Source organism: Arvicola amphibius, chromosome X, assembly GCF_903992535.2.
Source record: "Arvicola amphibius chromosome X, mArvAmp1.2, whole genome shotgun sequence".
Classification (NCBI taxonomy): Eukaryota; Metazoa; Chordata; class Mammalia; order Rodentia; family Cricetidae; genus Arvicola; species Arvicola amphibius.
This window is the reverse complement of record NC_052065.1, coordinates 34,355,874-34,500,052: the sequence shown is the minus strand read 5'-3', so window position 1 is coordinate 34,500,052 and position 144,179 is coordinate 34,355,874. Positions and strand designations below refer to the sequence as shown.

The 144,179-nt window shown below is 41.9% G+C and overlaps 3 protein-coding genes and 1 long non-coding RNA gene across 8 annotated transcripts; 3 read left to right on the top strand and 1 right to left on the bottom strand.

Annotated features, from left to right (window-relative positions):
* Positions 1 to 28,593: 28,593 nt before the first annotated feature.
* LOC119805115 lies at positions 28,594 to 91,367 on the bottom strand. Its single transcript, XR_005283871.1, has 3 exons — positions 91,277 to 91,367; positions 35,708 to 35,827; positions 28,594 to 28,825 (listed from the first exon to the last, which is right to left on the bottom strand). It is a non-coding gene; the product is annotated as an uncharacterized LOC119805115 (long non-coding RNA).
* Uxt (ubiquitously expressed prefoldin like chaperone) lies at positions 91,303 to 102,078 on the top strand. Of its 4 annotated transcripts, none has more exons than XM_038316969.2 (7): positions 91,303 to 91,519; positions 91,687 to 91,750; positions 93,548 to 93,629; positions 93,759 to 93,826; positions 94,096 to 94,203; positions 101,735 to 101,798; positions 101,982 to 102,078. In XM_038316969.2, exons 2-7 carry the CDS (start codon positions 91,695 to 91,697, stop codon positions 102,033 to 102,035), a joined length of 432 nt encoding a protein of 143 aa, XP_038172897.1. In that variant the 5' UTR covers positions 91,303 to 91,519; positions 91,687 to 91,694; the 3' UTR covers positions 102,036 to 102,078. The 4 variants fall into 4 exon arrangements, with proteins under 4 accessions (XP_038172897.1, XP_038172895.1, XP_038172896.1 ...); XM_038316967.2 differs by having other exon boundaries at positions 91,308 to 91,519; positions 91,687 to 91,792; XM_038316968.2 differs by lacking the exon at positions 91,303 to 91,519 and having other exon boundaries at positions 91,529 to 91,750.
* Positions 102,079 to 103,374: 1,296 nt separating this feature from the next.
* Positions 103,375 to 125,046, top strand: Elk1 (ETS transcription factor ELK1). Of its 2 annotated transcripts, XM_038315926.1 has the most exons (7): positions 103,427 to 103,496; positions 107,165 to 107,235; positions 111,968 to 112,211; positions 121,259 to 121,705; positions 122,240 to 122,671; positions 123,467 to 123,568; positions 123,654 to 125,046. In XM_038315926.1, exons 2-7 carry the CDS (start codon positions 107,189 to 107,191, stop codon positions 123,750 to 123,752), a joined length of 1,371 nt encoding a protein of 456 aa, XP_038171854.1. In that variant the 5' UTR covers positions 103,427 to 103,496; positions 107,165 to 107,188; the 3' UTR covers positions 123,753 to 125,046. The 2 variants fall into 2 exon arrangements, with proteins under 2 accessions (XP_038171855.1, XP_038171854.1); XM_038315927.1 differs by lacking the exon at positions 107,165 to 107,235 and having other exon boundaries at positions 103,375 to 103,496.
* Positions 125,047 to 128,805: 3,759 nt separating this feature from the next.
* On the top strand, positions 128,806 to 139,268 carry LOC119804536 (complement factor properdin). Its single transcript, XM_038315925.2, has 9 exons — positions 128,806 to 132,191; positions 132,279 to 132,429; positions 133,777 to 133,952; positions 134,359 to 134,529; positions 134,655 to 134,846; positions 135,049 to 135,222; positions 135,438 to 135,629; positions 135,769 to 135,880; positions 139,039 to 139,268. Exons 1-9 carry the CDS (start codon positions 132,128 to 132,130, stop codon positions 139,202 to 139,204), a joined length of 1,398 nt encoding a protein of 465 aa, XP_038171853.1. The 5' UTR covers positions 128,806 to 132,127; the 3' UTR covers positions 139,205 to 139,268.
* The last annotated feature ends 4,911 nt before the right edge of the window (positions 139,269 to 144,179 follow it).

Sequence of the window (144,179 nt, the reverse complement as noted above, 5' to 3'; positions counted from 1 at the left end):
GACACTTAAGGTCATGCTCAACCTCCCTAGCTATCAGGGAAATGCAAATCAAAACAACTTTGAGATATCATCTTACACCTGTCAGATTGGCTAAAATCCAAAACACCAATAATAACCTTTGCTGGAGAGGTTGTGGGGTAAGGGGCACACTCATCCATTGCTGGTGGGAATGCAAACTTGTGCAACCACTTTGGAAAGCAGTCTGGCGGTTTCTCAGGAAATTCGGGATCAACCTACCCCAGGACCCAGCAATTCCACTATTGGGAATCTACCCAAGAGATGCCCAATCATACAACAAAAGCATATGCTCATCTATGTTCATAGCAGCATTATTTGTAATAGCCAGATCCTGGAGACAGCCTAGATGCCCTTCAGTGGAAGAATGGATGAAGAAACTGTGGAATATATACATGCTAGAATACTACTCAGCGGTAAAAAACAATGACATCTTGAATTTTGCAGGCAAATGGATGGAAATAGAAAACACTATTCTGAGTGAGGTAACCCAGACCCATAAAGATGAACATGGGATATACTCACTCATATTCGGTTTCTAGCCATAATTAAAGGACATCGAGCCTATAAATTTGGGATCCTTGAGAAGATAATAAGAAGGTGAACTCCCAAAAAAAGATATACTAATCCTCCTGGATATTGGAAGTAGACACGATCGCCAGGCAAAATTGGGAACTTGAGGGTTGGGCAAGACTGGGCCAAGGGAAGATGGGGAGAGAAAAGTGTGAAGGGGAGAGCGGGGGGAGCTCGGAGGAATGGGGTGCTTGGGATATAGGAAGGGTGGATATGAGAGCAGGGAAGCATATATCTTAATTTAAGGAGCTACCTGAGGGTTGTCAAGAGACTTGACCCTAGAGGGGTTCCCAGGTTTCCAGGGAGACGCCCCCAGTTAGTTCCTTGGGCAGCTGAGGAGAGGGAGCCTGAAAAGGCCAGTTCCTATAGCCATACTGATGGATTTCTTGCATATCACCATAGAACCTCCACCTGACGATAGACGAAGAAAATGACAGAGCCCCACCTTGGAGCACCGGACTGAGCTCCCAAGGTCCTGATGAGGAGCAGAAGGAGAGAGAACATGAGAAAGAAAGTCAGGACCGTGAGGGAACCTCCAGCTGGCGTCAGATGGGGAAGGTGACTGAGCCCCACATTGGAGCACTGGACTGAGCTCCCAAGGTCCCGATGAGGAGCAGAAGGAGCGAAAACATGAGGGAGAAAGTCAGGAACGAGAGGGGTGCGTTCACTCATGGAAACGGTGGGACAGAACTAATGGGAGATCACCAACTCCAGTTGGAATGGGACTGATGGATCATGCGACCAAACCCGGCTCTCTGACTGTGGCCAACAGCGGAGGCTGACTGAGAAGCAAAGGACAATGGCGCTGGGCTCTGATTGTTCTTCATGGACGGGCTCTGTGGGAGCCTTCTCAGCTTGGTCGATCACCTTCCTGGACCTGGGGGGAGTTGGGAGGACCTTGGTCTTAGCATAGAGTGGGGAACCCTGATGGCTCCTTGGCCTTGAGAGGGAGGGAGGGGAGGTATGGGTGGAGGGGAGGGGAGGGAAGGGGGAGAAGGAGGGGAGGGAAGGGGTAGGAGGAGGGGAGGGAGGGGGAGGAGGAGGGAAGGAGATGGAAATTTTTAAATATAAAAAAAAAATAAACCATGAGAGAAAAAAAAAAAAAAAAAAGAAAATCTATCAATGTAATAAGCAAAGGACACTGTCACTAATACACAAAGGCAGCCTACTGACTGGGAAAAGATCTTCACCAACCCTGCAACAGACAAAGGTCTGATCTCCAAAATATATAAAGAACTCAAGAGACTAGACTTTAAAATGCTAATTAACCCAATTAAAAAATGGGGCACTGAACTGAACAGGGAATTCTCAACAAAAGAAGTTTGAATGGCCAAAAGACACTTAAGGGCATGCTCAACCTCCTTAGAAATCAGGGAAATGCAAATCAAAACAACCTTGAGATACCATCTTAACACCTGTCAGAATGTCTAAAATAAAAAACACTAATGATAGCCTTTGTTGGAGAGCATATGGAGTAAAGGGTACACTCATCCATTTCTGGTGGGAATGCAAACTTGTGCAACCACTTTGGAAATCAGTGTGGCGGTTTCTCAGGAAATTCGGGATCAACCTACCCCAGGACCCAGCAATTCCACTCTTGGGAATATACCCGAGAGATGCCCTATCATATTACAAAAGCATTTGTTCAACTATGTTCATAGCAGCATTATTTGTAATAGCCAGAACCTGGAAACAACCTAGATGCCCTTCAGTGGAAGAATGGATGAAGAAAGTGTGGAATATATACATATTAGAGTACTACTCGGTGGTAAAAAACAATGACATCTTGAATTTTGCATGCAAATGGATGGAAATAGAAAACACCATCCTGAGTGAAGTAACCCAGGCCCAAAAAGATGAACATGAGATGTACTCACTCATAATTGGTTTCTAGCCATAAATAAAGGATTCGAGCCTATAATTCGTGATCCTAGAGAAGCTAAATAAGAAGGTGAATCCAAAGAAAAACAAGTAGTTATCCTCCTGGATATTGGAAGTAGACAAGATTGCTGGGCAAAAATTGGGAACTTGGGGGTGGGGTGGGATGGGGGTAATGGGGGATGGGGAGAGAAAAGTGTGAAGGGGAGGATGGGGAGAGCTTGGGGGAATGGGATGGTTGGGATATAGGAAGGGTGGATGTGGGAACAGGGAAATATATATCTTAATTAAGGGAGCCATTCTAGGGTTGGCAGAGACTTGACTCTAGAGGGGTTCCCAGGTGTCCAGGAAGATGCCCCCAGCTAGTTCCTTGGGCAATTGAGGAGAGGGAGCCTGAAAGGGCCAGATCCTATTACCATACTGATGAATATCTTGCATATCACCATAGAACCTTTATCTGGCGATGGATGGAGATGGAGACAGAGCCCCACATTCGAGCACTGGACTGAGCTCCCCAGGTCCAAATGAGGAGCAAAAGGAGGGAGATCATGAGCAAGGAAGTCAGGACCATGAGGGGTGCACCCACCCACCGAGATCATGGGTTGATCTAATCGGAGCTCACCAAGGCCAGCTGGACAGGGACTGAAAAAGCACAGGATAAAACCGGACTCCCTGAACATGGCAGACAGTGACTGCAGCTGAGAAGCCAAGGACAATAGCACTGGATTTTGATCCTACTACATATACTGGCTTTGGGGAGGCCTAGCCTGTTTGGATGCTCACCTTCGTAGACCTGGATGGAGCCAGGAGGACCTTGGACTTTTCACAGGGCAAGGAACCCTTACTGCTCTTTGGACAGGAGAGTGAGGGGGAGAATAGTTGGGGAGGGGGAGGTAAATGGGAGGCGGGTGATGGAGGATTCTCATTGGCTAACAAACAAACTGACTTGGCTTTTTATAGGGCAAAATTTAGATAGGTGGAGTAGACAGAACAGGAAAAAGGAAGTGAGGTAGATGGCTCAGACAATTGCCTCTCCTCTTCTCTGGGACAGACTGCCTTGCCTCTCCTCAGGGAGAGAGATGCCATGAAGCCAGCCGCCAGGTCAGACATGCTGAATATTTCCCGGTAAGACACCGCTCGTGGTGTTTACATAGATTATTAGATATGGCTTAGTCAAGATGTGAGTAAGAGGCTGAAACTAATGAGCCAGGCAGTGTTTAAAAGAATACAGTTCCGTGTTATTTCGGGTGTAAAGCTGGCCATGCGGGAGCCGAGCGGGATGAAAAGCAGGCCTGCCCACAGCTCACTACAGGCAGGGAGGAGGCAGAAATTTAAAAAAAAATCCTCCTAGAAATTGGAAGCAGACAGGATCACCAGGCAATAGTTGGGAGCATAGGGGTGGGGACAAGGGTATAGGGAAGGGGGGGACAGGGAGACAGAGGGGAGAAGGGGAGGGGTTGGGTAGAGTGGGATGGTTGGTAAGGGTATGGGAACAGGGAAGGAGATATCTTAATTAAGGGAGCCATTTTGGAGTTGGCAAGAGGCTTGGCTCTGGATGGGTTCTCAGGAGTCCACAGGGATGACCCCAGCTAGAACCCTGGGTAGTGGAGGAGAGGTTGCCTGAAATGGCCTTGTCCCATAGTCAGACTGATGACTATCTTGAATATTACCATAGGACCTTCATCTGGTGATTGATGGAGATAGAGACAGAGACCCACATCAGAGCACTGGACTGCGCTCCCAAGGTCCAGTTGAAGAGCGGAAGGCGGGAGAATATGAGCAAGGAAGTCAGGACCACAAGGGGTTGGTTCACCCATTGAGACAGTGTGCCTGACCTAATGGGAGCTCACCAACTCCAGCTGGACTGGAAGGAACATGGGATCAAACTGGATCCTCTGAGTTTGGTTGACAATTGGGCAGACTGAGGGTCAAAGATAATGGCACTAAGATTGTCTCTACTGCATGTACCAGATTTTGGAATCCTATTTTCTTTGGATGCATACCTTCCTAAGCCTGGATGTAGAGGGGAAGGGCCTTGAACTTTTCACAGGTCAGGGTACCTTGCTTCTCTTAGGTCTGGAGGGGATTGGGGGAGGGTGTGGGGGGGAGCAGAAGGGAAGTGGGAGGAGGGGAGGAAGTGGGAATTTTGATTGGTATTATTTATACAGTAATAAAAAAGAAATATATAAAAATATTTAAAAAATAAATCTGCCACATTAATGTAATGAAAGAACATACATGAAACCAAGTGTCCAAGAAAGCACTTGTTAAAATTTAGCATTCAACCATTATAAACCTTTTTAAAGATTTCAATAAAGATCTTACCACACCTGATAAAAGCCAGCCTCAAATAACAAAACAAAACCCTACACCTTATACAGTTTGTTTAAATGAAATGGCCTCTAAAGACTCATTTATTTGAATACTTGATTTCAAGTTGGTGGAACTGTTTTTGAAAAATTAGTAGGAGTGGGCTTGTTAAAGGAAGTCTGTCACCAGTGGTGGACTTTGAAAAGTCATACTATTACCAGTTAGCTTTTAGTCTCATGCTTGCAGATCAGATGTGAGTTCTTAGCTACTACTCTAGTGCCATGCCTGCCTGCCTGCTGCCATGTTCCCTGCTATGATGGTCATGGAACCATGAGTCCCAACTTAAATGCTTTCTTTTATTAGAAAAAATCCTCAATTATCCTGGTCATAGGTGTCCATGGCAATTGAAAGTAACAAAGACACCTCATATCACATATTTAATAGTGAATGGATATTTTTTACTCTGAATATCAAAAATAAGACAAATATGCCCATGCTTATGACAGCTATTCAACATGAAACTAAAGATTTTAGTAAACAAAGGAAAAGGAATTAAAAGCACATATTTGAAAAGGAAATATGGTAGTTTGCATGTAATTGGTCACCAAAATTTCATAGCAAGTGCCACTAAGAGGAGGTGTGGCTTTGTTGGAGTGGGTATTGCTTTGTTGGAAAAAGTATGACACTGGGAGAAGGGTTTGAGGTTTCCTATGCTCAGGATACAAACCAGTGTCTAAGTCGACTTCCAGTTGCCTGCAAGATGTAGGACTCTCAACTACTACTCCAGCACCACGTTTGCTTGCACAGTGCCATTCTCCTCGCCATGATGATAATAGACTAAAAACTATAAACAAACCACCCTAATTAATGTTTTCTTTGAAAGAGGTTGCCATGGTCATGGTGTCTCCTCACTTCAATAAAAACTCTTAACTATGCTAAAATTGTACTAATCTTATGTGAAAATATAAAAAAATATACAAGTAAATGAACAAAAATCAGTTCTTGATGGCTTATACTAGCCAAAGCAATCTGATGTTTTTAATTTGGAAACATTTGGCTGGTGATATATCTCAGTTCATGAAGTGCTTGCTGGTTCCCAACCTGCATAAACCAGTTGTGGTAATCCATGCTTTTAATCCCTGAACTCAGGAGGAGAAGGCAGAAGGATCAGGAGTTCAAGGTTAACTTCTCCTACACAGCAACTTTGAGTCAAGCCTTAGCTACAAGAAAACTGATCTCAAAAAACAAAAAAGCCCGAAACATTATTTATATTAACAGTGAACAAACAAAAAATAAAATTAAATCAATAACATTCACAACAGTATATAAAAGATTAAAAACTTACAGATAAATTTCAATAAAGGTACAAAATACTTCTACATTAAAAACTGTGAAAGTGTAGAGAAAAGTTACAGATCTAAAACAAGAAAATTATGTTGTTTGTAGAAAATTAAATATTAATGTCAAGTCTCTTACATTCTCTATAAAATGAATTCCAAAATAAAAATCCAATAGGCTTTATGTAAAAACTAAGACTGGATAAGAATCCTAACACTCAGGAGAACCTCTGAGTTCAAGGCCATCTGATCTATACAGCAAGTTCCAGGACAACCAGGCTGTCTCAAAAAATTTATGTGGAAATGCAAAATTATTTTAAAATAGCAGGCTGAAGAACTTATACAAGCTTGTTTGAAGATTTAACTATAAAACCTAAAGTAATATGAATAGTATAAATTTTCCAAAAGGACAATGTTTTAACTACATTTTCTATATTATTAATACTCTGGCAACTAAGGCTTACATGATCCTGTAGAGACTGTCTTTCCCAGGGTTAGCTAATTTCTAGAAAGAGCAAAAGACTCACTAATCAGCAGGCCTTTCATCCAAAACCAATATGATGCCCAAACTCACATCAGCCTCCTTTATTGGCCTCTCAGGGTGGTCCACTATTCTCCCAAACCTTATCTTCTCATAACCAAAGTACCAAGAAATTAGGGACACAGCTTATATCCTGGAACCTAATTAAGTTATTTATTTATTATTTATTTATTTATCAATTTATTTTTTCCATTCAAAAATTTACACTTCATCTTCTCCTCCCATTCCCCTCCCCACTCCCCCACTCACCCTCCTCCCTCACCCTCTCTCCTTAAGAGAGGGCAGGGAACCCTGCCCTGTGGGAAGTCTAAGGCCCTCCCCCCTACATCCAGGCCTAGGAAGCTTTGCATCCAAATAGATTAGGGTCTCAAAAAGCCATTACATGCAGTAGAAACAAGTTATTTCAACAAGCTGTGCTAATTAGTTTTTGTCTATTTGACACAAGCTAGTGTCATCTGGGAAGAGAGAACATCTACTGAGAAAATGCCTCCATCAGAATTGCATATCTATGGGACATTTTCTTGTTAAATGGTTGATTCTAGGATGGCTTACATCTCTGTGGGTGGTGCTACCCCTGTGCAGGGTACACTGTATGCAGGTTATCTTGGGATATTTAAAATCAGACTGAGCATGCCATGGAGCAAGTCAGTAAGTAACTTTCCTTCCTCCAGGTTCCTACTTGAATTCCTGCCCTGACTTCCAATCATGATGATGTGGTGGTTTGAAAGAAAATGGTCCCCAAAAGAGTGACACTATTAGGAATATGGCCCTGTTGGAGTAGGTGTGGTTTGTTGGAGGAAGCATGTCACTGTGAAGGAAGGCCTTGAGGTCTCATATATGCTCAAGATACCACCCAGTGTCACAGACCACTTTCTATTACTTAAAATCCAGATGTAGAACTACTCTCAACTACTTCTCCAGCACCATGTCTGCCTGCACACACCATGCTGCACTATGATGATAATGGACTAAACTTCTGAAGAATGTAAGCCACCCAATTAAATGCTTACAAGCATTGTTGTGGTTATGGTATCTCTTTCCACAACAATAGAAACTCGAAATAAGACAATGACTATAAGGTGTAAGATAAATAAATGTTTTCACCTCCAAAGTTTCTTTGGTTTGTGGTGTTTATCATAGTAACGGAAAGCAATTAAGATACCACCAACCTAGAACCTTCCAAAAAACTACTTGATTCATTCCTTCCCTCAAAAACCTACAATAAAGCATTGTATTTCCCCGTCCTTCCTCTACCTCCTGACTGTACCCTGGTACTCCATACACATGGCACTACACAGTGGAACAAACTACCTATACCTTCTCTTAGGAACTCTAAAAAATTAACTTTAAAACATCAGTGTCTCCTAACCTCTTGGCTTCATTACATTCAAAGAACAGTTTGGTTTTTTAAAATTACCTTAAAAAACAAATTAATTGAAGAGAAAAAAGCCCAGAAATAAGTTCACTTGTAGATAATTTCAAAGGACAATGGTTCACAGTGCTGGAGAGGCAGAGAAAGGTAGGTCCTTGTTTGCTAGTGAACCTGCCTAGACTACTATGTTAGTTACAGGTCAGTAAGAGAACATGCCTCAAAACACAAGTGGGTAGGACCTGTAGAACACCTGAAGGTGACCTCTATCCTCCACACACATTATGCACACATTGTTGTGCCCCAGATTGCGACCCCCAGAGAGAGACCACCAGAGAGGCTCAGACTGGTAATAAGCAAGGTTTAATCAGCATAATAACAAACATGTTTGGGAACTCATCTCCATCCCCGTTACAAACAAGGTAGAGAGGAGTTGTATCTCCTCTGTGGGGTAAGCTTTTAAAGGCATAACTACAAAGAGAATCTTTGTAGATGCTTTGGCATGGGTACAAGGACTTTTGCTCCTTCCCATTCTATTAAGTCAGCTTTTTTTTTTTGTTTTTAGAGCAAGGCCACTGTTCTTGAGTTAGGCCATCTTTATCAGCCTGGACCAGGTGGCTGGCTAGGCTGAGCTAACTGATCTTGTGCTCAGAATCTCCTGGGTGAGAGAGGGGAAGGGCCACTATCTTCCTGGGAAAAACATTCTGCTAGGAAATTTCTTCTTGTCCCTTTGAGAATAAGGGGTAAGGGTCCCACATTCCCCACTCCTCTTGGTCCCTAAGAATCAGCTCAATCATGAACTGGCTTGCTAACGTGGGCCAAATTGTCCTCTTAAAGTTACAGAATCTTTTTATGGTTTTTTTGACTTAGCATTTAACGAGGGATTACTGGATGATGTATTCTTTTAACTGCTTCCAGCTGACTTTGGGGCATCGTTGTCAAGGGTTAACAAAGGTGAAATGCTAGTCAAAAGAGAAAATTTTAGGAACATTTGGTTTGTGGACTTTGTTGAAGAGCCAGGGAGCATTCATAATTGGCTAGACTGGTCCACATCACTTTTTAGCAAGTCCACGGTCCACAGTCATGTGGAGCAGGTTGTAGTCAGCAATTAATGTTTGTTTGTGTCTGCCAACCAAGGGGAAACCTGATGAGACAAATTTTAACTAGGAACAGAAGTTAATATATTGAAAATTTTAGGCACATATTAAAATCCATATTATAGAATAGCCAATAACAGATAGTTATAAAACAGTAAAAATAGACTTATACCTTTGAGTTTTAGCAAAAACAGAAAATCCTGAACTTGTAACCAAAACAGTATATAGTCATTATTTTATTGTTTATTAATACTACCTTTAAATTATTTTTTAAACCCTTAATGTTTATGAACTTTTATACCCTTAGACCTTATATATAATGAGCTAACAAGTTAGCTATAGCTTTGTGTAAGGATTTGGATATCCTTTTGCTCTTAAATTGATATTATAGCTGCATAGCCATTAATACAATCAGAGATCTTAGAAGGATAAATAAATTATATTTAGTACAGACAAAACAGAAAAATGAAAGAGACCAGCCCATATACAGTCATACCCAGGTCTCCATAGCATTGGAGGCAGAAGTATCAGAACAGCAGGCTTTACCAGACCCATAAGGTGATTGGATTCTGTGGAAGAGGGACATGGAAAAGACTGATCTTATTTTGTCTAGGCAAAAGGGGTGCAATCAATTCTACAGGTTTCTACTGTTTGTCCACAGTCTGGCTGGGTCCTGGCAGCAGGTCGTAGCATCGGGGCATTTTTGCCCAGTGGTCCAGCATTGTCCTATCCAAGTGGAGACTTGTGGTGTCTCATAGTCTGTCTTTGGAGACTTTGGGTCCATGTTAGGATCTCAGAGTCTCTGTCTAATATAAGCTTTTTAAACATTATTTTAAATGCCATTTTCTATAAATCTCTGAAGTATTTAGGGCTGTCCAGGTATCTCTAATTAGACAGACTTTATTATAGTTGACACTTTTGGTCACTATTACCTGGCATTGGTGGGTTTTTGAAGGCGTAAGTCACAAACAATCCCACACCAGTTTGGAATTATGATTAATAGAATGGTTATGTATTTAAGAGGGAAAACTTACAGATCACCATCCCACACAAGAGCCCTCTGCACAATCAAGAAGAAAGACTAGTCACCAGAGGTGGAGCAAGAAGCCAGAGAGAGAGCGGAGGGCAGTGGCAGCTTTTTTAAAGAGAGACCACGCCCCTAATGGGCTGGTATCTCAGCAGCTATTGGCTGAAGGTGCAGAAGGAGATCCAGAAACACCTCCCCCTTTTGTTTAAGTAAGAGAGTTCTAAATCTACTACGATATTATATACAATAAGCAATGTAAACATGCATGCATACAATAGTCAATATAATTTAACTTTGTATCAAAGTAATATCCTATTCTAACTAGCTTAAGTCTTGCATAATAAATAACTTGGCCAAGTCAGGAGAGGAAAGTAACTACATTTATGTAGTCTTCAACCCCATTGAAGATCTGAGAAGGGAAATAATGTTACTTTAGTAATTAGGAAGTGCAATTAAACAACTTCCAAAACATGCCAACAAATCACAGAGACAACTAGCTAACTGGGCAATTGCCCAAGGTCACGTTTGCAGCGTTGAAGCGACCAACTTTGGCTACAGCCTAACATAACTGGCATACTATTTTCAAAGGCAAGAAACTTTTCAAAACTATCTTACCCTGTCTTGGCAGGATATGACAGTCTTGTTTTATCCATTTACGGATACTCTGTATCTCTGTCAGTAGTCGAGGTATGGGCTTTTCTTTACCCAAAGGCCAGTTCTGCCAAGAAGACAAGCTCCAAGTGGAGTGTCTTTGGTGCTCAACGTTCTTCTCGGGAAATGATCAGTGTTGCCAGGAGCAATTATGTCTCACTACCCACGAAACTGAGTTAGATTAAAGGCCATTTTCTACAGCTCTTTGAAGAGGTTGAAGATTATCTATCTATACTCTCTATGTATTCTAATATTAATCTCGATGTATCTAAAAAAACCTGATTAGTCTAATTATAAATGAAAAACATAGATGACTATTGATCTATATAATTCTCAATACCTATCTAACTTAAAGACTAAGACAAAATTAAACAACTGTGGCAATAAATTAGGACAATATGACCTCCAAATAAAAAACAATGTACAAATATACAATGCATTATGGTAAATATATATTAATACCTAAACAATATATAAGTAATCTTAATCAGAAGTAGAAATGTACACTGCAATATGGTAAATATATACAATATATATCATACAATATATATCAATACATAAAAAATGTTTTAAACAGAGATAGAAACATGCATGCATACAATAGTCAATATAATTTAACTTTGTATCAATATACAAGAATGGATATCATATATTTGTCTAAAAACAGTAACTACACAATTTACAATCTATCATCCCAATCATCCAATTATCCCTCTTTTTTTTCAAAAAGATCCCTGAGCTTATAAAATTCTCCTCCAAGGCCTCCCCACCCTCAAAAGTATCTAATGTATAATTAACCCTTAAATGATGTCCCTAAACCCAAGGACAAACTTTACTGGGGAGGGGATTTCGTCCTCTAGAATTACTTCCATGCCGTCATGGGGGCAAACGTTCTTTCTGGGGGATCCTGTTGAAAGTAAAAATGATAGTTAAATTTCAAGATCAATGTCTTTTAAATTGCAAATAGTCTCTGAGTATTTTGTTCAAGTCTGGCCAGAATGTTGTACAAGATGTGCACCATCTTCAGCTAACAAAGTTGGAACTGTCTTGTGCAGCTGGTACCCAAACCAGGTCTTGTAGTAGCGCTATCAGTATCATGACATCATATCAACCAGGTGGAGTTGTTGTTATGGGGCCCCATCCTCTTCCTGGAAACTTCAAATGTCACTGCAGGAAAAACTCATTGTTCATTGTGAAAAACTTAATCATATAGACATACATATATTCAATAAAAGGCATGATAGATATATTCAATGAAAGGTATGATAGATATGAAGAAAAGCAAAGATGTTTTCTAAACTCATATTTCTTTCTGTCCCATATCATGGCTCTTGACATGAGACAGAAACTCCAGAAACTCTAGGTTTTTCTGTTGTTAAGACAACAGGCTTGGAATTAGAGAGGGACTGAGCCAGAGTCCAACTCCAAAACCAGCTCTCTAAATTTAGAAATAGGATTTAGTATATTTTACTTATGGAATCTATTCAGTTTTCTTGATAGTCCCTATAGGGCAGTTATTTTTCCATCTGTCAAGTATTCAAACATCCAGGGTCCCTTGGATTTTTCAAAGATGAATGTTTTCCTGTGGAGATGAGAAGAGAACCCTGCCCCCATTCTATATGTTTTTCTGACCATCTGTATGGATATCATCATTGTGGATGAGTTGTCATTTCACCTTTCCAAGAAGTTTCTCCTCTTCAAATTGAACCTTTTGATGGTATCCACAATTTTTCTTCTCCTGTGGAAACAAGAGCAAAACCCCTTCCCCAATGTAGCACATCTCCTGGCTTACATTGAGAGGTCAGCACATCTTTGAAATAAACTGGTTGATTTAGTTCAGCAGACTTTTCCATTATCCAATGTCTTTCTGCCACTGTTGTTCCTTTCTCATTAGCATAAAGAAAATTCAAGGTTAATAAAGCATTATGCAATCTATTTCTGGGGGTATTTTCCATCCCTTTCTGTTTGTTCAGCATATCCTTTATAGTACGATTTGATCTTTCTATAACTGCCTGACCTGTAGGATTATTTAGTATACCTGTAATGTGTTTTATATTATAATAATCAAAAAAGCATTTCATTTTCTTAGATACATATCCTGGACCACTGTTTGTCTTTATCTGTGCAGGTATACCCATGATGGCCATAACTTCCAATAAATGTGTGATTACTGAATCAGCCTTTTCTGAGCTCAGGGCAGTAGCCTATTGAAAACTTTAATACTTGTCTATGGTGTGGTGTACATATTTTAATTTACCAAATTCCATAAAGTGGAACACATCCATCTACCAGATTTCATTCCTTTGAGTACCCTTTGGGTTACTCCCTGCAAGCAACGGTGTTTGATTATAGAAAGAACAAGTAGGACATCTCTTTATAATGTCCTTAGCTTGCAATGCAATGGAAAATTCTTTGTTTAGGCCTTTACTATTGACGTGATGCTTTTTATTAAATTCCGAGGCCTGCAACACGCTTCCAATCAATAATTGATCAATATCTTCATTACCTTGTGCTAGAGGACCAGGCACACCCGTATGGGACCGGATGTGTGTTATGTACATTGGACAAAGCCTATTCCTGATTATGGCTTGTACCTGGATAAACAATGAAGTCAACTCTGTGTCATCTGGTATAAATTCAGCAGTTTCAATATGATAAGATAATTCCTTCTGCATATTGTGAATACTGTACTATATTAAGAGGTTCTTTAAAATCCCTTAGCACCCTAAGAATTGCATATAATTCTGCCTTCTGGACAGAATTATAAGGGCTTTGTTCCACCTTACTCAATTAATCTGAATTATAACCTGCTTCCCAGATTTATTTGCATCAGTATAAAATGCACGGGCTCCAGTTATTGGAGCATCATGTACAATTCTAGGAAGAATCCAAGAAGTTCTCTTTATGAGGTTAAGTCTATCACTTTTGGGATAGTTGCTATTAATTTCTCCCAAAAAATTAACACAAGCTCTTTGGCCATGGTTCATGTCTTCCCATAGCTTTTTTATCTCATCACCAGTGAAAGGCACTATAATTTCTGCTGGGTCTAAACCTGCTAATTGACAAAGTTTCAATTTACCTTTTATAATTGTTTCAGAGACTTTTTCCACATAAGTTTTTAATTTTTTACTTGGTTTATGTGGTAAAAAGATCCATTCTAAGATAATATCATCTCTCTGCATTAGGATTCCTGTAGGAGAGATTCTGGAAGGCAATATGACAATACAACAGAGCTTTGGAGCCACTATATCTACATGTGCCTCTTGTAATTTTTCCTCAACCATTGTCAGTTCCTTTTCTGCTTCAGCTGTTAGTTTTCTGGGACTATTCAAATCTTTCTCACCATCTAAGGTTTTGTTTAAATGAACTATTAGATCAGGTGTTATCCCAACAGCTGGTCATAGACTGGAAATGTCTCCTAACAATCTTTGGAAGTCATTAAGAGTCTGTAACCAGTCTCTCCTAATTTGTGCCTTTGCATTTTAATTTTCTTTAACTCTATTCCGTAACCTAGCTAATTAACAGAATTTCCTCTTTGAATCTTTTCAGGGGCAATTTGTAATCCCCATTTAGGCAAGACTTTCTTACTTCTTCAAACATCCTTCTAAAGTATCTTTATTTGAATCAGATAACAAAATGTCATCCATGTAATGATAAATTATTGACCTGGGAAATTGCTTATGAATTATTTCCACTGGCTTACTTACAAAATATTGGCACAATGTGGGACTATTGAGCATCCCCTATGGGAGGACAGTCCATTGATATCTCCTAGTAGGCTGAAATTATTATAATAGGCACTATGGAGGCAAATTTTCTCTATCCTTTTCTTGTAAACAATCTTTCAAATAAACAACTATAAGAGGCCATTTTTTGGTAATAGAGAAGGCAAAGGAATTTCAGATTGTAGTGGGCCCATAGGTTGAATTACTTGTTGACAGCTCTTAGATCTATCACCATTCTCCATTTACCAGATTTCTTTTTTACAACAAACACAGGAAAATTCCCAAGGGCTGGTTGATTCTTCATATGGTGAGCATCTAGTTGCTCTTGTACAGCTGTTCCAATGCTGTAATTTATCTTCACTTAGAGTCCACTGTTGATCCATATTGGCTTCTCAGTTAGCCATTTAAAGTAGGGCTGCTGGTTACCTCTAAAGGTTGCTATTTGCTGTATGTTTTGTACAGCTTGAATGGCTGGTGACCTTTTTTCATAATACCTCATCAATTCCTTCCAGAATTATGAGTTCCTGGAAACTACAGGAATTTTAATCTGGTATTCCATTGCTTGTAGCAGGTCATGGCCCCCATAATTTATTGCAACATTGGCTATATATGGCCTTAGTCTTCCTAAATAGGAAGACTAAGAAATCCCTTCAGGCCCTATGCATTCAACCATCTTGTGTTTTGTTTTACATGAGATAGGGTTCCAATTCCCAGGAACTAAACATCTATCTCTCGAAGAGGCCAATTTGGATGCCAAGATTCTGGAGTAATGATACTTACATCCGCACCTGTGTCTAATAAGCCTTCAATAAAAATGCCATTTATACAGACTCTTAGCTTTGGTCTTTGATTGTTAATAGAAGTCTGCCAAAATATACGTTTATTCTATGCTACTGAATTTTTTGACTCATCCTCCACATTTAATTCATCATTTAGGCCAGTATTACTTTTTACAGCAGAAATTGGAGCTTTTAATTTTCTTGGTGAGGCACATTCTCCACTGTAGCTGGGAATGACTAGGCCACTTCTGGCTTGGGGGCCTGCAAGAGGCCCCTCAAGGGGTTTCCCAATGGTATCGGGTTGCCTTGTCTGTCTGTTGTTGACCTGCATTCATTGGACCAATGTTGGCCTTTACTGCATCTCCTACATATACCTGAAGGCCGAGGTCTCCTATTATTCTCATTCCCAGAGGAGATATTATTCCTAGAAATTCTTTGCCTGCAATCCCTTTTCAGATGTCCTAATTTACCAAAATTAAAACACCTGGCAGTTTGATGTCTCCTCATTGCTTTGGAAATTGCTTCTCCTACCCAAGATTCATCATTATAGCCAAGCGTCTCAACATTCATCGTATGCTGAATCCATTCATCCATAGGTGCTGATCTAGACTTTAAAGGCCCAATTATCTTTTTGCAATCTATATTTGCATTTTCAAAAGCTAGACATTCAAGAAGTATTCGTCTAGCTTCTGGATCTGTTACCCCTATGTCCAGAGCCTTAATTAATCTTTGGAAAAAGTCAATAAAGGGTTCTCTGTCCCTGCCTAATCCTGGTATATGATTTGACCCTTTTCCCTGGATCTTGTATTCTATTCCAAGCATTTAAGGCTGCCTTGTGACATAATGACAATACTTCTTCGTCATAAAGGTCTTGGACCCGTGGATCAGCATATGCTCCTATACCAAGAATTTGATCTTGGGAAATCTCCACACCTTTTGCTCTTCCTTGCTGATCCATATGTTTGGATTCTTCTCTGAAATAAATTCCAAACATCAAGGAAGGCCCATCATCTAAAACTGCAGACACTAACTAAGAGAAATCATGGGGGGTATCTCTGACATTAGAAACCCAAGTCCTTATCATTTCCTTAACAAATGCAGAGTGTAAGCCATAATTAATGACAGCTTGCTTAATTTCTTTTAGATCATTCATTCCTATTGGCATCCATCTAGCTTCTTTGACTCCCTTTGAGCCTTTAGAAGTTGATGCTTTGTCAGAATAAATTACAGGGTATGTCGCTAAAACCCTGGGTAAGCCAGTTCTAATAGCTGGTGGTGGCATTGTATCCTGTCCTTGTGCCTTCTTACTCTGTTCACCAGCTCCAATAATTTCTTCAATCATTTCAAATCTTTTTATCATTGTCTCTCTTAAATCCTGAATCTCCTGACCTGCATGAGTTTCTAGTAAAGATTGTATGGTTCTTAGGAGTGCCATATTCTTCCTTAATGATAGAATATTGAAAAGAAAACTGAAACCTAGTAACCAGTAAATTAAGGTATCCCCATAGTCATATAAACCTTGCATGATATAATCCGTTGTATTAGTAAACAAAGCAGTAAAATTTGCGTTGGAAACAAAAACTGCCATATTACCTATTATCCAGCAGGTGGCGCTGTTGCTGAGTCATGACTAGAACCCCTGCACAGGTGACGAAAATGGGGTCCCGTTTCAGTGTCCACCTTAGTATTTGTTAAAAACTGGGAAATATGAGTTCCTCAACCAAGTAAATGTAATTAAATCAATTCCATACACAGAGCCAGAAACCCAGAATCCAGGGGTAGAGAAGAGCAACCTGGAAGCCACGTATGCCTCCACATAACAGTCACCCGGAGGGCTTTCAGTCACCTTAGTATTTGTTAAAAGCTGGAAAATGTGAGTTCCTCAACAAAGTAAATGTAATTAAATCAATTCCATACACGGAACCAGAAGCCCAGAATCCAGGGGTAGAGAAGAGCAACCCGGAAGCCGCGTATACCTCCATGTGACAGAGTCACCCTGAGGGGTTGCAGCTCTGGTTCACGCCACTTAAGTGCTGCACTTGCAAGGGAGATTTAAAAATGACTCAGAAAAGAGCAAACCAGGCAAACAGAGACTGTGCGGGGCCTGTGGAGTTTAAATCCATGTGGGGAGGCAAACGATAGGGTGCGTGGGGACTTCAAGTCAATCTGAGGCATGTAAAGGGAAAATATAAAGAATTGCAGCAAGAAAAGCCACTGCATAATAGTTTATATTGAACTGCTGCTGACTCCACGCACAGGGCACAGGCCGCAGCTGAGGAAGGGCTCGTGCCAAACAGAGCTGGCGGCAGGCAGCCCAGCGGTGGGGGGGGGGGGGGGTGCCCTAAAACCAAACCTTGTGGCGCCAGATGAAGGCGTAAATCACAAACAATCCCACACCAGTTTGGAATTATGATTAATAGAATGGTTATTTATTTAAGGGGGGAAACTTACAGATCACCGTCCCACGCAACAGCCCTCTGCGCATCAGGAAGGGAGACTAGTAGCCGGAAGTGGAGCCAGGAGCCAAAGAGAGAGCGGAGGACAGTGGCCAGCTTTTTTAAAGAGAGAGAGAGACCATGCCCTTAGTGGCTGGTATCTCAGCAGCTATTGGCTGAAGGAGCTGAAGGAGCTCCCCGCAACAGGTTTTTTGTAGCTGTTTTTTTCCCCCTTTGGGAGTCTAATCCCAGCTATTCCCAGAGGTAACTGACTTTTCTTTCTTTTTTTTTTTTTTTGGTTTTTCGAGACTTTCTTGTATATCAGTAAAGAACAGCACAAAACAGTTTTAACATTATCTACATCAAAAGACATCCAATTTTTGAGAACCCAATTCTAATGACCAGAGCTCAGAGAAAACTTACAAGTACAAAACTTATAATTACCAAGACTAATTTTTTTAACAAAATAAACATATATAATTTTTTAAAGAAATAACCATGACCCCTTTAACAAGACAAACAAAGCTTTTTAAACCAAATTAACCACTAAACATTTAAGTACAAGAAATTATAGCAAACATCTTTTGGCCTTTTATAATTTTTAGTGTGGCTCTCTTTTTTATTTATTTTTTATTGGTTTAGTCAGACATTTTTAGACAAAACATTTTTTATTATTATTATCTAGTTCTTTGTCTTTTTTGGTTTTTTTGGACAATATAAAAACCTCTATTAAAAACCTTTTTAGACAATGTGTAAAATTTTATCAAAGCCTTTTTGGGGGATTTTATTTAGCAGAACATTGTATCAAACAAAAGCAGAAATGTGTATTTTAATTAAGGTGATAAGTATTTGTAACCCATATATTTTTTCCTGTGGAAAGCAAAAGCATTTATAAGCATAATGTATTTTTGACATTTACATTAAAATCAACATTTTTTAAAGTTACAGGTTTGGTATAATTGAAATCTTATAAACAGTATCAGGACAAGAAAGGGTTAAGATGGGAACTGCTGGCCAGTAGAAGAGACCTTGAGTGTTATCATACCAAAGAACTTGGCTCAGAAAAGAAAAGAGGGGGCAGCAGCAGTAGGCACAGAGAGTGTCCTTGGCTGTCAATCCTTTTGTAAAAAGTTTTTTGTTAACTTTATTTTTTAACCATGATCTCAGATTTTTTTTTTTTACTTTTGCAGTTTCTTAATTGCAAGCGGTCATTCCCTGCCACCTTTGTGTAGGTCCCTCTCTCCTGCCTAAGGCAAAGAGCCTCAAGCTACAGAGAGAACAAGGGAGAGGGGGCTGGCCCTGTTCTGCTACAGCTGGCCTCTCTCAGTCACTAGCTCCACCACATGCCTTTTGAAGAGACATTCCTCTGCCCTCAGCAGGGTGCATGATGATTTTGCCACCCAGCTCCATTTTAGGTGTCCTTGCTCGCTGGCCTTGGAGCTCCCCAGCCCCCACCCAGATCCTCTGCCACATTGCATTTCCCGCAGTCTCATAGGCTTAGCCTCTCAGCACCCCAGACAGTGTATTCTCTTGCCATCAGACCTGGCTCAGGGATAGGGATACAGACCTAGATGGCTGCTGTCAAGTCATCTGCATTTTACATTTAAGTTTTGTCTTATTTTTTTTTTTAGTCCTCGTCAGTCCAGTCTTAAACATAATAACAAAGAGACAACAGTTTTCTGGAACTCCAGGAGATCACCATGCACCCGATGTAGTGGCCCCAAAGACATTCCAAGTCACAGGCATGTACTCCCTACCCTCTCTGTGTCCAGTTCCTTTTGGGTGCTCTCCAAGATTTTGTCTCTCTCCTCTTTATCCGTAACGGCTGGAGGGGGGGGGGGGGTGGAGGCTGAGGCTCCACAGGAGCCTCGAGGAGAGAAAGAAATCAAAGCAATAATTACCATAACATAACATAAAAGAACTTTGACAAATTCCCAGGACAAGACATATAGTGACGTTTTCTCCCGCTGTGGGAGAAACCCAAACAGCTGTCTCTGAGGTAGCTGCAAATGACCCAGGGCCCTTAGAATGTCGGCCCCTGTCTAATGGCCCCGGAAACAAAACTCCCTGTCTGAAAATGACCCGGACCCAGCAAGGCCCCTGTCTGGAAATGACCCGGGAGTGGGAGAATTCTCATCCCTGTCTGGAAATGACCCGGGAGCAAAACTCCCTCTCTGAAAATGACCCGGAGCCAGAAAGGCCCCTGTCTAGAAATGACCGGGGAGTGGGAGAATTCCCATCCCTGTTTGAAAATGGCTCAGGAGCAAAACTCCCTGTCTGAAAATGACCCGGAGCCAGCAAGACCCCTGTCTGGAAATGACCTGGGAGTGGGAGAATTCCCATCCCTGTCTGGAAATGAACCAGAGCCAGCAAGGCCCTGTCTGGAAATGACCCGGGAGTGGGAGAATTCCCATCCCTGTCTGGAAATGGAAGATAAGGCATCCCTTGCTTCTCCAGGGTCTCTGTACAAGCACGTCCACTTCAGAGAACACCTGTCAATACCAAAATCCCAAATCGGGTCGACTGGTACAAAACCACTGTACAAAACCAAAGCGGGCCATAGTCAGACAGACAAGACAAAATGACAGAGACAAAGAGAACAAGAAACAAAAGACAAAGAGCCGCTCTCTCACCAGTAGATGCTAATAAACCTCCAGACTTCCATCATCCTGGTGGAATCTCTGGGGTTCCTGTCCAACGCACCATATGTTGTGCCCAGATTACGACCCCAGAGCGAGACCACCAGAGAGGCCCAGACTGTAATAAGCAAGGTTTAATCCATAATACAAACATTTTGGAACTCATCTCCATCCTCGTTACAACAAGGTAGAGAGGAGAGTTGTATCTCCTCTGTGGGGTAAGCTTTTAAAGGCATAACTACAAAGAGAATCTTTGAAGATGTTTTGGTACGGGTACAAGGACTTTTGCTCCCTCTCATTCTGTTAAGTCAGCTTTTTGTTTTTTTTGTTTTTAAAGCAAGGCCACTGTTCTTGAGTTAGGCCATTTTTTTTTATTAAAGAATTGCTACCGTCTTCTCCCCGCCTCCTACCACGCCTCCCATTTCCCTCCTCCCCCCCCCCACTCCTCTCCTCCTCCCTCTCCAGTCCAAAGAGCAGTAAGGGTTCCCTGCCCTGTGGGAAGTCTTCGGTCCTCCCCACTCCATCCAGGTCTAGGAAGGTGAGCATCCAAACAGGCTAGGCCCCTCCAAAGCCAGTACATGCAGTAGGATCAAAACCCAGTGCCATTGTCCTTGGCTTCTCAGAGTTAGGCCATCTTTATCAGCCTGTACCAGGTGGCTGGCTAGGCTGAGCTAAGTGACCTTGTGCTCAGAATCTCCTGGGTGGGAGAGGGGAAGGCCACTATCTTCCTGGGAAAACTTTCTGCTAGGAAATTTCTTCTTGTCCCTTTGAGAATAAGGGGTGAGGGTCACACACACATAAGTGTGCACACATGAGCACATACACATAATGAACCAAAGTCATTATATCACTTTCACCTAAAAAGAAAAAGGGATTACAGACTTAAATAAAAATATGGCTATTCTTTGTTCCCCAAGACCTAATCCCTCAATCTTGTTCCTAGCACTGCAACAGAACACCACCTGTAGTCTCCCTTTCCCCCTGCCCACAACTCCTCTGGATCCCACAGAATCCCTCCTAAATTCCTTCCCCCAACTCATCATTGTATCCAACCCCAAAACTCATGCATACCCTGCTAAACTACTACAGGTCACAACATTATACAGTAATTGCTCAGTCATCTTTCCACAAGTGACTTATCAGAGCCAAGGGATCTAGTTAAACCATAATTCAAGAAAATTTTGGCATTACTGCTTTGGTGAATAAAGTGACTGTCTTTTGCTGTAGAATTTTGCTGTACCTAAAACTACCCTTCTGCTACATATTTTGGAATTAATTCCCAAATTAATTCAGAACTGTCTCCTATGCCTTTGGGCTTACTAATTACATTCCCCTAACTACGTGTGAAAAAGAGTTTCTCTGCCAGGTCTTCGTTCCTCTCTCCTAGGTAAACATAGAGATCTGTCTCAGGCAATTACTTTATCAGCAGGCATTTGGTCAGTGTTTTAGAATTCAGAAAAGAGCATTCCATTTAAAATATTAACAGATATCCAGGACATAAAATTACTACTTGCCCAAGCTGCCTGCTCTGGATTTATCTCACTTAAAAGATCCCTAACTCCTTATGCTCACTTTCACCTCAGGTTTACTGATGATTTTAGTTCAGGAAATTTACTGCTTATATTTTACTCTTAAGGACAGAAGAAGGAGATAATTAATCAAACCCAGAGAAAAACCCTACAACATCTGTGATCAGAACAGCTGATAACAGCATCATGTGATTAAATTATCCTGGAACTGATAATTTAGAGGTCTGGTCTCCTCTTGGTTTCTACTACCGATAGCAAACTCCAGAATTAGGGTCCATAGAAACCTTCAGCGTCTGGTGAATGTGCTAATCAGATCAGGAGCCATTAGCTTCCCCATGACTATTTACAAAGGTTGCCTAGTTATTTGGTATCCTCTATGGATGCCGGGAGAAAAGAAACAGTGTGCTGATTTAAACAATCTGTGCCCTATTTATAATTTTACTGAAAATTAACCTTTTAACTCTTTTATCTACCACCTAAAATTGTGGCATAGTGCACTAACATTCCCCCCTAGAATAGTCTGATGGTTTAATTCCTTTCCTAACTAACTCTTTCTCCATTAATGAGTTCATCGGACATGCACTAGCCGCTCCCACCTTTGACTTGACAGCCACAGATCTCTCTCTCTCTCTCTCTCTCTCTCTCTCTCTCTCTCTCTCTCTCTACCTCCCATCTCCTTCTCTCTCCTATCGCCTCTTCTCTCTCCTCTCTCTCTTCCTCTCATCTCTGTGTGTGTGTGTGTGTGTGTGTGTGTGTGTATGTGTGTGTGTGTGAAAACTCTGATTTTTATGGGGCAAAAGAATTCCAGCCACTGGTGAATTGCTGGTAATAAGGGTATATATGACTGGGACAGTTTGTAATAGAGGAAAACAAGACAGAATAAGAAGGAAACGAAGAATAAAGAAGAGACATGGATAAAGAGAAACTGTTGTGAGTAGATTCCTTAACCCTCAGACTTTAGCCCCCATAGATTATTGTATTGTCTTTGATTGAACACTGAAAAGGATTTTTTAAGAGCTGGACTCTTAGGGACCCTGTAACTAAACCACTGGCCATGCCTGCCAGAAGACCAGGTTGGCTGCCTTCATTCTTCTCTTTCTAACTATTCTCCAGAAACTAATCCCTCAGACCCATCCTTAGCATTGCAATAGATAACCAGCTACAGCTTCCCTCCCATCAACCACATCTCCTGTGGGTCCCACAGATGAGACCATCCTAACCTCCCCCACCCATCTCCACCTGGCTCATTAGTGTATCCCAGCCTCCAACACCAGCAGGTATTCCTTGTGAACACACCAGCTGAGCAGGTCAGTAAAACAGGCAGCACACAGCCATCACACTCTCCAAAAATCTAGAGAGGAGACAGAAACCAAGGAATAAAACATTCACCCACAAAGAAAAATCCAGGAATCAGCCTCTAGAACTACAATCATCACAAATCCAGATGCCTAGATGCCAGCATAAGAACACAATCAATAGCAGCCAGGGCACTATGTCTCTCTCCACTAGAACTAAGCTATCCTACCACAGCAGGACCTGAATATTACAACATAGCTAAAACACACAAAAAAAACTTAAAACCAACTATATGAAGGTGATAGAAGTTTTTAAAGAATAAACTACTAAATGAAATCGAAAAAACACAACCAAATAATTGGAGGAAATGAATAAATCCTCTAAAGAAATCCAGGAAATTCATGGCTCCTGTGACCACTGAGGGCTCTGCAGATGCCCAGGGTCTGGTAAGTGACCTAAGATCATGCTGGTGCCCTAGGGTCATGCTGCTACAAAGACCATACCGATCTGGGTGGTTTGTGCTGCCACCAGGGCCATGATGACATCCAACTCCGAGCTGCTGCTAAGGGGACATGTCCTGCTACAGCTGAGGTCTGTGATGATATCAATCGTTGGTGTCAACATAAGGGTCACTAAAACCATGCTGTGCTGAGGCAGCCCTGGCCCTGGGATAGTTGTTCCTGCCTCACTGGATATTGCAGCAGGAGAGCTTGCTCACACCCCTCAGCAGAGAGCTGGCCCCTGCACTTGAGACAGATGACCCCGCCCTACACCACAGGCCTATACCCGTGCAGTACACTAGAACTGACCCTGTGGTCAAGGACACAGGTGAGCTGACCTTGAGAGGGTGAGAGCAGAAGAGATGATCCTGCCATATCTCGTCTGCCATGTGGTGGCATGGGTGACAAAAAGATGCCGTCCCCATCACCCATTGCCACCTGCAGCAGGTTGGGAGAGCTGGCCCTGGGTTTACAAGAGTGGGAGAGCTAGCTCTGACCCTCAACCTGCTGTAGCACACCAGAGCTTACCCTGTTATCACAGATGCAGGTGAGCAAGCCCTGGGGGCATAAGAGCAACAGAGTTGACCTCATATACCCCTTGTCTATCATATGCAGCATGAGTGAGAAAAGGCACCCACCCTCCCCCTCCACCCTTTGCTACCTGCGACCTGTGGCAGGTACAAGAGCAGGCACCAAGATCATGAGAGTGAGAGAACTAGACCTGCCCCTCACAAGCTGCAGCACACAGAAAAGTGGACCCCTGTACCATATCTGGGAAGCACATTAAAGCTAACCTGATGTGGACTCCCCTCTGTATGCACAATTAATAAAAACAGAGACGAGAAAACGGGGGTTCAACCTGAAGGTCAGAGAAAGTAAACCAGCCAAGCCACTGGCTATTACCTCTACCTCAGTCCAAAATGGTGATCTTGCCTCCAGAAATCTCAGAATAAAAGTGAGCCTGAGAGCTGTCTCTTCCTGTTTTATATTCCTTTCTAGTTCTGGGATTAAGGGTATGCACCACTACTGTCTGATTTCTATGGCAAGCTAGTGTGGGCACTGGGATTAAAGGTATGTGTCATTGTTGGCCAGTGTGGCTGTTTTACTTTTCTGATCCTCAGGCAAGCTTTATTTATTAAAATACAAATGAAGTGCCACCAACACTAACCTGTTGACAGGGGTGCAGATGAGCCAGGCCTAAGAGAATGATAGCAGAAAAGCTCTCTCTCTCTCTCTCTCTCTCTCTCTCTCTCTCTCTCTCTCTCTCTCTCTCTCTCTCTCTCTCTCTCTCACACACACACACACACACACACCACACACACACACACACACACCTGTACGCCTCTACAGCAATCAGGAGAAAGGGCCCTGTACCTCATGTGGGCAAAGCAGTAGAACTGGCACTGGTAGTGTGAGTGTAGATGACCTGGATCTGAGGGCCTGAGAGCAGGAGAACTAGCTACATTCCTTGCTGCAGGCTGCATAAGGTGAAGTGGCTGAGGCAGTGGTGGAGAGCTCATCTGTGGAGTGATGATGAGGGAAAGCTGGAAGGACAACAAACCCAGCTACCACTCAGGCCCAAAACTAAGGCTTTGATTTGTCCCATCCCAACTCCACCTCATTTATGAACTTTTAGGGCATGTGAAGGGGGACAAAGCAAGATCTAAAACAGCAGGATCACCCACATTTTTGTCTGCGAGGTCCTTGGAACCCCCAACACAGCCTGCTTCAGGACTGAGGGGAGCAGAGAGCCAGAGGGAATTTTCCTGCCACTGGGCCTTCTTTTTCCCATCCTACCCTGCCCCCAAGCCCACCTTTTCTTCTGCAAGGTCCTTGGAACCTTACAAGAGACCCTGCTCCCATGCTGAGGGGAATCAGAGAGGTGAGTCAGTGGCCACAATCAGGAGGAAAGAACCTTGAAAACATTAGTACAAGAGACAACTTCCTGAACAGAACACCAATAGCATAGACACTAAGATCAACAATTAATAAATGGGACCTCATGAAACTAAAAGGGTTCTGTAAGGCAAAAGACATAGGACAGTGTCAATAGAACAAAACAGCAGCCTACAGAATTAGAAAAGATCTTCACCAAGCCCATATCTGACAGAGGACTAATTCCCAAATACGTAAAGAACTCAAGAAACTAGACTCAACAAAACAAATAATTCAATAAAAAATATGTCTAGATATAAACAAAGAATTGTCAAAGGAAAAATCTCAAATGGCTGAGAAGCATTTAAAGAAATGTTCAACATCCTTAGCCATCAGGGAAATGCAAATCAAAATTGACTCTGAGATTCTATCTTATACCTATCAAAATAGCTAAAATCAAAAACACAAGTGACAGCTCATGCTGGAGAGAATGTAGAGTAAGGGAATACTCCTCCATTGCTGGAGAGTGCAAATGGAAATCAATATAGAAAAAACACTACAGAAATCAATATGGCAGTTTCTCAGAAAGTTAGGAATCCATCTACCTCAAGACCCACTCAAAATACCACTCTTGAGTATACACCCAAAGGATGCTCTTGTTTAACTATGTTCATAGCAACTTTATTCCTAATAGCCAGAAACTGGAAACAACCTAGATGTTCCTCAACCAAAGAATTGATTTTTAAAAATGTAGTGCATTTACACAATGGAGTTTTACTCAGCTGTTAAAAACAATGACATCATGAAATTTGCAGGAAAATGGATGGAGCTAGAAAAAAATCATCCTGAGTGAGGTAACCCATACACAAAAAGACAAACATTAGTTATGTACTCACTCATAAGTGGATATTAGCTATAAAGCTAAGTAACAAGGAGGGCTCAAGAGGGGACAAGAATCTCCCTGGGAAGGGGAAATAGAATAGAAATTGCAAGTGGAAAAGGGGGTGAGGTGGGAGAAGAACAGTAGGGAGGATGGATGGAGATAGTATTAGGAGAGACAAATGGAATTGGGAGGGCATCTTGGGGACGAGCTAGAAACCTAGCTAAGACTCCCAGAAATAGAAGATATGGGTAGCAATGGGGAATACAGAACCTGAAATGGTTATCTTCTGTAACTAGGCAAGACTTCTAGTAGGCAAATTAGGGCAACAAAGCAGCCATATAACCTTCAACCTGAAATTTGTTCTGCCTACAAGATATACTGGGGTATAAATGACACAAAAATTGTTGGAGTGACCAACCACTCCAGCTTGAGCTCCATTCCACAAGTGGAAGCCCACTCCTGAAACTACCTGGAGGGCCAGAACCCAGAGAGTGGATAGCCCAGAGATCTAGGATAGAACAAAACACACCTGGCAAAAAAAAATGATTCTTACTGATATTCTGCTATACTTATATATTGGTGCCTAACCCAATTGTCATCAGAGAGACTTCACACAGCAACTGATGGAAACAGATGCAGACCCACAGCCAAACATTAGGAGGAGTTAGGGGAATCCTACAGAAAAGAAAGAAAAAGATTATAGGAGCCAGAGGGATCAAGAACATAAGAAAACCCTGAAAATAAACTAACTTGGGCTCATAGAAACTCAGAGACTAAAATGGCAACCAGTGAGCCTGCATGGGAATGATCTGCATATATCTGAGAGTTATGTAGCTTGGTCTTCTTGTGGCAACTCCTAACAATGCAAGCAGGAGCTGTCTCTGACTCTTTTGCTGGCTTTTAGGACCCTTAACCTTAGACTTGAGTATCTTGTCCAGCCTTCAACTTGATATGTCATGTTTTGTTGATATCCAGGGGAAGCCTGCTCTTCTTTGAGTAGTGAGTGGGGGAAGGAGAGGCACACAGGAGAGGTGGGGGTGGAGGACAAGGAGAAAAGGAAAGAAGGGAAACAGTGATTGGGCTTGTAAAAATAGATGCAGATGGATAGGTAGATAAACAAATAAACAAATAAATAAATAAATCCCAGAGAAAACAAAGCAATTGTATACGTTAGAGAAAGCAGCACATAAAGGAAAAAGATGAATAAGAGAATTTTGACTATATAAATTTGTACTTTTCAAACTTTTCTGTCTATATTACTAAAACATACAATTTAAAATTAAACTATTAGCCAGGCAGGTAGCCTACACCATTAATCCCAGCACTCATGAGGAAGAGACAGGTAGATCTTTGTGAGTTACAGGCCAGTCTGATCTATATTGTAAGTCCCAGGGCAGCAAGTGTTACATAGTAATACCCTTTCTAAAAAAAATTAAACTATTACTAATACTCTCTACATCATAAGATACTATCACTGCCACTATAAAATAGTAATAATAGGGTATTTATGGAGATGTTCTAAAATTTTAAGTTATTTAAACAAAATAATAATAGTATTAGCAATGTACATAGAAGATTTAGAAGATAAAGTGTTTTCTAAGTAATAAGAAAGAAAATAAGAGATAGAAAGGTGCCAGACATGGTGGCAAATACCTGTAGTCTCAAAAGGCTAAAGCAGAAAGGATTCAAGGCCAAGGCCAGTTCAGGCAACTTGGTAAGACCTTTCTCAAAATAATAAAAAGTTAAAAGGTTGGGGTTAGGCCTGGAGATGTGCCTCAGTGGTTGGTTAAGAATATCTAGCTTCTCTCAAGAGGACCTGAGTTTCTTTTCCAGTATCCATATGGCAGTTAACAAGCACTAACACCAGTCCCAGGAGATCTGAAGCCCTTTTTGGTCTCTGTGGGCACTGTGTGCATGTTGTACACAGCCATACATTCAGGTAAAACATCCATACACTTAAATAATAAAGTGTTCTTTAAAAGGTTTGGTTATAGCTTCACATAGACCCAACTAGAATATAGCTTCAATTAGTTGTGAAAATTGTATCAGGGCTGGGGGACACATACATAAAATTGTTTTCTTTAAGGCTCAGAAGTTCAAGATTAAAAAAAATTCCTACCCCCTATGTACCTCTTCCTTTCCATTCAGCTCGTAGGCCTTGCATATCTCCCTGGCTGAGGGGGGGGTCTTGGGTGGCAAACATGTTAATGCTCTCCCTGGGCTCTCTTGCTGGTAACTCTGTTCTGTTCATGTTCTCCAATTCTGTTGAAATCCGTAGAATTAACAACATCTTCTAGGATCAGAAGGAAGATCCCAGTCGTTGCTATGGGGTCTCCCATTGGATCCCCATAGACACTCAAAGATACCTGAAAAGACAGGGTACAAATTATCAGAATCAGACAACATTTTGCTACTAAACATGATAGTCTTAAAGTATAGTTCATCCCACTGAATGCTGTACAGTATCTATTGGATACCCATAGTAGACAAAGTTACAGAAATATTGATTCAAAGTAGAATATGAAGAAATGTGTGATATTTGGAATAAGATTAATAAAATTCATATTTTAGATCTACCAATATTTATATATAATATAAAATATTTCTTGAGTTTTACTTTTAAATGAATAAAAACTCTCAAGTGGTTGTGAAAATTAAAATGAGATGATGTTTATAGTGCCACTTAGCATAAGACTGGCACAATGAAAATAGATCACATATGAGTGATCTTTTTTATTTATTAGATTTTGTAAAAAATACCAATCCAGGGAGGGGAATGGAAGGAGGGAGGAAGTGGAAATTTTTGAACGAAAAAAAAATCCAAGTTCCCACTCTCTCCCCTCCTCCCATTCCCTACACACACATCCTCCCACCCCACACCATCTAATCCTCAGAGAGGGTAAGGCACATTGTCTTGTGGAAGATCCAAGGCCCTCTCTACTATATCTAGGCTGAGCAAGTATAACATCCAAAGAGAATAGGATCCCAAAAAGCCAGTACATGTAGTAGAGATAAATCCTGCTGCCACTGCCAGTGGCCCATCAGTCTGCCCCAGCCATGCATCTGTCAACCACATTCAGAGGAACTAGTTTGGTCCTATGCTTGTTCCTTCCCAGTCTGGCTGGAGTTGGTGAGCTCCCATTAGCTCAGGCAAACTGTTTCAGTGGGTGAACCCATCATGGTCTTGACCTTGCTCATATTCTCATTCCTTCCACTCTTCAACTGGACTTTGGGAGTTCAGTCCAGTGATCCAGTGTGGGTCTCTGCCTCTGCCTCCATCAGTTGCTGGATGAAGGCTCTATAGTGATATTTAAGATATCACTATGTCACTACAGGGCAGGTCAAGATCGGGCCCCCTCTCCTCTTATTGTCCAGGGTCCTAGGTGGCGTCATCCTTTTGGATTCCTGGGAAATTCTCTGGAGCCAGGTTTCTGCTAACCCTATAATGGCTCCCTCAATCAAGATATCTCTCTCCTTGCTCTCATCTCTGTCTTTCCTCCATCTCGACCATCTGATTCCCTCAAGTTCTCCTCTCCCCTCCTCTTCTCCAACCCTTCCCTCTTCCCCCATCCCTATGCTCCCAACCCTGCCAGTCAATCCTGTCTGTTTCCAATTTCTAGGTGGGTCTATATATGTTTTCTTTTGGTTCACCTTATTACTTAGCTTCTCCAGGATCATGAACTATAGGCTCAATGTCATTTGTTTATAGCTAGTATTCACTTATGAATGAGTACATACCATATTCATCTTTTGGGTCTGGGTTACATAATTCAGGATAGTGTTTCTAATTCCATTCATTTGCATGCAAAATTCAAGATCTCATTGTTTTTTACCACTGAGTAGTACTCTTGTGAGACCCTCACCCCTTATTCTCAAAGGGATGAGAATTTCCTAGCAGAGTGGTTTTTTTTTTAAATTAAACACTGCTTGGTCTATTAGCTTGTGCATATTTTTAGCTACCTCTTACATCTAAATTAACCCATTTCTATTAATCTGTATATCACCATGTGGTTGTGACCTACAGGTAAGATTCCGTGCAGTGTCAGAGTGTTTTAAAATTAGGAAAACAGACTAGCGCTTTCCTTCCCCCTCCTGCCTGAGAAATTCCAAAGCACAAGGACACTTCAGCCACAGAAAATAACCTTGCTCTAAACAAAGAACTACATCCTGATATAGCAGGATGGGACAGAGCAAAAAAAAAAAAAAAACCTTGCACCTGTGCCAAAGCAGCTTCAAAAGCCTCTGTGTAGTTTCCACCTTTAAAAATTAACCCTGCAAAGGAATTTTTAACTTCTCTCTCTACCTTGCTATCTTGCAGTTTCAGGGTATAGAAGAAGTTCCTCCCTGGCTAGCCTGATTAAAAGAGTTTTAACCTTGCATTTTGCAGTCCAGTCTATTATGGTTTGGGGTGGTTCCCCTCTGGGGTTGTGATCTGGGCACAACACTCTAATGTGTAAAGGTTGCCACATTTTCTTTATCCATTCTTTGGCTGAGTGGCATCTAGGTTGTTTCCAGTTCTGGCTATTACAAATAGTGATACTATGAACATATTGAACAAATGCTTTTATAGTATGATTGGGCAATCTCTTGGGTATATTCCCAGAGAGTGGAATTGCTGGATCCTGAGGTGGGTTGACTCCCAGTTTTCCTGAGAAACCGCCACACTGATCTCCAAAGTGGTTGTACAAGTTTTGCCAGTCCCACCAACAATGGATGAGTGTTCCCCCTACTCCACAACCTCTCCAGCAATGGGCTATCATTGGTGTTTTTGATTTTAGCCATTCTGACAGGTGTAAGATGGTATCTCAGAATTGTTTTGATTTGCATTTCCCTGACATCTAAGGAAGTTGAACATGTCCTTAAGTATCTTTTGGCCATTGAGATTCTTCTGTTGAGAATTCTCTGTTTAGTTCAATACCCCAATTTTTAATTGGCTTGATGTCTAATTTCTTGAGTTGTGTAACTCCTGCATTACTCTTGGTACAATTTTCGTGCCACTGTACCATTTACAGTCAGAGAAGGGCCTGGAGATTGAAAAAAACACACAAGAGACCTGGGTCATTCAAAAGGAGATCAGCTGAATGCCATTTATTCAAGCTTAGGAAAACCTTATATACCTAGCTGCTGCACAATGAATTCTCCCCCAGGCAGGTGGAAAATTACACACCCAAGGTGGAATAAGCAATGCTGAATAAGCAATGCCCTATAGCTAATCACAAAGCAGGGCAGAGGGAGCACAGGATAGCTGGAAAATGTAACAAAATGTCTGACCAGAAACTATCCTCAAGGTGAACCACAGGAACAGGGGTAGACCTTTATATATTTAGAGATCAGTCTAAATGGTAAAAATCTTTCCCCATTCAGTAAGCCTTTTTGTCTTATTGATCAGCAGGTTGTGCATTCTGACTCTCAAATCTCAAATTCAATAAAATTCAAACTTCTGAAACACTGACATGATATGGAGATAAAGTAGTCCACATTGACTGTGAAGGAACATAGTCAAAACAAATTGCAAAAATAATGCATAAATTACACTCAAGTTAAGATGCAAGGTAGAAGTTGAAACAAATAAGAAGTTTCAACGACAGATTTGGATCTCAGTCCCATGATACCTCTCCATGTTAATTGAAAGTGGTCCAAAATCTGGAACAGAAACACAAAATACAAACTTTTCTGATCCCACATTTTCCAGCTAAAGATTAATTAGCAATAATGATGTAACACAGAAATAACAAATAGCATCTAAAAAGTCAAAAGAATAGTGGATAATATATACAAAACATGACAAATAATCAATTGGTGAGTTCTCTGAATTTACTTTTTCATTTCCAAAACATCACCTAAAGATACTAGAGAACTAACACAGAATGCAACACAAAAAGGCTTCAGAAATGCCCTTTCTAGCCGGGCGTGGTGGCGCACGCCTTTATAATCCCAGCACTCGGGAGGCAGAGGCAGGCGGATCTCTGTGAGTTTGAGGCCAGCCTGGTCTACAAGAGCTAGTTCCAGGACAGGCTCTAAAAAAGCTGCAGAGAAACCCTGTCTCGAAAAACCAAAAAAAAAAAAAAAGAAAAAAGAAATGCCCTTTCTTTCATGAAAGTCTAAGAAAGGATGACCTAATGAAACGGAAAATGTAAGTTTAAAATTGATGGAATAGTGCATGGGAGGGTAAAAGGGAGTTTTGTAAAAGTTAAAGGAAGGAGAGAAGAAAGGGGAAATTGTTGTTGGTATATTAAATAAATAAATATGTATTTAACATAGAACATTTATAAAATGTTTGCTCTGCTAACAAAAAAAATGGATTTTTTTAATGGTCAGCTATTTTTAACAAAGCACTAATGTTTGCATTTCTGAGGCAGGAAAATTTCACTAATTAACCCAAGCTTGCCTCAAATTACACTATCTGAAACTAGCCTTGAATTCATAACCCTACCTCCCTCTCCTCAGTACTAGGAGTATAGGAGTGCAGCATTGAATTCTATTCTTTTCAAGAGTCCACTTCAATTTTGCAAGACAGAAAATACCACGGATCATAACCCTTATAAAACAAGATTGTTTCATATATTTTCTCTGAATTACAAATGCCAAACTTGAAATCAATAAGAGAAAGATAAGAATCTCAAAAGTATTGGAAACTTGAAATATTGTCGTACAATTTATGGGTCATAGACATCTAAGGGAAATTTAAAGTAGAAGTAAATGAAATACAACATATAAAATCTATACAATGAAAATAGAAACTTGCTCCCTTTCAGTATGAAAGATTTCATAGAGGTAAGAGCTATATAGTGGCTTGGTTGCTTTGGCTTCTCTGATCTTCAAATTGAATCCAAATATCTGTCTCTGTGGTTTTTATTATTCGTGCTACATTTTGTAGCCAACGATTGGGGTATAAATTCAATGAAAGTCTTTGCCTGTGCTTTTTAGCCACAGCCACACATGAAGTATGTGAGGATCCAGCCCCATCTCTGAGCAAGTTTGGGATTTTCCTGTTGTAGCCTCTCTGAAACAGGCTCCAGGTGCCATTCAAATTCCAGAAGCACCTGGGCTCCAAATGCCACAGGACTCATCTGCCCTAGAATGGCCACTTCTGCAATTTCCTGTGCCTTTTCTCAAAATGTTCTCTCTCTCTCTCTCTCTCTCTCTCTCTCTCTCTCTCTCTCTCTCTCTCTCTCTCTCTCTCTCTCTCTCTCTCTCTCTCTCATGGGATCCTGCTAAATTAGGAAGCTGCCTTGAAATCCAGGCAGGCTTTTACTGTTCTATACAGATACAGCAGCAATCAGTCTCACATCCTCATCAACATCCTTGGTAGATTTACTAAGACAATTGGGAATTCTGAAAGGAAGAAATTAGTTAAGAGAGAGATTTTTTTTCCCACATTAAAAGATGAAAAAAATACAATGGAGGGATTTGGGTCTCTATATGATAATATGTGGTTAAGATCACTGCCTGCTCTTCTCAAGGTCCTGAGTTCAATTCCCAGAAACCAAGTGGTGGCTTGCAATCATCTGTAATGTGATCTGGCACCCTTTTGAGGAAGAGGCCTCGTCAGTACTCCTCATCAACTTCGACCATGAAACCCAATATGGACAAGTTCAACAGAACTGCCAAGTGAGGGCTGCACATTCATGCTTCACCACTGTCATGGCATAAATTTCATTTTCAATTTCATGATAATATGATAGACAATTTGAAAATGAGATTAAATGAAAGTATATCTAATTCAGATAGAATTTATGTAATGTCAGTCGTAAACATTATCAGTTTCATCATTTTTTTCTTATCACTAAAAAAGGTTGTTAAACTTAGTGCTCATATACAGGCCTTAGAAAATCCTAATAAAACAGATCACAGAGATATTCAAATCTAGACAGAGAAATTTAATGGGGAGCCAATTTCAGCATTGCATTAAGAATAGGGAACATCAAATAGCCTGCCTGCAGCAAGGAAGGCCTTTTGTCTGCGAGGTCCCTGGCCACCAAGGGGAACTGATCCTAAACCAGAAGATCCATAGGGGATCATTTGGAGAAAGAGATGGGCAGGCGCCAATGCAAGAATCCCTCCAACAATCTGAAAAACAACATGAAACCACTGGAACCCAGCGAACTTTCAACAGGAGGACTTGAACAGCCTAATCAAGAAGAAGTAGAAAAAACTGACTTTATGAAAGTAATAGAGTCCCTTAAACAGGAGGTGAAAAACTACCTTAAAGAAATGGATGAAAAGAGTAACAAAAAGTTTGAAGAAATGAGTAAATCTGTGCTACGCCCACGGCTGTCACGCCTGTGTAGCAGAAAAATGCCGCTAAGGTGAAACGACGCTGAAGGGTTGGGGTCCGCGCTCCCAGAAGCTGAGCCTCAGGCAGTTCCCTGGCAATCAGCCACAGTCATGATTCCGGATCAGCAAACTTGCCTTCGCTAGCCCTGGCGCTGTATTGAGCTTTCTGTTCTTTGTTTCTGTATTCTGTGTAGTTCTTTTATCTTGCCAGCAGATCGAGATGTCTTAAGACATTACCGATAATAACCAAACTACTGAGGACATATTGGACTCTGGCTCGCTCTCTGGGGGAACTTATGGATACCCTAAAACAGAAAGAGCTCATGATAGGAGAAGATGAGTAAATGATGAAAGAAAACATATGGAGTGACATGAGTTACCATCTATGGAGAGGCTAGCCAGAAGGAAAAACCCCTGGTGCATTTTAGATAGGATGCACAATTTCTTTTATAATAATAATAGTCTTTATATATACAAGACAAGGATTGTTCTCTTCAGAAACAGTTTTTAGACAGGGAAGCACAGTATGGGAATAGATGGGTTAATGGACAAAGGCTGTTATGTTTTACTTTGAACTCTATGAATAGGCTTGCTAGATTCCAACACCCATGGTGTCTCCTGCATAGGAGATACTAAAAGGTACATCTCCACAGGTGCAGAGAGATGATTAGGCATATTTGGTCACTAGATGATATGAAGAAAGGGTTAGAGAGAGAGAAGGCCATGATAGTGATAATGAGACAGAAACTCTCTGTTCATAAGATGTAACCACTTGTCTGAGGTTTAAGTTCCCAAGGACAAGATTTCCTCTTCTAAGGATGCTTTATGTCTAACACCTGTCCCTGATAATGTGACTAAGAGAAGCTTTCATACTGTGCCAACTGATGACACATGAGCTTCTGGTTTGTTCTTTGTTTGAATACTATATAATGAAAGCATGAATTTAGTAAAATTGCAGCAGCATATTCAACCTTATTGTGTCTGTCTGTCATTTCCTTGCCGATTCCTGATTTTTCCTAGCCTTCACCCCATTCTCCCGCGGTTGGTGGTCTCCAAGAGAGGCGGTCCGTGGAAAATCCATAAATGATATCCTAGGAAACCAAGAAAAAACAATCAAACAGATAATGGAAACATTTCAAGACTTGAAAACTGAAATGGAGGCAAGGAAGAAAATACAAACCGAGGGCCGACTGGATATGGAAAATCTAGGTAAACGAATAGAGACTACAGAAATAAGCGTAACCAACAGAATACAAGAGATAGAAGAAAGAATCTCAGATTCTGAAGATACCATAGAGAAAATAAATGCACTGATCAAAGAAAACAGCAAATCCAACAAATTCTCATCACAAAACATTCAGGAAATCTAGGACACAATAAAAAGACCAAACCTAAGAATAATACAGGTAGATGAAGGAGAAGAATTACACCTCAAAGGCCCAGAAAATTTATTCAATAAAATTATAGAAGAAAACTTTCCCAACCTAAAGAAAGATATTCCTATGAAGGTTCAAGAAGCATACAGAACACAGAATACACTGGATCCCCCCCCGCAAAAAAAAATCCCCTCGCCATATAATAATTAAAACACAAAACATACAGAATAAATAAAGAATATTAAGAGCTGCAAAGGAAAAAGGTCAACCTATCAGACTTACACCTGACTTCTTTATGGAAACCATGAAATCCAGAAGGTCCTGGATAGATGTACTGCAGAAACTAAGAGATCATGGATGCAGGCCCAGACTACTATACCCAGCCAAGCTTTCACTCACTATCAATGGAGAAAACAAAATATTCCAGGATAAAAAAAAATTAAACAATACGTAGCAACAAATCCAGTCATACAGAAAGTATTAGAAGGAAAATCACAAACCAAGGAGTCCAACAATGCCCACAATAACTCAGACATCTAGTGACCCTTCACCAGCAAAACTCAAAAAAGGGAAACATACAATCTCTACTACCAAAAAAAAATGATGACCAGAGTTAACAACCACTGGTCATTAATATCACTTAATATCAATGGATTCAATTCACCTATAAAAAGGCACAGGCTAAGAGATTGGATACGAAGACAGAATCCAACATTCTGCTATTTACAAAAAACACACCTCAACCACAAAGACAGACATCTACTCAGAGTAAAGGGTTGGGAAAAGGTATATCAAGCAAAGAGACCTAAGAAACAAGCGGGTGTGGCCATACTAATTTCTAACAAAGTTGACTTCAAACTAAAATCAATCAGAAGAGATGGAGAGGGACATTTTATACTCATAACAGGAACAATTCATCAGGATGAAGTCTCAATCCTGAATATCTATGCCCCTAATATAAAATCACCCACTTATATAAAAGAAACATTACTAGAACTCAAGGCAGCCATCAAACCACACACACTAATAGTAGGATACTTCAACACTCCTCTCTCACCAATGGACAGGTCAATCAGACAAAAACCTAACAGAGAAATAAGAGAATTAATGAAGGTTATGAATCAAATGGACTTAACAGATATCTATAGAACATTCCACCCAAATAGGAAAGAATATACCTTCTTCTCTGCAGTTCATGGAACCTTCTCGAAAATTGACCACATACTCGGTAACAAAGCAAACTTCCACAGATACAAAAAAAAGTATTAGTAACCATCTGTGTCTTATCAGATCACCATGGAATAAAGTTAGAATTTAACAATAATTCTACCCCCAGAAAGCCTACAAACTCTTGGAAATTGAACAGTTACTGAACCACCCCTGGGACAGGGAAGAAATAAACAAAGAAATTAAAGTCTTCCTTGAATTCAACGAAAATAAAGACACAACATACCCAAACCTATGGGACACAATGAAAGCAGTGCTAAGAGGACAGTTCATAGCACTAAGTGCCCACATTAAAAAAAAAACGGAGAAAGCTCACATTAGAGACTTAACAGCACAGCTGAAAGTTCTAGGAAAAAAAAGAAGCAGATTCACCCAGGAGGAGTAGAAGATTGGAAATAATCAAACTGAGGGCTGAAATCAACAAAATAGAAACACAGAAAACAATCCAAAGAGTCAATGAAACAAAGAGTTGATTCTTTGAGAAAGTCAACAAGATTGACAAACCTTTATCCAAATTAATCAAAAGGCAGAGAGAGAACATGCAAATTAACAAGATCAGAAATGAAAAAGGGGACATAACAACAGACACTGAGGAAATTCAGAGAATCATTAGATCTTACTACAATAGTTTATATGCCACAAAATTGGAAAATGTAAAAGAAATGGACTTGTTTCTAGATAAGTACCACTTACCAAAATTAAATCAAGACCAGGTAAACAATTTAAACAGACCTATAGGTCGTGAGGAAATAGAAGCTGTCATAAAAAAAAAAAACCTCCCAACCAAAAAAAGCCCAGGACCTGATGGTTTTAATGCAGAATTTTATCAGAACTTCCAAGAAGAGCTGATACCTATTCTCCTTAATGTGTTTCACATAATAGAAACAGAAGAGTCATTGCCAAACTCTTTTTATGAAGCTAGTAACCCTGATTCCAAAACCACACTAAGACCCAACCAAGAAAGAGAATTACAGACCAATCTCACTCATGAACATCGATGCAAAAATTCTCAATAAAATTCTGGCAAACAGAATCCAAGAATACATTTTAAAAAATTATCCATTACGATCAAGTAGGCTTCATCCCAGAGATGCAGGGCTGGCTCAACATACAAAAATCTATCAATGTAATCCATCATATAAATAAACTGAAAGAAAAAAAACCATATGATCATTTCATTAGATGCTTAAAAAGCATTTGACAAAGTTCAACACCCCTTTATGATAAAGGTTTTGGAGAGGTTAGGGATACAAGGATCATAACTAAATATAATAAAAGCAATATATAGCAAGCCAACAGCTAATATCAAATTAAATGGAGAGAAACTCAAAGCCATTCCACTAAAATCAGGAACAAGACAAGGCTGTCCACTCTCACCATATCTCTTCAACATAGTTCTTGAAGTTGTAGCAATAGTCATAAGACAACTGATGGGGGAGCTGACCAATCCCTTTTTCTGAGGGGCGTGACCCCTCCAGGGCTACAAATGTTTGTTTCCCTGCACTCCTCGCTGGAACCTTGGCTTTTGTAAGTTCCCTTTTCTTTCCTTTATTAAAGCTGAATATTATATATTAAAGCTAGTCTGGTTAATCATAATTGACAATCGACCACACCCCTTCATTTTGTTGCCCAAATGTGTGGCTTTTTAGCTACCCTGGGTCACTTTGCAGCTGCCGGGAAGGGGCAACGGGGTCTACCCCACCCCCAACCCGCGGCAGGCCCGACTGCTTGCCGGACAACAGCAGAGGGGCTAGCAGCTCACGGCTTATGGGCATAGCACTCTTTCTGCTGCACCACAGTTTTCCCGGCCCACCAGAAGGCGTGCACACCAGCTTGTGCAGCCGCAGTTGCCAAAGGAGCTTGGCCGTGCTGCCACGCTGGGCCAGCTTCCCTTGTCGCAACCCGTGACACGGGTCCTGCCAGCACCTGCAGAGCGCCCAGCACGGTCATGCGCACGCGCGTGCACACACAGTGCAATTGTTCCCAGGGCCCCCGAGCACCCACAGCAACTGCTCCCGCGCCCAGAGCGCACCAAACCGCTAAGTGTACTCCCTTAGGTGGCCGCCAGCTGCCAAGGACTCGGCTTTGCTCGGGCCCCACCCCGCTGTAGCAGTTACCCACCTGAGAAAGTTACTGCCTGTGTCCCGGCATTTGAGTTTGTGACCTCCCCCCCACACGCCCACCCGGGACCTCTAGCCTGCACTAGCCCACCTGCCTGTAGCTATAATCCATACAGTGCATGGTCTGTGAGCTCCTATTTTTTAGAATTTCCTTTCTGGGTCTGACTTTTTCAGCCACCTTCTGGTAGGCAATGGTCATTACAGGTAAAATTACTTTCGATTAAAAATAAATAAATAAACAAACAAATAAATAAACAAACAGATTTGATTGAAAATGTCTGACAATATCACCGTTGAAGGATTCTACAGATTGTTTAATTGCACCATGGCTGAGTTATTGCAGGAGGTAAATAAGGTTTCCTTTGGTTGGATATTTACAGGGCTTGGGATTTTTCTTGTTTTTATTTTTTTCGTTATAATGTAGTTGGACAATAGGAAGATGATAGAGTCCTTACAGGACGAATCCAGGATTCTTAAGGCAGAAGTTGAAAAATTAAGAAAGGGCATGACTGTTTTGAGAGACAACTTCCAAATGGTTGAGGTAATTTCAAAAACAATTCAGATTGACAATAACCACATCAAGAAACAGTTTGAAGTTCTCGAGGAAAGGAATAGATCTTTGTCTGATATGACTCTGTCAACTGAGCAAAATTTAGAAAAAGTAAAGTCTGCTATTGAGAAGAGATTCATTGCTGTGGAGGAGGGAACAGCTTATTTGGACCATAAATTTCAGTCCCTGTCTGTAGGAACTGAAACATTATCTGAGAAAATTTGAACCACTGAATGTATTAATAGGACTTAATCAAAGGGCTATGAAAGATTAATGGACAGAATTTCAATACAAGACAGAACAATTCATGCCATGAAAATTCTATCCAAGGATGAGATATTATCTGTATTGGACAAACTTCATACCTTAGAATCCTCTATGAAGGCCTTGAAACATAATTCTGGACAGGAGATTCAGGCCTTGCAGAAGGCAATGGTAAACAGATTTGAAAAGATTGAGGGAATTATACACTGTGATGAACAGGAGCAAATGATAGAAAGGAAAATTTTAACTCCATCAGTGAGTAAAACTCTCTGGGATAATTTCCATAAAGCTCTACCTGCCTTTCCAGTAATAACAACAGAGAAGGTGACTGATTCCAGAAACCCTAGGGTAATCAAGGAACATACATGGCAGCCCATCCATATGAATGATCTGAAAGAAATTAAACAAGCTGTTATGAATTTTGGGATACATAGCTCCTTTGTTAAGGAGATGCTAAAAACATGGTCTATCAGCAAGAAAGCCACTCCACACGATTGGATTCAATTAATTTCAGCAGTTCTAGAGAGCGGATCTCAATTAAATTGGAAGTGTATGTTCAGACAAGAGGCTAGATTTTTAGAACAGCAAGAAAGAGTGAAGGGAATTGAGATTACCCTAGATCAAATTCTAGGTGAAGGACTTTTTTCTGATCCTCTAGAACAAGCTAATTATGATGAACACACCTTATCCATATGTACTACAGCAGCCTTAAAGGCTTGGACAGGGTTCAATACCTAAGACAGAAAATGGAATCATATATCAGAGTTAAACAGGGTCAGAGAGAAGCCTTTAGTGACTTTTTATAAAGACTAACTAAAGCTATACAAATAGGGATATCTGACCCAGAAGCAAGGCGTACAAAAATTGAGACTTTGGCTTATGAGAATGCCAATGTGGAGTGCAAAAGGATTTTGGGGCCTTTAAAGATCAGATCAGTGCCCTTGGATAAATGGGTCTTGAATACAATGAATGTTGATATGTTTGACTATGGCACTGAAGCATGGGTAGAAGAAGCAATTTCCAGTGGTAAAAGCAGGCATCAAAATACCAAATGTTTAATTGTGGCAAAATGGGACAAATGAAAAGGAATTGTAGACAAAGGATTTCCAGAAATAATAATAATAATAATGCCTCTTCCAGGAATAACAGAAATAGGAGGCCTCAGCCTTCAGGTTTATGTAGGAGATGTGGAAAAGGCAGACATTGGACGAATGAATGTAGATCGACAAGAGATAGACAAGGCAACTCGTTGCCATCGGGAATCAGCAATGGGGGGCCTCTCGCAGGTCCCCATGGTGAATGTGGTCCAGTCATTTCCCGTTCTGCAGAGAACATGCCTTGTCAGGACAAATAGAAAGCCCCATGTCTGCTGTTAAAAGCAAAAACGGCCTGAAAGATGAGTTACGTGTATTTTGGCAGACTTCTATAAGAGATCAAAGACCAAAGCTAAGAGTGTGTGTAAATGGCGTTTTTATTACTGGCCTGCTGGACACAGGTGAGGATGTAAGTATCATTACTCCTGAATCTTGGCATCCATATTGGCCTCTACAGGATGTAAATGTTCAGTTCCTGGGAATTGGAACCCTATCTCGAGTAAGGCAGAGCATGAGATGGGTTGAATGCATAGGGACAGAAGAACAAATAGGAAAATTAAGGCCATATGCAGCCAATATTGCAGTGAATTTATGGGGCCATGACCTATTGCAGCAATGGAATACCCAAATTAACATTCCTGCTACTTCTAGAGCCTATATTTCTGAGGAAAATATTAAAAGATATTACAGACGGTGAAAACCATCCATTCGGGCTGTACAAGAACACAAAGCAACTGATGCCCCTTCAGAGATACCAACAGCCCTGCCTCTAAAATGGTTGACTGAGAAACCAATATGGACAAAGCAATGGATTTTAGCTGAGGAAAATTTGCAGGCTTTAGAACAGCTGGTACAAGAGCAATTAGATGCTCAACATATAGAAGAATCTACCAGCCCTTGGAATTCTCCTGTATTTGTGGTTAAGAAAAAATCTGGTAAATGGAGAATGGTGACATATCTCAGAGGTATCAACAAGGTTATTCAACCTATGGGCTCTCTGCAATCTGGAATTCCTCTGCCCTCTTTATTACCAAAAGGATGGCCTCTCATAGTTATTGATTAAAGGATTGTTTCTTCACTATACCTTTACAAGAAAGAGATACAGAAAAGTTTGTATTCACAGTGCCTACTTATAATAACTCTCAACCTACCAGGAGATACCAGTGGACCATCCTTCCACAGGGCATGTTGAACTCTCCCACCCTGTGCCAATACTTTGTAAATCAACCATTACAAATAATACGCAAGCTATTTCCCAAGTCTATAATTTATCTTTACATGGATGACATTCTGTTATCTGTTTCAAACATGGATACCTTAGAAAGATTGTTTGAAGAAGTAAAAATAGTTTTACCTAAATGGGGATTGCAGATTGCTCCTGAACAAATTCAGAGAGGAGATTCTGTTGATTATCTAGGTTATAAAATAGGTTTGCAAAAAATTAAGACACAAAAGGCACAAACTAGAAGAGATCGGCTACGGACTCTTAATGACTTTCAAAAATTGTTAGGAGACATTTCCAGCCTTTGACCGGCTGTTGGGATAACACCTGATATGATAATTCATTTAAATAAAACCTTGGATGGTAAAAAAAGACTTAAACAGTCCCAAAGAATTAACAGCTGAAGCAGAAAAAGAACTGACAATGGTTGAAGAAAAATTACAGGAGGCACATGTGGATAAGGTGAATCCAGAACTCAGTTGTATTCTCTTCATATTGCCTTCAAAAATTTCTCCTACAGGAATTTTAATGCAAACAGATGATATTATCTTAGAATGGATCTTTCTACCATATAAACCAAGTAAGAGAATAAAAACTTATGTGGAAAAAGTCTCTGAATTAATTATAAAAGGCAAATTGAGACTTCGTCAACTAGCAGGCATAGACCCAGCAGAAATTATAGTGCCTTGCACTGCTGATGAAATAAAAAAAAAATTATGGGAAGACAATGAACCATGGCAAAGAGCTTGTGCTAACTTTTGGGAGAAATTAACAACTATCCAAAAAGCAAGAGGCTTAACTTTATAAAGAGAACTCCTTGGATTCTTCCTCGAATCATCCGTGACACTCCAATAACTGGAGCCCATACATTTTATACTGATGCTAATAAATCAGGGAAGGCAGGTTACAAATCAGAAGACTTGAGTAAGGTGGAACAAAGTCCTTATGATTCTGTCCAGAAGACAGAATTATATGCCATTCTTATGGTGCTAAGGGATTTTAAAGAACCTCTTAATAGAGTTACTGACTCACAATATGCAGAAAGTTATCTTACATATTGAAACTACTGAACTTGATGATACAGAACTAACCTCATTGTTTATCCAGGTACAAGACATGATCAGGAACAGGCTTTGCCCTACAGGTCTGCAGGTCTTCTAGCACAAGGTAATGCAGACATTCATCAATTGTTGATTGGTAGTGTGCTGCAGGCCTCTGAATTTCATAAAAAACATCATGTCAATAGCAAAGGCTTGAAGTAAGAGTTTTCTATTACATGGGAACAAGCTGAGATTATAAAGAAATGCCCTACTTGCTCTTTCTATAACCAAACACCACTGGCTGCAGGGGTTAATCCAAAGGGCACTCAAAGGAATGAAATCTGGCAGATGGATGTGTTCCACTTTGCAGAATTTGGCAAATTAAAATATGTACACGATACCATTGACACTTATTCAGGTTTTTAATGGGCAACTGCTTTAAGCTCAGAAAAACCTAATTCAGTAATCATTCATTTATTAGAAGTTATGGCCATCATGGGTATACCTGCACAAATAAAAATGGATAATGGTCCAGCTTATGTCTCTAGGAAAATGAAACTTTTTGCTTATCACAATACTAAGCATGTTACAGGTATACCATACAATCCTATGGCTCAAGCAGTCATAGAAAGATCAAATAGAACTATAAAGGATATGTTAAACAAACAGAAAGGGGTGGAAAATACCCCCAGAAATAGATTACACAATGCTTTATTAACCTTGAATTTTCTCAACACTAATGAGAAGGGGACAACGGCTGCAGAAAGACATTGGATAATGGAAAAGTCCGCTGAATTAAATCAAACAGTTTATTTCAAGGATGTGCTGACCTTGCAATGGAAGCCAGGAGATGTGTTGCATTGCGGAAGGGGTTTTGCTCTTGTCTCCACAGGAAAGGAAAAATTGTGGATACCGTCAAAATAAAGGTTCAGTTTGAAGAGGAGAAGCCCCTTGAAAAAGAAAAATAACAATTCATACACAAGGATGATGATCATGGGGCTGGGTTCTTTTCTTATCTCCACAGGAAAACACTCATCTTCAAAGAATTTAAGGGACCCTGGATATTTAAATACTGATGGATGGAAACTAGTTACGATCCACTAAGGATCAGCAATAACACTAAATAGGTTCCATGAGTATGAAAAAAATTTTTTTCTCTAATGTGTCTCAATGTACATTTCTTTATAAATATGTAGAGCTGGTTTTGGAGTTGGACTCTGGCCCAGTCTCTCTTCAATTCCAAGCCTGTTGATAAGAGATATCTCAGAGTTTCTGTCCCAGGTCAGGAGCCATGTTATGGGACATAATAATAATAATAATAATAATAATAATAATAATAATAATAATAATAATATACTTGATAAACTTTCTTTGACTTTCCTCATATCTGTGTCTGTCTTTAATACACCTTTCATTGAATATATATACATATATATATATATATATATGTCTGTATATGTCTTTGTAGATAATGTTTACCTTTTCCATAACAAATAACAAATTTTCCTTCAGTAATCTTTAAAGTTTCCAGGTTGAAGATGGGGCCCCACAACATCAACTCCACCTGGTTACTATGACGCCATGTTTTTAATAGCGCTAAAATTAGACCTGTTTTTTGGTACCAACTGCACAGGACAGTTTTGAATGGTGCACATTTTTGACAACATTCTGACCGGACCTCCTCAAAACACTCAGAGGCTAGTTACAATTTTCTCAGACCAAATGTTAACCTGGGTATTTTACCATCATTTGCTTTCACAGGACCCCCTGAGAAGAACGTCACCACCATGTCAGCTGGAAGCAATCTTAGAGGACGACGCCCCCTCTCCCCACAGAGTTTGCCCTCAGGTTTAGGGACACCAATTGGTGGTTGGTATAGGGTTGAGGGGATGGGGAAGGTATTATATGGACTCAGGGGTGTATATTTAAAAAAGGGGGGGATTAACTGGTTTGATGGGATGATTGATATTTGTGAGTTATTGTTTTTAGAAAACTGTATTGGTGCTGATTCTTGTATATTGATATATTGAACATTGTATGTGAGTATGCTTCTACCTCTGTTTAAAACAATTGTTATATTGAGATATTTACCATAATTGCAATGCACATTTCTACCTCTGATATTATTTATGTAATGACATTGTTTACAATTGGAAATCATTGTCCTCATTTATTGCACAGTTGTTTATTCTCTTAGTCTTCAAGTTAGATAGGTATTGAGAATTATATGTTAGTCATATTTATATTTAGGATAATCAGGTTTTTAGATACATAGAGATTATATTTAATATAGATAGTATAATCTTCGACCTCTTCGAAGAGCTGTAGAAAATGGCCTTTAATCTAACCTAGAATTTTGTACTTATAAGACACAATCACTCCTGGAAACACCGCTCTATTCCCAAAAGAACGTTGAGCACCAAAGATACTCCACTGGGAGCTTGTCTTCTTCTTGGCAGAATTGGCCTTTGGGCAAAGAAAAGCCCATACCTTGACTACTGACAAAGATACAGAATATCCATAAGTGGATAAAACAGGATTGCCTTATCTTGCCAAGACAGGGTACGATAGTTCTACTAAAGGTTCCTTGCCTTTGAAAAATGGTATGTCGGTTGTGTTAGGCCTTAGCCAAAGTTGGTTGCCTCAGAATTGCAAATGAGATTTTGGGTGATTGCCCAGGTAGTCAGTTGTCTCTGTCATTTGTTGCACATTCTGGGAGTTTCTCGTTTGTACTTCCTGGTTGCTTAAGTAATATTAGTTCCCTTCTCAGATCTTTGATGGGGTTGAAGATTAGATAATTGTATCTACCCTCTACATTATTTAGACTCCTTGAAGTAGAATGCTTAGTAAAACTTTTGTTATATGTTTCTTGCTTAATATTGTTTGCTGTTTGTAATTTTATATTTATTATCTGTTCCCATTGTATATAGTTGTATTTGGTGTTGAATCTGTCTTATTTAGACAAAAGAGGGAGATGATAGGGGAGCTGACCAATCTCTTTTTCTGAGGAGTGTGACCCCTCCAGGGCTCCAAATACCTTTAAAAGATCTGTGTTTGTTTGTTTTTACCCTCTTTGTTTCCCTGTGCTCCTTGCTGGAACCTTGGCTTTTGTAAGTTCCCTTTTCTTTCCTTTATTAAAGCTGAATATTATATATTAAAGCTAGCCTGGTTAATCATAAATGCCAATCGACCAAATCCCTTCAGACAACACCAGGAGATCAAGGGGATTCGAATCGGAAAGGAAGAAGTCAAACTTTCGTTATTTGCAGATGATATGATAGTGTACATTAGTGACCCCCAAACCTCTACCAAAGAACTCCTACAGCTGATAAATAACTTCAGTGAAGTGGCAGGCTACAAGATCAACTCAAAAAAATCAGTAGCCCTCCTATACACAAATGACAGAGAAGCAGAGAAGGAATTCAGAGAAACTTCACCTTTTACGATAGCCACAAATAGCATAAAGTATCTTGGGGTTACTCTAACCAAGGAAGGGAAAGATTTATTTGATGAGAACTTTAAGTCTTTGAAGAAAGAAATTGAAGAGGACAGCAGAAAAAGGAAAGACCTCCCATGCTCTTGGATGGGTACGATCAACATAGTAAAAATGGCAATTCTACCAAAGGCAATCTATAAATTCAACACAATCCCCATTAAAATCCCAACAAAATTCTTCACAGACCTTGAGAGAACAATAATCAACTTTATTTGGAAAAACAAAAAACCCAGGATAGCCAAAACAATCGATACAATAAAGGAACTTCTGGAGGCATTACCATCCCTGACCTCAAACTTTATTACAGAGCTACAGTAATGGTACAGCTTGGTACTGGCATAAAAACAGAGAAGTCGACCAATGGAATCAAATAGAAGACCCGGATATTAAAACACAAACCTATGAATACCTGATTTTTTACAAAGGAGCTAACAATAAATATACAATGGAAAAAAAGGAAGCATCTTCAACAAATGGTGCTGGGAGAACTAGATGTCAACCTGTAGAAGAATGAAAATAGATCCATATCTATCACCATGCACAAAACTCTAGTCCAGATAGATTAAAGATCTCAATATCAATCTGAACACACTGAACCTCATAGAAGAGAAACTGGGAAAGAGTCTACAACATATAGGCACAGGAGACCATTTCCTGCATATAACCCCAGTAGCACAGACAATAAGGGCAACATTCAATAAATGGGACCTCCTAAAACTGAGAAGCTTCTGTAAAGCAAAGGACACTGTCATTAAGACAAAAAGGCAACCTACTGATTGGTAGAAGATCTTCACCAACCCCACAAGAGACAAAGGTCTGATATCCAAAATATATAAATAACTCTAGAAACTAGACTTAGAATGCTAATTAACCCATTTAAAAAAATGGGGTACTAATCTGAACAGAGAATTCTCAACTGAAGAAGTTCAAATAGCCAAAAGATACTTAAGGTAATGCTCAACCTCCTTAGCGATCAGGGAAATGCAAACCAAAACAACTTTGAGATACCATCTTACACCTGTCAGAATGGCTAAAATCAAAAACACCAATGATAGCCTTTGCTGGAGAGGTTGTGGGGCAAGGGGAACACTCATGCATTGCTGGTGGGAATGCAAACTTGTGCAACCACTTTGGAAATCAGTGTGGCGGTTTCTCAAGAAATTAGGGATTACCCTACCCCAGGATCCAGCAATACCACTCCTGGGAATATACTCAAGAGATGCCCTATCATACTACAAAAGTATTTGTTCAACTATGTTCATAGCAGCATTATTTGTAATAGCCAGAACCTGGAAACAACCTAGATGCCCCTCAATGGAAGAATGGATTAAGAAAGTGTGGATATATACACATTAGAGTACTACTCAGCGGTAAAAAACAATGACATCTTGAATTTTGCATGCAAATGGATGGAAATAGAGAACACTATCCTGAGTGAGGTAACCCAGACCCAAAAATATGAATATGGTATGTACTCACTCATTAGTGGATTCTAGCCATAAATTAAAGACATTGAGTCTATAATTCATGATCCTAGATGAGCTAAATAGGAAGGTAAACCCCTCCCCAAAAAAACATGTAGTTATCTTCCTGGATGTTGGAAATAGACAAGATTTCCAGGCAAAAATGTAGAACTTGGGGGTGGGGTGGGATGCGGGTAAGGGGAGATGAGGAGAGAGAAGTGAGAAGGGGAGGATGGGGAGAACTTCGGGAATGGGACAGTTGGGATGGAAGAGGAGTGGATATGGGAGCAGGGAAGTATATATCTTAATTAAGGGAGCCATTTGAGGGTTGGCAAGAGACCGGACTCTAGAGGGGTTCCCAGGTGTCCAAGGAGATGTCCCCAGCTTGTTCCTTGAGCAGCTAAGGAGAGGGCGCCTATACTATAGCCACTCTGATGAATATTTTGTATACCACCATAGAACCTTCATCTGGCGATGGATGGAGATAGAGACAGAGACCCACATTGGAGCAACGGACTGAGCTCCCAAGGTCCAAATGAAGAGCAGAAGGAGGGAGAACATGAGCAATGAAGTCAGATATGTGAGGGGTGCACCCACCCACTGTGATAGTGGGGCTGATCTAATGGGAACTCACCAAGGCCAGCTGGACTGGGTCTGATGGAGCATGTGATCAAACCAGACTATCTGAACATGGCTTACATGGAGGGCTGACTGAGAAGCCAGGGACAATGGCACTGGGTTTTAAGTCTATTCCATGTACTGGCTTTGTGGGATCCTAGTCTGTTTGGATACTCACCTTCCTAGACCTGGATGGAGGGGGGAGGACCTTGGGCTTCCCACAGGACAGGGAACTCTGACTGCTCTTTAGACTGGAGATTGAGGAGAAGGGGAATGGGTGGAGGGGGAGGGAAATAAGAGGAGGGGAGGATGTGAAAATTTGTAATATTAATACTAATAATAATAATAATAAAGGAAAAAAGATAGAGAACATCCTAAGGTTTTCAGACAGCCAATCTTAATATATCCAGTAGCCTTACAGGAATTGCCAAATGGCAGAGGTTCTATTACAGTCAACTGGACCACTGTGTCAGTATTAGATTTAAGGAGATTCAAGGAAGCAGCAATCTCATATGGCATGCATACACCTTTTGTGAAGCAAATGTTAAAGTTGTGATCAATTTGTAACAGAATTATCCCTAAAGGCTGGATAGAATTGGTTAAAGATATTTTAGAGCATAGTTCACAATTATAATGGAGTGTAGTAAGAAACTACTAATCTATGTAAGAAGGACCATTGATGGGCTGGAGAGATGGCTCAGCAGTTCAGAGCACTGGCTGCTCTTCCAGAGGTCCTGAGTTCAATTCCCAGCAACCACATGGTGGCTCACAACCATTTGTACTGAGATCTAGTGCCCTCCTTGGCGAGCGGGCATACATGGAGGCAGAATGTTGTATACAGCTCTTCCTGCAGGGGTTATTCTCCCCGGATACTGCCTCTCTCTCCCTGTCCCTTCCCAGCTTGCACCCAGAATCCTCCCCCCCTCCCCCTTCCTCATCCTCCCGTCTTTGGGGCCACAAAATCCCACAGCTCAGCCTGTTTGGGCTCTGGGGACCCAGAATTGAGTGCACCCAGGCCGGTGGGAGGTCCCCTCCTTCATTTGACTGCCCGGAGCAAGGTAGGCCTTTGTCTGAGAGCTGCTTGGCCTGCAAGGGGACCTCACAGTCTGCAGAAGGATCCATCATTCTTTGGGGTGAGTGAGGAGTGAGTGCCCGAACCGCGGCAGCTGCCCGGAGAGGGACCACCGACTCTCCACAACTCCCCCTGCCACCAGCACACTTCCTGCTCTTCCTGCAGGGGTTATTCTCCCCGGATACTGCCTCTCTCTTCCTGTCCCTTCCCAGCTTGCACCCAGAATCCTCCCCCCCTCCCCCTGCCTCATCCTCCCGTCTTTGGGGCCACAAAATCCCACAGCTCAGCCTGTTTGGGCTCTGGGGACCTGGAATTGAGTGCACCCAGGCCGGTGGGAGGTCCCCTCCTTCATTTGACTGCCCGGAGCAAGGTAGGCCTTTGTCTGAGAGCTGCTTGGCCTGCAAGGGGACCTCACAGTCTGCAGAAGGATCCATCATTCTTTGGGGTGAGTGAGGAGTGAGTGCCCGAACCGCGGCAGCTGCCCGGAGAGGGACCACCGACTCTCCACAACTCCCCCTGCCACCAGCACACTTCCTGCTCTTCCTGCAGGGGTTATTCTCCCCGGATACCGCCTCTCTCTCCCTGTCCCTTCCCAGCTTGCACCCAGAATCCTCCCCCCCTCCCCCTTCCTCATCCTCCCGTCTTTGGGGCCACAAAATCCCACAGCTCAGCCTGTTTGGGCTCTGGGGACCCAGAATTGAGTGCACCCAGGCCGGTGGGAGGTCCCCTCCTTCATTTGACTGCCCGGAGCAAGGTAGGCCTTTGTCTGAGAGCTGCTTGGCCTGCAAGGGGACCTCACAGTCTGCAGAAGGATCCATCATTCTTTGGGGTGAGTGAGGAGTGAGTGCCCGAACCGCGGCAGCTGCCCGGAGAGGGACCACCGACTCTCCACAACTCCCCCTGCCACCAGCACACTTCCTGCTCTTCCTGCAGGGGTTATTCTCCCCGGATACTGCCTCTCTCTTCCTGTCCCTTCCCAGCTTGCACCCAGAATCCTCCCCCCCTCCCCCTGCCTCATCCTCCCGTCTTTGGGGCCACAAAATCCCACAGCTCAGCCTGTTTGGGCTCTGGGGACCTGGAATTGAGTGCACCCAGGCCGGTGGGAGGTCCCCTCCTTCATTTGACTGCCCGGAGCAAGGTAGGCCTTTGTCTGAGAGCTGCTTGGCCTGCAAGGGGACCTCACAGTCTGCAGGAGGATCCATCATTCTTTGGGGTGAGTGAGGAGTGAGTGCCTGAACCGCGGCAGCAGCCCGGAGAGGGACCACCGACTCTCCACAACTCCCCCTGCCACCAGCACACTTCCTGCTCTTCCTGCAGGGGTTATTCTCCCCGGATACTGCCTCTCTCTCCCTGTCCCTTCCCAGCTTGCACCCAGAACCCTCCCCCCCTCCCCCTGCCTCATCCTCCCGTCTTTGGGGCCACAAAATCCCACAGCTCAGCCTGTTTGGGCTCTGGGGACCCGGAATTGAGTGCACCCAGGCCGGTGGGAGGTCCCCTCCTTCATTTGACTGCCTGGGGCAAGGTAGGCCTTTGTCTGAGAGCTGCTTGGCCTGCAAGGGGACCTCACAGTCTGCAGGAGGATCCATCATTCTTTGGGGTGAGTGAGGAGTGAGTGCCCGAACCGTGGCAGCTGCCCGGAGAGGGACCACCGACTTTCCACAACTCCCCCTGCCACCAGCACACTTCCTGCTCTTCCTGCAGGGGTTATTCTCCCCGGATACTGCCTCTCTCTTCCTGTCCCTTCCCAGCTTGCACCCAGAATCCTCCCCCCCTCCCCCTGCCTCATCCTCCCGTCTTTGGGGCCACAAAATCCCACAGCTCAGCCTGTTTGGGCTCTGGGGACCTGGAATTGAGTGCACCCAGGCCGGTGGGAGGTCCCCTCCTTCATTTGACTGCCCGGAGCAAGGTAGGCCTTTGTCTGAGAGCTGCTTGGCCTGCAAGGGGACCTCACAGTCTGCAGGAGGATCCATCATTCTTTGGGGACACCAAACACCTCCGCGCTCCTTTTGAAGGAAGAGATGGGCAGGCGCCAATGCAGGAGCTCCTCCAACAACATGAAAGGCAACATGACATCACCACAAGCCAGACATCCCGAAACAACAAGAATTGAACACCGTACCCCAGAAGATATAGAAGAAACCGACATTAAACAGTACTTTATAAAAATAATAGAGGACCTTAAACAGGAGGTAAAAAACTGCCATAAAGAAATGGAGATGACAAACAAAAAGGTAGACGAAATAAATAAATCTCTCAAAGATACCCAAGAAAAACAAGAAAAACAAGAAAAAGCAATCAAACAGGTAAGGGAAACAGTACAAGACCTGATAAATGAAATGGAGGTGTTGAAGAAAACACAATCTGAGGGACGACTGGAAATGGAAACTCTGAGTAAACGAACAGAAACTTCAGAGACAAGTATTTCCAACCGAATACAAGAGATGGAAGAAAGAATCTCGGACTCTGAAGATACTATAGAGGAAATAAACTCACAGATTAAAGAACTAAACAAATCTAACAAATTCTTAACACAAAACATTCAGGAAATCTGGGACACCATGAAAAGACCAAACCTAAGAATAATTGGGGTAGAAGAAGGAGAAGAATTACAACTCAAAGGCCCAGAAAACATATTCAACAAAATTATAGAAGAAAACTTCCCCAACCTAAAGAAGGATGTTCCTATGAAGGTACAAGAAGCCTACAGAACACCAAATAGACTGGATCAAAAGAAAGCATCCCCACGCCATATAATAATCAAAACACAAAACATACAGAATAAAGAACAGATATTAAGAGCTGCAAAGGAAAAAGGTCAAGTAACATATAAAGGGAAACCTATCAGAATTACACCTGATTTCTCAATGGAAACCATGAAAGCCAGAAGAGCTTGGATAGATGTGCTACAGACACTTAGGGAACATGGATGCAAGCCTAGACTATTATACCCAGCAAAGCTTGCATTCACCATTGATGGAGAAAACAAAATATTCCAGGACAAAAACAGATTTAAACAATACGCAGCCACAAATCCAGCCTTGCAGAAAGTAATAGAAGGAAAATCACAAACCAAGGAGTCCAACAACGCCGACAATAACTCAGGCATCTAGCGACCCTTCACCAGAACAACTAGAAGAAGGGAAACACACAAACTCTACTACTAAAAATGACTGAAGTTAACAACCACTGGTCATTAATATCACTTAATATCAATGGACTCAATTCACCTATAAAAAGGCACAGGCTAAGAGACTGGATACGAAAACAGAATCCAACATTTTGCTGTTTACAAGAAACACACCTCAACCACAAAGACAGGCACCTACTCAGAGTAAAGGGTTGGGAAAAGGTTTATCAAGCAAATGGCCCTAAGAAACAAGCAGGTGTGGCCATACTAATTTCCAACAAAGTTGACTTCAAACTAAAATCAATCAGAAGAGATGGAAAGGGACACTTTATACTCATAACAGGAAAAATCCTTCAGAATGAAGTCTCAATCCTGAATATCTATGCCCCTAATATAAAAGCTCCCACTTATGTAAAAGAAACACTTCTAGAACTCAAGGCAGCCATCAAACCACACACACTAATAGTTGGAGACTTCAACACTCCTCTCTCACCAATGGACAGGTCAATCAGACAGAAACCTAACAGAGAATTGAAAGACTTAATGGAGGTAATGAACCAAATGGACTTAACAGACATCTATAGAACATTCCACCCAAATAGGAAAGAATATACCTTCTTCTCTGCGGCTCATGGAACCTTTTCGAAAATTGACCATATACTTGGTAACAAAGCAAACTTCCACAGTTACAAAAAAATATTAGTAACCACCTGTGTCTTATCGGATCACCATGGATTAAAATTAGAATTCAACAACAATGCTACCCCCAGAAGGCCCACATACTCATGGAAACTGAACAGTCAACTACTGACCCACACCTGGGTCAAGGAAGAAATAAAGAAAGAAATTAAAGTCTTTCTTGAATTTAATGAAAACAAAGACACAACATACTCAAACCTATGGGACACAATGAAAGCAGTGCTAAGAGGAAAGTTCATAGCACTAAGTGCCCACTTAAAGAAAACGGAGAAAGCACTCATTGGTGACTTAACAGCACACCTGAAAGCTCTGGAAAAAAAAAGAAGCAGACTCACCTAGGAGAAGTAGAAGACTGGAAATAATCAAACTGAGGGCAGAAATCAACAAAATAGAAACACAGAAAACAATCCAAAGAATCAATGAAACAAGAAGCTGGTTCTTGGAGAAAATCAACAAGATTGACAAACCCTTAGCCAAACTAATCAAACGGCAGAGGGAGAACACGCAAATTAACAAGATCAGAAATGAAAAGGGGGACATAACCACAGACACAGAGGAAATTCAGAGAATCATTAGATCTTACTACAAAAGCCTGTATGCCACAAAATTGGAAAATGTAAAAGAAATGGACAGTTTTTTAGATAAATACCATATACCAAAGTTTAACCTGGACCAGGTAAATGCTCTAAATAGTCCTGTTAGTCGCGAAGAATTAGAAACTATTATCAGAAACCTCCCTACCAAAAAGAGCCCAGGACCAGATGGTTTCAATGCGGAATTCTACCAGAACTTCCAAGAAGACCTAATACCTATACTCCTTAAGGTATTTCATAATATAGAAACACAAGAGTCACTGCTAAATTCCTTCTATGAAGCTACAGTTACCCTGATACCTAAACCACACAAAGACTCAACCAAGAAAGAGAATTACAGGCCAATCTCACTCATGAACATGGACGCAAAAATTCTCAATAAAATACTGGCAAACCGAATCCAAGAACACATTAGAAAAATTATCCATTACGATCAAGTAGGCTTCATCCCAGAGATGCAGGGCTGGTTCAACATACGAAAATCTATTAATGTAATCCATCATATAAACAAACTGAAGGAAAAAAAACCATATGGTCATCTCATTAGATGCTGAAAAAGCATTTGACAAAATTCAGCACCCTTTTATGATAAAGGTCTTGGAGAGATTAGGGATACAAGGGTCATTCCTAAATATAATAAAAGCTATTTACAGCAAGCCGACAGCTAACATCAAATTAAACGGAGAGAAACTCAAGGCTATCCCACTAAATTCAGGAACACGACAAGGCTGTCCACTCTCTCCTTATCTCTTCAATATAGTGTTTGAAGTTCTAGCAATAGCAATAAGACAACATAAGGGAATCAAGGGGATTCAATTTGGAAAGGAAGAAGTTAAACTTTCATTATTTGCAGATGATATGATAGTATACATAAGCGACCCCAAAAACTCCACCAAAGAACTCCTACAGCTGATAAACTCCTTCAGTAACGTGGCAGGATACAAGATCAACTCCAAAAAATCAGTCGCCCTCCTATCCAAAGGATAAGGAAGCAGAGAGGGAAATCAGAGAAGTATCACCTTTCACAATAGCCACAAATAGCATAAGATATCTGGGAGTATCGCTAACCAAGGAAGTGAAGGATTTATTTGACAAGAACTTTAAGTCTTTGAAGAAAGAAATTGAAGAGGATACCAGAAAATGGAAGGATCTCCCCTGCTCGTGGATTGGGAGGATCAACATAGTAAAAATGGCAATTCTACCAAAAGCAATCTATAGATTCAATGCAATCCCAATCAAGGTCCCATTAAAATTCTTCACAGAGATTGAGAGGACAATAATCAACTTTATATGGAAAAACAAGAAACCCAGGATAGCCAAAAAAATCTTATACAATAAAGGTACTTCTGGAGGCATTACCATCCCTGACTTCAAACTCTATTACAGAGCTACAGTATTGAAAACGGCTTGGTATTGGCATAAGAACAGAGAAGTTGACCAATGGAATCGTATAGAAGACCCGGATCTTAAACCACAAACCTATGAACACCTGATTTTTGATAAAGGAGCCAAAAGTACACAATGGAAAAAAGAGGGCATCTTCAACAAATGGTGCTGGCATAACTGGATGTCAACCTGTAGAAGATTGAAAGTAGATCCATATCTATCACCATGCACAAAACTCAAGTCCAAATGGATTAAAGACCTCAATATTAATTTGAACACATTGAGATTGATAGAGGAGAAAGTGGGAAGTACTCTACAACAAATGGGCACAGGGAACCGTTTCCTATGCATAACCCCAGCTGCACAGACTTTAAGGGCAACATTGAATAAATGGGACCTCCTGAAGTTGAGCAGCTTCTGTAAAGCAAAGGACATTGTCACTAAGACACAAAGGCAGCCTACTGACTGGGAAAAGATCTTCACCAACCCTGCAACTGACAAAGGTCTGATCTCTAAAATATATAAGGAACTCAAGAGACTAGACGGTAAAATGCCAATTAACCCAATTAAAAAATGGGGCGATGAACTGAACAGAGAATTCTCAACAGAAGAAGTTCGAATGGCCAAAAGACACTTAAGGTCATGCTCAACCTCCCTAGCTATCAGGGAAATGCAAATCAAAACAACTTTGAGATATCATCTTACACCTGTCAGATTGGCTAAAATGCAAAACACCAATAATAACCTTTGCTGGAGAGGTTGTGGGGTAAGGGGCACACTCATCCATTGCTGGTGGGAATGCAAACTTGTGCAACCACTTTGGAAAGCAGTGTGGCGGTTTCTCAGGAAATTCGGGATCAACCTACCCCAGGACCCAGCAATTCCACTATTGGGAATCTACCCAAGAGATGCCCAATCATACAACAAAAGCATATGCTCATCTATGTTCATAGCAGCATTATTTGTAATAGCCAGATCCTGGAGACAGCCTAGATGCCCTTCAGTGGAAGAATGGATGAAGAAACTGTGGAATATATACATGCTAGAATACTACTCAGCAGTAAAAAAAAATGACATCTTGAATTTTGTAGGCAAATGGATGGAAATAGAAAACACTATTCTGAGTGAGGTAACCCAGACCCATAAAGATGAACATGGGATGCACTCACTCATATTCGGTTTCTAGCCATGATTAAAGGACATTGAGCCTATAAGTTTGGGATCCTTGAGAAGATAATAAGAAGAACCTCCACCTGACGATAGATGAAGAAAATGACAGAGCCCCACCTTGGAGCACCGGACTGAGCTCCCAAGGTCCTGATGAGGAGCAGAAGGAGAGAGAACATGAGAAAGAAAGTCAGGACCGTGAGGGAACCTCCAGCTGGCGACAGATGGGGAAGGTGACTGAGCCCCACATTGGAGCACTGGACTGAGCTCCCAAGGTCCCGATGAGGAGCAGAAGGAGCGAGAACATGAGGGAGAAAGTCAGGAACGAGAGGGGTGCGTTCACTCATGGAGACGGTGGGACAGAACTAATGGGAGATCACCAACTCCAGTTGGAATGGGACTGATGGATCATGCGACCAAACCCGTCTCTCTGAGTGTGGCCAACAGCGGGGGCTGACTGAGAAGCAAAGGACAATGGCTCTGGGCTCTGATTGTTCTTCATGGACGGGCTCTGTGGGAGCCTTCTCAGCTTGGTCGATCACCTTCCTGGACCTGGGGGGAGTTGGGAGGACCTTGGTCTTAGCATAGTGTGGGGAACCCTGATGGCTCCTTGGCCTTGAGAGGGAGGGAGGGGAGGTATGGGTGGAGGGGAGGGGAGGGAAGGGGGAGAAGGAGGGGAGAGAAAGGGGAGAAGGAGGTGAGGGAGGGGGGAGGAGGAGGGAAGGAGATGGAAATTTTTAAATATAAAAAAAAATAAACCATGAGAAAAAAAATAAAAAAAAATAAAAAAAAAAAGAATGTTGTATACATAATAAATAAATAAATCTTAAAAAAAAGGACCATTGATGACTCCTGTACTACCATTTTAAAGTCACTCAAAATAGAGTTCTCTTATTTGCTGAGTCATGTCTCTCCCAAATGTTTCCTGGTATATAATTATACTCAGATGATGTTAGGAAAATTCAGTCTATATGCTAGATCATTGTCAATAGGCAGATGAAGAGGTATTAATGGTCACCAGGAAAAAAATACAAATCAGCACAGGAGATGACATTTTGTACCCACTGCAAAGCTTTAGATGAAGATATGACCAAGAGTTAGAAAAAGTGGATATGTAGAATATTTTCATGCACTTGAGGGAAGTAAACTGAAGGGGAACATGTCAGATGGGGGGAGGGCACGAATAAAGGAATCACACACTAGCTCAGAATAGGGTGTAATAAGAGGTTCATTATTAAAGGGGAACTCACAGATCACAATAGGGAACAAAAATGGAATGTAAAATCCAGGTGTGGCAAGCAGGGAGAGAGAGCAGGTGGACTCACACACTTTTTGATACCCAAGGACATGTCCAACCTGGCCTAGCCTCTCAAAGGCCACTGGCTAAAGGAGGTTCCCCAACACCTCCCCCTTTTGTCTAAATAAGAGGGTTCCAAACCCAATACAAAACTATATACAATACAAACACATATCAAGTATAAAAATTAGAATTACAACCAGCATAAACATTATTAAACAAAATGTATATGCTAAATGTTTCAATAATTATTCTATCCTAAGGATTCTACTAAGCCTTGTATTAGAAATGGCTTGGCTAAGTCATAAGAGGAAAGTAACTACAACTATCTAGTCTTGACCCCATCAAAGGCCTGAGAAGGGAGGTAATATTACTTAAGTACGCAGGAAGTGTAAACAAGCAGCTAAAATATGCAGTAGATGACAGACACAACAAACTACCTGGGCAATCACCCAAAGTCTTATTTGCAACACTGAAGCAACCTGTGCCGGCTGCCAGCGGTCTGAGGGGTTACGAAATAACCACGATAGTCCTTTTATAATTACTCAATTTTAATACAAGGGGAGATAAGGGAACTTACAGAACCAAGGGCCAGCGGAGCAGAAGGTGAGCGCGGGGGAGACGCAAAGAACGGGGCGCCTCCCGGCGCCCCAGTCCTATTTAAGGGGGAATGCTACCCCGCTGGAGCAGCCCACGCCCCTGAACGCAGGGATGGGCCAGCTGCCCCAACATCTCCCCCTTTTGTCTAAACTAAGACAGATTCAGAAACCAAATAAAACTATATACAATGGAACAGATCATATAAATACAAAAAGTAAACAATATCAGGCGAGAAGTATATAACGAAGAATTTTCCTAATCACTCTACTTTGGGAAGTCTAAATAATCTAGAAGGTAGCTACCATTATCTAATCTTCAACCCCATCAAAGATCTGAGAAGGAGAGTAAAATTATCAAAGCAACCAGGAAGCACAAACGAGAAACTTCCAAAATGTGCAACAGAAGACAGAGACAATTGACTACCTGGGCAACCACAACGAAGTCTTGATAGCAATGTTGAGGCAACCAACTTTGGCTGAGGCCTGAAAAAACCTGACATACCATTATACAATGGCAAGGAACCTTTAGTAGAACTATCCTATCCTGTCTTGGCAAGATAAGACAATTCTGTTTTATCCACTTATGGATATTTCGTACTTTAGTCAGTAATGGAGGTATGGGCTTTTCTTTGCCCCAAGGCCAGTTCTGCCAAGTAGAAGACAAACTCCCAGTGGAGCATCTTTGGTGCTCAACGTTCTCTCGGGAGTAGAACATTGTTGCCAGGAGTGATTGTGTCTCATAAATACAAAACTGTAGGTTAGATTAAAGGCCATGTTCTACAGCTCTTCAAAGAGGTTGAAGATTATGCTATCTATACTAAATACAACCTCTATGTGTCTAAAAAACCTGATTGTCCTAAATATAAATATGACCAACATATAATTCTCAACACTTATGTAACTGTATGACTAATAGAATAGACAACTGTGCAAAAAAATGAAGACAATGATTTCCAAATGTAAACAGGGTCCTTACATAATACATATCTGAGGTAGAAATGTACAGTGCAATATGGTAAACAATGTCATTACATAAATAATATCAGAGGTAGAGATGTACATTGCAATATAGTAAACAATGTCAATATAACAATTGTTTCAAACAGAGGTAGTATCATACTCTCATACAATGTTCAATATATCAATATACAAGAATCAACACTCATATAGTTTTTTTTTTAAAAAAAAAAAGAAAAACAATAACTCACAAAAATCAATTATTCCTTCAGATCACCAGTTAATCCCTCCCTCCCCCCTTTTTTTTAATAAATACATATAGATATACACATAATTTATACCCCTGAGTCCATATAAAGCCTTCCACAACCCAACCACCCTATACCAGCCACCAATTAGTGTCCCTAAATCTGAGGGTAAACTTTGTTGGGAGGGGGGGCGTCGTCATCCAAGATTGCTTCCAGCTGACATAGGGGCGACTTTTCTTCCCAGGGGTTCCTGTGAAAGCAAATGATGGTAGAATACCCAGGGTAACATTTCATCTAGGAAAAATGTGTCCAGCCTCTGAATTTTTTTTTTTAAATTGAGGCCAGAATGTTGTCAAGAATGTGCACCAGTCAAAAGTGTTCTGTGCAATTGGTACCAAAAAAAAAAAAAAAACCAGGCCAAATATTAGCGTTACAAAAACATGACGTCATAATAACCAGTTGGAGTTGATGTTGCGGGGCCCCGTCTTCATCCTGGAAACTGCAAAGATTACTGAAGAAAAAAAATTTTGTCGTTTGTTGCGAGAGAGATAAGCATTATCTACAAGGACACATACAGACGTATACGTGCATATCTTCAATGAAAGGTGCATTAAAAACAACCATAGATATGAATGAAGGCAAAGAAGGCAAATATATTGGTACCATCATCAACATTATTGTTATTAATATTCTGTCTCATAATTTTACTCCTAACCTGAGACAGAAACTCTGAGAAATCTCTTATAAACAAGCTTGGAATTGGAGAGGGACTGGGCCAGAGTCCAACTCCAAGAAACCAGCTCTGAATATCTATGAAGAAATGCATATTGACACACATACAAAAATTGTTTTTTATACTCACCGAGCTTACCCAATGTTAATGCTGATCCTTGTTGGGTTGCAATTGGTTTCAATTAATCAATATTCAAGGTATGCAGGGTCCCTCAGGTCCTTTGAAGGTGAGCGTCTTCCTGTGGGGATAAGAAAAGAACCCTGCCCCCGAACTATAGGTTTCTTACCATCAGTATGTTCACCATCCTTGTGCATGAATTGTTATTTTTCTTTTCCAAGGGGCTTCTCCTCTTCAAACCGAACCTTTATTAACTTTGATGGTATCCACAATTTTTCTTCTCCTGTGGAGAAAAGAGCAAAACCCCTTCCCCAACGCAGCACATCCCCTGGCTTCCATTGTGAGGTTAGCACATCCTTGAAATAAACTGGTTGATTTAATTCAACAGACTTTTCCATTATCCAATGTCTCTCTGCAGCCGTTGTCCCCTTTTCATTAGCGTTGAGAAAATTTAAAGTTAGTAAAGCATTATGTAATCTATTTCTGGGGGTATTCTCCACCCCCTTTTGCTTGTTTAACATTTCCTTTATCGTCCTATTTGATCTTTCAATGACTGCTTGACCTGTAGGATTGTAGGGTATGCCTGTAACATGCTTAATATTGTAATAGGCAAAAACCCGTTTCATTTTTCTAGAGATATAAGCTGGACCATTATCCGTCTTTATTTGCGCAGGTATACCCATGATGGCCATGACTTCTAATAAGTGAGTGATTACTGAATCGGCCTTTTCTGAGCTTAAAGCAGTTGCCCATTGGAATCCTGAATAAGTGTCAATGGTATGGTGTACATATTTTAATTTTCCAAATTCTGCAAAATGGAACACATCCATCTGCCAAATTTCATTCCTTTTGGTGCCCTTTGGATTAGTCCCTGCAGGCAGTGGTGCTTGGTTATAGAAGAGCAAGTAGGGCATTTCTTTACAATCTCCTTAGCTTGTTGCCATGTAATAGAAAACTCTTTTTTCAAGCCTTTGCTATTGACATGATGCTTTTCATGAAATTCGGAAGCCTGCAGCACACTACCAATCAATAGCTGATCAATATCTGCATTGCCACGTGCTAAAGGACCTGGCAGACCCGTATGGGATCGGATGTGTGTTATATACATAGGGCAAAGTCTGTTCCTGATCATTTCTTGTACCTGGATAAACAATGAGGTTAGTTCAGTATCATCAGGTATGAATTCGGCAGTTTCAATATGTAAGATAACTCTTTCTGCATATTGTGAGTCAGTAACAATGTTAAGAGGTTCCTTAACATCCCTTAGCACCATAAGAATGGCGAATAACTCTGCCTTTTGGACAGAATCATAAGGACTTTGTTCCACCTTACTCAAGTCTTCTGATTTGTAGCCTGCCTTCCCTGATTTATTAGCATCAGTATAAAACGTGCGGGCTCCAGTTATCGGAGCATCACGGACAATTCGAGGAAGAATCCAAGAAGATCTCTTTATAAAGTTAAGCCTTTTGCTTTTTGGATAGTTGTTATTAATTTCTCCTAAAAAGTTAGCACAAGCTCTTTGCCATGGTTCATTATCTTCCCACAATTTTCGTATCTCATCAGCGGTGAAAGGCACTATGATTTCTGCTGGGTCTATGCCTGCTAGTTGGCGAAGTCTCAATTTACCTTTATGATTAGTTCAGAAAACCTTTTCCACATAGGTTTTTAATTTCTTACTTGGCTTATGAGGTAGAAAGAGCCACTCTAAAATAATATCATCTCTTTGCATTAGAATTCCTGTAGGAGAAATTTTTGAAGGCAATATAACGAGAATGCAACTGAGTTCTGGATTCACCCTATCCACATGTGCTTCTTGCAATCTTTCTTCAATCATTGTCAGTTCTTTTTCTGCTTCAGCTGTTAATTCTCTGGGACTGTTTAGGTCTCTTTCCCCATCTAAGGTTTTGTTTAAGTGAATTATCATATCAGGTGTTATCCCAACAGCCGGTCGAAGGCTGGAAATGTCTCCCAACAACCTTTGAAAGTCATTAAGAGTATGCAGCTGATCTCTCCTAATTTGTGCCTTTTGTGTCTTAATTTTTTGCAAACCTATTCTATAACCTAGATAATCAACAGAATCTCCTCTCTGAATTTTTTTCGGGAGCAATCTGTAATCCCCATTTAGGTAGAACTGTTTTTACCTCTTCAAACTGTTTTTACCTCTTCAAACTGTTTTTCTAAGGTATCCATGTTTGAATCAGACAATAAAATGTCATCCATATAATGATAAACAACGGATTTGGGAAACATCTTGTGTATTATTTGTAATGGTTGATTCACAAAGTATTGGCACAGGGTAGGAGAGTTCAACATGCCCTGTGGGAGGACAGTCCACTGGTATCTCTTGGTAGGTTGAGAGTTATTATAAGTAGGCACAGTGAAGGCAAACTTTTCTCTATCCTTTTCTTGTAAAGGTATTGTGAAGAAACAGTCCTTCAAATCAATAACTATGAGAGGCCATCCTTTTGGTAATAAAGAAGGCAAAGGAAGTCCAGATTGCAGAGAGCCCATAGGTTGAATAATCCTGTTTATAGCTCTGAGATCCGTCACCATTCTCCATTTTACCAGATTTTTTTCTTAACCACAAATACAGGAGAATTCCAAGGGCTGGTAGATTCTTCTATATGTTGAGCATCCAATTGCTCTTGTACTAGCTGTTCTAAAGCTTGCAACTTTTCCTCAGATAAAGGCCATTGTTTTGTCCATATCGGTTTCTCTGTCAACCATTTTAGAGGTAGGGCTGTTGGTGGTTCTGGAGGGGCATCCATTGGTTTGTGTTCTTGTACAGCCCGAATGGCTGGTTTTCGCCATCTGTAATACCTTTTGATGTTTTCCTCAGAAATATATGCTCTAGAGGCAGCAGGAATGTTAATTTGAGTATTCCATTGCTGCAATAGGTCACGACCCCATAAATTTACTGCAATATTAGCTACATATGGCCTTAATTTTCCTATCTGTCCCTCAGGACCGATGCATTCGACCCATCTAGTGCTTTGCCTTACTCGAGATAGGGTCCCAATTCCCAAAAGTCGAACATTTACATCCTGTAGTGGCCAATACGGATGCCAAGATTCTGGAGTATTGATACTAACATCCGCTCCTGTGTCCAGCAGGCCAGTAATGAAAATACCATTTACACACACTCTTAACTTTGGTCTTTGATCACTTATAGAAGTTTGCCAAAATACACGTAATTCATCTTTTGGGCTATTTTCGCTTCCAACAGCAGACATGGGGATTTCTAATTGTCCTGACAAGGCATGTTCTCCATTGTAACGGGAAATGACTGGACCACATTCGCCATGGGGGCCTGCGAGAGGCCCCCCATGGCGTTTCCCGCCTGCAGCGGATTTCCTTGCCTATCTCTTGATGATTTGCATTCGCTGTCCCAGTGTCTACCTTTCCCACATCTCCTACATAACCCTGAAGGCTGAGGCCTTCTATTCCTGTTATTCCTGGCAAAGGCATTATTATTATTATTATTTCTGTAAGTCCTTTGTCTGCAATTCCGTTTCATATGTCTCATTCTGCCACAATTAAAACATTTGGTATTCTGATATCATTCTTGTACCGTTGGCAATGGCGTTTTCTACCACTTATCGGCGTGATGGCGTGAAGCTCATTCGATTCAATATTCATTGTATGTAAGACCCATTCCTCCAGGGGTGCTGATCTGATCTTTAGGGGCGTCAAAACCCTTTTGCACTCTACATTGGCATTCTCATAAGCCAAGGACTCAATTATTACCTGCCTTGCTTCTGGGTCAGATATCCCTATTTGTACAGCTTTAGTTAGTCTATGTAAAAAGTCCACAAATGGTTCTCTCGGATCTTGTTTAACTCTGATATATGATTCCGTTCTCTGTCTTGGGTCTTGAACCCTGTCCCAAGCCTTCAAGGCTGCGGTAGTACATATGGATAGAGTGTGTTCATCATAATTAGCTTGTTCTAGAGGATCAGAATAAAGTCCTTCACCCATAATTTGATCTAGGGTGATGTCAACTCCCTTTGATCTTTCCTGCTGTTCTAAAAGCCTAGCCTCTTGTCTAAACATGCACTTCCAGCTCAACTGATGACCGTTCTCTAAAACAGCTGAGACTAGGTCCAACCAGTCCCTAGGGGTTGGGTTAATTGTAAGGGACCAAGACTTTAGCATCTCCTTAACAAAGGAGCTATGCATCCCAAAATTCATAACAGCTTGTTTAATTTCTTTCAGATCATTCATACGGATAGGTTCCCATGTATATTCCTTGGTGATCTTAGGGTTTTTAGAACCAGTCACCTTTTCTGTAGTTATCACTGGGAAAATAGGTAGAGTTCTATTGAAGCTATCCCGGAGAGTTCTATTCGATGGAGTTGGGACTTTCTTTTGTACTATTTGCTCCTGTTCATGAGAGTCCATAATTTCCTCGATCTTTTCAAATCTATTTACCATTGCCTTCTGCAATGCCTCAATCTCTTGTCCAGTATTATGTTCCAAGGCTTTCATAGAGGATTCAAGGGTATGAAGTTTGTCCAATACCGATAACGTCTCATCCTTGGACAGAATTTTCATGGCATGAATGGTGCCATCTTGTATTGAAATTCTGTCCAGCAATCTTTCATAGCTCTTTGATAAAGTCTTGTTAATACATTTAACGGTTCGAATCTCCTCAGATAATGTTTCAGTTCCTACCGACATTATGATTCAGATCCATTGTTCCTGACTCCATACCTTGCATTTTCCTCTCAAGTGATAAAGCCATCTCAGAGAGAGATCTGTTATTCCTTTCCTCATGAAATTCAAACTTCTCCTCGAACGTTCCAAATTTCTCAAGTAACAAAGCCATCTCAGAGGAAAGTCTATTATTCCTTTCCTCGAGAGCTGCAACCGTCTTTTCCAGTTGTTTATTAGTTGCCATCTCAGAGGAAAGTCTATTATTCCTTTCCTCGAGAGCTGCAACCGTCTTTTCAAGCTGTTTATTAGTGTTTTCCAAACCAGTTATGTCCTTGTTTAGTTTTTTAGCTCCTGCCTGTAAGGACTCTATCTCCTTTTTATTTTCCAACCACGTTGTAATGAAACAAACAAAAATAAAGAAGATACCAAGCCCTGTAAATATCCAGCCAAAGGAAACCACATCTGTATCGCTCAAAAATTCAGTCATCGTGTAATTGAACAAATTATAGAATCCGTTAATAGTGATATTGTCAGACATTGTTAATCTAAACGTTTGATTTTTAATCAAATGAAAAATTACCTGTAATTACCGTTGTCTGCCACTAGATGGCGCAGGGCCCCGAGTTTCACGTGTTTTGGGAAACCAAAGATGGAGTCCCGCGCAGAGCACAGTAGCTGGGGAAGCAGCGGCGAAGTGGTGGGCGAGGCTTCGGTTCCCTGCAAGAACTTCACAAACGATTTGGCGGGTGACTTGGCGCCCTGAGGTGGGGGGAGGGGGAGTGCGGCGGGGCGCGCGAGCTGCGCGGGGCGCGGAGCCGAGTACCTGGCTATTGGGACGCACGCGGAGCGCAGAAGCAAGCCGCGGTTTCTGGTCCCGCAGCGCGGAGCGGCCCGTGAGGCCGGGCAAACAGCTCCCGGGCAGAGCAAAGCAGCAGGCCTGGTTTCAGGTGGCTTGGCGGGCCGGAGCAAGCCGCGGTTTCGTCTGGGAGGGAGGGGGAACGCGCGCTCGCGGGACGCGGGGCCGTAGCGAGTCGCAGTTTGTCCCACGTAAGGTTTTTAAGTGGATTTAGCCACGTTGGGCACCAGATGTGCCGGCTGCCAGCGGTCTGAGGGGTTACGAAATAACCACGATAGTCCTTTTATAATTACTCAATTTTAATACAAGGGGAGATAAGGGAACTTACAGAACCAAGGGTCCAGCGGAGCAGAAGGTGAGCGCGGGGGAGGAAGGAGGACCCGGCGCCCCAGTCCTATTAAGGGGGAATGCTACCCGCTGGAGCATCCACGCCCCCTGAACGCAGGGATTGGGCCGCTGCCCCAACAGCAACCAACTTTGGTGAAGGCCTAGAGTAACTGACAGACCATTTTCAGAGACAGAAAAATTTACAAAAACTGTCTTATCCTGTCTGGGCAAGGTTTGGCAATCTTTTCTTGTATCCTGCTTGTCTAGTCTGGATGCTGTGCATTTGTCAGTGGTTGAGGCATGGGCAGTTCCTTGCCCAAAGGCCAGTTTTGCCAAGAAGACAACAAGCTCCAAGTGGAGTGTCTTCAATGCTCAACATTCTCTCAGGAATAGATCAGTGCTGCCAGGAGCAATTATATCTAACATCAACTGAACCCTAAATTATTTAAATGCCATATTCTACAGGTCTTTGAAGTGGTTGAAGATTATCTATCGATGCAGAATTCAATCTCTATATATCTAAAAAATCTGATTAGTCTAACTACATGTATGACAAACATGGATGACTATAATACTTAATACCTACATAATTTAAAGACTAAGACTTCATATCAGAATATTAAAAAAATCTTTAAACAAATGTGTAGCAAATGAGGAAAATGACCTGAAAATATAAACAATGTTTAAGTATCTTGATTAGAGGTAGAAATGTATAGTGCAATAAGATAAATACATCCTAAAATTGTAACAATATACAAAATGTCTTAAATAGAGGTAGAAACATGCATACATACAATCTGACAAAATAACTTTCCATATTTGTACAAATATTGTAAACAGAAATAGGAACATATTCAATATAACTAATATAATTTGAAATTGTATCAATATATAAGAATCTATGCCAAGGTAAATTGTCTATAAATAATAGCTCACAAGTATTCACTCTATTACTATTATTATTATTAGTGTGAGTAAGCTCACACTAATCTACCTATTTTCCCCATTTAATTTTCTTTTTTTTTAATTTATTTATTTATTTATTATGTATACATATTCTTTGTGTGTATGCCTGAAGGCCAGAAGAGGACACCAGACCTCATTACAGATGGTTGTGAGCCACCATGTGGTTGCTGGGAATTGAACTCAGGACCTTTGGAAGAGCAGGCAATGCTCTTAACCACTGAGCCATCTCTCCAGCCCTTAATTTTCTTTTTAAGTGATATCCTTAAGCCTACAAAGTTTCCACCCCAACCCCCCAACCCTATAACAGTTATAATGAACTCCTAAATGATGTCCCTAACACTGAGTACAAACTTTGTTGGGAGAAGAGCCATCATCTTCTAGAATTACTTCCAGCTGTCATGGGGGCAATGTTCTTTCTATAGGATCCTGTAAAATTAAAATGATATTTAAGTTTCAAGATTAATGTCTGGTATAATTGCAAGTAGTCTAAAGTTCTTATTGGAGTTCTGACCAGAATGTTGTAAGAAGATACACCATTTCAGCTAATCAAGTTGAAACTATCTTGAGCAGCTGGTACCCAAAACCGGTCTTATAGTAGCACAATCAGCATCATCATATCAACCAGGTGGAATTGTTGTGGGTCCACTTCTTCTTCCTGGAAACTTCAAAGATTACTGCAGGAAAATCTATTGTTCATTGTGCAAAACAAACATTATTCATATAGACATATATTCAACAAAAGATATGATATAGGACAAAATAGGTATGGAGAGAAGTAAAATTTTTCTTAAATTCTTCTTCTTTCTGTCCCATAGTAGATGGCTCCTAACATGAGACAGAAACTCTGAATTTTTCTTTTAACAACATGCTTGGATTTAGAGAAGGATAGAGCCATTGTCCAACTCCAAAGCCAGCTTTGATTTAAGTGAGGCTATAATTCTACTTGGTAGTAGATATATATGTATATACATACATATACAGAGAATGTATATATATGTGTGTGTAATATATATATATATATATATATAATATATATATACAGAGAATGAAATTATGCCCTGCAGATGACCTGTCCCTCATAATTCATATTCCTCTGTTCAGTAATCCTTTCTGTATAGTTATTTAAAATCCTCTTTAGGCATCTAAACATCCAGGGTCTTTTGACTTTTTGAAGATGAGTATTTTCCTGCAAAGACAAGAACAGAATGCTGTCCCAACCCTTATGAGGTTTCCTCACCACTGTAGGACTGTCCCCTCTGTGGATGAGCTGTCATTTCTATTTCGCTAGGGGTTTCTCCTTTTCAAATCAAATCTTTATTAATTTGAAGGTATCCATTGCTTTTCTTCTCCTGTAGAAACAAAAGTGAAACCCCGTCCCCAACATAGTACATCTCCTGGTTCCATTGTGAGGGTCAACACATCCTTGAAATACACTGGCTGATTTAATTCAGAAGTTTTTTTCTACTGTCGCAATGACTCTCTGCTGCCATTGTTCATTTCTCATTAGCATTAGAAAATTCAAGGTTAATAAAACATTATGGAATCTATTCTCTGGGGGTATTTTCTATCCCTTTATGTTTGTTTAGCATATCCTTTACAGTTTAATTTGATCTTTCTGTATCTGCCTATCCTGTAGGATTATTTAGTATACCTGTAATATCCTTATGTTATAATAAGCAAAAGACTGTTTCATGTTGCTTAGAGACATATGCTGGATCATTATTTGTCTTTATTTGTGCAGGTATACCCATGATGGACATAACTTCTAATAACTGTGCAATTACTGAATCAGCCTTTACTGAGCTCAAGGCATTTACCCATTGAAAACCTGAATAACTGACAAAGTGTAGTGTACATATTTTAAATTCTCCAATTCTGTCAAATGAAACACATCCATCTGCCAGATTTCATTTCTTTAAGAACCCTTTGGGTTACTCCCAGCAGGTAATGGTATTTCATTATAGAAAGAACAAGTAGGACAAATATTTATAATCTCCTTAGCTTGTTGCCATGTAACAGAAAACTCTTTCTTTAAACCTTTGTTAATAACATGATGGTTTTTTTTTCTAAAATTCTGAGGGCTTCAGCACACTTCCAATCAATAATCAGTCAATTTCTGCATTACCTTGTGGAAGACCCATATGGCATCTGATATGTGTTACGAATATGGGACAAAGCCTATTCCTGATTATATCTTAAACCTGAATGAATAATGAAGTCAATTCTGTATCATCTGGTATCAACTCACCAGTTTCAATACACAGAACAACTCTTTCTGCATATTGTGAATCAGGAACTATATTGAAAATTTCTTTAAAATCCCCTAGTACTGTGAGAATAGCATATAACTCTGCCTTTTGGGCAGAATTATAAGGGCTTTTTTTCTACCTTAATTAAATCTTCTGATTTGTAGCCTGCCTTTCCTGATTTATTTGCATCAGCATAAAATGTATGGCCTCTAGTTCTTGGTGCATCATGTACAATTTGGGAAAGAATCCAAGTAATTCTCTGTATAAGAATAATTCTATCACTTTTTGATTAATTGCTATTAATCTCTCCTAAAAATTTGGCATCAGATTTTGCCAGGGTTCACTGCCTTCCCATAATTTTTTTAAAAATTTCATCAGTAGTAAAAGGTACTATAATCTCTGCTGGGTCTATTTCTGCTAGTTGATGAAGTCTCAAAAAATTTTCATTTTATAATTAATTCAGAGGCCTTTTCCACATAAGTCTTTAATTTTTTACTTGGTTTATGCAGTAAAAAGATCCACTCTGTAATAATATCTTCCCTCTGCATTAAAATTCCTCTAGGGGAAATGCTGGGAGGCAATATGACTAGAATGCAATTAAGATTTGGGTTGAACCTATCCTTATGTGCCTCCTGTAACTTGTATTCAACAACAGTTAATTCTTCTCTGCTTCAGCTGTTAATTCCATGGGAACTATTGAAGTCTTTGTCACCATTTAAGGTTTTGTTTAAATGAATTATTAGATCAGGTGTTATCCCAACACCTGGTTAAAGACTAGAAATGTCTCCTAACAATTTTCAAAAGTGCACATTTGATCTATCCTAATTTGTGCCTTTTGTGCTCTAATTTTCTGTAATCCTATTTATAACCTAGGTAATTGACAGAATCTCCTCTTTGTGTTTTTTTTTCAGGAGCAATTTGTAATCCACATTTAGGCAAAACTTTCTTTACTTCTTCTAACATTCTTTCTAAAGTATATGCATTTGAATCAGATAGCAATATGTCATCCATGTAATGGTAAATTATAGACTTAGGAAATTGTTTACGTATTATTTCCAATGGCTGATTTACAAAGTATTGGTACCGGGGGGCGGTGAGATTCCCTGTGGAAGGACAGTCCACTGATACCCTCCTAGAAGGCTGAGAATTACTATAAGTAGGCACTATAAAGGCAAATTTTTCTCTGTCCTTTTCTTGTAAAGGTATGGTGAAGAAACAATCTTTTAAATCAATAACTTATAGAGGCCATCCTTTAGTTAATAGAGAAGGCAAAGAAATTCCAGATTGTAGAGGACCCATGTGTTGAATTACCTTGTTGACAGCTCTTAGATCTGTCACAATTCTCTATTTTCCAGATTTCTTTTGAACAATAAATACAGAATTCAAAGGGCTGATTCATTCTTCAATATATTTTCTTCTATTAAAGGTCACTGAGAAACCACATAAATTCACTGCAAAATTAGCTACATATGGTCTCAGCCTTCCTTTCTGTCCTTATGGCCCTATGCATTCAAACCACTTCATGCTTTCTTTCACTTGAGATAGGGTTCCAATTCATAGGAATTGAACATCTGCCTCTTGAAGATGCCAATTTGGATTCCAAGATTCTGAAGTAATGATAGTCACATCCGCATCTTTGTCCAGTAATCCCTCAATTACAATGCTATTTATATTTACTCTTAGCTTTGGTCTTTAATCATTTATAGAAGTCTGCCAAATATATGTTTACTATTTCCAACTGGAGTTTTGATTCATCCTCCATGTCAATTTCATTATCCAGAACAGTATGGGTTTTTTTTTTTTTTTTTTTACCGTAGGCAGTGGGATTTTTTGTAATTTTCCTGGTGAGACATGTTCTCCACAGTGAAAGGGAATGACTGGACCACGTTTGACATGGGGGCCTGCAAGAGGCCCCCCCAAGGAGCTTCCCAATGGTATTGGGTTGCCTTATCTGTCTTTTGTTGATCTACATTCATTGTTCCAATGTTGACCTTGCCACATCTTCTACATAGTCCAGAATAATTGAGATAGTCTATTTTTGCCATTCCCAGAGGAAACATTATTTCTAGGAATTCCTTGCCTACAGTCACTTCTCAGATGTTCTATTCTACCAAAATTAAAACATATGGCCATTTTGGTCTCTCCTTAACAATTGGAAACTGCTGCTCCTACCCAAGTCTCAGTATTACAGTCAAATGTCTCAACATTCATTGTATGCAGGATCCATTCATCCACTGGTGCTGATTTGAAACTCTAAAGGCCTAAGTATCTTTTTGCATTCTAAGTCCACCTTTGAGAACTGCTGAAACTATTGAAGTCAATCATATGAGATAGCCTTATTGCTTGAAGTCCACATTTTTGCTATTTCCCTAACAAATGATGATACAAGCCATAAGATACTATTGCCTGCTTAATTTCCTTTAGATTGCTCATATCTATAGGTTGCCATTACATTCTTTGAATACCTTAGGGTATATAGTACCGGTTGGTTTCTCAGAGGAGATTACTGGAAAAGCAACTAAAAACTCTGGTTAAGTCCTACCTGACCCTGACACATTTGGTAAGTCCTACCTGACGCTGAAACATATTGGTGAGGCTAAATCCTGTTCTTATACCTTCCATCCCTGTTCATCAGTTCCAATAATTTCCTCAATCATTTCAAATCTTTTTACCACTGCCTTTTGTAAAGTCTGAACCTCCTGTTCTATGTGCAGTTCTAGTGCCCTCATTGATTCTTTTAGTTTCTGGACCTTATTATGCATATATGATTCCAAGGTATGAAATTTGTCCAGTAAAGACAATGTCTCATCCTTGGACATTATTTGGATGGCATGCATATTGCCTTCCAGGAGAGATACACTATCTATTAACCTATCATAACTTTTCAACATATTCCAACTGTTAAATTCAACAGTATGAAGTCTTTCAGATAATTTCTCAGCACAGTTTGACATGGATTGAATATTTTCTGTCAAATTAATGTTATCCTTTTAAATGATATTAACTTTTTCAGCTAGCTTTTCATTATTATTAGTCTGTAAAGACTGTATCATTTCTAAAAGTGCCTCATTCTTGACTCTGTTATCAAACCACTTTTTAAGGACATGATATGAAAAATGGTAATCCCCAAAATCAAATAAATGGATGTATAAGGAAAATTACATAAGCCTTGCAAAATACAATCCATAGTGCAAGCAAAATGGTTATTAAATTTCTGAATTTGTAAGTCATCAAATAACTTTCAAATTAATCAATTCATTTACCTCCTTTAAAAAATTTCAGTGAATATGTGTAATAATCAATATTGGCCAGCAATTGTCACAGTTGCAGCCTCATGGTAGCAGAGAAACATACAGGAGAGATGCAAGCAGTCACAAACAATCCTGCTTTGGTTTCACACTTGCTTTATTTAACAAATTAAGAGCAGCCAACCCAGTCTTGGGACACTGGTGAACCATGATTGTGCCAGTGACCTGACCCAGAGTCAACAATCTCCAACGGAACTGGAATGGGACTGAACCAGCTACCTAGGACAGAGAGGGAACAAGCTCCACCGGGAGCAGAAGCCAAGAGCAAATCCAGTCCCAGGAGCCAACCCAGTCTGGGAGCAATGGCGGATCAGGACGGATCCAGAGAACAGATACAGAGTCAGCGATCTCCATAGGAACAGGCACAGGGAAGTAACCGCTGAGTGAGTTTGCCAGAGTCAGAGATGGCTGAGGGTCCGGACATAAATCTGGGACCTTCAAGAGAGTAGACCTAAGTCAAAACCCTGGTAGGTCTGGGCATGAGTCTAAGACCTCCCAGGAACAAGGCCTGAGCCAGGACCTCGGCCACTCTGGGCTTGAGTTAACCTGGGACCTCCTAGAGAACCAGAGATCTCAGCAGGGCCAGGCATGAGTCTGGGACCTCAGAGGGAGTAGGCCTGAGCCAGGACCTCTGTGGGTCCAGGCATTGGTCTGGGATATCAAAGGAAATAGGCAGGAATCTGGAACCTCTGCAGGTCTGAGCATGAGTCTGGAATAAGCAGATCCTCTGTGGTTCTGGGTACACCTGAGCCGAGCATGAGTCTGTAATAAGCAGGTCCTCTGTGGTTCTGGGTACACCTGAGCCTTGGACCCAGAAACCTCTCCAGGTACAACTTCAAGCCAGGGACTTCTGCAGGAAAAGATCCAGACCAGGATTTACAGAAATAGGGCAAAACCGGCAACCTAGGCCAAAGTAGGCCTGAGACAGCAAGCTCCAAGGGAGCAGAGCAAAGCACAGGAGCGCTGAGCTATGTCTAGGAACACAGAGTAAACAATGGGGTAACTAGAACTGTGTCACTGTCTGTACCATGAGGAACAACAATCTAAGCTTTGAATTCACTGTCACCTAGATTATTTAACAGAATCTCAGACAGCTCCAACCACACCTATTAGGGAAAAAAGATGAGTAGAAAGGTAAGAACACATGCAACACCACAAAGAGTAACATAACACCAGTAAAACCTAAAGACCCTACAACAGCAAGACCTGAACAACCAAATATGTATGAAGCAGAAGAAATGACCTAAAAATTAACTTCAAGAGAATGTTTGAAACTATAAAAGAGGAAATAAAAAATTCCCTTAAAGAAATGGAGGAAAAGACAAATGAAAAATTGGAAGACATCAGCAAATCACTTAAAGAAAACCAAGAAAAAGAAATCAAACATATAGAAAAAAAAACCAATCAGGACTTCAAAACTGAAATAGAGACAATAAAGAAAACAAAAGACAAGGGAATTATAGAAACAGAAATTAGGAGAAAAAAATCAGGAACCACAAACGTAAGCATGAACAGCCGAATACAAGAGATGAAAGAGAATCTCAAGCACTGAAGATAAAATAGACTCATCAGTCAAAGAAAACATTAAATCTAACAAAAGCTTAACCCAAAATATCCAGGAAATATGGGACACCATGAAAATGCCAAATCTAAGAATAATATGTATAAAAGGAGAAGATGTTCAACTCAAAAGCACAGGAAATATATTTAACAAAATCATGAAAGAAAACTTTCCCAACCTACAGAAAGATATGCCTATGAAGGTATAAGAAGCTTACAGAACACCAAATAGACTGGATTCAAATAAAAAGTCCTCCTTCCAAATAATAATCAAAACATACAGAGTACATCCCATGTTCATCTTTTTGGGCCTGGGTTACCTCACTCAGGATGGTGTTTTCTATTTGCATCCATTTGCAGGCAAAATTCAAGATGTCATTGTTTTTTTACCGCCGAGTAGTACTCTAATATGTATATATTCCACACAAGATTGCCGGACAAAAAATGGGAACATGGGGGTGAGGTGGGATGGGGGGAGGGGGGAATGGGGAGAGAAAAGTGTGAAGTGGAGGATGGGAAGAGCTTGGGGGAATAGGATGGTTGGGATATAGGAAAAGTGGATATGGGAACAAGGAATTATATATCTTAATTAAGGGAGCCATTCTAGGGTTGGCAGAGACTTGACTCTAGAGGGGTTCCCAGGTGTCCAGGAAGACGCCCCCAGCTAGGTCCTTGGGCAGCTGAAGAGAGGGTGCCAGAAATGTACAGATCCTATTGCCATACTCATGAATATCTTGCATATCACCATAGAACCTTCACCTGGCATTGGATGGAGAAAATGACAGAGCCCCACATAGGAGCACCGGACTGAGATCCCAAGGTCCCGATGAGGAGCAAAAGGAGGGAGATTATGAGCAAGGAAGTCAGGACCGTGAAGAGTGCGTTTACCCATTGAGACGGTGGGACAGATCTAACAGGAGACCACCAAGTCCAGTTGGAATGGGACTGATGGAACAGGGGACCAAACTAGACTCTCTGAATGTGGCTGATGGCGGAGGAGGACTGAGAAACCAAGGACAACGGCAATGAACATGACCTCTACAGCATGGACGGGCTCACTGTGAGCCTTGCCAGTTTGGTTGCTCACCTTCCTGGACTTAGGGGGAGCTGGGAGGACACTGGACTTAACATAGTGAAGGGAACCCTGATGGCTCTTTGTCTTGGAGAGGGGTAGAGTAGTGGGGGTATGGGTGGAAGGGAGGGGAGGGAAGGGGGAGGAGATGGAAATCTTTAATGAAAAAATAAAAGAAAAAAAATTATGCTATGGGGACTGGAGAAGTGACTCAGCCGTTAAGAGCATTACCTGCTCTTCCAGAGTTCCTGAGTTCAATTCCCAGCAGCCATATGGTGGCTCACAATTATCTGTAATGAGATATGGTGCCCTATTCTGGCCATGTGGCTAGAACACTATATATATAAATAAATCTTTTTAAAAAATTTTAAAAAAACATACAGAGTAAAGAAAGAATATTAAGAGCTGCAAAAGAAAAAGGCCAAGTAACATATAAAAGTAAACCTATCAGAATTACACCTGATTTCTCATTGGAGACAATGAAAGGAAGAAAGTCATAGTCAAGCATTATGCAGACATTAAGAGACCATGGATGCCAGCCCAGACTACTATATCCAGCAAAACTTTCAATCACCATAAAAAAACAAACCAAGATTCCATGACAAATCTAGATTTCACCAATACCTAGCCATAAACCCAGCTCTACACAAAATACTAGAAGGAAAACTCCAAACCAAGGAAGTTGGCTACACCAATAAAAACACAGACCATTGATTGTTTCATAGCAGCAAATCCCACAGAAGGGGAAAATGCACAAGTTAACCAACAATGAAAACTAAATTAAGAGGAGATAGCAATCACTGGTCGTTAGTATCCCTTAATGTAAATGGACTCAACTCACTTATAAAAAGGCACAGGCTAACAGATTGGATACAAAAATAGAATCCATCCTTCTTCTACATAGAAAAAAACACATCTCAACCTCAAAGACAGACATCATTTCAGAGTAAAGGGTTGAGGAAAAACATACCAATCAAAAGGACCTAAGAAACAAGTGTGTGTAGCTATCGTAATATCTGACAAAATAGACTTCAAGCTAAAATCATTTTTAAAAAAGAAAAAAAGGTCATTTCATATTAGTCACGGGAAAAATCCATAGAGAGGAAATTTTAGTACAGAACACTATGCCCCAAATACAAGGGCATCCTCATATATAAAAGAAAGATTTCTAAAGCTTAAATCATACATTAAACCCCACACACTAATAGTGGAACACTTCAACACACCCCCTCTCACCACTGGACAGGTCAGGCAGACAAAAAGTGAATAGAAAAATAAGGGAACTAACAGATGTTATGACTCAAATGGACTTAACAGACATCTATACAATATTCCATCCAAACTGAAAAGAATATACCTTCTTCTCAGCACCTCATGGAACCTTCTCAAAAACTGACCACATATTTGGTAACAAAACAAACCTCAACAAATACAAAAAAAATTAAATAACCCAATGTACCTTATCAGATCACCATGGTTTCAAACTAGAAGCCAACAGCAATACTAATTCCAGAAAACCTATATACACATGGAAATTAAACAGTGCTCAACTGAATCATCAATGGGTCAAGGAAAAAATAAAGGGAGAAAGTAAAGACTTCCTAAAATTCAATGAAAATGACCACACAACATACCCAAATTTATAGGACACGATGAAAGCAGTGTTAACGGGAAAGTTCATAGCACTAAATGCCTACATAAAAAAGCTGGAAAAATCCCACACTAGTGAATTAACAGAACATTTGAAAACTTTAGAACAAAAAGAAGCAAACTCACCTAAGAGAACTAGATGGCAGGAAATAATCAAATTGAGAACTGAAATCAACAAAATAGAAACAAAGAAAATAATACAAAGAATCAATGAGACAAAGAGTTGGTTCTTTGAGAAAATCAACAAAATAGACAAACCTTTATTCAAACTAACCAAAAGGCAGAAAGACAATATCCAAATTAACAAAATCAGAAATGAAAAGGGGGACATAACAACAGACAACAGAGGAAATTCAGAGAATCATCAGGTCATGTTTTGAAAACCTGTACTCCACAAAATTGGAAAACTTAAAGAAAATGGACAACTCTCTGGATAAATATCACTTACCAGAATTAAATCAAGACCAGATAAGCATATTAAACAGACATATAACTGCTGAAGAAATAGAAACAGTCATCAAAAGTCTCCCAACCAAAAAAACCCCAGAACCAGATGGTTTCAGCTCAGAATCCTACAAGACTTTCAAAGAAGAACTAATACCAGCACTCCTCAAATTATTCTACACAATAAAAACAGAAGAAAAATTGCCAAACTATTTTTATGAGAAAAATCCATAAAAAAATTAAGAGCAGTTATTAAGGAAACTTAAAGCAATTCTGTACACGGAGAGAGTTTTTTGATGGATTTCTGTCAGCTGCAAGCCACAATGTGTACAACAGGCAGATGTAATGCCACGGAGATCTCGATGTGAAAAGAAGAACTGTGGGCTACATGAGGAAAGTCAGGGTCCTAGGCAGTGGCAAGTGGGCTGCGGGTGAGAAACATGCCCTGGCTGGCAAACTGGGAGTGTGCTGGGTGGGATCCCAGTAAGCATGGACTAATTCCCACGTTGGGCAGCAGATGAAGGGAAATATGTCAGATGGGGGGCAAACACGAATAAAGGAATCCCACACTAGCTCCAAATAGGGTATAATAAGGGGTTCTTTAAACCTTTGGCCGGCGAAGGATGGAGACAGAGACAGAGACCCACATCGGAGCACTGGACTGAGCTCCCAAGGTCCAGCTGAAGAACGGAAGGAGGGAGAATATGAGCAAGGAAGTCAGGACCACTAGAGGATGGTTCACCCACTGAGACAGTGTGCCTGAGCTAATGGGAGCTCACCAACTCCAGCTGGACTGGAACGAGCATGGAATCAAACTGGACCCTCTGAATGTGGTTGACAGTTGGGGCAGACTGAGGGGCCAATGATAATGGCACTAGATCTGTCTTTACTTCACATACAGGCTTTTTGGAATCCTATTCTCTTTGGATGTATACCTTCCTAAGCCTGGATGTAGGGGGGAGGGCCTTGGACTTTCCACACGGCAGGGTGCCTTGCCCTCACTTAGGACTGGAGGGGTGTGGAGGAGGGCAGGGAAGTGGGAGGAGGGGAGGAAGTGGGAAATTTGGTTGGTATTATTTATAAAGTAATAAAAATATAAAAAGGGGTTCTTTATTAAAGGGGAACTCACAGATCACAACGAGGAACAGAAACAGAATGTAACATCCAGGTATGGTAAGCAGGGAGAGAAAGCAGGACTGATCCCTAAAATATATAAAGAACCTAAGAAATTAGACATCAATTTTAAAATGGGGTACAGAACTAAACAGAGAATTATCAACAGAAGAATTTTAAGTGGCTGAAAGACACTTAAGGAAATGTTCAGCATCCTTAGCCATCAGGGAAATGCAAATCAAAACAACTCTGAGATACCATCTTACACCTGTCAGAATGTCTAAGACCAAAACAACAATGATAGCTTAGGCTGGAGAGGATGTGGAGTAAGGGGAACACTCATCCATTGCTAGTGGGAATGCAAACTTGTACAACCACTTTGGAAATCAGTTTGGCGGTTTCTCAGAAAATTGGGAATCAACCTACCTCAGGACCCAGCAATATCACTCTTGGGCATATACCCAAGAGATGCTCAATCATACTACAAGGACACTTGTTCAACTCTATTCACAGCAGCATTATTTGTAATGGACAGAACTTGGAAACAACCTAGATGCCCCTCAACCAAAGAATGGATAAAGAAAATGTGGCACATTTATACATTAGAGTAATACTCAGCGGCAAAAAAAACAATGACATCTAGAAATTTGCATGCAAATGGACGGAACTAGAAAAATCATCCTGAGTGAGGTAACCCAGACCCAGAAAGATGAACATGGTATGTACTCACTCATAAGTGAATGCTAGTTGTAAAGCAAAGGATATTGAGCCTATAGTTCATGATACTAGAGAAGCTAACTAACAAGGTGAACCCTAAGGAAAACATATATAAATCCACCTGGAAAGGGGAAACAGACAAGATCACCTTACAAAATTGGGAGCATGGAGATAGGATAAGTAGGGAGGACAGAAGGGGAAGACGAGGGGAGAAGGAGAGTGGGGAGGAGAACAGGAGAAAATGGGAAAGTTGAGATGGAGGAAGAACAGAGATGAGAGCAAAGAAAGAAATATTTTGATTTAGGGAACCATTATGGGGCTAGCAAGAAACCTGGCACTTGAGAAACTTCCAGGAATTCAAAAGGATGATCCCAGATAAGACCCTAAGCAATAGAGGAGAGGGTGACCAAATTGGCCTTGCCCTGTAGTCAGACTGATGAATATCTTAAATAGCACCATAAAACCTTCATCCCGCAACTGATGGAAACAGAGAGCCACATCAAAGCACTGAACTGAGCTCCCAAAGTCCAGTTGAAGAGTGAGAAGAATGAGATTATGAGCAAAGAGGTCAAGGCCATGATGGGAAACAGTTTACCTGAGCTAATGGGAGCTCTTCAACACCAGTTGGACTGGGAAGGAACAAGCATAGGATCAAACTAGACCCTCTGAATGTGGTTGACAGTTGTATGGCTGGGGCAGACTACATGGTCACTGGAAGTGGCACCAGGATTTATCCCTACTGCTTGTACTGGCTTTTGGGAACCTACTCTTTTTGGATGGATACCTTGCTCAGCCTAGATATAGTAGGGAGGGCCTTGAACCCTCCCCAAAGCAATGTGCCTTAACCTCTCTGAGAAGTAGATGAGAGGTTGGGGGGTAAGTAGATGGAATGGGAAGAGGGGAGGGAGGGAGAACTTGGGTTGGTATGTATTATGAAAAATGTTTTCTTTTTTTAAAAAAAGAAAACAGCCTGGTATTAGCATAAAGATGGGAGGACCAATGGAATCAAATCCACACACCTACAAACACCTGATTTTTTACAAAGAAGCTAAAAAATATAAAATAGAAGAAAGAAAGCACATTCAACAAATGGTGCTGGCATAACTGGATCTCAACATGTAGAAGAATGCAAATAGATTCATATCTATCCCCATGTAAAAACCCAAGTCCAAATGGATCAAAGACCTCAACATAAAACGAACCACAAAAAACCTCACAGAAGAGACATTGGGAAGTACACCTGAATGCATTGGCACAGGAAACCACTTCCTAGATATAACTCCAGTAGCACAGATACTGAGAGAAATAATTAATACATGGGACCTCCTGAAACTGAGAAGCTTCTGTAAAGCAAAGGGCGTGATCAACAAGACAAAACAGCAACCTACAGAATGGGAAAAGATCTTCACCAACCCCACATCAGACAGAGGACTGATCTCCAAAATATACAAAGAACTCAAAACTTGACATCAAAAGAACAAAAAAGTCCAATAAAAAATGGGATACAGACCTAAACAGAGAACACTCAATAGATGAATCTCAAATGACTGAAAGACACTTAAGGAAATGCTCAACATCCTTACCCATCAGAGAATTGCAAGTCAAAACAACTCTGAGATTCCATCTTACACCTGTCAGAATGGCCAAGATCAAAAACACTGATGACAGCTTATGCTGGAAAGGATGTGAGGAAGGCGAACACTCCTCCATTGCTGGTGGGAGTACAAACTTGTACATCTGCTTTGGAAATCAGTATAGTGATTTCTCAGAAAATTAAGAAACAATCTACCTCAATACCCAGCAATACCACTTTTGGGTATATACACAAAGGATGCTCAGTCATACCCAAATTAAGCATTATTCATAATAGCCAGAACCTGAAAACAACCTACATGCCCATCAACTCAAGAATGGACAAAGAAAATGTGGTACATTTACACAATGGAGTACTATTCAGTGGCAAAAAGTGACAACTTGAAATTTGCAGGCAATTGGATGGATTTAGGGGGAAAAAACTACATTGAATGAGGTAACCCAGACCCAGAAAGAGAAATATAATATATACTCACTTATAAGTGGCTTTTAGACATAAAGCAAAGAAAAAACAGCCTACAATTCACAATCCCAGAGAACCTAGATAAAGAAGACCCTAAAAGGGACATACATAGATCTACACAGAAAGGAGAAAAGACAAGATCTCCTGAGTAAATTGGGAGTATCTGGGTCACAGGAGATGATAGAAGCAGAGAGGGGAGAAAGGGAGGGGAGAGGACCAAAATGTATAGCTCAACAAAAACAATTTTAAAAAAAGAAAGAAAAATCTCATTCTAGATGTAAGACATTTGCAAGCAAAACTGCCCTTTTGTCATTTCTAATATATAAATAATGATGAAAATTTTTATAAACATCTTTTCTTTTTCTAAAAAAGATAAGGGTCTAAGGAAAATGACTGAGGTAAGCATATTGCATGTGGTAGTCAGAACTGGCCTGGCCCTAAGATAACACAGAAGTTCCTTAGGCTGTTGGGAAGCACAGGTGACATCTCTCAAAAGGATGGGTTTTAAGAACTGAGGAGCAATACTCAAAATTTGGGGGGGGGGGGGAATCTGGGATAAACAAACAAAATAGTCTTAGAGATTTGGGTGAAGCCTGGATCTACAAATAGCAAAAGATCACCAGGTCATAAACTACATCATTTCCCAGCATTCCAGGTGGAAGACAGGTAAACATCTCCTTCCTTTGACGAGGCATGACTAGGTGTTTAACTTTTCCTGGTTTCCCTAGTGGTTATCTGTTTGTACAAGGACCTCCTACCCGCTACAAAACCTCTGTCTACATTCTCTGGGAGGTGACCTGCTTCTTTCCATAAGTTATCAAACTTAAAAGAAACTGTTTCTTGAATCTAAAACTCTACTATCACCTGAATCACTGAGCTCTGTAATTAAGACCTGGTCAGGCTTAAAAATGGCTCCACAAGTACAAGCACTGGCTGCTTTGACAGAAGATCTATGTTTAATTTCTAGCACCCTACACAGCTGCTCACAACCATCTGTAACTACAGATCCAGGGGATCCTGTGAGTACTTCTGGCCTCCACAGGCATCGTACACACGGTGTACAAACATAAAAATGGGCAAAACATCCATAGGTATAAAATTTTAAAATAAAAAAAATGTTTTGAAAGACCTGATCTTTATATATGTGCTGGTTAGGTTTTGTTCGTCAACTTGACACAAGCTACAGTCATCTGGAGAGAGAAACCTCAATTGACAACATGTTCCCATCAGATTGGCCTATGGGTGTTCTCTTAGTGATTGATATGGGAAGTCACAGCACATGGTATTCAGTGCCACCTCTGGGCACATGGTCCTGGACTGTATAAGAAAACAGACTGAGCAAGTCAGGGAGAGCAAGTAAGTAAGCAGCAGTCCTTCATGGTCTCTGCATCAGTGCTTACTGATGAGAGTTTCTACCCTGATTTCCCTCAATAAGACTATGATATAGAAGTATGAGCTGAAACAAACCCTTTCCTCCCCAAGTTGCTTTTGATCATAGTATTTATCACAACAGTAGAAAGCAAACTAAAGCAGCATATAAATAATTTTTACCGTTATTAAAGATGAAAATATATATATTAATAAAATGTATATGCTTGTTTATTTATACAAGAAGAATTAAATCTTGGCTGGATATCTGATACTATGGGACAGAGCAACTTTAATTTTAATTTTTTAGATTTGATCAATATTTTGATTTTATAATCATCAATTCTAAGAACAGAGCAAGAGATGTAAAGAAATGTCTTTCACTCCAAATGAGAGTGTACTAGCAAGCCAACAGGATCCTGTCCAAGTCAAGTTTGGTGAATAAAAATTGGGATGACTGGACTGAGCCAGCGACCTGGGCCGGAGCAGGCCAGGGATGGCGAACTCCATAGGACCAGGCCGGAGCAGGCCTGAGACAGCAAACTCTACAGGAGCAGGTACAGGGGAGCAACTGCTGAGGAAGTAGGCTGAAGCCAAAGACCTCTGCAGGTCCAGCCATGAGTCTGTGACCTACGAGAGTGCAAGCAGGAACCAGAGACCTCTGCAGGTCCGGGTGTGAGTATAGGACCTTCGAGGAAATAGACCTGAGCCAGGACCCCTGCAGGTCCAGGCATGAGTCTGGGACCTCCAAGGAACTAGGCCTGAGCCAGGACCTCTGTAGGTCTAAGAATGAGTCTGGGCCCTCCAAGGGAGTAGGCAGGAACCAGAGACCTCTGCAGGTCCAGGCATGAATCTGGGACCTCTGAGGGAGAAGGTCTGAGCCAGGATCTCTGCGAGTCCAGACACACCTGAGTCTGGGACCTCCAAAGGAGATCCGAGCCAGAGACCTTTGCAACCCCAAACCAGGGAGCTCCATAGGAGTGGATCCAGACCAGGGACATTTACAGAAACAGGTATGAATGGGCAACCTATGCCAGAGCAGGCCTGAGACAGCAAATTCCATGGGAGCAGAGCATACCCTAGGAGTGCTGAGAAACCTCCATGAAAAAATGGAGTGAAATGGGATGACGGGAACCGTGGCACTAACTGCACCACGAGGAGCAACCATATGAGCCTTGGATCCACTGGCACCTGGAAGATTGATCACCAGAGTCACAGACATCCCCAACTACACCAATTAGAGGAAAAGATAGGTAGACAAGGTGAGAACACATGTAACAACACAAAAAGCAACACCACACCAATAAAATCTAGTGACCCTACAACAGCAAGACTTGAAAAACCAAATATAGATGAAGCAAAAGAAAATGACCTAAAAATAATTTTATGACAATGTTTGAGGCTCTTAAAGAGGAAATGAGAAATTCTCTCAAAGAAATGGAGGAAAAGAGAAACAAATCCCTTAAAGAAAACCAAGAAGCATCGGGGTGGGGTGGGGTGGGGGAGAGAGAAGAGAGAAGAGGAGGATGGGGAGAACTTGGGGGAATGTGATGGTTGGGATGGAGGAGGGGTGGATGTGGGAGCAGGGAAGTAGATATCTTAATTAAGAGAGCCATTTTAGGGTTGGCAAGAGACTTGACTCTGGAGGCATTCCCAGGTGTCCAAGGAGATGTCCCCAGCTTGCTCCTTGTTCAGCTGAGGAGAGGGTGCCTGAACTGGCCTTATCCTATAGCCACACTGATGAATTTCTTGCATATCACCATAGAATCTTCATTTGGCGATGGATGGGGAGAGACAGAGACTCACACTGGAGCACTGGACTGAGCTCCCAAGGTCCAAATGAGGAGCAGAAGGAGGGAGAACATAAGCAAGGAAGTCAGGACCACAAGGGGTACGTCCACCCACTGAGACGGTGGGACTGATCTAATGGGAGCTCACCGAGGCCAGCTGGACTGGGACTGATGGAGCATGTGATCAAACCGGACTCTCTGAATGTGGCTGATGGTGGAGGCTGACTGAGAAGCCAAGGACAATGGCACTGGGTTTTAATTCTACTGCATGGACGGGCTTTGTGGGAGCCTAGTCTGTTTGGATGCTCACCTTCCTGAACGGGGGGAGGGGGGAGGAGGAGGACCTTGGACTTCCCATAGGGTAGGGAAACCTGACTGCTCTTTGGACTGGAGAGGGAGGGGGACGGGAGTGGGGGAAGGGGAGGGAAGTGGGAGGAGGGGAGGAGGGGAGGAGGTGGAAATTTTTAATAAAAAAATAAAAAAATAAAACCAAGAAAAAGAAATCAAACATATGAGAGAAACTATTCAAGACTTGAAAATTGAAATAGAGACAATAAAGAAAACACAAGCCGAGGGAATTATAGAAACAGAAATCATGAGAAAATGATCAGGAACCACAAATGCAAGCATAAACAGCAGATTACAAAAAAAAGGGAAGAGAGACTCTCAAGCACTGAAGATAGAATAGAGGAAATAGATTCATCAGTCAAAGAAAACATTAAATCTAACAAAAGCTTAACACAAAATATCCAGGAAATATGGGACACCATGAAAAGACCAAACCTAAGAATAATAGGTATAAAAGAAGGAGAAGTTGTTCAACTCAAAAGCACAGAAAATATATTTAACAAAACCATAGAAGAAAACTTTCCCAACCTAAAGAAAGGTATGCCCATGAAGATACAAGAAGCTTACAAAACATCAAATAGATTGGATCCAAAAAAAAGTCCCCTTGCCACATAATAATCAAAACATTAGACATGTGGAATAAAGAAAAATTATTAAAAGCTGCAAAGGAAAAAGGCCAAGTAACATATAAAGGCAGACCTATCAGAATTACACCTGACTTCTTAATGGAGACAATGAAGGCAAGAATATCCTGGCCAAGTGTTATACGGACATTAAGAGACCATGGATGCCATCCCAGACTACTATATCCAGCAAAACTTTCAATCACTATAGACAAACAAAACAAAATATTCCATGACAAAACAAGATTTAACCAATACCTAGCCACAAACCCAGCACTACACAAAGTATAAGAAGGGAAACTCCAACCCAAGTTGCTACATCAACAAAAACACATACAATTAATGATCTCACAGCATCAAATTCCAAAGAAGGGGAAAACATACAAATTAACATCACCAACAATAAAAACTAAATTAACAGGAGATAGCAATCACTGGTCATTAATATCCCTTAATATAAATGGACTCAACTTACCTATAAAAAGACAAAGGCTAACAGGTTGGATACAAAAACAGAATCTATCCTTCTGCTGGTTACAAGAAACACACCTCAACCTCAAAGACAGACATTGCCTCAGAATAAAGGGTTGGGAAAAACGGACCTAAGAAACAAGCTGGTGTAGCTATCCTAATATCTAACAAAATAGACGTCAAAGTAAAAATCAATCAAAAGAGACAAAGAAGGACATTTCCTATTAGTTTCCACATGAACCCCAGTAGATTCTGTGTGACAAGTTCCATAGACTGAGGCATTAGACTCCAAAGGGAGGAGATCTCCTGGAACTGGTTGTGGGACTCTCTAGCCAGAGAGAAATTATTGAGCCATAGTTCTCATGGCAGTCTGTCTGTTTCTATTTCCTTTTAATATTTATGAGATGTTCCTGGTAGCCTGGGTCGAGAAGAAGTCAACCCTTGAATTGAGGTTAGTGGCCATGACCTCTTTTCTAAGAGATTCAACGCTTTGCTTCAAAATCATTTACATAATTACAAAATAATACTTTGATAAAATATCCTCCCAACAATATATGAATTTGTATGGCTGTGCATGTGTAGATGAGGTTGGCTTTGACATTGTGATATAGAAAGCATTCCTTAAGTATAGTTTTAAATTGACCTTTGAGGATTTTTAATAAGACAAAAGCTAGATGTTAGATAAGGATCACACATGAAAATTTATTAACTTACTCTGGACCTAGGAGTCATCCACTAACTATAAGTGATATTTTTGTATTTTGTTCTGTTTAGTCACTAAGATGTTATCTGTTCCATTTGTAATTGATTCTTTGAACCCACTGTCTAGGAAATGTAATACCTGATTGATTTTGTGCCTTCTTATGCCAGGTGATTTTGATAATTGTTCTTTGTAACTGATTCACTGAACATATCTTTTAAGAATTGTAATACCTATTCTTCTTGTATAAAAACCCTTGTTTGAGAGCTGCAAAATACACCGAGGTTCAAACTGCCTCTGTGTTTGTTTCTGTTTTTCACCGCCGAATCCTTACCCACCTAGTCTTAGAGAAACCACGTCCCAAAAAAACCCACCCCGGCTGGGGTGGTCAGTGGCAATTAGTCACAGGAAAAATCCATCAAGAGGAAATCTCAATACTGAACATCTATGCACCCTCATATGTAAAAGAAACACTTCTAAAGCTTAAATCATACATTAAACCCCACACACCAGTAGTGGGAGACTTCAGCACTCCTCTCTCACCACTGGACAGGTCAGGCAGACAAAAAATTAACAGAGAAATAAGGGAGCTAACAGATGTTATGACTCAAATGGACTTAACAGACATCTATACAATAGTTTATCCAAACTGAAAAAAATATACCTTCTTCTCAGCACTTCATGGAACCTTCTCAAAAAAATGACCACATACTCGGTAACAAAACAAACCTCAACAGATACAAAAAAAAAAATGGAATAACCCCATGTATCTTATCAGATCACCATGGCTTACAATTAGAATTCAACAGCAACACTAATTCCAGAAAGCCCACAAACACATGGAAATTAAACTACACTCACCTGAATCATCAATGGTTCAAGGAAATAATAAAGGGAGAAATTAAAGACTTCCTAAAATTCAATGAAAATGACCACACAACATACCCAAATTTATAGGACACGATGAAAGCAGTGTTAAGAGGAAAGTTCATAGCACTAAATGCCTACATAAAGAAGCTGGAAAAAATCCCACACTAGTGAATTAACAGAACATTTGAAAACTTTAGAACAAAAAGAAGCAAACTCACCTAAGAGAACTAGATGGCAGGAAATAATCAAATTGAGAACTGAAATCAACAAAATAGAAACAAAGAAAATAATACAAAGAATCAATGAGACAAAGAGTTGGTTCTTCGAGAAAATCAACAAAATAGACAAACCTTTATCCAAACTAATCAAAAGGCAGAAAGACAATATCCAAATTAACAAAATCAGAAATGAAAAGGGGGACATAACAACAGACAATGGAGGAAATTCAGAGAATCATCAGATCATATTTTGAAAACCTGTACTCCACAAAATTGGAAAACTTAAAGGAAATGGACAACTTTCTGAATAAATATCACTTACCAGAATTAAATCAAAACCAGATAAACAAATTAAATAGACATATATCTGCTAAAGAAATAGAAACAGTCGTCAAGTCTCCCAACCAAAAAAAAAGAAGCAGCTCAGAATTCTACAAGACTTTCAAAGATGAATTAATACCAATATTCCTGAAATTGTTCCACACAATAGAAACAGAAGGAACATTGCCAAACTATTTTTATGAGGCTACAATTACCCTGATAACCAAACCACAGAAAGACATAACTAAGAAAGAGAATTACAGACCAATCTCACACATGAACATTGATACAAAAATACTAAATAAAATACTGGCAAATCGAATCCAAGAACACTTCAGAAAATCATCTACCATGATCAAGTCAGCTTCATTCCAGAGATGCAGGGAGGGTTCAACATACAAAAATCTGTCAACGTAATCCACCATATAAACAATCTGAAAAATAAAAATCACAGGATCATCTCATTAGATGCCGAAAAAGCTTCTGACAAAATACAACCGCTTCATGATAAAGGTCTTGGAGAGACCAGGGATACAAGGAACATACCTAAATATAATAAAGGCAATATACAGCAATCCAACAACCAATATCAAACTAAATAGAGAGAAGCTCACAGTGATCCCACTGAAATCAGGAACAAGACAAGGTTGCCCACTCTCTCCATATCTATTCAATATAGTTCTTGAGGTCCTAGCAAGAGTAATAAGACAACAAAGGGAGATCAAGGGAATACAAATTGGAAAAGAAGAAGTCAAACTCTTACTGTTTGCTGATGATGATAGTTTACATAAGCAACCCCAAAAATTCTACCAAGGAACTTCTACAACTCATAAACACTTTCAGTATTGTATCAGGATAGATGATTAACTCAAATAAAAAATCAGTAGCCCTCCTGTCCACAGATGATAAAAGGGCTGGGGAAGAAATCAGAGAAACAACACCCTTCACAATAGCCACAAACTGCATAAAATATCTCGGTGTAACTCTAACCAAACAAGTGGAAGACATGTATGACAAGAACTTTAAATCTTTGAAGAAAGAGTTGAAGAAGACACCAGAAAGTGGAAATATCTCCCATGTTCTTAGGTAGGCAGAATTAACATAGTAAAAATGGCAACCTTACCATTTAAAGAAAAATAGGAGGAACTATTTTTTTCTTAACTGCAAGTTAGCCTATCTTCAATAGAGGACTCCAGTGATGGACCATGTAACTATGAAGTGGGGCGATTAAGCACAGCATTTTGCCAGTCTCTGCCTGAGTCTAGGTCATGGAATGCAAGCCACCAAGCAGGAGTTATTCAAGATGAATTTCTTAAAACTTTGTCTCTGTTTAAACATTTTTATGTGCTCTTGCTCATTCCTTTTACAGAAGGTGAACCCCAAACCATGTGTGATATATATAATCAGTATTCAAACTGACATTCATACTGCCCTTTTTATAAATTAGCACCATAATTGTTTCTGGTTTATAGGCACTCTGGTGCTTTTTAACTTTTTTTTTTTTTTTTTCGTTTTTCGAGACAGGGTTTCTCTGTGTAACAGCCCTGACTGTCTGGAACTAGCTCTTGTAGTTGGCAGCCCTCGAACTCAGAAAGATCTGTCTTTCTCTGACTCCTGAGTGCTAGGATTAAAGACATGTGCCACCTAAAAGCTTAAGTGAACTCTGAGGTTTGTTGTTGTTGTTTCGGGTTTTATTTTGTTAGAGAGGACATGCCCATGACGGTGGGAGGAGAAGGTGATAGGGTCTGGGAGGAAGTAGGGAGAGGATATAATGATTAATACATAGATATAGATATATAGATGTATTTATAATATAATACATTGCATACATGTATTAAATTCTCAAAGAATAGAAATGATTTTTTAAAAAAAAAAGAATGGGCTATATAGATGGATCAGTGGTTAAGAGCTATTAATCACTATTCTTGTAGAGGCCCAGTGATCACAAATGGTCAGTAGCTTCAGCTCCAGGGGATCCAACGCCCTGTTTTAGCCTCCGCGAGAACTGAATGCGCGTAGTATACAAACTTGCACACAAAACTGATAAAGTAAGAAAATTTCTTAAGAGTTGGGAGGGGGTACAGAAATGGCTCCGCAATTAAGAGCACAAAGGGATCTTGTATAGGACCTGAACTCCGTTACTAGCACCAAAATCATGGTAGTTCACAACTGCGTGTAACTCCAGTACCGCTGGTACTCGCGCACGCGAGCATGCGAGCGGGCGTGCACAAACACACACTTCAACTGAATAAATTGTAAAAGATTAACTCCCTTTCCCTACCTTCCTGTGAGTCCACCCTCCCTCAGAACCAGCCAAATCACATTAAACTTCACCTGATCCAAAACAACACAGAGAAACCCTGTCTCGGGGGGAAAAAAAATCAAACTTCACCTGAACCAGCCAGCCTCAGGCTCGCGACCTTTGTCCGCTAGCAGACAGCTACCTGGCTCTCAGGCTCGGCAGGATTCATTAACGGGGCGCCCCGCCTACAACGCGTCCCTTTAAGTGGGTCTTTTCTCATTCTGGACCGCCCCACCCACCAATTTGGTTGGCACCCATGCTGGAAGCACGTCATCCAACTGCGCCATCCGGAAGCCGTGGTTCATATTAACAGTTATTTCAGGTGGCCCTAAGGTAAGCACCGCGCACTGTGAGTGGATGAGTCTTAGAGTCGGGTCGGGCAAAAGGAGGAGCCCCGTAGCATGAGCCGACAGAAGTCATTCCCAACGTTGAGAGGTTGAAGAGAACTTTTTGAAGTTGAACAAGAGCGCTCATTGTGGTTTTTCCCCCTCCTCACTCAGGCGACATCATGGCGACACCCCCCAAACGGCGGGCCTTGGATACTGTAGGAGAGAAAGTGTTGCGGTACGAGGCCTTTATCAGTGACGTACTGCAGCGAGATTTGCAGTGAGTGACAACGCAGATTCTAGGCGTGACGTTTGAGAAATTCCACGTAGTGGGTGGGACGGAATCCCTGCCAAACTTTTGGATTGGCCGGGAAGAGGGGTTAACGTTCGGGCTATGATTTGGTTAAACATGGCCCATGTAGGAGAGCCTTTGATGTTGTTTGTCGTATTAAAATAGTCATTACGAACCCACAGTATTTCAGACTGGGCTATTTAACCATTATTTATAAACAAGTTGTACCTCACCTCTCCTCCCTATGCTTTATGAACTTTTCCTGATCTGTGAGATGGGAAAGTTTATGGGGCCTTCTTAATGTGGTCTTTTTGAGTTTTACATGTATCAGCCCGGGTAAAGAATGTAACCCAAAGCCGAGCGTGATAACACAGGACTGTAATTCCAGCACGAGGGAGGCAGAAGCAGGCGGAGCTTCAAAAGTTGGAGACCAGCCTGGGCTATAGACTGTCTCAAAAAGAAAAAAATTTAGACTAAAGCCAGGCTCAGGCTCTGTGGTGTCCTATCTAGTGGTGAGGTGGGAAAATTTATTTCTTTAGCCAGAATGTTCAAGCCAGCCTTGACAATAGAACATGATTCTATTAAAAACTAAGAATTTTTTTAAAAGCTCACTGTGAGGACGCAGGCCTGTAGTCCCTGTACTTGCAATGGGTAAAGCAGGAGGATCCAGAGCTCAAAATTATCCTACATTTCAAAGTTGAGTACAGCATAGACTATGAGACTATGTCTCAAAAAAGAAGAAAAAAAAAGAGCTAGCAGGATGGCTTGCTTTGCCCCCAATACCCATGCCCTGAGCTAGATCTCTGGGAACTAGTAAAAGAAAAAAAAAACTCCCAAAAGCTGTCCCCTGCTGACTTACATGTGTGTACCATGTCACCAATACATGTATACAAAATAAATACATTAAGTAAGAATACTTTTTTAAAAATGCACATAAACCCAACTGCTATTATATTAAAACTGAGAGAAATATCAGCCTGGGAAACTCAGCTCTAGTCTCAGAAAATAAAACAAATAACCTGGATAGTTGTTTTGAAAAAGGAATTTTGCTACAGTGCCTGAAACACAATAAAGACTCAATAACTAGATGATTGCCATTGCTGTCATTATTAATCTGAACAGAAAGTTAGGTGTTCAGAACTAGAGCTGTATGATCATCCTAAACAAGATGGCGGAGAGGGGAGGTATATTTAGGGTGAAGATGGGACATTTTAATTAGCATAAGGCACTGAGTAAAATGCAATATTTGTAATAGTATTAAAGTAATTTGTGCTTACCCATTTGGGTGACATTTAAAACACCTTAAAATCAAGTCATAGTAAACACTTGATTCTAATGATTCCTATGAGGGGAAACCAAATCCCAAACAGATTTCCTACTTGCCAAAGACACATTGCTAGTAAGAGGTAGAGCTCAGGATGAAATACAGTCTGACTTATATTTATTAAAATAACTTGGTGTGTCTTTCTCTGTCTATACCCCGCCGTGTTTGTTTGTGTGTGTGTGTGTGTGTGTGTGTGTGTGTGTGTGTGTGTGTGCGCGCCCGCGCGCGTTTTAACGCAGGGTCTCGCTATGTAGCCCAGGCTGGTCTTGAGCTCAATTCTCCTGCCTCAGTCTTTCAACTACTGGGATTACTTTCATGAACCACCACACCTGGCTTAAAATGGCTATTGGGCCATGATGTGATATATCTCAAGAGGAATGGGACTGCCTAATGTTCACTGTTGTATTTCTACATATCAGAAAGGTGCTGGATCATCGAGACAAGGTATATGAGCAACTGTCTGTATACCTTCAACTGAGAAATGTCATTGAGCGACTCCAGGTAAAGGCCTTTAAATTGGGTATCAGTTTGTGTGTGTGTGCAAAGAAGGAAAGAAACCCCAGAACAAAACCTTTTACCTGCCTTAAAAATTGGCCACTGACACCTACTTCTTTTCTCCTGGCCCTACAGGAAACTAATCATTCGGAGTTATATATGCAGGTGGATTTGGGCTGTAACTTCTTCGTTGACACAGTGGTGTGAGTGTATTCCCTCCCCTCTGAGTTTCTCCCTTCTTTCATGCAACAAGTATTTCTTAATATTTTCTATATATTAGATTCTGATGGTTTTTCTATTGCATTAAGATATAAGCTACATGCTGTGGGTCTGACAGTGAATGAACAGAAAATACCTTCTCTTACAGAGCATTCACTTTGGGGAATTGAAGGGAATAGGAAACATTTTAAACTGTCCAATATGCTAAATGATAATAAAGACTTCCTCCACTTCCTCTTATTTCTTTCCTCAGCCCAGATACTTCACGCATCTATGTGGCCCTGGGATATGGTTTTTTCCTGGAGTTGACACTGGCTGAAGCTCTCAAGTTCATTGACCGAAAGAGTTCTCTCCTCACAGAGTGAGTTCATTCCATGAGGATAGTATGTAAAACCATCTACATTGGCTCAGGGTGCAGGGCAGTGGTATAGCATTTGCCTAGCATGCGTAAAGCCCTGGGTTCTATCCCTAGCACACACCACACAGAAAGACATGGACAAAATACATAAAAGTCAGATATGGTGATACGCACCTGTAACCCCGGGACTCTGGAGGATGAAACAGGAGGATCTTGAGTTTGAGGCCAGTCTGGGTGATAAAACAAGGCCCTATCTATAAAAAAAAAATAAAAATAAAAAATAAAAAGAACAAATAAACATCACAAAATGTAACACTCTACCCTTTTTCCCCCATGACTACAGGGAATGGAACTTAGAGAACCATACTACCTTCCTCTTTAGGGCTAGGGCTCTAAAGAAAAGTTAGGATGCAAAGTTCAACCTTTGCATAATAAACAATAAATGTTTTTTGTATCAGTTCCTTCACACATTTATTTGAGCACCTTGTGTATACCAGGTTGTGTGATTAGTGTTGAGAAAAAAAGAGTCTTATATTCTAGGACTATGCTGTTGTACGTACATATATCTATGGATAGCATGGATGAGGTTTCAACCCATGAGTCAGTAACAGTCAATGAAGCTACTTGTCACTTAACTATCTGCAAATATTTCTGCTTATTCACATTTTATTCGCAGAAGTTTCTGTTTTCTCACCACTTTAAACCTCATATGCCTATACCCACACGTGCAGAGATAACGTCCTCTTCTGTTGCTCTCTGCCTTATTCTCTTAGGACAGGATCTTCACCAAACCTTAGAGTTTGCCATTTGGGGGCTTCAGCAAGCTCCTGTCCTATGGTTAGAGGTGTTTTTACATTGTTACTGGGGATCCAAGCTCAGGTCCTTATGCTTGTACAGCAAATGTTCTTGTCCACTGAGCCACCTCCCTAGCCTTAACACATGCTTTAAGCATTTCCCACCTTTGGGAAATAGCTGCTGTTTTTTTTGTCTGCAACTGCTCCCCCATGTAGTTTCTTTTTTCCTCACTCAGTTGTCTTGTACAAATAATACTCTCTCAACAAGTTCTTCTGTGACCTAACTTCAAAATTGCAACCCCTGGCCCTCTTTACTTGCCCCTCCATTTAAAAAAATTAATATTACTGTGTGCGTGTGTGCATGCAGGTGTGTGTTCATATGCACTTGTCTGTAGGTATATGTGCTATATATAGCATGCATGTGGAGATCAGAAAATAGTTTTATAGAGTTGGTGCTCTGATTCCAGGGATTCTATGAATAGAACTCAGATTTCCAGGCTTGTGTGGCAAGTACCTTTATCTGCTGAGCCATCTCACTAGCCATCTTCTAGTTTTTCTGTTTTTCCAGCATCTTATTAACTCTTAATATTTATTGTGAGTTTCTTCCTTTCTCATGTTCATTGTCTTTTATAAATAATTAATAAGCATTATTTACATTTTTACAGGGCTAATACTTTAAGCCAAGGTCTCTTGTATACTAAGCAAGAGCTCTGTTGCTGAACTATGTCCCCAGCCCAGGTTTATAACCTGGCATTGTAAAAGGGAAAGTTTATACTGTAGATGCCTAAAATAGTGTAAAGCACAAAATTTCTGTTGAAAAGTATATTGTTTCAATATGCCAGAAGCATATTGAAGGGTTTATCAAAGGTTACCTATGTGAGTAGTGGTGGGCAGAGAAAGTGTGGGTTCCAGATGAGTTATGGTTTTGTGTAGGGAAAAACTAGTTTAGGTGAGTAGTTTGAAATATTATAGGTAGTGTTGTAGCTGGAAAGATGGTTCAGCAGTGAAAAGCACTTGCTACTCTTGCACAGGACCCAGGTAATGAGTCCAGAGCTCACACAATGGTTCACAACTTTCTATAACTCTAGTGCCAGTGGATCTGATGCCCTCTTCTAGCCTCTGAGCACCAAACACACAAGTGGTGTACAGACATGCATGCAGGCAAAACATCCATATACATAAAATAAGGCAGGTAGTGAAGGCCTTCTAGAAGGCCTACCCTCAATTCCCACTCCCAGAGGAGTGACATTTGAATAATATTGGGTGAACAAGCCATGGGCTATCTGGGGAAATGGCAAAGGTGACAGAGTGACTGGCATGCTAGAGAAATTGTCACATGTAGAATAGCTTAGAATAAGTATGAAGGGGCAGTGAGCAGTCCATTTAGATAAATATGCACTCACAAACATGAACACCTCCAATGTAAATTTCCCCTTGGTCATATTTATTCCTGCATTCATTTTGCCTAGAGTTTCCTCCTTTAAGGTTTCAGTACTTACTCTATTAAGCTTTCCAGAGTTTCTAGTTTTAGTAGACCTGAAGCCTGCTGAGATTTCTAAATTTTGGTGATCAAACAAATTGGCAAATAGTTTGATCAAGGGCAGTATAATTCCAAACTAGTGGCCATTTAGAACAAGTTCAGTTTTTATAGCAAGTTTTCCTCCTATGACACAGGGTTTCAGGGTCTTTAAATTTTTTTCTTTTTGAGAATTGATGATTTTTCTCAAAATGAGGTATTTGAAGTTATCAGTGCCTATCAGAAAAACTCCTTGCCTGGTTTTTCTAATCTGTTGACATGCTTTCTACTGGTGTGATGAAATATGTGCTTGACCTCATATTGCTCTGTTATAACTAATAGAGCTGTCTCAAACTTTCATCATTCTAGATTAGGATTTGCGTCTACATAGTTGAACTTTCTTTTTAAAACTTGATTACTTGGGATACACTTCATACTAACATATTTTCTGGTTGCTTTTTGTATCCAAAACTATCTGTCAGTACTTAATTGTTTCTAATGTATTCTTTGGTTATTATTATTGCTCTGTGTGTGTGTGTGTGTGTGTGTGTGTGTGTGTGTATCACACATGTATATATAATCTACTGAGTCCATTTAGCTTTGTTTGTATGTACACGTGTCCAGGGTTGACTACTTGAGATTGAGCAACCTATGTGGGAGTTTGGCTCTAAAGGAGATTGATTCTGCCTTTTTCAGCAGGCTTTGATCACTTATAGTTCTTCATCTCGAGGCAGGCCATTATGTAATTTCCCCTTTCCACTTTGACATGCCAACTGGTGTTGTCATTATGCTGACTTTATTCATATTCTTGGAAATTCACGGGTACAGCTTTCCTAGCTTGTCTAGGGAATATCTAACAGCAGACATTCTGAGCCTCTGACTCTTATAATCTGTTCACCCTATCTCTATGATTTTCCATGAGCCTTAGGTATAGGGGTTACATTACAGATGTATCAGTTGGGATTGGGCACCGCACAGACTCTTATTCTCTGCATTTTGGCCAATTGTGGATCTCTGTGATAGTCTCCATCTGCTGCAAAAAGAAACTTTTTTTTGGTTTTTCAAGACAGGGTTTCTCTGTGTATCTTTGGCTTCCCTGGATCTCATGCTATAGACCAGGCTGGCCTCAAACTCACAGAGATCCACCTGCCTCTGCCTCCCGAGTACTGGGATTAAAGGTGTGCACCACCACTGCCCAGCACAAAAAGAAACTTTTTTAATGAGGAGTGACAGCTACACTTATCTGTGGGTAAAAGGATTTTTTTAGAAAACAGAAATTATATTAATTTAGGCTCTTAGGTTTATGGCCATTCCAGTGATGGGTAGTTAGCTAGGTTTACAGTACCAGGACTAAATTCCTTCCTGTTGTGCATGGCTTAACTCCAGTAAAACAGCTGATGATCAACTTCAAGATAAAAGGTGCTTCTGTTGCCCCATTGGAAATATCTTGCCAGTCAAATCATTGTTCTGATTCATAGATTTTTATAGCTGGGTAGAACTAGTATTGATCCTCTCCCTTGGCAGCTTACATAGCACCTATGAGAGCCAGTCCTCATGGAAGAGGCTTCCAGGTTACTACCAGCTTGATTCCTCTTAATTCCTATGTCTGAAGTACCATATGTATTTTCAGGAGTGGAGTCTTAACATTTAAGTTCTGGGAGGCAACCAAGAGTAACAGCAATTGCCTATATATCTTTGGTAGTCTCTTTAATTCCCCTGACCAACAACTCTACAGCAGTCCAGGCAAGTAGATCTCAAATTGGAGGCCAGCTGGGCTATGCCTTGTCACTGGAGTTTTTGCTAGATAGTTTATACATAATACATACATACATACACACATACACACACATGCATACATATAATGTATGTGTATATGCATATATACTTTAAAGTACATACATCTGTTATAAACATAAAATAGTGTTTCCCTATGGCCATTTCAATCATCCTTATGTTTTTTAGCCCTCCTCTGTCCCTCTTCCTCAGTGCTTCTCTCCCTCTCCCCTCCCCAGATAAAGCCTCCCCAACTTTTCCCAATTCCCCATCATAGCACCTGTAACATACTACCCCATTCTCTACAGTTTCTACTCCTCCCTATCCCCTGGTCCCTTTTTACTTTCCTGGTTTCTGTGGTTTCTCCAGCTTATATACTCACATCTAAAGATTCAGAGTTAGCATCCACAAATAAGAGAAAACTTGCAATGTTTATCTTTCTGGGTCTGAGTTGCCTCACTCAGTATAATATGCTGTAGTTCTATCTATTTACCTGCAAATTTCTTCATTTCACTTTTCTGTGTAGCTGGACAGAATTCTGTTGTGTATATGCACCATATCTTTATTATCCATTCATTTAGTGGATGACATTTATATTGTTTCCATTTCATAGCTATTGAGAGTAAATAGAGCAGTTATGAACATGGCTGAGAAAAGGTATTCTTGTTCTCCAGCAATAATGCTATGCTTCATACTCTGTCCTAATCATAGACTTAAGTATTATTTAAGGATAAGGATGTTGAGTTCCTTTGAATGCAGCAATCTTCATTCATTCAACATCCATTGGGTCCCCACTCTGTGCCATATACTTCTTCTGGTCCTCATTATACAACAAGAAGCAAAACAGACCACAGTCTGCCCTCGCAGCTGTCATTCTGATAAAAGGAAACAATAAGTAAATAAGGCCATGATGTAGTAGAATAGATGTTGACAGTGGTACAGACAGTACATAATGGAGATGGGAAGTTTTGCTTAAGATGCAGTTGTGGTGTTGAATGGCTGACTGGATATGAAAAACAAAGAGGATCCTTGAAGCTGCGGTACATGTCAGTCAGTAGTAGAGTACATAACTGGGCTGTGTGAGGCCCTGACTTCAAAGCTTATTCTGCAAAAAGAAGAGAATCTGGGTTTTTGGTAAGCAACCAGAAAGATGTCATTACTTCTATCTGAGATGGAAAAGCAGACCAGTTGGAAGAACTGGGACTCAGTGTAGGACTTAGACACCAAAGTGAGGTTTTTGAAGATAGTTGGCAATATAAATTTGGGAGGATAGTAGTATATAAATAGTTGATACTAGTTTTTTTCCAACTTAACTTTCTATCCCATTGCCTTGTTTCTTTGTGAAGTCTTTAGTTTCATTTACCCACATCAGCACAATTAAATTGGATTTCCTATTATGCTATCAAGATCCTGCACTATCTAGCCCCTTCTGCTCCTTCCACATTCTCTAATACCATCTCCCTTAACTATACACTTAATTCATAATACCACTTTTCACAAAGATTTTTTTGTGCTCCATGGTCCTTTCTCTTACACCTGACTGCAACCCTTTGGCCCTGCCTTCAAAATACATACCAAACTGAGTTCTTTCTGTTACTTCAACTCTACTGCTCCCTGTGGTCTGAGCCTCCATTCTTCACCTGGACTATTGCATTAACCTCCTCACTGCACTTACTGACTTCACATTTGGGTTTCTTGTCCTGTCAGTGCTCTGCCTTATAACCAGGTGTATTCTTTAAACCATAATGAGTTTATTTATCCAATCAATTTGCATCTATCCTCCGCTCTCAACCGTCCTCTTTTTCCCACCTTATTTAATATAAAAGCTAAGGTCTTTACCACAATCCTGTAGCGTTTATACCCTCTGCCTCCTCCCTTACCTCTGTGCTTCACATCTTAGGATCCTCCTTCACATATTCTCTAGCTACAGTGGCTAGTACCTGAACCATACCAAGCACACTGCTATCACCTTTGTATTGGCTGCTCTTTTGGTTGGAACACTTATCTTCCGTATCACCCACACTATATGAACTTCTTCATTTTAGGTAAGTGGTAGAGTGATAGTACACATCTGTAATCTCGGGAAATCAGCAGGAGGATCTTGAATTTGGAAGTGAGGCTGGGCACATATAGTCTTAAAAGAAAACCTCTCAGTATAGCCAAACCTGAGCAGTCTTTAAAATTGAAGCCTCCACTTGCTACCTCTTCCCCTTTCATTATTAATTTCCTTATACTTAGATCTAACACATGGTTGCTTGTGTTTATTTTGTCTCTTAATATTTTAAGAGCTAGAGAGATGGCTTGGTGGTTAAGAGCACATACCACTCTCCAGAGGAACTGAGTTTGGTTCTAAAACCCATATCAGGCAGCTCACAACCAGCTATAACTACAGCTCCAGGGGATCTCATGTCTTCTTCTGACCTCTGTGGGCACTTACACTCAAGGGTACATTTTCCCTACACACAACAGACAGATAATTAAAAACTAATTTTTTTAAACAAAGAGAACTCTTAATTTTTTTTAAGATTCTATTTAAAATGTATACAACATTCTGCCTCCATGTATGCCTGCAGGCCAGAAGAGGGCACCAGATCTCATTACAGATGGTTGTGAGCCACCATGTGGTTACTGGGAATTAAACTCAGGTCCTCTGGAAGAATAGTCAATGCTCTTAACCACTGAGTCATCTCTCCATAACTTTGTATAAATAAAAACTAAATTTTTTTTTCCACAAGACGCGGCGTGGAGATACACGCGCGCGCCAGGTCGGCACAAGCAGCACAACACACACACACACACACACACACACACACACACACACACGGGATTCGAACTCGCAGACACACACTCGCACACGCCCTACACACTGAGCCACCGCGCGGCTCGCTAAAAACTAAATTTTTAAAGGAGCTCCAGGAGCCCAAGAATTTTGTTTCATTTACTGCTGTTTCTGATGCTATTTCCCCAATATTTATAGCTATCTGACATCCAGAAGACATTCAATAATCTTAACTTTTTGTTATCATATACTCATTATAATGGGTTTCATAAAGACAGTTTCTTTCCAGTATAGTTTGATCAGAGACCCTGTATTCTCCCCACTCTTCCCCTTATCCAAAAAGAAAAAATTACTACATTTTTTGTGAGTACATGTGAAGGTAAGAGGTCAACTTTTGGAAGTCAATTCTCTTCTCCACTATTTGGGTCCTGGGGATTGAACTAAGTTGTCAAACTTGGCAGCAATCACTTTTACATGCTGAGCCATCTCACTGGCTCTAGTCCCCTCAGTTTCTAAATGAGGAAATTCCAAGTAGTAGTAGACATCTCTGCATAGGAGCAGCCCAGGTGTAAGTCATCCAGGATGCAAGCATTTCTTGAAATGATGAGGAAGAAATCATCGTTGTAAGCCTAAATAGGGCCCACTTCGCCCTTTCTTGTTCCTTTTTTCTAGGCTCAGCGACAGCCTCACCAAGGACTCCATGAATATCAAGGCCCATATCCACATGATGCTAGAGGTGAGAACAGCTCACTCCACTCTACCCTTCAAATATTTTAGGATGATAACCTGAAGGAGAAAGCCAAAAAAGGGAGGGATCATCTTTCCTTCTGAACTGAAATCAAGGAAGTGAAAAGCAGAGAAAACCTGGGGCAGGATTTGAACCCAGCCTCTGTTCAGTCTATTTTGTCCTCTTTTACAGGGACTTAGAGAACTACAAGGCCTGCAGAATTTCCCAGAGCCATCTCCCCATTGACTGCTTCTTCCCATCTAATATTAAAGAGCTGAATGCCTTGGAATTACATAGCCATTCTTTTTCCCCTCTCACTGACTGACTAAGTGCCCTGGAGAGCAAAGTTACTGGAGACCACTCCACTCTGTAGAACCTCTAAAACTCTCTAGAGGTCTTGCCTCCGATTTGTATTTTCCACGTGACTTTATGCTTTACCCTTTTTGTCACCTTGTGAACTTCGACCCACCTTGTCACAATTTAATTCCTTTTCCTATATACTTGTATCTGTGCTCTTTGTATTACCATAAAGAATGGACTGATGCATGGGCTGGGGGTGAAGTTCAATTGGTAGAGTGCTTGCCTATCACACATGAAACCCTAAATTCATAGGAGGTCTACCTGAGTGAGATCAGTAGGCAGGAAGGTCAAAAGTTCAAGGTCATCCTGAGCTATCCATGAGACCCTTGAAACAAATTTTAAAAGTGCCAATTCAAAGTGATTTGTTTCCATGGCCATTAGCCTTTTCCTCAGATCTTAAGGTTTATTACCTCTCTTTCACAGCCTTGATTTGTTCCCTAAACGGTTACAATAGTCCTAAAGAGATCTGGTTTCCACCAATAGGCACAGATCCTGCCTTTCCTGCTACAAGCCCTATAACCTAGTCTAGTCTTAGATAACTAAGAACCAAGTTCCACCCTTATAACTGGCTGCAATTTGACCCTGCCCTTGTAGACAGTTAATTTCCACCCCTCAACTCCCTTGTGTATCTGGCAGCCATTCAGTCCTCCTACCTCTGCTGCATTCTAAATTCGTCTTGCCTAGCTAATTACCATAGCGTTACCCTGCCCTCCTACATAGAGTCAAGCCCTACCCTGCTGCTATTCCTCATTCTAAATAAGTCCCGTTTCCGCTGAACCGCATGGTGTGCAGCACCACCTACTTTGGTGTTTTGGCAGCTGTCTCCGTGTCTCCACCAATCAGCAGAAAACAGAACCCATCCACCGCCCCTCCATCTTCTGGGACTGTCTGCCATCAATCTCATTTAGGCCAATCGGTGTGAACCAGGCGCCCTCCTCCCCCAACCTTGGCACTTGCCCACTTGGCTACCAGTCGTCGACCCAATCAGGGTGAAGAATAAGTGCCGCCCAACACCTCTCTAGTTGGCTACCCGCAGTCCATCAATCCCCTTCAAGCCAATCGTGTCACAGCTCTGTTAGGATTCCGCCACCGGGCCCTGAAGCTGTGCCTACATCCTTGACTTTTTGGCCAATCAGCAAACAACAGGACGCTCAGCTCCTCCCCTGAGGGCCCACGTGAGCGGAGGGGAAACGCAGGGGCGGCTTCTGGGTGCTGCCGCTGCCGCCGCTGTTGCTCCCGCCGCCCGCTACCGCCACCGCCTTGGAACTCGGGCCTGGGGGGCGGTGGGGCCTCGTATGGAGCCCCCGCCCCCCGGAGCTGCCGCCGCCACCGCCGCGCCACACGCAGGTGAGCCCCAGGCCCACAGGGTGGAGGGCGCCGTCCATGACCCCATGTATCCTCGCCCCCGCGCATAGGATGTGGCTTGGCCCAACCTGCTGGTATTAGGCTCCACTGCCACCAACCGATTTCCCCTGTGTGTGCATTTCCAGCTCCTTTTGCCCCTTACAGTGGATCGGAGTTGGCCTAACCTCCTACTGTGTCTGTATAATGGATCGATGTTTTTCCTCACCCCAACTTAATGGACTCGTCCATGTCTTGCCCTCCCCAACCCCCACTTACTGGGAACCAGTCTGTTGCATTGTCCAGTCTTCCTTTGGTAGTAGATGCTTCTCAAGTGTTTGCATTTCTCCTAGCCTCAACTTTAAGGGGATCTTTCCGTGGCCTTGTTTATTGAGCCTCTCATGTTTTGTTGTAGTGAATCAGTTCATGGCACTGTACCCCCTCCAGGGACCCAATGTTTGTCTAACGGTCAGTACACCTGAGTTTATATTTCTGCCCCCTTGAATCCCCAGTGCATAAACCCATGACTTTACCCACCTCCTCCCGCTGCCCCCATCTTACTGTGGGTTAGTCTGCTTGGCTGCATTCACATCACTCTAGTTATCACTGCCCTAACTTTTCTCCCTTATTTGTAGACTCTAGCCATTGAGCTGCTTCCTTTTAACAATGGGTCAGTTTACTGCTCTTTTTTTTCTTTCTTTCTTTCTATTTTCGGCAGCCCAGTCTATGGCCTTGTCCTGTCCCTCATTTTACTCATTATGTGAGGCTCTTCTCTGCTATTGTATAGGAGTCAGCTTAAACCATATCTCCCTCCTTTTGTACTAGATCTGCTCAGTAGCATCCTGCCACCTCAGTGTTTGCGTTCTCTCATATCCTTCTGAGTCCAGTGCTTGCAATCCGTCCCCGAGGAAGATATAGGCCTTGCAATTTATTTCCCTCCTCCTCTCCATGTTTTTGATCAATCTTCCCTGCCCCATCTCTTAGGTGATCCTGTGTACTTCTGAAACCCAGGGACTCACTTTCTATGTTTCCTCACAGACACACTTAACCACTTAGATATTTTGCCTCGATACAGTTCTCAAATACAGTAGTGGTACTGATGTTAGTGACAGTCAGAGCTAACCTTTCCACTTGCCACTTGCTGTGTACCAGGCAAAGTGTTCTATAGTCTCCAGCTTGCTTAGTCCTCATCACAGCCTTGTGAGACAGGCTACTGACAAAACTGGGACATAGGGAGATTTAAAAGCCTTAGTCAGAAATGGTCCAATAACTACTTAAAACAAGAAACATTTTCGAAGTGCCCCCTCTACCTCATTGCATCCCACATGAGGACACATTCCTTAACAGTCAGATTAGCACCAATTACCAGGTTTTTGTTTCTGGTGTTCTGCAACAGAACTATCTCCATTCCACAGTGGTCTCAAAAGCCATCAACCCCCAGTACCAGCAGTGCTGTGACTTTACCTGAATGGTGTAACTACTTTTTACCTGTACTGGACTGAAAGAGGGGAGGCAGGAACTATAATCCTTTCCAGTGTTAAGAGAAAATATGTACTAAGCTCCTTCACCTCCCCTTTCAGACCCCATGGTACAGTCATGCTGGCCTCCTGTTCACTGCTTCTCAAAGGCAGCAGGTACAGGCAAGCCTCAGGGTATTTGCATTAGCTCTTCTTTCTCCCTTAACACTATGCCCACATTTCTGTATGGTAACTTCCTAGGCTCTGTTCAGGTGCCATTCCCAAAAGAATTTTTACCACACTGTGCAGGGAACACACTAAAGATGTTTCTAGGAATGCCATTTGAGTTGTGGCTAAGGTGAGTGTAAAGGGTGTATTAATAGAAATGTGAATGCCATTTGAGTTGTGGCTAAGGTGAGTGTAAAGGGTGTATTAATAGAAATGTGATGCTGGTGATGTGAAAAGGCACAAATAGAAAAGATGTTGCAGCGAACGCTTTCCTTTCTTTGCATCTGGGTAGTGTTCTTTCAGTAAAACATGTATTTGTCCCACTGGTGCTTAGATTATACTATATAAAGGCACATGTTTCAAAGGATACGTTTTGTGTGAAAAACAAAGTAGTCAACAGCCACCCCTCCCCTTGACCATCTGATTTTGCACACCCAGCAGGGTTCGGGTCTCCTGCTTGCTTTGTTCTTTTCTACTCTGTCACCATTAGAAATGCTATACAGATCTTGTATGGAGGTCCTATGGGTACTTATGGATTTTATCTACTTAGTGATCACTCTTTATCTAAAAATGTACCTTCTTAAAGTAGATGCTTGAAAGAATTGGTGCACAAATAAATGAGGGGGGAAGATGTTATCTATCTAGGCTGTGCATGGGTGATTCACAACTATGTATTTCCAGCATGGAAGACCAAGAGAGATTTTTCAGGAAGTAAATGGTAACTTGGGCTATATAGTGAGTTTCAGACTAACCTGGACTATGGAGTAAGATCCTGTCACAAAATTGAATATGAAAATTATATCCCAGATACCAATATGGGGATGGACTAGGCAACAAGCAAAAGAAGAAAAGGGATGTAAGAATTAAGATACTTGTTGGAATTGTTTAAATGTTAACAGATATTTTCTAAGCACCTAGTGAATTTATTCTAGATGCTGGCGATATGGAGAAGCAAAACGGCAGAAATCCTTGCACATAGGAAGCAGGTGTTACTACAGGTGAAGGAGACAGACTGTATAAATAGGTAAAAATAGTTATTATACAAATGCTAATGAACAAACATGAAGTGGGGCAAATAGGACTGGAGTATCAAGATGTTTGATACTCTTGGAACAGGGCAGGCTACCCTTGGAAATGTGACTCATGAATTAAGGCCTGAAGGAAACAGAGTATGAATCCATAATGTGTAAAGGAAGAGTGTGCCAGAAAGAACACTCAGTACAAAGACCATGAAGTCACATTATACCTGCATGTCCAAAGCCAGTATGGCTGGAAAAGAGTAGGCAGGAAGTGGGGCGGGGGGCAAAAGACGAAGTATGAACAGAGCCAGATGCACGGTACCGGGGGGGGGGGGGGGGGGTGGATGACACACAACCTAAGGGCTAACATTTATTGAGTGTTTACCATGTTCTAGAGACACTTTTTTAAGTCTTTTACATATATTGGCATGTTGAACCCTTATAAAAAGCCTTTGAGGGAAGGCATACTTTTTTTAAAATTCTTTTTTGGTTTGAGAGTAAAATACCCTGTTTTACAGATGTTCAACTAGACATAAAAAAGTTGAACAACTTGCTCAAAGCCACACAGACAGAACAGGGCAGAATGTGAGGCTCTGACGACCAAGACAGAACAAATCTGCAAGGACAAACAAGTTACTCCATACATTGGATTGTGCAGAGGAAAGATTAATTCTACCTGCTAGGGACTAGAACTTGGGAGTATGATAGAATTAGTCCTGGGAGGAAATGACACTCCTGGCAGAGAACATTGTGTGACTCAGAAAGTGAACATTATCCTAGGAACCATGATACCTCAGGTAGACACTTCAGAGCTTTTGTATATGCAATTTCCTTTACCAAAATTATCCTTCCCATGGACATCAATATGACTTGCTACCACCCCTCCTTCAAATGTCACTTCCTCAGGGAAGCCTGTCCTACTCACATCATTGTCACTCTGGGATCTTGCCCATCTATATTTTCTTCATAGAGAACTGGCCTTGAGTAGCTAGGGATGCTGAGTCAGAATTTATCCATCATCCAGTACCTCATCCATCTTAGGTAAGTTACTTAACTACTAGCTCCACACTTACTTGTCTGGGAAATGGATGTAATAATATAATTCACCTTTTGGAGGGTGGTTGTATTGTGTTGTGTTTTCTTCTTTTTGGAGACATTGAACGTGTGAATTATACTAGCACGCAGGGATTCCTCTCTGTTGTGTCCTAAGATGTTTTGAGGCACCCAGTGAATGAGGTGAGGAGCAAAAGGAAAGCCTTCTAGGAAGGGCAAGTGATGAGGATTCTCATTAGGAGTTGTGCAAAAGAAGCAATAATCAAATTCAGCTCCATGTCTGATAGGCTGCCCACTAATTGGGCAGCTTTCACTCAGCTGCTGGATTTTAGCATAGCTCAAAAGAGGTGGTGAAGTTGCCTGTCTTCGCCACTAGGAGTCACACTGGACTCTGGGCCTCTGAAATAAGTCAGTCTTGGGTATATTTTAGTCTTTTAGAGCTCTGAGGAGGGAACTCTGATCCACTGTTCTTTGGCACTGTAATTTGGATAGCTGCCTAACACTGTGCCTGTTAAATGAACCTTTAACTAGCTCAGACATATGAGATAATCATACTGTAATTTCATTCAGATTAAAGAATAAAGCTATAGATATAAATCATAAGTTCTTCAAAACCTTAGAAGGTTTATTCTTAACCTAACAATCCCAGCCAGGTGGACAGCTGGTTGATGGAGTTCCATCAGGGACTAGACGGTTCAAGGTTAGCTCCAGTTTGCTTATTGGAAAGAGCAGTAATGGGTTGACAGGAAACATCCTTCCTCTGCAGGGCATGCCTAAAAGGAGTAATCATTTGAAGTAATATTTTGATTTGTTTTGTTCTTCCTTTTATTGAAAATAGATTTTTTTCTCACATAATATACATTCTGTTTATGGTTTCCCCTCCTTATTCCCACTAATTCCTTCCCACTTCCCCTCCCATCCAGATCCACTCTCTTTCTGTCTCTCATAAGAAAACAAACAGGCAGAGCAAGCGTGGTGGTGCACACCTTTAATCCCAACACTCAGAGGCAGAGGCGGGTACATCTCTGTATACTAGGCTCTGCCAGCCTAGTATACAGAGCAAACTCCAGGCATCGAGGATGTTAAACAGAGAATCCCTGTCTCAAAAAATCAAAAATGAAAACAAACAGGAAGCCGGGCAGTGGTGGCATATGCCTTTAATACCAGCACTCAGGAGGCAGAGGCCAGCCTGGTCTACAAAGGAAGTTCAAGGACAGCTAGGGCTACACAGAAAAACCCTGTCTCCAAGAGAGAAAGAGGGGGGGGGAGGAAACAGGCTTCTAAGGGTTAATAATTATAAATTATAACAAAACAAAAACTAACACATTGCAACATTGCAACTGGACAAAACAAACAGAAATAGTCCAAGAGAAGACCCAAGAAACAGGGACCCATTCGTTTAAACACTAAGGAATCCCATAAAAACACTAAACTGAAAGGTGTAATATATACTCAAAGGACCTGATGCAGACCTGTGCAGGTGGTTAAATGCTCAGACCCTTTGAAGCTGGTCATGGTGACCCATCCCTGTAAGTTCAATCACAGGGAGGTGGAAACAGGAAAATCAGGGGTTAAAGATCATCCTCCATATGGCAAGTTTTAGGCTAGCATAGACTGTATGACACCTTGTCTCTCAACATAAACAAAAACCAGAAACACTTAGATCCCTGGAATATACTTGGTTCAAATGCAAGAACTGTCTGTCACATACAGCAGTGTAGCATAGTGAAGTCACTTGGACATCTCTTCCCTCGGTATATAAATTAGGTACTTTGTATATAAATTAGTGATATTACAATAAGAATATGTCCTTTCCAAAAGGAAAAATGCCTACTTTCCAGAGTTGGGATGAGAAATAAGTGAGTCAGTGCCTATAAAAATAACAGCCCATGCCTTTATCCAAAACCCCAGAGACCAGATGTATTTCAGAATTGTGAATTTTTCAGTTTAGAAAGGTAGCAGGGTGCACATATGATATGTTACATAATATCCTCAGCAGCTCTGTTACCAGCTGCTTTTCGATCTCTGCAGCAGAATGCATGAACATTCACACTGAGCAGGATCAATAAAAACCAGAATGGCCCTTACTTTCATTCAAATCATGTTTTGTTGCCAAAAGCATTACAAAAGTTCTTAGAGCTTTTTGGATTTAGAGATAGCAGGAAAAGGACTTTTGAACAAATTAGAAAATTCTTAAAGCTTTTACCCCAAGCATGTTATATTTGATTCACACAATAATAATTGTGCATAGTGTCTGTTTTATAGATGGGTATGTCACTGTCCCCTATTTCACAAATGAAAAAATTTGAGGTACAGAGAGGTTAATGAATTTGGCCAGGATCACACAGCTAATAACTGTCAGAACAAAGATTCAAAACATAGAAGTCTAGCATTAGACTGAGGCTGACTGTCCAGTAGGCCAGCCTTTCTGCTTAGAGCAGTGCCTAACATAATAGTTTACATGTCTGTTTAAAGAAAGACATAGGTTTATAGTGAAGCTCTGTTAAAAACATGTGTTTAACATGCATGAGGCCCTGGAGTTGGTCTCTAGCACTTCAGAAAGAAGCAGCAGCCATGTATTCTTGGTATGTATAATCTCAGCACTCAGGAGATGGAGGCAATAGCATCAAGAGTTTGAAGACCACTTGAACTACATAAGAATGAATGAATGAATGAATGAATGAATGAAATGTATGCCCTGAAGCATGCATGGGCAACCCGTATATGGTGGGTTTTGTTTAACTTGTCTATATTGGGTTTCATAGTCTAAGTTGATGAGGACTGTCCAGGTCTCTTCTTCAAGAGAGCACCAGATCTCATTACAGATGGTTGTGGTGGCATACACTGGTAGGGTTTGTTGAAGGAGGAACTACATAAGACCCTGTCACAAAACAACAGCAACATGGCAAAACAAGAAGGACTCATGTGGCCCCACCATTTCCTGAGGGTCTATAGGACTTTAATGTTTACTGGAAGAAGGAGAGACATTTTCTTCAGTGACATAGCCACTGATAAGACATCTGTGCTCCTGAAAACAAACCCACACCCCTGTGAGCAACTCTGCTGAAACTGATTGGATCATAAAAAATCATAAAATACAAAGAGGCCTAGGTGGGAAGAGGAAGGTGATCAGTGGGAAGGAAGGGAAACTGGATAGGGGTAATGGAGGTGAATGTAATCAAAATGGTTCCGATGGAAATATTATAATGAAACCCATTATTATGTATAATAAATATGTGCTCATCAAGAAAACATTTTTTTGAAAAACTTAAACCGAGGCTAGAGAGATGGCTCAGAGGTTAAAAGCACTGGCTGCTCTTCCAGAGGTCCTGAGTTCAATTCCCAGCAACCACATGGTGGCTCACAACCATCTGTAATGAGATCCAGTGGTGTCTTCTGGCATACATGCACACAGAACACTGTATATGTAGTAAATAAATAAATCTTTTTTTAAGTCTTAAACCATTGAGAGACAGAAAAGTGTAGGTATTCAGTTTTAGAAGGCTTCATAAACCTAATTTGAACTTTGAGTGGGTTCTTTTTTTTTTTGAAGATGACTGCGCAATACAGGAAAGGAGCCCCATATGCAGTGAACAATGTTTACAAGGGCCTAGCAAAAGGCACACCCTCAAAAAGTTAATGGGGTAGAAGATTGTAAGAGTCAAGTCAAGGACATTTCACTAGTTTTCTAGTACTGCTATATAAATTATCTCTAACTTAATCTCCTTAAAACTACACACTTATGTAGGTGCATAGATGCACATCTCTAATCCCAGTACTCAGCAAGCTGAGACAGAAGTTCAAGACCAGCCTGGGCTACATAATAAGACACTGTCTTTTTAAAATAATTACACATTTATCATCTGATAGTTCTGTAGCTCAGAAATCCAACACTGTTCTCACCAGGCTAACATTATTGTCTTGGCAGGACTTTAGTCCTTTTTAGAGAATTTTTGCCTGTTCATTCAGGTTGTCCTTTGAGTTGTGATATTTAAATTTTCTTACTGGCTGTAGGTGGAGGGTCATTACCGATTTGTGAACCTGCCCAACTTCTTTGTCTTGGCGCCTTCTCCAGAGTCAGGAATGGCAGGGGAAAATTCCTCAATGTTTGAAATCTACTGCCTCTCCTGCCATTCTGTCTCTAATGTTTCAGCCTTATTTTTCTGCTCTTAAAAGAGCTCATACAGTGAAGTTGACCTCAAATAAAACCAGAGTGCTTTCTGTATCTTAAGGTCTGTAATCTTAATTTCATTCAAAATTCCTTTTTGCTATGTAGCATAACATAGTCAGACTCTAACTAGGATATGGAATTCTTTGGAACTCAGGTTGTATTATCCTGTCTTCCCTCTAGCTCCTAATGATACACATTTGTCATGGTTGAACTGATGTCTCAGTGTTAAAGAGTGCTGGCTGCTCTCACAGTGAACCAGAGCTCAATTCCTAGAACCCATGTTGGGCAGCTCATAAGTGCCTGTAACTCTAGCTCCAGGGGATCCATTGCCCTCTTCTGGTCTCCCTTGGCACCCATACACATGTTCACATACACACAGACATACATAAATGTCTTTTCTTAACTCGCTTTTGTCCCACGTGTGAAATGCAAGAGGCATCCAAAGCTATATAAGGGAGTTTAGGAGACTGTTTAGGGAATAGTAGTGGGATTTGGGAACAGAGGTGGAGACAAGGTAATAAGAAAGAAATCACTTTTGCTGTCCTCCAGGTACCTCTGGAATGGCGTGAGCACTTCCCTAGTGATGGACCCATCTGTGACGCTGTGGCAGTTTCTGCTGCAGCTTTTGAGAGAACAAGGTAATGGCCACATCATCTCTTGGACCTCACGGGATGGTGGTGAATTTAAGTTGGTGGATGCAGAGGAGGTGGCCCGTCTATGGGGGCTGCGCAAGAACAAGACCAACATGAATTATGACAAGCTCAGCCGGGCATTGCGGTACTACTATGACAAGGTATGGCCTCAGGAACCAAGACTGGAAACCCTTGAAATTACTACCAGAAATCTCTTTTCTGATTTTTCTGATTTTTTTTTCCTTTTGAGGCAGGGTCTCCCAATGTAGTATAGATTTGTCTGAAACTTACTACGTAGCCTAAGCTGGCCTCAAATTCACTGTCCTCCTGTCTCCTACCCCCCAATTCCTGAAATTACACTTCTGGCCTAGAAATTTCATTTTTTTTTGTCCAAGTTAGTATAGCTATAACTTTGAAAACAATATTAAAACTTATCAAATTTTGACCTATCCTCTAGTTTCCCACAGGCTTTGAGATAATAAGTATGTTTTCTGGAACCCTCAGACCAATTGTGGGTTCCCCTGGTTACTTTATATATAATCTTCTCTCACTATAAAATAATTCATATTCTTATTCCTAGACTCAAAATCATCCTGACATTATAATACTAACATTCCTTACTTCATTTTCTAGAAACCCCAATATCTTTAATCAATTGTTTTGTTTTCTCCTATTCCTTTATTTTGTTTTTATTTTTGAAGCAGGTCTCTTGGTGTTACTGAGGATGGCCTCAAACTCTCATTCCTCTTGTCTTAGTCTCCTGAGTGCTAGGCTTACAAGTCTTTGACTTTAACTAAATGCTCCAAGAATAACGTGTAGTGCCAGCTCCAAGCCCACTCCTCTTAGATTCCTAGAACAGCACCTCGGTGTCTCTATCACTACTGCAGCTCAAATTTTAGATTTTCTCATCTTCCATTCTCAGACTCCCATATCTGCATTATATTTCTTCTCCCCCAATATTTATACTAATTATTTCATATTTCCTCAGTGTAAACCTTCAAAATAATATTAATAATTATCCCTTTTCATTCCTCTTCTGAAAAATGTAAGGATGCTCTGAAATACTTGACCAGCATTAAGACTTCCACCAAAATACCTAGCATCCTGATTCCTCATTCCTCCTCCCAAAAATTAATTCTCATCTGTGCTTTGTGTCCTTGAAAGTTTATGGCATATATTCCAATTTCATACATTACTCTTTCGGTTCAAACCTCTAAAGCAGTGTTAATGACTACCTCATTCTGGTCCTCTCTGAGACCACCAGGACATCCCTGGAACCCTCCAAACCATATGTGTCTCTCTTAGTTAGGGTTTCTATTGCTGTGACAAAACCTCCTGACCAAAGAGCATGCTGAGGAGGACAGGAGGGTTTTTTTTGTTAATAATTTATTTATTTAAAAAAAGGCCAATCCAAATTCCCACCCCTCTCCCCTCACATTCCCTACACCCTCCTCCCACCCCATCCCTACCCCCTAATCCTCAGAGAGGGTAAGGCACTTTGTTTTGTGGAAGGCCCAAGGCTCTCCCTACTACATCTAGGCTGAGCAAGGTATACATTCAAAGAGCATAGGATCCCAAAAAGCCAGTACATGTAGTAGAGATAAATCCCAGTGCCACTGCCAGTGGCCCCTCAGTCTGCACCACCCATGCATGCAACTGTCAACCACTTTCAGAGGGACTAGTTTGGTCCTATGCTTGTTCCTTCCCAGTCCAGCTGGAGCTGGTGAGCTCCCATTAGCTCAGGTAAACTGTTTCAGTGGATGAACCCCTCATGGTCTTTTTTTTTTTTTTTTTGGTTTTTTCAAGACAGGGTTTCTCTGCAGCTTCCCCTCATGGTCTTAACCCCTGTGCTCATATTCTCATTCCTTCTACTCTTCAACTAGACCTTGGGAGCTCAGTTCAGTGCTCTGATGTGGGTCTCTCCCACTGTTTTCCATCTGTTGTTGGATGAAGGTTCTATGGTGACATTTAAGATAATCATCAGTCTGAATACCGGGCAAGGCCAGTTCAGGCACCCTCTCCTCTATTGCTTAGGGTCCTAGGTGGGGTCATCCTTGTGGATTCCTGGGAATTTTCCTAGAGCCAGGTTTCTTGCTAACCCCACAATGGCTCCCTCAGTCAAGATATCTCTTTCCTTGCGAGGACGGGGTTTATTAGGCTTACACTTCGGCATTGCTGTTCATCACTGAAAGAAGTCAGGACAGAAATTCAAAGCAGAACAGGATTCTGGAAGCAGGAGCTGATGCAGAGGCCATGGAGGGGAGCTGCTTACTGACTTGGTTCCTCTTGCTTGCTTAGCCCTCCATATAGAACCCAGGACCAGCAGCCCAGGGATGATACCACCCACCATGGGCTGGGCCCTTCCCTATTGATCACTAAATGAGAAAATAACCTACAGATGGATCTCAAAGAGGAATTTCCTCAACTGAGGCTCCTTCCTCTCTGGTGACTCTAGCTTGTATCAAGTTGACACACAAAACTGTCTGTACAGTGTCCTAAGATGCCACAAAGCATGCTCTCTGACCCACCCAAGCAAACCTTGCTGCCCTCCTCATGCTTACACCAGTTTTTCATGCTCTTCCCTAATTACTGCTAGTTACCTCATTTTCTTATTGTGTTAGCTTAAATATCCAGAACAGTACTAATAATGAAACATTGCCTGTCCTCTTTAGTGATATTTCTATCCTAGTTGATTTTCTTGTTAGGATAAACACAATAACTAAAATAAACAATAACTAAAATAAACAATAACTAAAAGAAGAAAGGGTTTGTTTCCCTTACAGTTCCATGTCACAGTCTATCTGAGGGAAGCCAGGAGAAGAACTCAAGTCAAAAACCTGGAAGCAGGAGCTAAAGCAGAGGCCATAGAGGAAGGCTACTAACTGGCTTGCTCCCAGATGATCGCTCAGCACGCTTTTTTATACAACCTATGACCACCTGCCCAGGGGTGGTATGCTAGACCCTACTATATCAAATCATTAATCAGGAAAATGCCACCACACACGTGCCTGTGGGCAATCTGATGGAGGTATTTTCTCAATTAAGGTTCCTTTCTAGATGACTACTTTATATCAAGTTGACCAAAAACTAACCAGGACATTTGACCATTTTGTCAACTTGACACACCAATACATCACTATTAAAGTATAATCTTTAATTTTTTATTTATTCTCAAAATGTCATGTTAATATCAATATCACAGTATAAAAAAATCATATAACTTTAAAAGTCCCAGAGTCTTTAACACTTTAAAGGTTTGATTTCTTTTTAAAATAGCCAATGTTTCTTAACTATGAGGTCCTATAAAGTAAGAAGCAAGTTAAATACTTTCTTACTTTTACTCCAAAAGGGAAGAACCACTTACAATCAAATCAAAACAAGACCAAATTCTAGTAGTCTAAATTAAATCCTATAGCTCAACATCTGGCATCTGGGACTCACTTAGGATCTTTTAGGCTCTTTGGGAAAGCTCTGCTTCTCCAGCTGCACCATCTGTAGCCTATATAGTTTGTCTCCTAGGCTGAGGCTAGCTCCATATCACATTTGTCACCATCCTTACTGGTGGTTCCACAGTCTTTGCTTCTCCAGTAGACTGGGGTCTCCACTGCAGCTGAGGATACACCTTCACCCACTGGGCTGCACCACTGGCCTCTTAGCCTCTCTGTGGGAACACCAGCCCTATCATATGGTGCCAAGCCCTAGCTTCTCTCCATGACCCTTTCAATCCTGAAACATTTATTGCAACTTAAAAGCTGCACCTTCACCAGTGACCTCTTCTGGCCTCTCACAGTACCAAGCCTCAACTGTTCTCCATGAGTGTTCTCCTTCAGTACTGCAGCTTTCATGCCACTAAACCATGTAGAAGTCTTTTAAACATTGCCTAGTTCAGCTACCAGCATAATATGTAGCCTTGGCCCCCATGGACCACAGCTTCTGTGCACTGACCTTGAGGAAACACTTCTTGAAATATTTCACCTCAGTGTTCCTGATCGCTTCTTATTCACAGCTGATTTTTTTCAGCCTCTGTTAATTAGTATCGATTATGCCAGTAAAGAAAAGGTTTCACTTCATTGTGCTGGTCTCTTGTTAATCACAACTAATTCTTTACTTCCAGCTAATCAGAAACCACAGATTCTTAATGCAGAATACTGTTAGGAATTTTTCCTAACGCGAGCTCTCTGCCGACGCAAAATCCCAATCAAGCCAAATCAGAACAAGCCAAATTTAAAAATATCCAGGTTTTATGGAAGTACTTTCTAAAAAAAAAAAAAAAAATCCAGGTTTAATGGGATTTCTGCGCTCTCCGGTGGCCCCGAGGGGGGACCAGGAGGCCGCGAACGCCACAACCAGAAGGAAGGAAAAGAGACCACGTGTTCCTCTTTTGGGAGTTCACTTAAATACCTTGTGGAAGTGGTCCTGACACCCACCCCCAGGACCTGGCATTCAGTTTCTAGGGTAAGGAGGCATTGACTCAAGTCTGGCTACTTCTTGCGGGAATCGGGCGACGTGGGGAAGGAGAGAGTTAGGTGTTGGTGGGTCCAGCTCAGCAAGAGGAGTGGCTGGAAAGGCATCCCATGTACTGTCATCCCAGAGATGCCAGGCATCTTTTCCTTGGGGGAGGTGAGAAGGCAGGTGCCTAGGAAGAAAATATTGTTATTACCAAAGATGAGTGTGCCAGGATGAGGAGCAGGTAGGCCCTTCATTGTGGCATCCTGGAAAACTGGAGGGTAGAAAGTCCTGTCTGCTGGACAGACCAAGAGTCCTGAGTGGGTGCCCGCTTGAGCCTGGAGCATGGGTGTCCCAAGAGCTTGGCAGCTGAGGGGTTGGTGAGGATTACCATGTGAGGTCCTGTCCATTGACATTCAAGAGACCTAGGATTTAACTGTTTGAGGAGTACTCTGTCCCCTGGGGAGAGCGGGACAGGTTTAGGGGCATTAGGGTCCACTGGTGTGGTGGCAGGGAGACAACTGTCAGTGTGTAAATGGAAAAGGGACCTTAAAAGGGAAAGGTAGGGTAGGTACCCCACCAGTGAAGGAGTTTGAACTGGGAGGTGATGGTTAAGGAGAAAGGGCCTGCCATAAAGCAGCTCAAAGGGGCTCAGGCCCATAGGGGAATGTGGGGTGGCCCAGAGGCGAGTAAGGGCAATGGGGAGAAGGGAGGGCCAAGATAACCTGAGTTCAATGGAGAGCTTGGTTAGCTGTTGTTTGATGAGTCCATTGGCCCTCTCCACCTTTCCCAAGGATTGTGGATGGTAGGGGGTATGGAATTTCCAGGAGATGTTGAGAGCTTCTGACATGAGCTCCATGACCCTGGAAGTGAAAGGCTGGCCCATTGTTCGTCTGGATGGTTTGTGGGACACCAAACTGAGGATTGGTGTGGTCCAGGAGTACCTGAGCCACCAAATCCTCTTTTTCCCTGGAGACCGGAAACGCTTCTATCCATCCTGTAAAAGTGTCCACAAGTGTTAAGAGATAATGGAGTTTTTTTATGAGTAGGCATATGGGTGAAATTAACCTGCCAATCTTCACCTGGTTGGTGTCCACAAAGCTGGTGTAGAGACTGAAGTATGTGGAGAGCCCCTTGTGAGTTGGCCTGGGTACACGTCTGGCAGGAGGAGTGAACCTGTAAAATACGATCTCAGACATGGGTGGGGGTCAAAAAGGGGCTCCAAGAAGCAGAACAAAGCTTTGGGGGAAGCGGCTAAGGATTTCTCTCTTCTCCCAGTAAAGGTGCTGGGCAAGCTGGTATCTCTAAGAAAGAATGAGAGAAAAATTGTCCTGCAAGAATGCAGGACAGTGGCAAAGTTTTAAGTGGGTCCTGTCTACCTCCGTAACTGAAATTGGTGAGGGGGAACATAAGGCCTGATAAGAATAAAAGTAATGGACTTACCGTTACCTGCAGCTTTACCCTAGGTTCAGATAGGGTTATGGGATAAACCAAGTCTGGGCAGTGTCAACCCTCTGCAAGACTGAGAAGTTCGAAGGCTGGCACTGTTTCACTTGCCAATGTTGGTGAAGCTGGACCTCCATGGCGAAGCATAGAGGACAAGCCTGCATGGGGGCATTGTGATTTCCGGTGTCCAGGTTGCTGTCAGATAGGGCATGGCCTTGAAGGAGGCTTAGTGCTATGTCATGCCACGTACCATTTAAGCCACACTTGAAACAGCTTGCCTGTAAGGTTGACTTAGGCTGGGCTCTATCAAAGTAGAGCCTTGTGGTTGGCTTTCCTTGTCCCCCTTCCTGTGGGACCTTAAAGCAGCTGCTAAGGCCTGGTCCTGTAGATTATTGTAGCTTTGTCTTTCAGGAAGACTCAGCTTCTCGGGCAATAAAACTTTAAAGGCTATTTTCACCAATTCCCAAATAGGGGTTTGAGAACCCTCCTCAACCTTTCTTAACTCTTTCCTAATATCTGGTGCTGACTGAGAAATAAAATGGGTATGCAAAAGGATTAGTAGAAAAGGAACCTTTTTTCTACTTTTTCACAGCTTTTCTATCTGAGAGAGATCTGGAAGAGAAAAGGGAACTTGGGGAGGATTGGGAGGGGCTAGCCCAGTGCGTAGAGGGGGTCCAAGGGTAGGGAGATGAGGTAGGATGGGGAGGGGAAGGTGGGTAAGGTGGAAGTTGACCTTGAACCAAGGGAGGGGGTAGATGGGGAAAGAGAAGAATGTGGAGAATGTTGCTCCATAGGAGGGGGTTGTGTGGTGTGGACTTGAGGGAGTGGGGGAGGAGCCAGTGCCTCTGGCAGCATGCTGCTACAAGACACTGGCTACTAAGGGAGGGGCGAGAGCGCAGAGCCCAAAAAAACTATGAACATATGTAAGCTCTGTCCATTTATCTTTATGACGGCAAAAATTTTCAAGGTCCCAGAGGACAGTTGATGCCAAATCTTAGTGCATAGGGAAATTAGCCATTTGGGACAGATGGTATCGGACAGTCTCAATTTAAAAAGATTTTGTAAGAGGCATCCCAGGGGAGACAGTGGATCTGGCTTTGAACTGCAAGTGTCCATTTTAAAGTCTGTGCCCAACCAAGTGGCCTAAGTCTATTACAGTGCGTCCTCTAAAATAGCTCTGAAGCCCAACAGGGCCGTGGAAATTGAATGCTTGGCGGTCCAAAACAAATCCCACCTCAGCAAAACTCAGTCTTGCTGCTGCTGAGATCAAACTCTTGGCGCAAGCTCGCAGCTTCAAGAGGCCGATAGTCGACAAAGTAAGTACAAATGGGTCCCCCCAAATCCTATAGCATAGACAAGAAAAAGGGACTCACCAAAACGCAGCCGCTGTAGCCCAGGAGCCGGTTTTAGCATGGTGTGGAGAGCTCAGATTGTAGACTAGGGGCTTTGACACGCGGCCTAGGGCCACATGGAAAGGCCGCCCTACCCAGTAGGACCTCCAGATGTTAGGAATTTTTCCTAAGGTGAGCTCTCTGCCAATGCAAAAACCCCAATCAAGCCAAATCAGAACAAACCAAATTAAGAAATATCCAGGTTTAATGCGATTTCTGCATTCTCGGGTGTCCCCGAGGGGGAACCGGGAGGCCACTATTGCCACCGCCAGAAGGAAGGAAAAGAGACCATGTGTTCCTCTTTTGGGAGTTCACTTAAGTACCCTGTGGAAGTGGTTCTGAACCCTCCAGGGAGGGGTCAGGACCTAGCATGCTGGGATTTGAAGTCCAGACCAATACAACTCTCAGACCTGGGGGCTAGGAAAGATGCAAGGGGCTGGGGTCTATGCTCACAACTTAACAAATATAACATAAGTGGACCCTGTAGAGACTTTGAGGGGGGACTCCGAAACATCCCTCTGAAATTTCTCAAGCCAGGCCTCCATTGTCTGCTCTGCTCTCAGCATTATCTTCCAAGTTCCCTCCACAGCTCATCTGAAGCTCTGAACAGTAAGCTCACCCAGCCCAAAGATCCAGGTGCTACCACAGTTCTTTCCAAAACAGCATGGTCAGGTCTTATCACAGCAATAGCCCCCTCTGGTACCAATTTCTGTCTTAGTGTACTTTGTTTGTTTGTTTTTGTTATTGTTATTTTGGAGACAGACTTTTCCTATGTAGCCCCAGCTGTCCTGGAACTCACTCTGTAGACCAGGCTAACCTTGAACTCACAGAGCTGCGTCTGCCTCCCAAGTACATGTGCCACTACACCAGACATCTTATTGTGCTTTCTATTGCTGTGATAAACACCATGACAAGAAACTTGGGGAGGAAAAGGTTTACTTCATGTTACAGGTTACACTCCTTCGTGGAGGGAAGTCAGGATAGGAACCTGAAGGCAGGAACTGAAGCCAAGTCCATGCAGGAACACTACTTACTGGTTTGCCTTTTATAGCTTTTATACAGCCCAAGACCCCTGTGCAGAGATGGCACCACCCACAGCAAGAAAATGCCTACAGACTTACCTAAAGACAATCAAATAGAGGCATTTTTTTTCTCAACTGAGGCTCCCTCTTCCCAGATGACTCTAAACTAGAGTTAACAAAAACAGATAACCAACACTCTACTCCAGATCAGCATCACTAGCTTTAAAAAGATCCACTATATCTGGCCAATGAGATGGCTTAGCACCTGAGTTCATACCCTGGGACCTACATACTGGAAGGAGAGAACCATCTTCTGCAAGTTGTCCTCTGATCTTTACATGTACTATGGCATGCTTATGCCACATCAGTCAATCATCAGTCACATACTTCCCCTCCCTGACACAGTCAATCAATAAATTGTTACAAAACCCCTTTATATCAATTATTTTATCTCCCTATTCATCTACAATAACCCAGTCTCTTCCAACACGTATATATCACTTATTTCATTTTCCTATTGCTGTTGTTAATTTCTAGAACAGTTCTGTTAACATTCCTGACTCTGTTATGCCCAGGTCCTTAGTTCTCACCTGCTCCTCTAAGTAGGTCCCTTGTGAAATGTAGCCAGCAGGGAAAGGGGAGTTAGATGGATGAAGGTGAGTGGCAGAAGAAGACTTATAAGGGAAATGGATGGGAAGGGCACTAAAGAATTGTTGAGGGGGCCCAGAGAAGGAGTTGAAACTGGGGAGACATGGAAAGGGGTAAAAAGGAAAGCATAGACAGAGAGGAAGAATCCACAAGCCTGAAAGAGATGAGTGAAATGGGAGCAAGTGGGAAGAAAGACATCAGGAGAAGAGAAACAGCCCTCAAGACCCTCCTTCCACCCTGTTCTTCACTTCTCAGAATATCATCCGCAAGGTGAGCGGTCAGAAGTTTGTCTACAAGTTTGTATCCTACCCAGAGGTTGCAGGGTGCTCCACTGAAGACTGCCCACCCCAGCCTGAGGTGTCTGTAGCCTCGACTGTAGCAATGGCCCCTGCTGCTATCCATGCAGCCCCAGGGGACACTGCCACTGGAAAGCCAGGAACACCCAAGGGTGCAGGAATGGCAGGTCAAGGTGGTTTAGCACGCAGCAGCCGGAACGAATACATGCGCTCGGGCCTCTACTCTACCTTCACAATCCAGTCCCTGCAGCCACAGCCACCACCACCTCTGCATCCTCGGCCTGCCTCAGTGCTCCCCAGCACTACCCCTGCAGGAGTACCAGCACCTCCCTCAGGGAGCAGGAGCACCAGTCCAAACCCCTTAGAAGCCTGTTTGGAGGCCGAAGAAGCTGGTCTGCCCCTGCAGGTGAGTACTAGAATTTGGAAATTTAGTAAAGGGCTTGGAAAGGAAGGATGCAAAATTCTGAAATGAAGCACAGAACTGGGAGAATAGATATAGGTGTACTGCTAAATGGTAGAAGTGGGGACACAAATTCCCTCAGAAAAGGATGGGGAGGAGAGTTATGCCTTTCTTGTACTATTAGTCCCTTACGGGGGCACATCTAATGCACTAGTTGCCATGCTTTAGCACTCATCAGAATCACCAGGATGGCCTTAAGCATAGATTGCTTGGACCCATTTCCAGCGTTTCTGATTAATGTGGATATGAGGATGAATGACAGTGGTACGTCTAGTCTAGAATCTCGTCCCTGTCAAGTTGGCTCACCCCACGGCCACTACCACAGAAGATCTCCACTTCCATTAAGTCCCATAACCTGTTAGAGGACAGCCTTGCCCCCAATATCATATATCTTGCTAGAGATATCCTTGGATGACCCACAGGAAAACATTCTAAATACTAACATCCTATGTGTTCCCTTTGTGCCCATCCTGCTCCCAGGTTATCCTGACCCCACCCGAGGCCCCAAACCAGAAATCAGAAGAGTTGAGTCTGGAGCCAGGTTTTGGCCGTCCACTGCCCCCAGAAGTGAAAGTGGAGGGACCTAGGGAAGAACTGCAAGCAGTAGGGGCTGCAGGCTTTGGTTCAGAAGCTGTCAAAACTGAACCAGAAGTCTCACCCTCAGAAGGCCTGCTGGCTCGGCTCCCAGCTGTCGTAATGGAAAGTACAGCACAGGTTTGTGGCCTCTCTGCCTCTGCCACTGAGATCGCCCAACCCCAGAAGGGCCGGAAGCCCCGGGACCTGGAACTTCCACTTAGCCCAAGCCTGCTGGGTAGCCCAGGACCTGAACGGACTCCTGGATCAGGAACAGGCTCTGGTCTGCAGGCACCAGGGCCAGCACTGACGCCATCCCTGCTACCCACACATACCTTGGTGAGTGCCTTGCAAAGGAACAAGGGCTGCCAGCCTCGCTGGGTGGCATTGGCACTGGTGGCAAGTATAATTTGCTGCTCAGAGGAGCTAATTAAATAGGGCAGGTCAGCCAGGCAGTGGTGGCTCATACTTTTAATCCCAGCACTAGGGAGGAAGAGGCAGGTGGATGTCAGTGTGAGTTCAAGGCCAGCCTGGCCTACACAGAGTGGGTTCCAGGACAGCCAGGGCTTCTCAGAGAAACCCTGTCTCAAAAAATAAGAGAAGGTCTGAGGACTTTGTGGTGGCCCAACACCCTAGGGCTTTCTATGGGATTTGTTTCTAGAGGGTACGTCTGAAGAACTGCCTAGCTATTTGGCCTAGAATTTGTGTATTGGGTTTCCTAGTGAGGTATATGAATGGAAGTTGAGCTCTTCTGATGGTCACTTACATGGTTTGAGAGGAGTGCACAGGTCTACGGCCATACCACCCTGAATGCGCCCGATCTCGTCTGATCTCAGAAGCTAAACAGTACTTGGATGGGAGATCAGTGCACAGGTAGAATCTGGTGGATAGTCTTGCCCATTGAAGTCTAAATAACAGGAGGTGGGCTCCTAGGGGTTAACAGGGGTGATCTTTGTAAAGATTGAGAGATGTCATTGGCATGGTCTTCGTAGTTACACTCTAGGTCTGTGAACTTTTGAGGTGTGACCATGGAAGTCTGAGGGGGATATGTGTAGAGGGGCTGAAAGTAGGTTCCTTCCATCTTCCCATACTTGTCATCTGTTCACTTGAGTTCCTGCCATTCCATCTCCACAGACCCCGGTGCTGCTGACACCCAGCTCACTGCCCCCCAGCATTCATTTCTGGAGCACTCTGAGTCCAATTGCACCCCGTAGTCCAGCCAAGCTCTCCTTTCAGGTAGGATTCTCTCCCTCTATGCTGGAAAGGGTGAGAGTCATCATCATGGTTGTCATCCGTGACCTCTCCTTGTTTCTTCCCCCAGTTTCCGTCCAGTGGCAGCGCACAGGTGCACATCCCTTCCATCAGCGTGGATGGCCTCTCGACCCCCGTGGTGCTCTCCCCAGGGCCCCAGAAGCCATGACTACCACCACCACTCCCTTTCTGGAGTCCCTCCATCCATGCTCCTGAACTCTCCAACTAGCCATCTCAAGGAGAAACAGTTCAACTGACAGACTCATGCTCTGGTCGTGGTGGGGTGGATATTCCTGGGAAAGAGAGAATCTTTCACTAACTTCCACCCAAATAGACAACTTCTTTCTTTTTTTTGCTAGCCTCCCAGTGGCCGCCTTTCCACGTCTCCTACTTGAATGGTAGAGGCGGTTTATTTATTTATTTTTTGAAGGCCACTGGGAAGAATCTGGCCGAACCCTTTTAGGAGCGTAGTTAAGACATCTCCCCCATTTCCTCCCCAGTTTTCTCCCTAAAACAAGACAATCAGGGTATGGCTTGAGAAGGACCTTTATTTATTTCTCAGCCTGCCCTTGGGGAGATGAGGGTGCCCTGTCTTTATTTTGCGACATGGGTTGAAGAGCTAGTTTGTTTTGTTTTATTATTCCTGGCCATATCTGAGTCCAGGAAGCACTTGTATGATTTAATGGTTTGGGAGTGGTAGCCAAGGAAGAATCACACTGTTCACATAGGAATTGCTACCTCCCCAACCTTCTCAGTCAGCTTGTTCTTTCTCAAGTAAGCTTTCAGCCAGGGAGGAATACTCCTCTTGTTCTTCCCCTGAGAAGCCATTCCTTTGTCTCCAAATTCCCTGGGGGCCTGCCTATTACCTCCCAATGGAGGGTTTTTTTTGGGGTGGTGGTCCCCGTCTGGGGGGCCCCTCCAGCCAGTACTCCGGGGCTCTCTGTCTCCCATCTTCTTCCATTTTGATAGTATAATCTATTTTTAAATGGGGCTTTTCAATAGGGGAGAGGGAAGCATCCCTTCCTATATCTGATGGGTGGGTAGGCGGGTGGGTGGGAAGTAAGGGATTTGGAGGCAGTCTTCCTGCCAACCCCAAGTGTTTATTTTTGATACCAAATGTGTATTTTCAGCTCCCTCCCTCCCAGCCCCCCAATTTCCTGCGGGCGGGTGCAAAGGACCCTTTTAAGTGTCCCTGGAGTTGGGAGGGAGGAATGGGGAACATGAAGCCTGTCTTGCATCAATTCTAGGCTGGAAGGAATGGATTCAAAAAACTCCCAGGCTCACCTCCTGTCAGCACTGGCCCAGACCAGGCCTGAAGACCTGGGGGTTGGTGATTTGGGGGACGGTGCTACACTCGTCTCCACTATTTGTTTTACTTCCCCAAAATGGACCTTTTTTTCTAAGAGTCCCAGAGAATGGGGAATTGTTCCTGTAAATATATATTTTTAAAGGTGTTGATGAAAGCTGTTGGTTTTTTTTCTCCTGATAGCAGAATGAGCTATGACAGGCATGAATGTATGTGAAGAACAGTAATGATGGCATATACACTGATACAGACTGCTGATTGATAACCAGTGTGGTGAGAGAAACTGAAAGATTTGTGTGTGATAGGCCAAAAGTGTGACCACAAAAATTTTTGTGCATATGTGTGTATTGTCTTGTGTGTGGCAACTGGACAGCAACCTTGGGTGTTGTCCTCTGGAACACTGTCCCCCTCCTTTGAGACAAGGTCTCACATTGGCTTAGACTTTACCAGTTGGAATACAGTGGCTGGCCATCAAGCCTCAAGGATCCACCTGTCTCCACCTCCGAATTCTGGGATTGCAAGCTTATGTTTCTCTATGCCTGGAATTTTTACCTGCATTCTGAGGATCCAATGTGTGTTCTCATGCCTGCAAAGCAAATGTTTCATTGACTAGGTCATTCCTCCAGTCCCAACTGCAATTGACTTTGTCTATGTGAGATATTGTGGCTGTATTTCAGAAACTCAACCAAGACTGAATGAATTATTAGATACTATGTAAGAAGAGCTAGGTGTGTTATTATATACCTATAGTCCCAGCTGAAACTGGGGCAAAAGTCTTTTGAATTTAAGAACAGTCTAGGCTACATAGCAAGATCCTGTCTCAAAACGAAAACCTGCAGTGATTTATACATATTCTTTATAGTAGGGAATGGGGACTGCAAGTTAGTCATTGTTTGACAGACTGGTAGCATGGATAAATTGACCAAAACCATAGGTGAAAGTGTCATGGAACTGGTGGAAGTTGACAAGGACCACCATTTGTAGATGAGAAATCTCACTGTTTAGTAGCAGGCTGTCCTCAGCATTTGAGAGTGGTTTGTGTGTGAAATTAAGTCATAGAAGTATATGCGTAAGCAATTGGTTGTGTGAAAGATAATGACCACTAGACCCAAGAAGTGACTGATAAGACACAAGGTATAAGACTATGTGTATGAATTGTTTCAGAGAAACCATGAGAAAGTCTGCGAAACGGATTGGCTATAGCTGCTAAAGTCTGAAAGGCTAGCATGTGTGTGTGTGTGTGTGTGAGAGAGAGAGAGAGAGAGAGAAATCCTGAGTCTAGTGAGTGCAGACTGGTTTGCAATTAACAATTGCAGCTTCCCCACAGGTTCTGGTGAGGTTGAGGAGCTGATACACAAACCTGTCTGTGGGAGGAGAAAAGGACCATGGGACCAGCAGTAGCAAGGACTCATAGTCAGCAGTTGTGAGACAAACTTGACAACCAAATGGTGTCTGAAAAGTATGTAAGTCTGAAACATTTCATAAAACTGAATGAAACCTTATGTATGGAAAACAAAATGAGACTGAGCCAGTGAACTACTGTATAACCACAATCAGGATATGTGAGAAACTTGGAGGCTATTCAATGTACAGATATATCCATGATAGCTGACTGTATGAGGAAAACAATGGTGTGTTTGACAAGGACATGGGAAGCTCATCACACAAGACTTAATGAAAGCCTTGTAGCAATTGTTAATTAGTGACCTTGTATATCAGAAGGTACTGAGGGAATATGATGGTGAGACTGAATGGCTGAATGGACCAGGTGTCTAAGAAGCTATATATATATGTGAAATTCTTTGCTTGGCATGGTGGCTCACACCTCCATTTCTAGCACTCAAGAGGCTGAGGTAGGAGTTCATGAGTTCAAGACTAGCCTAGCTACATAGTCAGTTTGAAGCCAGCCTAGGCTGTAGAGTGAGACCCTGTCTCAAAACAAAACACTACCTTGTCAATAAAGGAGTCAACATGGTGAAAGGTGATTGAGAAGAATTTTATTACTCCTTGAGGAAGATGAGGTGTTTGAGGTACTGTGCCTTTGTGTGTTCAGAGGAGACTGGAACTCTGTAACAGGCTATACATAGGGAATTCTTGGGGATGTAACCTAAGTGGCTTTAAGAGAGAAGGGGGGTTTGAGAAATGGTGATTTTATATGTATAAGTAACTTCATAAGACTTATTTAGTGGTGACTATACATCAGTAATTGTGCATGTAAGAAAATATTAGGCCAAGGGAAATAAATAGTTCCTGTGATGGTAGAACTGTGCTTATACATGTGGTAAAATTGACTTAGTGAGAGAAAGTACTGGTGATAGTAACCAAATGAGACAGACTATAACACATGATCTCTCTCTCTCTCTCTCTCTCTCTCTCTCTCTCTGTGTGTGTGTGTGTGTGTGTGTGTGTGTGTGTGTGTGTGTGTGTGTGTGTGTGTTAGTAGAAGACTAATGAGGCAGGGGATCAGTGACAGAGAACTTGAGTGAATGATAGTGTCTGAAAAGTTATGTAATCAAGCACATATAAATATGTATGCAAGCCAAACGTGGTGGTGCGTGCCTGTAATCCTAGCAAACAGGAGGTAGAAGCAAGAGTATCAGATGTTCAGCGTCACCATTGGCTATTCAATTGAAGAGCATTGCAGGATATATAACCCTATTATCTTAAAAAATGAACACAAAATCATGTAGGTCAGACAAGATGGTTCAGCAGTTAAGTAAACTAACCCCAAAGCATAGTAACCTGTTTTCCATCCCCAGAACCCACATATTGGGAGGAGAGAACTGACTCTCAAAAGTCATTCACTGACCTAGTAAAATAAAATGGGCCAGCAAGATGGCTCTGTGGGTAAATGCACTTATCATCAAACTTGACAACCTGAGTCCCTGGGACTCAATGATAGAAGGAAAGAACCAATTCCTACAAGTTGCCTTCTAACCTACACACACACACAAACACCATATATATATATATATATATATATATATATATATATATATATATATATATATATGAACCTGTTCCTAGGAGGCTGTAGTAGAGACTAGAAATCCAGAACTCTGTATATAAGTGAAAAATAAGAGAAAGTAATTGAAATCAAATGAGGCCATATCTGAGAGATCACAGAATGCATGTACTAGAGCCTCCTCTGTCCTCTTCCTCCACAGGCCTCTCCTACTTAGTCTCCTGAGTAAGCCTCCAGTTCTTCAAACTTGAAATGCTGAGATTAAATAACCTGCACTTTGCCCAGAACTCCTTCCTCATACAATCTCCAGATAGTCTTATCTGGTCTTAGCATTTCAGATAGATGCTGGAAGGTGATGCCTGCTGTTAGCACTTACTAGAAATTCAACATTTATTTTATTTATTGATTGTCTGTAGATGTTCGTTGTTCATCTGCTGTTAGTTCATACCTGTCTGGTGTCCTGAAGACCTAACAGCTAACAAATTAGACAAAAGTTTCTGTCCTTTTCAACACTCAGGATTCTGAGGCAGCAGGGTTGCCATGACGTGTAGCATGGAGATAGATGTCTGTGACCAAAGCCTATAATCCCAGTATGCAGGTGGGCTGCCATGAATTCAAGCCTTGTCTTATCTGCCTCCCCCTAAAAGAAAACTTTCTTTATGGGGCTGATACTCAGAGAAACTGACAAGAAAGATAAGTGAATTATATCAGGCAGTAATAAATGATACCAGATTCTCATTCTTTGTTTAAATAAGGAATCTGTTAAATCATTTGAATACCTTAAAAGTGGGGGGGGGGGGAAGTGCTGACAACCTTCATCCACAGGGAATCCTATGAGTATTTATGTTATGCCATGTAGGAACAAAGGAAATATCAATTATAACATTATTACCAGGATAAAAGATGATTGAATATTTGAATACCTTAAAAGTGGGGGGGGGGGAAGTGCTGACAACCTTCATCCACAGGGAATCCTATGAGTATTTATGTTATGCCATGTAGGAACAAAGGAAATATCAATTATAACATTATTACCAGGATAAAAGATGATTGAATAATGAGCCAGGCAGGTTTGTTTTTACAAGATAATAGCATTGACAGCTGAAGTCTTGGAATCTTAACAAGAGCCTTTTTTTCAAGGCACACAGTTAGAGACAAACATATTCTCAGAAAATAGGGCACTTCTGTGATGGATAGAAATATTACCAGAAATTTTGTCACCCCATCTTAATTAGGGTTTCTATTGCTGTGATGAAACACCATGACCAAAAAGCAAGTTGGGGTGGAAAGGGTTTATTTGACTTACATTCCACTGAAGGAAATCAGGACAGGAACTCAAACAGGGCAGGAACCTGGAGACAAGACCTGATGTAAAAGCCATGGAGGGGTGCTACTTACTGGCTTGCACCAGATGGCTTGTTTATCCTGCTTTCTGATAGAACACAGGACCACCAACCTGGGGATGGCACCACCCACAATGGGCTAGGTTCTCCCCCGTTGATCACTAATTAAGAAAATGCCTTACAACTGGATCTCATGGAGGCATTTCCTCAACTGAGGTTCCTTCTTCTCAGTGACTCTAGCTTGTACCAAGTTGGTACACAAAACCAGCTAGTACAACCCCCCAATCAAGAGCAGACTCTTGAGGGACTTCTATTTCAACCCCTGATCGACTTATTTATTAATAATTTATTTATTAATAATTTATTATTAATCTTGATTCAATCTTTAGAATGGTACTTATCTGTGACTGGGAAAACTAGAATGACATCTTTCTCAAGCTCCTTTTTGTAGATTATAAAGATTAATTTTATATACTTCTTTATTTTTGTGATGATGGGGATCAAACCCAAGGTCCAGCTCATGCTTAGTAGGCAGTCTACTACTGAACTACATCGCTAGAACACAAGAGTGCTTTTTTAAAAGCGGGTTCTAGAATTTTATTCATTAAGGCTTGTTTTAAAAAAAAAACTAGAAAATAAAGAGTAGATCTGTGGAGCTCAGATTTTTCCTTGGGGGAAAATGGGCTGAAGATGAATCGACGTTAACAGTAAAACAAGGCACCTGTAAAAATTTTTCTCTAGATATGACTCACCAAGAAAACTAAAGTGAGATCAAGGACCAAAATAGTGTTTCTCAAAGTTCTTCAAACCAGCATCAGTGTCTCCTGAGAGCTTCTCAGAAATGCATTAGTGGAGCCCCATGCCACACCTGCTGAGTGAAAAATAGGTGGGACCCAGCAATCTGCAGTTGGGTCAAGAAGCCCTGTGGGTGATTCTGGTATGTCCTAAGACTAGAAAGCGATGCCATCCAAGAAGGGTCACAGGAAAAGACTTGTGAAAGGTATTTATTGCTACTCTCCACTTGTAGAGTTTGAGTTCTTCAGAGGCAGTAATTTTTATCTGTCCTATTCTCTATTCCATCTAATGCTGAGAACCATTCTGACCCTCAATAAATGTTAAACAATTTAATAAATGCAGCCAGGAACTATTCTAAGTATTTTAATTCTCAGGCAGTGACAGATCTATGTCAGGTGCTGTAAATGTGCTTTATTTTTTCAGTACTGTGGATCAAACCCATTTGCTGGGCAAATGGCATACTACTGAGCTAAACTCCCAACCATCCCTTTGCTTGCTTGTTTGTTTTGGTTTTGGTTTTTTGAGACGAGGTTTCCCTGAGCAACAGTCCTAGCTGTCCTAGAACTCACTCTGTAGACCAGACTAGCCTCGAACTCACAGAGATCCACCTGCCTCCTGAGTGCTGGGTTTAAAGGCGCACACCACCACCACCCAGCTTGCTTGTTTGTTTTTTAAACTGGATCTCATGTACCTATCTTAAAACTTGCTGTGTATCCAAGGATAGTCTTGAACTTCTGATCTTCTTGCCTCTACCTCCCAATTGCTAAGACTACAGGTATCATTGTGCTCAATTTATATGATTCTAAGTAACAAATTGAGGGCTTTATCAATGCTAATTAGCACTCTACCAACTGAGCTACATCTCTAGCCACCCCAGTCTTTAAACATTTTGCTGCATCTATTTATTGGGAGGACATGGCACACAGGTGCCACAATGCACATATGGAGGTCAGAGGACAATTTAAGGGAGTCAGTTATCTCTTTCTATCATGCAAGTTCTAGGAATTAAACTCAGGGTATCAGGTTTTGCAGCAAGCACCGTCACACACTGAGCAATCTCACCTCTACCCTGCCCTTTAAGTTTTATATTTGGAGACAGAATCTCACTGAATTAGTCAGGGTAGCCTTGCACCCACACTGTAGCCTAGGCAAGCCTTGAACTTTCATTCTGCTTGTTTCAACCTCCAAAGCAGCTAAGATTACAGGCCTGAACCTCCCAAGGCCCTGTTTGTGTGCACATTTTACAGAAAAGGAAACGGGCTTAGAGGCAAATGTTATCTACCCTAGGTACTCAGAACACGGCCCAGATGGTTCTCTCTTCTCTACTCCTGTAGACCCTAAGGATTACTTCAGATGCTCCCCTTGGGCAATGGGTATGCCTAAAGCACCCCCTACCCCCGCCCACTTCTGAATCACTTCCCACACAATGCCACTTCCCTTTCTCACTTCCCTTGCATTGACCTCCCATACATACATGTTGACCACAGGAACCTCACTTTTAAGAAAGAGGTGGGTTTTCAAGAAGGAAGATGAAGCAGTTGTTCTGATGCCTTCTCCTGGACAGACTACTTGAGGAGGGCTACCCTCATTTCACCCTTCTTCAGTACCCCATTGAAGTTGATCTTGTCACGATAGTCAAGATTGTGTATTTTACAGCTAAGAAAATGAGCCAGCCATGGTGTGACATCCCTGTTCAAGGCAAGCCTGGTCTACAAAGCAAGTTTCAGGCCTGGTATGACAACATTATAAAACCTTGTCTCAAAAAAATAGGAAAAACTAAAGCTGAGAATTTAAAGTGACTTGTCCAAGGTCACATACCTAGGTGGTTCTTGCTTCAGACTTGCAGGCTCCAATGCCCTTCTGTGAGAAGTTATCTCATATGCATTAATTGAAAACTAAGAGGTTCCTGGGTAGAATGGGGTGGCAAAGATTGGGTGTCAGAACAGGACCAAGGGTAACACAGGAAATGGAGAGGGGAGAGAAGAGGAGGAGGCAGAGTTCTTAAGGGAAAGGTCAGAGCTAAAAAGGTCACACCCTCCCAGTTCCTCCTACCCTGGGTTCCTCTTTCCTAATCAGATCAGCCCAGATTAAGCAAGGCCTCTTCTCTATAAAAGTACAAAGACATACTGCTCAAAATGCTTGCTACAATGCAAGCCCTTCAGTCACTCTTGCTGCTACTGCTTATCCTGCCAGCCACAGGTAAGTGGGTGAGGGCCCAGATGTCCTCCCAGGGATGCCCAGGCCAACCACACCCTGATTGTCCTTTCCTCTCCCCTGATCTTACAGGTTCAGACCCTGTGCTCTGCTTCACCAAGTATGAGGAGTCCTCTGGCAAGTGCACAGGCCTGCTTGGTGGAGATGTCAGTGTGGAAAACTGCTGTCTCAATGCTGCCTATGCCTTCCAGGAGCATGGTGGTGGTCCCTGTCAGGCATGCAGGTTCGAGGGAACCTAGGCTAAGCTCTGTAATCTAGAACTGTACTCTCTTTCTCTGGAGCTTCTAAAAGTGCCTCCCACCCAAGTCTTCCTCATGACCATAGCTCAGAGTTTCAAAACCTTGGCACTATTGCCATTTGGAGCTCTTTGTTGGGGGGTATGGGTTCTGAGCATTGTTGGGTATTTTATAACACACCTGACCTTCCTCTAAGTATTTTAACAACTCCCTTCCACTGGTTCACAGGAATTGGGGTGTCTCTGACTCTTCACCTGCTCTTGGGATCTTTTTCCTCCTATTGGGTTGCCCCATCCGGCCCTGATATGAGGTTTTGTGCCTAATCTTATTGTATCTTGTTATGTTGTGTTCACTTGATATCCCTGAGAGGCCTGTTCCTTTCTGAAGAGAAACGAAGAAGTAGCTCTGAGGGGAGGGGTAAAAAGAGGGGAAACTAGTCAGAATGTATTGTATGAGAGAAGAATTAAAAAAAAGACAACTATAACTGACTCTAGAAACTGCCAAATGTCCCCTAGTAGAGACAAAATCAGCCCTTATTGAAATACTTTTTTCACTGTCAGGGCTTCCTGTAAATATTGCCGCAACTTGGTTATTTTTGGTGGTTATACTTAAGTGCTCATTGTACATAGATCCACCATAGGCCTGGAGAACTTTGGGTAAATTCTGAGGACAAAGCCAAAACCTTTCATTGTAATGCCACATTCATTGTGCGATTCCTCTGTGGCAGTTAGATCTCTGAAAGCACCTCAGTTCTCCTAATCATGACTTCCAGTTTACATACGTTGACTCTTTCTGTATTTTAGATATATTTTATGACTGCCTACTGTGTAATCAAGGTAACACTGTAAAGATGATGGGTTTGGAGATCTTGGAAAGCAGCTCTCTCCCCCTTCCCTATCATGCTAACAGTTTGTGTCTCTTTAGCACTAGCATGCATGCCCAGTTCTGTGTAGGAGGCTAAGAGTAGCTCTAGGATGTTTCTGAAGTGACCTCTGAGCTCCTGTTTACTAAGCACTTCCTGTCTGCCTGCAGCTGTACAGTGTGGTGACCTATTGGGTTCCTGGCAGAAGTTCCGGGCTTTTAGTCCTTAAATTTGCTTATTGTATATGGCTTTGCCCCTGGGGGATTTCCAGGGCCCTTGTCATAAAGGGAAATGAAATTTATCATACACTTACTGTATACTTACCTCTTCCTATTCAATTCCCCACCATCCCTAGTTGGTAAATAGGTTCTCATTGGTTCATCTTGTATATTTACCCAGAAACTCTCCTGTACCAACCTGTACTCTTTAGAGTCAGTTCATACCAGGATGAAACATGGGTTCCTCTCTGTAGGTCCCCACGATGGTCACCATGGTCCTCATGGGCCCCCTGCTCGGTTACATGCTCTGAGGGGTCCCAACTGCGACACAGGCGCTGTGTGGGCAGGGGTGGGCAGTGCTTTGAGAAGGTGGCTCCTAGGACCCTTGAGTGGCAGCTACAGGCCTGTGAGGACCAGCCATGCTGTCCAGGTAAGGAAAATCAGAAATTTGGACATGCACTTCTTACTACCTAGCCCCCAGGGCCAGAAACATCAGTGCAGAGGCCCTGAGGACAGACCTGTGTGTGGCTTTAAGGGGAACTGAGGAGGCTGGGATTGCTGGAGGAGAATGCTTAGGAGTGATGACGTTGATCTTAGTCTAAGAGATTTAGATGGAAAGGGGAGAGATTTACTTTGGCTTGATTTGGGAAGGGGATAGGCCATATCTGAAGCAGAAGGATGAGTACGAAGGCCACAGTCATAATCCAGATGAGCAATGCTGGTAGGACAGAAATAGGAACAAGAGATAGGAGGACAGAGTTAGCTTCTGTGGTACACACATGAAAGGAAGGAATCCTAAGTGCCACCCCCACCTCCCATCTCTTTTTCTCCCACAGAAATGGGTGGTTGGTCTGAGTGGGCACCCTGGGGGCCTTGCTCTGTCACCTGCTCCAAAGGAATCCAGACCCGTCAACGAGTATGTGATCACCCTGCTCCTAAGTGTGGGGGCCACTGTCCAGGAGAGGCCCAGCAATCACAGGCCTGTGACACTCAGAAGGTCTGCCCCAGTGAGTAAGGGCAGTGGAGGACATAGAAGGGGTACCCAGGATGGATCTGTTGGGTTAGAGCAGAAAACTGCCAGAAAAGACTTGAGCATGCCTGACCACAGTTCATCCCGCCACTCCTACCATAGCACATGGTGCTTGGGCAGCCTGGGGCCCCTGGGGCCCATGCTCAGGATCCTGCCTGGGTGGAGCTCAAGAACCTAAGGAAACACGAAGCCGCATGTGTTCTGCACCAGCACCTTCCCACCAGCCCCCTGGGAAACCCTGCTCAGGACCAGCCAATGAGCATCGGGGCTGCACTGGCCTGCCACCCTGTCCAGGTATGCAGGGATAAGGTCAATGGCACATAGCTAGCAGATCTTTGGATATCTGGTAAAGATACTGTGGTATTTGAGGAAATAGAGTTCTTGTACCATGTGACTAGAAACCCATCATTTAAAGATAGAGGTGGCAGGGAAGGAAGCTGGGGAGTATACATGATTAATGTGGCCTATCATTTCACTTTCTTTCCTGCTCCAACAGTGGCTGGTGGCTGGGGGCCATGGGGCCCTGTGAGCCCATGCTCTGTGACCTGTGGCCTAGGCCAGACCCTAGAACGACGGACATGTGATCATCCTGTACCCCGTCATGGGGGCCTCTTCTGTGCTGGTGATGCTACTCGGACCCACATCTGTAACACAGCTATGCATTGCCCTGGTTAGCACCTTAGGAGGCACTATTCCCATGCCTAAGCCCATCACTGCTGCCCACTTCCTGTTGCCAAAGCCTTGTTCCTGCCTCTGATTCTCCTCTTCCTGCCCTCTTGCCTTGGTTCACCTCTACTCTGTCATTCCCACTCCTTTCCAGAGCCTTCATTCCTTCCCCTGAGGCCCTTTACTTGCTCCAAACCCCTTTGTCCTTTATCTCTACAGTAAATGGGGAGTGGGAAACCTGGGGGAAATGGAGTCGCTGCAGCCGTGTGAACATGAAGTCCATCAGCTGTGAAGAAATCCCAGGCCAGCAGTCACGCACAAGGACCTGTGGAGGCCGCAAGTTTGATGGAAAGAGATGTTATGGGAACTACCAAGATATTCGGCACTGCTATGACATCCATAATTGTGTCTGTGAGTAACCCACAGACAATACGGTAAGGGTGGACAGCCATGCAGTAGCAATGCTAGGAATCCTGTGTCCCTACACCCTTCTTTTCCTGTTGAGGCCTCCAGTTTTGACTGTGGCATTCTACCCCCTCCCCCATTGCAGTGAAAGGTTCATGGTCACAGTGGAGTACCTGGAGTCTGTGCACACCACCATGTGGACCCAACCCCACCCGTGTCCGCCAGCGTCTCTGCACACCTTTGCTCCCCAAGTTCTCGTGAGTTGGGGAACATTTTGTTCCTAGGAGGGGGTCATGATGCTGAATAATGAGAAGGGAGTTGGTTACACTGAACATAAGCTTCACCACTGCATCAAAGGTGCATGTCTTGCCAGTGCCATCTTCCAGTTTAGAGAAGAGGAGAAAAAGATGTGATGGGAGTGGCGGGTTGCTTCCCACCACCCAGCTAGCTTTAGCCAAAATAATTACACGGAAACTGTATTCATTTAAACACTGCCTGGCCCATTAGTTTCAGCCTCTTATTGGCTAATTCTCATATCTTGCTTTAACCTATATTTAGTAATCTGTGTAGCACCACAAGGTGGTGGCTTACCGGGAAGGATCTTAGCCTGCATCCATCTCAGAGAGGAGATCTATGGCGTCTGCCTGAGGCATCTGCCTGACTCTGCTTTCTTTCTCTCACAATTCTGTTCTGCCTACTCCGCCTACCTAATTTTCTGTCCTATTAAGGGGCCAAGGCAGTTTCTTTATTAACCAATGAAAGTAACACATAGACAGATGACCCTCCTCCATCATTTCCCCTTTTTCTGTTTAAACAAAAAAGAAAGGCTTTAACTTTAACATAGTAAAATTACATATAACAAAACAGTTATCAAGTAAGAATTACAGTTATAATATTTAGATCTATTTTATATTTTACCATAACAAAGGAAAACTATAGCTATCTATTTATTCTTCAACTCCATCAAAGACTCCAGAAGGATATAATATTACCTAAGTAAACAAGAAGTAAGCAACTTTTAAAACTCTAGTGTAGTAAAGTGCAGCAGGCTGCATTCCTGCTGCCCGGATCCCAGCTGCCTGGCTAGCTTATGCCCCAAAATAACTACATGGAAATTGTATTCTTTTAAACACTGCCTGGCCCATTAGTTTCAGCCTCTTACTGCTCTCTCTTGCTTTAACCCATATTTAGTAATCTGTGTAGCACCACAAGGTGGTGGCTTACCGGAAAAGATTCAGCATGTCTGACCTGGTACCTGGCTTCATGGCGACTGTCTCAGGTCGGAGAATCATGGCGACTGACCAGAGAGGAAAGGCATGACGATTGACTAACTTCCCTTCTTCCCAGCATTCTGTTCTGTCTACTCCACCCACCTAAGGGCTGGCCTATCAAATGGGCCAAGGAAGTTTTCTTTATTAACCAATGAAATCAACTCAAACAGAAGACCCTCCCACATCACTCTAGAAATGACAGAGACATCTCACTGCCTGGACAGCCACCCAAAGTTCCTCTGTACCATTGGGGCATCCATCTTCAGCCTACAGGCCCATAGTATCCAGCAGACTTTTCCATGAAGCAGAAAATTCAAAGACAGTTCAGTCACTATCTGCTGTGTCCTGCAGAATGTCTCGCAGACTCTTTCATGAATCAGGAACCCCGAAAGACCATCTCACCTTTAGGCAAGTTCAACAGTCCTCTCTCTGTGGGTTCTTTGTGTCCAGTTTATGTAACAGTCCAGGCAAGAGCAGTTTCTTGTCCAAACTCCATAAGGAGCCTCTTCAATGCCCATCTTCCTCTTGAAGTAGCTGGTGCTGCCAGGAGCAGATATGTTTCATTGTCATGAAAAGCCCTAAGTTATTAAAACATTTAAAATGCCATATTGTCTTTAGAAGATATGAAGAATGCCTATCTAACTGAAATATATCTCTATATATCTAGAAAATCTAACTAACATGACTACAAGTTTGACTATTATTGGTGATTATCCATTAACAACCTATATTTCTAATTATTTCCAGTAAAGCTAGCTGGCGGCGGGAGCTGGGAAGCAGCCCACAGCTCCATCTACAAAAAGAATAGGAGAGGCAATTAGGGATGACTTCATGGCCTCTGTGCTCCTTGGTTACTAATGCAATCACTCAGCTGTGCTTCCAAGCACACAGTCTTTCATGTGGCCTTCCCCATTGAACTCTTAGCACACTTTGACTTACTAAGTCACCCATGCCTCCATTCATCCACTCCACATTTCAAGGCCTTTTCAGCAACAGTTGCAGATAAAAAGAACCCACATCTGTGGACAGAAGGGACCCAGGTGAGATGAGCTATGATACAATCTGTATAAAAATAACAGGTAAGTGGCAATGAGACTATCACTGTCCTCTAGACCTAGAAAGCTAACCAGGCCCAGAGGTAATTGTGCAGATGAGGATTGGAAGAAGCATTCCGGACATCCAAATTGTGAGCAGGGTCCTGGAGAGAACTGATGAGCCACCCCAAGTGTTTACTGGACATCACAGTGGACCAGGGGTTAGAAAGGGTTAAGCTAGCCATCCCTTCCTTATACCACCACAGAGGTCAAGATTCAGTGGCCTTTTCCCAGCTAGTGAGAGGCCTGTTGTTGGGATCTCTCCGCTGTGGATGTCAAATTGGTTCCTCAAGAAGAGTTAAAGGCTATGTAGAGAAGAACCAATTGAGAGAATCTGGGTGAAAATGAATGGAGGGCTTGCCTACTAGGAGAAAGAATCCTGGCAAAAAACATTCCTGGATATATAAGGTTCCATTCGGATAAAGCAGGGAGAGGTAGAGAAAAGAAATGGGCAGAAGGAGAAGAAGGAGAAAGAATGGATTGGGGTAGGGATTTAAGGTGAGTATGAGGAGAGAGAAAGGGTATGGAGGTAAGAGAGTATTTTTAATCCTGCCATTTTTTAGATAAGGGAAACAAAAACAGGAAGTTTTTCTTTTTTATATCAGAAATAGCCCAATATCACAGTTAAACATAGTATTAGATACACAGTAAGTTGCTAATCAAGGTGTGGTGATGCAAACTTGTAATCCTAACTCCTTGAAAGGCTAGAGCCAAAAGGACCACATGTTCAAGACTTTCCAAGAGTTCAAGGCTAGCCTGGGTGATACAGTGAGACTCTGCAGGTTAAAAAAAAAATAGGGGACAGGTCAGTAGGGCCTAAAAGAAGAAGAAAAATAATGCTATGCTATGTAGGGCATTTGCCTAGCAAGTACAATCTACTACCACAAAAAAATGGTTCTGCTTATGAGACATGCTTGCAATTCCCATATTTGTGGGGCTGAGGCAGGAGGATCATTGACTTTGAGATCCGACTCTCAAAAAAGAAAAGGTTTTCGATGTATTCTTGATGTTCCTGAGCTTCTCTTCTCCATTGCTTCCCCAACATCCCAGGCCTACAGTTTCCATGGTCGAAGGTCAGGGTGAGAAGAATGTTACCTTCTCAGGAACTCCACGGCCACTGTGTGAAGAGCTACAGGGGCAGAAGCTGATGGTGGAAGAGAAACGCCCATGTCTGCATGTGCCTGCCTGCAAAGACCCAGAGGAGGAGAAACGCTAAAGTCTCTTGCTTCCATTCTAACCCCCTGATCTTCCAGACTTCAATAAACAGCCTTTCTAAACTCTTCTAAGATTCCTTAAAGAAGGGAGCTAACATACCCCCTTTCCTGTTAGTGAGGCAGCAGAATTTTCTGAGCAAAGTAGTAGTGGCCTGTTGTGAAATATTCTGTTCTATTGTACTTGCAGCTTGAAAGCAAGTGTCCAGCCCCAGCCTGTCTTTGCCACAACTATAAGGGGGTGGACTGGGAAACTGTCAAGAAGGTGAGTTTTGTCATGATCTCTCTCCATCCGCTCCTCATCAGAACTTTCGGAGCTCAGTCCGGTGCTCCAATGTGGGGCTCTGTCTCTATCTCCATCCATCGCCAGGTGAAGGTTAAGGCTCACAGTGAGCCCGTCCATGCTGTAGAGTTCACATTCATTGCTGTTGTCCTGAGCTCCGAAAGTTCTGATGAGGAGCAGATGGAGAGAGATCATGAGAAAGAAAGTCAGAACCATGAGGGATGCGTTCACCCACTGAGACGGCAGGACAGAACTAATGGGAGACCACCAAGTCCACTTGGAATGGGACTGATGAAACATGCGACCAAATCGGACTCTCTGAGGGTGGCTGATGGTGGAGGCTGACCGAGGAGCCAAGGACAATGGCGATGGGCTTGGTCTCTACGACATGGACGGGCTCTGTGTGAGCCTTGTCAGTTTGGTTGCTCACCTTCCTGGACCTGGGGGGAGTTGGGAGGACCTTGGACTCAACATAGTGTAGAGAACCCTGATGGCTGTTTGGCCTCAAGAGGGAGGGAGTGGGGGTGTGGGTGGAGGGGAGGGGAGGGAAGGGGAGGAGGAGGGGAAGAGATGGCAATTTTTAATAAAAAATAAATAAACTGGAAAAAAAATTATCAAAAAAAAAACAAAAAAAAAAAAAAGAAGGTGAGTTTTGTCATTGGCTGCTCACCTTGGCAGGAACTTTTTGATTAGCCCATGTGCTATTTAGTTGCTGTCTCTTTATGAAGTTCCCTAGGTTCCACCCACTCATCAGAGCCTCTCAGCTGGCAGATCTGCCAAAGTAGTGAACTGGGTGGGATGTGAGCAGAGTTGGCACCCAGCTGAGGAAGCACCTGCACCCACCCACTGAAAACAGCCTAGCTCTGACACCACAATTACCAATAACAGATAGTTGGGGACGGGGCACTGAGGAGGTGGCTATGATGCACTTTAAGCTAGGGCAGGGGCAAAGAGAAGCTAGATTAGCATCAGCCTATAGGAATTCCCAAATGCATCTTTTTGTATCTGTTCATTTAACACTTTAGTGTCTACTGTGTGCTGGAGATAAGTCCAAGCATCAGGGCTGAAGGAGGACTGGTAGAAGGCGAGGACATTTGAGAGCCAGTAAGCACACTCAGAATAAGCATTCCTTTTATTCAAACATGTATTCAATGCTTAGTGCCTCCTATATATTAACAGTAGTGCTGGGCATGGGGCCACAAGGGAAAGAAGGAATCAACTGCCCATGCATGTCTCTACAGTAAAGCTAACACACCCAGACGAGTGTTTTTGGAATTTGATCATTCATTTACCATTCACTGAATGCTACGCCCCCTCATAATAGAATTATGAAGGAATCATAATAGGGGTAATAGCTAACACTTAGAAAACAACTTTCTGGGAGCCAAATAGTATCTTAAGGCTTGCCATAGTGTGGATTCATTTAATCCACAATGAAACCCTAAGAGTCAATATTATCCCCACTCTACAAAGGAGAAACTAGCCCAGAAAGGTAATAAACAGGATGTTTTTGAAGCGCCGCACATGTGGCACAGTGTTAAGTATTAGGAGCAGAGTTTGCAACTTTGTGCAGTAGGTGAAGGGGATCTTTTTGTGGGGGAGATTGGTGAGACCCAGAGTCTTGTCAGTAACATGATCCAGTTGATGGGTAGAGGTAAAGAAAAGTCCATGAGAACATAGTCATCTTGAGAAGACTGAGTTAAAGTAAGAGTTTCTTGTTGCTACTACAGAGTGTAAGAGATAGGTCCTTGCAAGAAAGTGGAAGCTTGGCTGTGAATGTATGCATGGTGGAATACACATCTCTATAATGTAGACTTTTAGAGCTGTATTGGGTATGTGGTTTAAGAAGTTATAACTGCACCCAAAGCCATGAGGGGTGTGTGTACTTATACTAGGGTGGCATGGCTATGTGCTGTGGGCTTAAGCAGTGTGTTGCTCATCAACACACAAGAAATGATTCTTATACTTTTCTGTATGCCTATCCTGTTGGAGAAAATGGTGTGGCGATTTCCCTCTGCCTTGAGTTAAAACACCCCAGGAGGAGTGGAAGGCAAATTCCTCTAAAAGACAATCTATAAAAGATTGTCTCTTGATTGTTTTAATTTCTAAAAACAACCACCTAGGGGAAAGGATGGCACTAGGAAGCTACAAGTACTAAGAGTCTGTGTTTCCCAGGAAGAGTTATAGTCAAGGTGGTTGTGTGGAGCCCTGATTCAGACCCAGAGGGGCCAATACAAGTCGCAAGACCTGCAACTGCTGAGTCACCAGAGAGGTCACCACATACCATGATTTTTCTCAAATTAGCAATAGAATTATACATTTTAGAACATTAGAAATACCCAATATGCAGGGAGTTCCTCATTTGAATTGCCAGAAAGCATCCTGCAGAGGAGGAAAAGGGATTAGCCAAACAAAGTCCTAGAGCACAAACTAAAGCTGACTAGGATGGAAGAGGGGAGAAATGATGGCTTGGGAATGTTGAACTTGAGAGCTGTAGGAACCTAGGGGGAAAGGGTTGAGGAAAGTTAGGTGGAAACATGGTTTCTAGAGGTGAGATGGTGATGGGCCAGGTTTTGAGTACTGAATGGAAAGGCATTTTTGATTGGACTACAGCACTTGCAAAGGGACAGAGGTTATGCCTCTCCTCTGCTTACCCCTTTTACAGATGAAGAGACCAACTCTCATAAAGATTAAATCACTTTCCCAACCATATGATGGAGGCTGATCTTGAGACCAGATATGAAACTCCAGGTCCCATACAAACCATTGACTTAATGAATAAGAAGTAAACAAATGGCCCGGCATGGTATTGCGTACCAGAAATCTCCTTACTGGAGAGATGGTGGCCAATCTGGGCTATATAATATCAGGCCAGTCTAAGCTAGATAGCAAAGATCTGGCGGCTTAAGAAGTCTTTCAGGCAAGAGACCCCAAATCTACTTGCTTATCTCCTGCCAGGCTGTCTAGTTCACCATCATTGCTCACTAGGGTCAATGATGTATTCATTCATTCTGGCCCTATCCCTTACTACAGTCCGACTCCACTTTGTTATGAACACACTGGCACTAGTTGTTCCATTTTCCTGACACATAGACTGATCACAGAAAATGTGATTCTTTGAAGGTGATTTGAAGCTTGTGGATTCCCCTCATTTGCAAAGTAGAAATTATATTTTCTTAGCATGGTAGTGTTTGAGGGTGGGATATGCCAGTGTACATATAAACAAATAACTATGAATTTAAAATTTTGTTGTAGCCAGGATCTTACAAGCTGACACAATGGTTTCTGTTCTACCACTATGTGGATTACTGTCTTAGTCAATGTTCTGTTGCTGTAAAGAGGTACCATGACCAAGACAATTCTCATAATAAAAAACATTTAATTGGGGGTTTGCAGGTTCAGAGGTGTGTCCATTATCATCATGGTCTGGAGCATGGTGGCAGGTACACAGCCTTGATACTAGAGAAGTAGCTGAGAGCTACATGCTGATCCACAGGCAACAGACAGAGAAAGAGACTTTGGGCTCGGCATGGGTTCTTGAACACTCAAAGCCCACCCCCAGTGACACTCTTCCTCCAACAAAGCTACACTTCCTAATCCTTTTAATTCTTTCAAATAGTGTCACTCCCTGGTGACTAAACATTTAAATATATGAGCCTATGGGAGCTTATTCTTATCAGACCACCACAAATTACCTCTCTCATATGAAAATATTGTTTGGCTTCCTCTCTGCAAAGTTCTTACATGTAGAGCCATGGACACTGATGACACTGGGTTTGGGCTAGGTCCAGAGGAGAAGCGTGAAGGCATGTAGACTAAATGTGTACATGGGAAGGAGGCTGGATACACATCAGGGCTAGCTAGCGCTGCAAGGAATGTTTTTGCATTGTATACCCAGGATTTCCATGCTCATCTGGGAGCATGTGATTTCTCTAGATGTGTATACTTGTTGAGACTCTCTGGACCTTTGTGTGTCAATGTGTTGCCTGTGTGTATAATGTGTGCTCAATATGTTCATGTATGTTACCCTGGGCTTGTGTGTCCATAAGTATAACTGGATATCTGTGTGTTCTATGATGTACATATACCCTGTGACTTTCCTTAATTTTTCTGTGTGTGTTATTTCCTATGTTTCTTCAGGCTCTCGCCACCAAGGGCAAAGATATGTACGCTACTCAAGCGTCTGCCTCTGTCTGTCTGGTGATGTTTACGCCATCCCCATGCTCTTTTCTTTGCGAGACACTGTGGATGCAGGAAACAGGTCTTGCCGGGAACACTGCAGTAAGGAGAATTTCTACTTTTATTGTCTCCTCTGAGTGTGCCTCTACCCCCACCCCACCCCCAAAATGCCTTCACCAGTGAAAATCAACACGGCAACCGAATATCTGGGGAGGCTAACAGTGTAGGAAAGCGAGAGAGCCTAAGGATCAGAAAGAGACAACTAAATGGATTGGGGTCGTGGGAAGGGAGCTTCCTTACTGTAGGTCCTGACCCTCCGGACAAGAACCCCACCCCCACTCCCCAAATTGCGCATCGCCTATCCGAGGGGGAGGGGTAGAGGATGCAGTGTGGCGCGTGCGCACTGTAGGATTCAGCACCGCGGACAGAGGCTTCGCCCCCGCCGCCGGCGAGCGCCAACATCTCCCCAGCACCGAGGGCGGGCTGACGTCACTCGCCAGCCCTCCCCAAACTCCCCT

Coding starts and splice junctions, on each gene's coding strand:
- Elk1 (XM_038315926.1), top strand. CDS start 107,189: ATGCTGAGTCAGAATTTATCCATCATCCAGTACCTCATCCATCTTAG. Junction 112,212..121,258: donor TGCGGTACTACTATGACAAG/GTATGGCCTCAG, acceptor TTCACTTCTCAG/AATATCATCCGCAAGGTGAG. Junction 123,569..123,653: donor CAGCCAAGCTCTCCTTTCAG/GTAGGATTCTCT, acceptor TTCTTCCCCCAG/TTTCCGTCCAGTGGCAGCGC.
- LOC119804536 (XM_038315925.2), top strand. CDS start 132,128: ATGCTTGCTACAATGCAAGCCCTTCAGTCACTCTTGCTGCTACTGCTT. Junction 132,192..132,278: donor GCTTATCCTGCCAGCCACAG/GTAAGTGGGTGA, acceptor CTGATCTTACAG/GTTCAGACCCTGTGCTCTGC. Junction 132,430..133,776: donor GGTCCCTGTCAGGCATGCAG/GTTCGAGGGAAC, acceptor TCCTCTCTGTAG/GTCCCCACGATGGTCACCAT.
- Uxt (XM_038316967.2), top strand. CDS start 91,695: ATGGCGACACCCCCCAAACGGCGGGCCTTGGATACTGTAGGAGAGAAA. Junction 93,630..93,758: donor ATGTCATTGAGCGACTCCAG/GTAAAGGCCTTT, acceptor CTGGCCCTACAG/GAAACTAATCATTCGGAGTT. Junction 93,827..94,095: donor TTCTTCGTTGACACAGTGGT/GTGAGTGTATTC, acceptor TTCTTTCCTCAG/CCCAGATACTTCACGCATCT.